The sequence below is a fragment of the Dermacentor andersoni genome, chromosome 3, assembly GCF_023375885.2.
Source record: "Dermacentor andersoni chromosome 3, qqDerAnde1_hic_scaffold, whole genome shotgun sequence".
NCBI lineage: Eukaryota > Metazoa > Arthropoda > Arachnida > Ixodida > Ixodidae > Dermacentor > Dermacentor andersoni.
Genome location: NC_092816.1, coordinates 137,401,343 through 137,545,521, shown reverse-complemented (window position 1 = coordinate 137,545,521; position 144,179 = coordinate 137,401,343). Strand labels below are relative to the sequence as shown.

Genomic DNA, 144,179 nt, shown 5'->3' with positions numbered 1-144,179 from the left:
CTGCCATGCACCAAATATTCTTACCCGGGTCCACCGAGTGCTGCTCAGCATCATCGAGACTCGATCATCTGACTGACCGTCTTTTGTCATGGAGAACTGGTTTGTAAACACTCCATGTTCAACGTTATGATTCCTCCTTGTTTTCGATCCTGCGCCACGTTTTCTGCACGTACGAGTTCGTGATTTCGATATTGTTCTGTGGTCTCCGTACCGTCATCTCGTTGGGCCGAAGTAAGTGACATAGAGAAAAGATGTGTCAGCTGCCAGCATTCGACTACATCGGCAAAACTTGCCTTGGCTGTAAAATACCGATACATAGGAACGAAAAGCAGATAACAAACAGCCGATAATGCATATACACATATTATCATATATAACTAGTACCCAAGGTCAGAAGGCATTTGCAATGCAAGGATCGCGATTACTGAAAACAAAATGAATATTATCTTCCGCCAGAGACTACATTTCTCTACTCACGTACGCTGGTACGTAATCGCGACAGCGTTCACCCTTTTTAAGCGTGAAATTCTTTGAGCTTCCGTTGTCAGTGACCTTTAAGTTACCTTGAGCCAAAAGCCAGAGCCGTTATCCGGGCACTCAAGCGAGAAGATTCGGCCAAGTTGGCAAGAAAATTTAGTCACCCGTAGGCACGCTTACAATTGTGACATGAACGTAAAGTACAATATAAGGTATAGCACATGTAATACATCTTACTTGATGTAAACAAAGCAGATCAGAAAATGAAATAATAAATGGTGTCTGCTTGACACTGGCTTTGCCACACACAACAACAACAACAAAACATGATTACAGCGCCCACGCAACTGCATTATTGTCAGCCTCGAATTGACGAAAGACACCCGGGGCACGTACAAATACAAAGTACGAACTCAGGCAAACAGAATTTGAACATTATTCTGGCTGTAGAAAGAATTTGCCTCGGGAGACGGTTAGGTACCGCGTAGACCAGCGGCGAGGAAACTCAGCTTCACCGAGCTTGAACAACTGTTCTTCAAGATGACCTGATAATACCAACCGTAGTTGACGCATTCTGGGGTATATTGCCCTATTTGACTGCCGAGATCGTTCTGCGATGTTGCGGAAGCACCACAATACGTAGCTAGCGCTGTAGCAGACGAGACTCGCAAACCGATCTCGGCGCTGTGGTGGCCGCACCATGGATATTCCAAACATCCTTCCAACTAGCTTCCAGAAGGTGCGTGCTACAATGCACTCCTTTACTACATGCGCGTTGGCCTCTGTTTGTGCGTAATGCATGCATTTATCATTCGCTATTATTATATGCCAGCGTTCAAGCCTGTCTCTTGTAGGTAGAATGCCCCGCTGATATTACCAATGAAAATCCTTCACTTTAGAGGGCAAATTAGATGGCAGCACGGCTGTTTATGTTCGTGTAGCAGCTGTCCATGTAGGTAAAGCTGTCTCACAACATTTCACAAAGCCTGGAAACTGGTGTCGCACGCAACTTTGTAATTCTTAGTTGTATAAGCTGACTTCGCAAGCGCGCAGCCGCCGCATACTGCGGTGCTGGTGTTACCGCTGCCGGAAGCAAGTTGCCTCTACTCTGCGGCATAAGCATTCGGCGGTAATGGTCCAGCCAATAAAGGAGCAGTGGCCTACCTGGGTATCACCATCAAGTAGATCACATGTAGTCTTAGTGCGCAGCAGCCTACCAAACGTAACTATGCACGGCAAGCTCCATCCTCCGCTGAATTTCGGCAGACGGAAGAACTGCTGCACTACGCCAAAACGCCTTAACAACGGGTCAATCGCACCCACAAACAATATGGATGACAAAGGACAGCCCTGCCGCACTCCCCTTGTCATATCAAACCTAGGTGTCAAAATGCTGTTAAGTAGTAGCTGTTCCCGAACACAACATCCGCAGGATATCTACAAACTCTTCAGGGAAGTTACAGCATCGCAAAGACTGAAATAAGTTCTTGTGTTCGAAGCGGTCGAACGCTTTGGCTTGGTCCAAGCTTACTAATACTCCTGAAGCCTCACGCGCTGTTGTGTATTGTTTGTTATCACGTGTTAAGTAAGAGACGAAAATATACTCCGATCAGGCACGGAACATGTTTGATGCACACTATTTTCGGCAATATCTTCATGTGATTTACAAGAAGGATTGTCGATATCTTACAGTCTGTGTTGAGCAACGTTATAGGCCTCCAGCATGAGTGTTCTGCAAGGTTGTAGTCTGGCTTTCGTAAGAGCATTACGCAGCCCCGATTAAACAATTTAGGTATACCATCCCGTGCAAGAATGCCGTTCAGGAGTGATACTAAGGCAGTGCTTACTTCCTCCCAACAAGACCGGTAAAATTCGACTGGTAAACCATCTGGACCGGGTGTTAATCCGTTGTTCATAGATCGTAGAACATCAAAAACTTCTTGAAGATTTGCTGGAGACTATAAATTCTTGCCTTCTGTATCTTCCACTTGAGGTAGGTTATCGGTAAAATACGAATTTTTTTCACCCATGAGTTGTGCATTTTAAATCTTTTCCGATGAAAATGCGTCTAAGAACCATTTCCAAAAAATTATTTCGCTATCTCGCCTCGTACCACTCTCTGTGCCATCTTCTGTCATAACCTTTTAAATTAAAGAGCTGCCATTTTGCCTCCTGCTGGACGTACTAGCCAGCCGCAGTACCTCAGGATAAGAAAGGCCTGTTTGTCATCCCCGCCGTTGCAGAGGTGCGAGAGTACCAGCTCATAAGTCTATGGTATTGTTCACGCTGATGGTCTAGGTATTGGCGCATTAACTGTGTTTTGGAGCCACCATCTCGTACTATTCTTATCCTTCTCAGGCACTCGCAAAGCTGCTCAGCCTCTTCTTTTTCGGTTTCTGCTAGCTGCTATGCATGCTGGCCTCCACCATTCCTTTAAAGTATCCACGCTTCCATATTGCATCCATAATCACATACTGTTGTAGCTACTGACGCTTTTATTTCGGTTAGGGTCACCTGGTCACGCAAAGAAGCAATGTCTAGTTTACACATATCAGTGCGTTCACCTGGCCTTCCTTTAAGGTTCAACACGACAGCGAAAGCTCAATGACTTGAAATGTGTCGGGCGTCCGCGACGAGATCGGGGATTCTGCATTGGACAATTTGCGTTGTTAATTCAGGGGGGCAACACATCCGATCTAGACAACATTGCGATTGCCTTTGCTGCCAAGTGGCGCCAAAACTTCCACCATGCATATGGACCCAAGCATCCGATAAATTGTATTCTTGCACTATACGAGATAATTGAGCTGCATGCGCAGTGGAAGCGTTTTTTTTTTTTTTTTTTGGCCCTCGTGAGTTGCGCATGGGGTCGAGCACACAGTTAAAATTGCCAATGATAAAGAATGGGTGGTTGTCTAATAAAAATGGGGAGAGTCTCGCTAAGAAGTCATTGCAGTCTGAACGTACGGTGGGTCCATAGACATTGAATGCCCGAACTTTCCTCTCGCCCCAGAAAAGATCAAAAGCTATTACACGACCTTCCAAATCAAATAGGCGGTGATTTCCATGTAGAGGCACCCTACAAAAAACCACCACTCCTACACCTCGACATTTCCCGGGCCTATATGAAAAAATAAGCTTTTACACAAAATTCATCACAAAAACCTTTAACTTGCTGCTTGTTTCTCAAGTTAAACTGCCGAAGGAAGAGGAGGTCGACTTTCTTCTCGCGGGCGAAATGAATTACTTCTCTCTGCTTATCTCTGCTACGAAATCCTTGTGCGTTAAGTGTCATTGTGTGCAAATACATGATGAGCTAGTTGCGTACAGAGAGATAGACTAAGGCAAATGGCATACCAAAAACTAGTTGCGAACTGAATCGGCGTCCTACATCAGTGTAACAGCCCGAACACGGCAAAGTAAGAAATGACATAGAAGCATCACAGAAGCGAACGCGAAATGGGCACTCCTCGTGTTCTTCACACAGGTTAGCCGGCAGCAGGATGATTCCTAAAATACCAAGGTTGCAGAGGCTCGCACAGGCACGGAACGCGATGTCTGCGCCAAACATCGTTCCCTCAACGCTGCTTGAGCTTCGTAGTGGGGAGCAGAAAAAAAGCAGCCCTTGCGGGCAGCAGAAGCACTGTAAGGCGCCATCGTTAGTACGTCTCCGAATCGGAGACAACGTCCATGGTAGTGGTGTCCCCTGGCATTGTCTTACATTTGTTAGAGGGTGTCGCCTTTCGTTCTGATGACGTAGAGCTTTCTGAAGACAGCATTCTCTCGGCTTCCTCAGATACTGTTTGCGAGCGCGTGCGTCCCTCCTTCACCGCTGCACTAATACCACTCACTAGCGCTGTCGTTGTCTTGACAACCGGCGTTATCCTCGACGGACCGGCCGAGACTTCGGGCACGGCCTCTGGCTTCGGGGATGCCACGATGGCGTCCATCTGCGTCCTCGCTAGCGTTCGGTGTTGCAGCACATGTAAGAAGCCGTGCCCGCTGTGTGCGTAGACTGGGCGTCTAACGTAGGCTCCTCGTCGTCTTCCGTGGGAGACGACGCCATTCTAGCAGGTAGCGTCTTGTTGCTCTCTTCGTCAGTAGAGGGAGAAGACGCAGCGTGACTGGCATCGGGGGACGCTGGCGTCGGCGCCTCTGTGGTACTTTCTTTTCCTGGTTGATCGGTGGCTTGCGTCTGTGCTGCCTCTTAAGATGTATTCTCTCCCAGAGGTGGTTGGGCGGGCGTCACTGTAGTCACTCAAGCAACATACGAACGTGGCCGCACACAGTCAACAATGGCGTGCTCGCCATTGCGACATCTGCCCGGCGCGTTGCACGTCGCAGTCGCATGGCCGAAAATGGCACCTCGGGCGCATCGAGCTGATGTACAGTAGACCCCAAAATCACCTTCTGCTCCGCACAGACCACAGGGGGAACGCCAGAATCTATCTTAACGCGAGTAGAGCAATCTTCATTTAACGGAGCAAATTGACACCGATTTAAATGTACATTTTTATCCATCCTAGCAGTTCGTAATTTTCAATTAAATAACCTAGCTTATGAAACAGCTTATTATGCGAGACATTACCGAATGCATTTCGGTAATCCATGAATACATCTGCCTGTTTTCCTTCGTTTACAGTTTTGGCGAAGGCATGTCTGAAACCATGTTGTTCATTTGTTAATACTTCCCTCCCCCCAAAAAGTTGATTATGTGTTTCTCTAACAAAATTTCCAAATGTTTGCTCACTGCAGAAATAGAGAAATAGGACGGTAACCTGATCACCTGATCTGTGGACAGGTTTATGGGCAGTTTTCTAGTCATCCGTTAGATCAACCTCACTCAAGGACATGATCTTGAATTGTATCGCGAAGTGACACAGACAGAGACTAGAGGCAGACCATACCATACCAACTGGCCCAACTCTCTATCATTTTGCACCACTCAAGGACGTCGAGAACAACATACAGAAATAGTTTAAGCATCATTGCGCGTACAACCTTTAAACAACGTATTTGGTACATAGTAAGGTCCAGGAGGCATTTCGAGATTTTTATCCGAGGGCTACTGCCCAATACCACTTTCTGATATTTCTACATCATGCAGGTATTGGGGGCAGAGAGATAGTGAAATCTGCTACGCAGATGTTCTACTTAGTAATAACAGTTTTAAATTATTAAATTCTGAAGGTGCGAAAGTGTCATCACGAACCTATTTTCACCCTGTTAAAATGCACCACCAGAAAAGGAACCAGGTTGAATTGCTTTCCAAAACTTTGCCGGTGACTCTCGTATGACAGGCAGTGTCGTACTATGGTACTTATCCTTAGCTTGCCAAATTTGCTGTTTTAGTTGTTCAATAGCACGGCTTAGATGCCCATCTACTTCCTGATAATTAGTTTTTTTTACTTCTTTAACATTTTAAGTTTCCGCTGCAATTGTAACTTTTCAGAAAAGTAAAGATTGGGATATTCATCTTTTTTATCTTGAGAACGAAATGTTCTACACAGTTATGAATTATATTTTTTAAGAACAGTCTAGAGAACATTTACACCGCTTGGGTTGTTTCTAAACTAATCATAGTGAAAGCCTGACTCGTCAATTATGGATGCATTATCGGCGCTAGAGAAGTTGAGAAAGGAAAGCTGCTCATTGTGGTGCTGTAAAGAAATACCTTTTATTGTTAGCACTACTGCTTGGTGGTGTGACATACCGGCCGTGATGTTGAAAAGCAAGTTATTTTTTATGTTGCCACTTAGAAAGAAAAGTTGCAGTATTGATTATTCACCGTCTCGTATTTTAGTTGGCTCATTGGCAACCTGAAGTGAATCAAAATTGACTCATATCAAGTACTTCTAATTCATTGATTTGAGACGAGTGAGTTGAGGACGTGGTCCAGTTTACATTGTGCAAGCTGAAACACCGCGTAAGATGAGTTTACCACCTCATATTATGTAACAGTGTAAATAATCTTTAAGCCCATCAAGAACAGTGACAGAAGAGTTCGGGGTCGATAAATGACTGATAAACATATGTAACCTTACTAACACGAGCCTTACAAAGTACGGCTTCTACTCCAGGTACATCTGGAATTGTAAAATGTAGGGGAGTGTTACTAAAGATAGCATTTCCCCTCATCCTCTGTCATGATCTCTGCGAAATGTTTTATAGTTTTCGGCACAAATTCGCTATCAAATATATTGCTACGGCATGAGCAGGGCGAGAAGAAGAGGAGAAAGACGCTAGCAGGCGCAGATTCGGGACGCCATCTTGACTTCACCATCAAACTCGTCCTTTAAATAAAGCTGGTTCATCATTAACGGAACAGTTTTGTGGTGGAGGTGCGGGGTACTTCGACCAAGACGACGGAGCTGCTGTAGCAAGTGCCACGCCGGAGCCGATGCCTCGTTCAACTGCCTCCGACACCACTTCAGATCCCCATGTCCCACAGCGGCGACCAACAGCCGTCTCTGGCTGCTCCAGTGCGAACAACCGGCGCCTGGATGCATCAGATGGAACCCCGCCCGTTCTCAGGAAAATTCAGCGAGGACATCAAGGAATGGCTCACACACTACAAGCCTGTGAGCAAGTACAACGGCTGGAACTCCACGGCTCAGCTCGACAATGTCGTTCTGTTCCTCACAGACACTGCGCTAGTGTGGTTCAAGAACCATGAAGATACCTTCACAACGTGGGACAGCTTCGTTACTGACTTCACAGAGTGCTTTGGCGATTCCACCACGAAAAGGAAGCGGGCGGAGCAAACATTGCTTCAGTGCGCTCAAGTCCCAGGTGAGACCTGTACTATGTACATAGAAGCGATCCTGAAGCTTTGCAAGACGGTCAGTCCTCGAATGTCCGAAGAGGGCAAAGTTGGACACCTTCTCAAAGGCATAGCCGAGGATGTTTACACAATTATTTAATCGGAAAGGAGAGTCTCGCCTCGGTCGCCAACCTCATCAAGCATTGCCGTACATTCGAGGCCTTGAAGCTGCGTAGTATCACGCCAAAGTTCAGCAGGTTAGCGAATGTCACAACGGTAGCAAGCGTTGACGATAACGACAGCTACAGTTTTCAACTTGACCGTGTGGAAACTATAAGGCAAATTGTCCGCGGAAGGGGCGGATGTCGAACAGCATGGTTGCGCTTCCAACCAACCTCAAGAACATGCATGTGCTGTGTCCGCATTGTCTGCCATGCCAGGCGTTGCAGACTGTCGAGATGATCGGTTTACTTAAGCAAGTTTCTGTAAATGTAATAGCAAGTTGAGGATTTACGCACACTAGCAGACCAAGTTCTGCTGAATTCCTAACAGTCCCACTGCAGTTAAGTCTTAAAATTTATGCACTTGAGAAATTTATCTTCCGTCTTCAGGCAACATTTTTAGTGATCCTGCAGCGCTTGTCATTGTCTTCATCCCAGCATACTTTTTACCATATACAGTCAGTTTTTCATGAATTAGCTTTATCTTCGAACCGCTGTATTTTTCATTAGATGAACTCTGCCGTAACTTCTTCCTATCTTCGCGTATATGGTTAGAGAAGTCCTCCGCAAGTGAAATCTCTGTACATTTAAGTTTACGATAGGCTTTCAATTGGGAATGTTTTAACAGGAAACTAATAATTATGGGTCATCCTACGTCGGACTGCTTTCTGCAGCGCCAATGAATTGAATTCGGGGGATTTTACGTCCAAAAACCGCGGTTTGATTACTAGGCTCTTCGTTGTGGGGGACTCCGGATTAATTTTGATGACCAGGGGATCTTTAACGTGCCCCAAATGCACGGGACACGGGCGTTTTTGGATTTCGCCGCCATCCAAATGCAGTGGCCGCGGCCGAAATTTGATCCTACGACCCCGTGCTTAGCAGCGCAACACCATAGCTGCTAATCCACCGCAGCCGGTGCCCAACCTATGGCATCTTTCAATGTCACTAATGGAAAGTCCTAGTTTATTCTCTAAGAGGTCATTTGCCGTCTTTCTCATTAGCCCATCTGAAGTTTCTGTTGAGGGTAGAGTTATTCCTTAAATAAATAAATAATTTCGTGGACTTCTGTTTTCTTGGTCATCATTCTTTCTCAGTAGGTCAGGCAGCAGGTCTCAGTAAGTTTCACCGTAGGCTCTTCTTAAGCTAAGTTACACTTAATTGTCTTAACCTTATTTACCTCGGCTTTTAATAAATTAAACATTGGCAGTCTGGATTCAATCAATTATAGCGATGGTCAACAACCTTCAATGCTTCAAGTCGAACCTTCAACCTTCAAGTCGAATTCGCAAAGTCGCCTTGTGCCTTCAATTGTTTGAACAATGCATTGGTGAGCGTATCAGTTATTTTTTGTTGCCCCTAACAAAATTTCGTGGTCATTTGCGCCAGGATTTGACTCAATATCACATCACGACAAAGGCTCATCTTAAAGGACCACATCTTTAGAAGAACATTTTAAAACGAACCATTGTTTCACTTAACACTGTTTCCACCAAACTACTGCATAAATCAGATCGCTACTCCAGAAAAAAAATGGAGATGTGACACGTAATTTTTGTGCAGCCATTGTTTGATTGTTGTCCTTATTCTTTTTGTTACTGTTATTATTGTCTTTGTTATTTTTTACGTTATCGTTGTTGTTGTTACTGTTGTTGTCATCGTTGTCATTGCTATAATGTCATGTGCAAATAGGCCACCAAAAGCATACTTCAGTGACTAATATATGTCAAAAATTTTTTGCAGGTTTGAGCCCTCTCTAGGGTAAGTTTCCCTCCGACTATTAGATAGGCGCTACAAAAGTAATTCTTAGATCCTTATGCATAGCCATGTGCAAGCTATAACCGCTGAAAGCACAGCAACCATATGCTTTCATTTCAGACTCGGCGAAACTTCTACATGTTCCCCAAGCAATCATTCATGTATTTTGAGTCAATTATGCCGTGGACCGGTAAGAATTGCATGGCCTTTCATTGCATCATGACTTTATTAGCATAAAATTAGATGATGTAGTAACACATATGATCACACGATGCACTGAAATGCTTTGGAAACATCGTCTCTCGTAATATTAGACATCGAAATAGAACAGTTCCTATGCACGTACATCCTATGCACGTACAGATCCTATGCATGTACATGATAAGTGAAACGCAACTGTACAAATTGGCTCGGTCCACCGAAAATGAAAATGCAAAGCGCTTCTCACGCTGCCCATAATTGATTAGCCCCTTTAATACCTTGCCCACATATAGCGCTTTCGAGTAATTGCTAAATGAACTTTTCATGAAGGCTTTAGTTCGGCTATTCGCATTTAAATACTCGTGCTGATTAACCGCAATGTTCTTCCCATTTTCACGATATTTGATCATGGTGCAACATAGAGCGAGCTAAATTCGGCACCGTTCGCAACACGCACCTATAACGCTCCTGACCACCTCCATAAGGGGCGTGCAAAGACCGTAATTAATCCACACAATTCGAATAGCACGTAAACAATAACCATATCCTTCACTTTATTTTAAGCAAGCATATAAAACTGCCTTGTTTAGTGGAAATTCGGGCTTGTTGATCCATGCGCAGACGAAACAATCCCACAAATAAAGACAAGACGGCACACAACGTGCTTTATCAGCCGTCGTGTCCTTCTTGTGGTGATTGCGTCTGCGCTGGACGACCCGAATGCCTTATTTAGTTTACCGAGGACGCTGGGAACACTTAGTGCGAAACGAATTCTTCTTTTACACTTATTTAGATAGGAGCACCCGAGCTAAAGCTTTCTCTACCCGAGCTCTACCTATTAAGGGGCCCACATACACAGCTTCACTGATCATCCTTCTTCACAGAGTGCAAAGGCCACTGACTTCTTTAAGTATCGTAGAACTAACTAAAATAGGTGGAATACGCAGGTTAACAAGCGCCCGCAAACTTATAACACGGCAGCCATTAAAAGCCACGTCTTTTTCAGCATTGAAGTAGTAAACGCTTGTTCATTTGTGATATAATACCTGCCGAAATTTTTCGTATTCGGTGCATGGGACCTTGAAACTTAATATTGCTAGCAAGCACATTGCTCTTGTTGTGTCCATGCCCGCTTAAGCTCAAGCGGGACCGTCAGCTAAGATTTCTCGGCGAATCAAAGTATAAACACGCTGAAATTATTTCTTATTATGTCTCCGCAACTATTTGCCTTTATAATATTGTGCCTATTTTTCTACAGTGCACTCAACTTCCGAATGGAAAGAACAACTGTTCTGAGCCGAACTGTCTGTGCATCGTCAAATCAAAGTTAGGCCAACCAGATGATAAAAACGGAGTTTGTCAACCGCCACCGACGGGAGGTATGGGTAAATGATACCGAGCAGAAATAAAACATTGAATGTGTCGCAACTGCTCCACGTCGACTGTGACTGCGACATTCTTATTACGGAACTATAACGGCAAACTAACGGTACTCACACGCATTCCCAACATATTGCTTCCAGGATTCACATCCCCCTATACGATTTGTTGAATTGTCGCACCCGACAGTTGCGTCTCGGTGCACCGGGTATGCAGATAGGCTTGTTGCAGAGGCACGAGCAATGTAAAGACCACTGAATGCTGTTGAAGCTCACATGTGCCTGTGTCTCTTCGAGAGTGAAGACATTCGGGTCATCTCACATAACTTTCAGTGTATATATATATATATATATATATATATATATATATATATATGTAATACTACACTCTTTTTCATCGTCTCCAAGGCCATCATCAGCGTCCTCGTCTTCCCACATTACAGACTGTGATATCACCCCAGTCGGAACAAGCACCTTATTGGTGCGGCTCATCGGTCCGGGAAAGGTACGGTTTGAGACGGCTGTCGTGGATGATGCCAGAGAGAGGGGAAGGCATGGTGGCATCCAGTGGAGACACTTCATATGTGACAGGGGTCACCAGGCGAAGAATGCGGTAAGGGCGGTAGTATCGCGAGAGGAGTTTCTCCGGAAGACCAACACACCGAGTTGGAGAAAAAACTAGCGCAAGAGCACCTGGTTCGTACTACAACTTGTGATGAAGCTGGTCGTAGGCACTCCTGGCGTGTCGGTGAAGCAGAAAGACGAATGTGGGCAATCTGGCGTGCTTGGGTAGCTGTGGCTATGACATCCTGAGTGTACTCTGTCGGCTAGTCGAGTGTGCTCGAAAGGAGAGTCTCGAAAGGCAAAGTCGACTCACGGTTGAAGAGGAGATGGAAGGGTGAGTAGCCAGCTCTGTCGTGGCGCGAGAAATTGTAAGCGAACGGGACAAATGGTAGAGCAGTGTCCCAGTCGCGATGATCGATGGAAACATACATTGTTAGCATGTCAGTTATTGTGCGGTTCAGGCGTTCGGTAAGGCCGTTAGTTTGAGGTAAGAACTATATCGAAGTATTCCCTATATGACTTTGGCAGGAAAGTATCGTCCGCGATCGGTGAGAAGTTTACGAGGTGCACCGTAGTGTAAGATAACGTCGTAAAGCAAGAAGTCAGCGACGTCTGTAGCTCAACTGGTTGATAGTGCTCTAGTAATGGCATAGCGGGTTGCATAGTCCGTAGCGACGGCAATCCAGCTTTTTCCGTCATTTGATAAAGAGAATGGTCCGAGAAGATCAACGCCAACGCGCAAGAAAGGGTCTGTCAGTATATCCAAGGCTACAACAGACCAACAGGATGCACAGCTGGTCTTTACTGGCGTTGACACGACACACACGCGGCAAGATAGCGCTGGACTGAGTGGTTTACACAGGGCTAGAGAAACTGTCGCCGAATTCGGTCATAGTTCCGAGTGACGCCAAGGTGTCCAGCGGTGGGAGCGTCGTGCAGTTGCTGGAGTACAATCTGTCGAAGATGAGACGGAATGACGGTTCGGAGCTCGGGCCTGTCGGGGTGCATGCTGCGAGGATACAGGAGGCCATTTTGTAGCACGAACATGTGAAGGGATGGGTCAGACGGATAAGAGAGCAGGCATTCGATAATGGGCAGTAACGATTCGTTTCGTCGTTGGTCAGCGCCAATGTCTTTCAAGGCGGGGAGCGAAAGAACGCTCATCGGTGCGACATCCACTAAACCTTCCTTTGCATCGACGGGATGACGAGACAGGCAGTCGGCGTCCTGATGTAGACGACCCGACTTGTAGACAACAATATATGTGCATTCCTGCAGCCGTAGGACCCAGCGACCGTGGCATCCGGTGGGATACATGAGGGAAGAAAGCGAACAAAGGGCGTGGTGATCGGCTGTGACTGTAAATGGTCGACCATATATGTAGGGTCGGAACTTGCCCACCGCCGAAATGAGGGCGAGATACTCGTGCTCGATAATCGAGTAATTGCGTTCGGCTTGATAGAGGAGGTGGCTGGTGTAGGCGACAACGCGATTGTGCCCACATAGGTGTTAAGCTAAAACTGCGTCGATGCCGTAGCCACTGGCGTCAGTGCGGAATTCTGCCGGAGTGGAGGCGTCAAAATGGGCGAAAACAGGAGGTGTGCTGCAGCGTGATGAGCTGCGAGAAAGCAGACCCTTGTTCAGAACCCCAGCAGAAAGGAACGTCTTTCTTGTGGTGGTCAGTCAGGGGACGGGCAACATGGGCGAAATTTTCCGCAAACCTGCGGAAGTAAGAACAGAAGCCAATAAAGCTTCGAATATCTTCGAACATCTTCGAACAGCTGCAAGCCAGCGGTGCGAAAAACAGAAAAAACAGATGAAAGTCTTTCAAGATGGGTCATAAAAGTTGAAGAGAATAAGATGACGACATCCAAGTAGCACAAACCGATGGACCATTTCAAGCCACCGCAAGAGTATGTCCATCATCTGCTCAAAGGTCGCCGGGGCATTGTACAAGCCAACTGGCATTACCTGGAACTGATATAGGTCATCTGGTGTGACGAACGCGGTCTTTTCACGGTCCATTTCATGCACGGCAATTTGTCAATATCGAAAGCGAAGGTCTATCGGGCGCAAGAGAAAAAGAACACGCACGTGTGTTCTTGATCTCTTACGTCCGTGTCTTTTTTGTTGCGCAATTATGCTTGAGTCAAGAAAAATAAGTGGCACCGGGGAGACAATCCAGAGCATCGTCAATGTGGGGAAGTGGATATACATCTTTCTTGGTGATCGTATTTAGATGACGATAGTTATCGCAGAATCACCAGCTGTTATCCTTCTTTTTGACAAGAACAACAGGGGAAGTCCACGGGCTGGAAGAGTGTTCTATAATCTCTCTGGCAAGCATTTTGTCAAGCTCGCTCTGGATAAATTGCCGCTCAGAGGGCGAAACCCGGTATTGGCGTCAGAGAAACGGGTGCTGCATCGCCGGTATATATACGATGCTTCGCGACCGTAGTTTGACCCAAATGCGATGGTTCAGGAAGATGGTGTGTGGGAAGGCGACATTGTGAGAACGCAGGACTGAATTCGCGAGAGTAAGAGCATAGTCTCCCTAGAGACGGGAGGCGAATAAAATCTGCAGGACAAAGCTGAGTTGGTGCTTGAGCAGGAATGTCAACGCCGAGGGTAGGTCAAGTTGTACAACACCAGTTGAACAGTCAATCAGAGCAGAATGGGCGGTCAGAAAGTTGAATCCGATGATCGCATCTTGAGGGCAACGTTCGAGCACACTAAACAAAAGGGACGTGTAGCGGCCGGTGACACTCACACGTGCAGTCCACAATCCAAGCACAGCCGGAGTTCTACCGTCGGTGACCTGGAGCAGTCGAGTCGGAGCAGGAGTAAGCACCTTCTTCAAGCGCGTTCGAAGCTCCGCACTTATGATGGAAATTTGTGCTCCAGTGTCGATGAGTGCTGTAACGGGCAAACCATCCACGTCCACGTCCAGAAGGTTCCGATCAGAAGGCAGGATCAGCAGAGAAATTTCAGGCTGGGGTGCTAGAGAAGCGTCTCCCCCGGGACCTGCCCCATTTAGTTTCCCGTCGGAGAGCGGCGACGGTAAGCTGGGGACGGGGAGCGACGCAGCTGGGGCGGATGGGAGCGGAGACTTTGTGGTGATGGCGAGCGGCTAGTCGCAGTGGCTCGAGCGTTGTCAAGGGCGTCTTCGACGTCGGTGGAGAGCTCAGGTGGGCGAGGATTGAGTGGGGAGCAGCGGTAGGCTGTAAAACTTGGTTGAGAGTGAGCTGGCCAGGAACTTCGACAGTAGCGAGAGAGGTGGCCCTCATGTTCACAGTAAAAGCAGATGGGTTTATGATCATGTGTGCGCCACTCGGCCGGGTTGCGATAGCTCAGGTATTGACCGTATTAGCTCGAGTGAACAAGGGCAGAGGCAGCAGACGAAGCAAAGTCAGGATGGTTGTCGGAGCAGATGGACGGAAGATCCACATGGGCAAGTTCGAGTGGCCAGGAATCGTCAAAGCACTGTGTCACTGACGTGGCAAGAGACGCGGCTTTGATTTCTCGCCGGACGACACGTACAACGTTCTCGGAGGAGGTGGGTTCACGCGGTGGACAAATATCTTCGCACGTCGCTGATGGTGCGGTATTGGGTAGACACGCAAACTGTTGAACTATACGGCGGCTCTCTGCGTCTTCAAAGCGGCGACATGCGTTAATGATCTCATGGACCGTTATTATGTTTTTGTAAACAAGCAGGTTAAACGCGTCGTCCGCGATGCTTCTTAAAACTTGGCTGACCTGGTCCGCCACTGCTATATTATCCACCTTGCGGCAAAGATCAAGGACGTTCTAGATGTGCGCCACGTAAAACCCAGTGGACGTCTGTGCACGGGTCCCAAGGTCCTTCTTAGCAGCACGTATGCTGCCGACGGACTTGCTGAACAAATGTCTAAGCTTCTGTTTGCACTGGTCCCAACTTGTAATCTCTTCTTCATGTGTCTCGAACCAGGCCCGTGCTGTTTTCTTTGGGCAGACTATTATATTAGCCAGCATAAACGTGTTATCCCACCTGTTCATTGCGCTGACGCGTTCGTAATTCTGCAACCAGTCATCGGCGTCAACGTTGTCCATCCCGGAAAACATACCAAGGTCGCGAGGCTGGGCCAGGATGACCGTCGGTGGCGACGACGGGGCCGTGGTTGAAGACTCTCCTTGGGATGACATAGTGGCCAAGTTACGTCCACTGTGGAACTCCGTCCTGCGCAAGTGATTATCCAACAATTCCACCAATAATGTTACGGGAAGGAAGAAGCGTACGCCTATCCACAGAGGGCTTCTAATGGTGGAGCCAACAAGCGTAGAGCAGCGATAATGCTAAACTCTTCTTTATCGTCTCCAAGGCCACTACCAGCGTCCTCTTCAAACATTACTGACTGCAACAATATTTTACAGCGATAGGTGCTACGGGCTCACTCCCCTGGGGGTCTTGATGTCCGCTGCAGGGGTTGCGCTGCAGAAATCACAAATTAGTTTGCGTAAATTTTATTGTCACGTTGCCTTGCGAGGATATGAACTAGGCTCACCCTCCCCCTCCCCTCCCAAATTCCCAGTCCGCGATTCTATTTCTAAGCCACTACGCCTTTTGATGCGAAAGCGTCAAATCGCCCATTGAGCGAAACAGCTGGCGGCGCCTGTAGCAGCGAACCGGCACCTGACTTCCCATTATATGCCACGAGGCGCGCTCGCCACCGCGAGGAGTTCATAACCTGAAGAACCGCTCAGCAGCGCTCAATTAGACATAAATGCTTTCGCACTCGCAACTCACAAGAAGCGTGTAGTTGTCCTGGAATTATTTTCTTTATTTCAGGGAAGCAAGAACGATACATTTACAATAGCGTAAAAACGCAGCATAAATCGATATTCCGGCAAATTGAAACACACACACACGTGTGTGCGTGTGCGTGTGCGTGCGTGCGTGTGTGTGTGTGTGCGTGTGTGTGTCTCGAACCAGGCCCGTGCTGTTTTCTTTGGGCAGAATGTTATATTATATTATATTATATTATATTATATATTATATTATATAATATTATATTATACATATATATATGTGTGTGTGTGTGTGTGTGTGTGTGGGTCAGTCATTCAACATCATTTTATTTTATGAAACCACTACAACAAAACATGATTGGACCCATAGCCAGCTCGGCTAGTGAAAGGTCCAAATACAAGATAGTCACTAAATAAATGGCAGACATTCGAACTACATGTACAAAAAGACGTGAGATACTACCAAAGCGATATTGCAAATATGTAAAGCGCATACATATTCTGAAAAACAACAAAAAATAGGTTTATAGATATACAAAATCAAACACAAAGATGTTTAGTCCCACAGTTCTGGACAGACAAGAAAAATGTTTTTCAAAAAGCCCGAAAAATTATGTTTGAGTTTGATGTCATCGGGAATGTCATTCCATATCTGAGCACCATTGTACTCTAATAGCCTTTGACCGTAAGTGTTATGACAAGGCGGTAGGTTAAATCTATCATCAGCGGCGGCTCTTGTTTGTCTCAGCGGCGATCTAAACAGTGTAAGAGGAAATGGATCATTAGTTCTTATTACTGTGTTTATTATTTGAGCTATCTTTAGTTTGTATGCAACTGATAACGGTAATATTTATTTATTTATTTATTTATTTATTTATTTACCCACAGCGCCACAGTGGCATTACAGTGGGGGGTTGTACAAAAGAAAAAAAAATATTACAATGGCAGTCACAATGACAATGCAAACACTTCATTGTCAGTAATATTAACAAGAAATGAAGATAAAGCATTCCATTCTCGAACAGTGTGAGGAAAAAACGACATCTTGAACATATCGGTTTTTGACCTGAATTCACGCACTTTATGGTTATGATCAACCCGCTCGGATCTGTAGTGTGGATGAAAAATGTACTTCTCCCTAGGAATAGCAATCTTATCGTAATATATGTTATGAAAAAAATTAAGCCTTAGCTTTCTTCTTCTTACTTCAAGGGGTTCCCATTCTAATTCCTGTTTTATGCCAGACACACTAATGTATCTACTATAATTCCCAGAAACGTAGCGGGCCGCTAAGTTCTGGATTCTTTCTAATTTTTGTCTGTCAGTCTTTGTCGGCGGGTCCCATACAGTACAAGCATATTCCAACGCGGATCTAATATACGTTTTAAATAGTAAATTCCTAGAGTCTTGCGGAAACATTCTCGTGTTACGGCGCAAAAAAACCAACATTTTGCAAGCTTTCCCAGCAACATAATCAACATGTCGATGCCAACACAGTTTTGAGGTGATGTACACACCTAAATACTTATATTCGAGAACAGTTTCCAATAAGTGGCCGTTTATGTTATAGACGTAATTAGGTACATTCTTTTTCCTCGTGAAACACATGTGCACTGTTTTTTGCAAATTTATATTCATCTGCCACTGTTCGCACCACCGGTGCAATGTATTTAGGTCTTCCTGCAAAGCAAGCGAATCCTGGGAATTTTTCACTTCTCTGTAGACCACGCAGTCATCAGCGAAGAGTCGCATGTGGGAAGTAATATTCTCTGATATGTCATTAATGAACACAAGAAAAAGCAACGGTCCCAAAACTGACCCCTGTGGGACGCCTGACGTGACGGAAGCTGCATTTGATTTGGCTCCGTTTATTGTGACATACTGACACCTTAAACTTAAGTATTCCCTAATCCATTCTACAACCTTCTCATTCACATTTAAACAGCGCAACTTGTGGACTAAGAGACCATGATCTACTACGTCAAAAGCCTTTTTAAAATCAATGAATATGCAGTCAATGATGCTACAACGATCCATAGCTTCGCATACCTCATGAACAAACTCGGTTAGTTGTGTAACACAGGATGTCCCTTGCCGGAAGCCGTGCTGATTTGGATTTAATAAGGGATTGAGATGATTCATTATGTTCGTATAGGATATAGGACGGTAATTAGAGACCAATTCCCGAGGCCCGGTCTTATGAATAGGGACCACGCAGGCAACCTTCCAATCTACAGGAAGAGAACTAGTGAGCAAAGATTTCTTGAATAGGAGAGCTAAAAAAGGAGATACAGATTCAGCACACAACTTTAAAAGGCCATTGGACAAACCATCAGGGCCTCCAGCTTTGGACACATCTAGTCGTTGAAGTAATGCAGTAATTCCCCGTTCATCTATTTCTATGGGTGCCATATTATTAAGCTGAACTGGCTGAGAAGGGATGTCACAAGTTGTGCTGGGCCGAAATATCGAACTGAAAAAATCATTGAAGGAGTTTGCTTTTTCAAGACTGCCATCTATCATGTGGCCATTGTGCGCTATGGTTGGAATGCCTACATTATCTTTGCCATTGCGTTTGACGTATCGCCAGAATTCCTTTGGGTTCTTTTGGAACCTTGACGAGAAGGAGTCAAGGAAGCCCTTTTTAGCTTTTGCAACAGCCATCTGTAGAGCATTGTTAGCCACCTCTAAGTTTGTTTTCGTCAAGGGGTTTCGATTCTTCTTATATCTTTTAAACGCTCTTTGGCGTTTGTTATGAATGCGTCGTAAATCAGCATTGAACCATGGCTTATTCTTCCAACGCCTTGGCGACTGCACCCATGAAGGAACAAACCTTTCCTGTAAATCTAACATTTTGTTTTTGAAACTAAGCCACAGATCATTAACACTGCAAGTTTCTGACAAGGCCTCGTAAAGCGGAAAGTAAGCTTCTAATGCTAAGTCTATTTCTGTAGTATTAGCTTTCGAGTAATTATATATCTTTCTTGCTGCATTCAATTTTGCTTTTTCATACGACACCTGCATTTGACAAAAAACTGATTCATGATCACTGATTCCTGGCAGGACTAAAGTGGACGAAACCCAAGCTGGCCGATTTGTCAGTACTAAATCTAATATATTGGTTAGTCGAGTTGCTCGGGTCACCATCTGGGTCAATGCGAAGTCATGCATGATGTTTACGAATTCTTTCTCTGCACCAGAAGCAGCTCCGCACGAGCTAGATTGTTGATTAAAACAGAGCTCTGGTAAGTTGAAGTCTCCTCCTATCACAAGGCACTCTGCTTGTATCATTTCTACAGTTTTGTACAATTCGCAGTTCTTGAAAGAGGGGTCGACTAGGGTCGGTTGTCTTTGCGAAGGTTATGGTACAAACAGCACGTTTCTGCAAGCGTAAAATTGATTCTAAATACGTTTTATAGGTACCGCCCCATGTCTCTAGGCAGTAACATAAGTGACTATGGACAAACGCGAAGTACAATATCCTAAAATCGGTGCACACAAACATTCCCTCGTCCTTAATAAAACATGACAGCCATAAGCTAATTTAGAGCAAACATTTTTAATTAATTGCTTCCAATGCATGTCCGATTCAAAGACTACCCCAAGTACTTGGTGCGGGAGACATTAAGCCAATACGTACCGTTTAAGGTTAAAAATAAGTTATCACAGCTAATATTCTTTTTCCTTGAGTGAAATAAAGTATACTTTGTTTTCTTGGTGTTAAGTGTGAGCCGATTGTTTACGAATCACTGCGAAATTTTACTAAGTTCCTCGTTAATTTTGCCCTCCAGATCCTCTAATGTATCTCCTGTAAAAAATCGCGCAGTGTCATCAGCGTATATAACAGCTTCAGAATAGTTCAGAAACAATGGAAAGTCATTGATGTATATACAAAAAAGGAGGGGCCCGAGTACAGGGCCCTGTGGCACGCCAAGTGTGATATTTTGAGGAGCGGAGATATAATCTCTGGTAACAAGGCATTGCTCTCGACCAGAAAGGTAACTCTTAATTAAATCATCAATTTTTCCCCTTAAACCATAAGTCTCTATTTTCTGTAGTAATATCGAATGGCCAACCGTGTCAAAAGCTTTTTATATGTCTAAGTAAACAACTACGGACAGTTTATTGCTATGTAATGCGGTGTTTATCACCTGTGTAAGGACCAGAACTGCCGAGGAAGTGGATCTTTGGGGTCGGAAACCGTGCTGATTTGGACAGAGGACATTGTACTTATTTAAAAAGCTCTGCATTCGCTTGCAGAGCACCTTTTCGAATACTGTATTAATTATACTTAATACCGATATTTGCGTATAGTTCGATAGAATGGACCGCTCACCACTTTTAAAGACAGACGTGACCTTAGCGGCTTTGAGCTCATGAGGATACACTCCACTTCTCAGGGAATTATTAAAAAGATGCAACAAATGGGTACCTAGAATATCGATATTGTTTATTATAAGTCTCACAGGTATTGCGTCTAGGCCTGCTGCTTTGCCTATTGAGACACTGCTGACTGCCGCTGTCACTTCCTCTATTGATAAGTCAGGCAATGCGAAAGTATTGTCAACACGCTCAGGCATTCTCAACGAGGCTACGTCAATATTAATCCGTTAAGCCAGCGAAGGTCCTATGGAGACAAAATGGGCATTAAATAATTCAGCCATGTCTTCGTTAGCTGATTCAGGCAAAACATCCACTCTTGAACGAAAGCCAATTGCAACATTAACTATGTCCCACATTTTTTTCGTATTACCCCGAGTATCCTGTACAAGTGACGAAAAATATTAATTTTTCCTCTTCCTCATGAGAGACACAGATAGGTTGCGGTAGCATTTGAACTGGCTTAGATAATAGTCGTTCGTTCTTAGTTGCTTCCATTTATGGTACCATTCGTCCTTTTCCTTCAGTATGTTTAAGATCTCAGTTGTCATCCAGGGACATGTTGGCTGGCTGTATTTTTTAGTGGCCACTGTAGAGCTCCGGGTTATAGCGGTTTTCAGAAGAGCTAGGAATCGTGTGTACTCAACATTAACATTCTTATCACAGACAGAAGTAAAAGTGGTTTATTTGAGCATTTTGCGTAGTAAAACGTAATTGATTTTAGTACGCATTTTACTGAGTGATGTTTGTTTTTGTTTACGTAGCTCTGTTTCAAATAAGACAAGAATCGGCACGTAGTCAGCAATCATATCATTGTACCAGCTTTCACACGTGTGTTAATGTTGCACAGGGCATGATCTATTAAAGTGCATGAGGTACTCGTTATATGGGTTGGTTCTGAGATGAGATTACGCAATGCGAACGATTCGAGGAGAAGGGTATAGTTATTCTGTGTGCCAGATGATAGATCAATATTAACATCTCCCACAATGATTACATTGCATTCCCCACCAAATATTTCTGCAAAGATAGTTTCAAACCTTTCAAGAAAGACCGTTATCGATGAGTTAGGTTGCCGGTATAATACTCCAACTGTAAGTCCACGGGAAAGCTTTATAAAAAGTGTTTCAATACAATTATCACAAAGAGATGCCACGGTCAACACTTGATAGCCAAGGTTATCTTTCACAAAGAGTCCAACCCCGACTCCTCTCGTATGTGATTCACGAGGTCGAGACAAGAATTTATAGCCCGGAAGACAGACTGATTCATCATCCTTAAGCCATGTTTCACTCAATGCAACGACATTAAAAGAGGATTCGTACCTCTTCGTACCGGCAAAGTCCGGCAGATTGAAACACACGCACACACACACGTGTTTGTGTATTTCAATCTGCCGTACTTTGCACATGAGTGAAAAAAAAAAGAAAGACGCACCAAGAAGACGCACCAAAACTATAAAGTTTTCGTGCGTATTCGCCCGAGTGAGCCCTATGTGCAAAATGCCTTAGGTGAGTCTTAACAAATTCCGTTTATTTTGTCGGCCTGTCGTACGCCTAGAAAGACATGTCAATTCCTAATTCATTGAACGTGTTCCCCGCACCACACATTGTATTCCTACGAAGGTGCAAGCTGGATAGGCTCAGCAGTTTGAAAAATGCAAAATGTTTGCTCCCCCTGTAAGCCTCAATAACATTAGTCCTGAACTGCTTCTCGGGCTTGGAAAAAAAAAAGACAGCCAGCCGCTAGCATGTGCTGCTGTGAACATCGCATCCAACTTTTTTGCAGTCGTGGGCGGCGCCTGGAGCTCGCAAGCGTAGCGCGAAGTCAGCTTTCTCTCAAGCGCTCTCTATTCAAGACAAGCCTGTGCTCCTCACTCTTTCCTGGACGCGGCTGCTATTGGCCAATAGCTGACATCAATCAAATATGTTGTTTGGATGAGTGTGCTTCTTCCTACTATTCGTGTAACGACGCAGCCATCAGTAAGCGAAACTCTGCTTTCTAATTTCAATACTAATTGCGCAATTCCCGAAGAAACTGACCATCGTCGGCTCACGCTCAGCCGCGGCCACCCGCGTAGGAATAAACTTTAGTCATCCCGTTTATCGGTATCTGAGCCATCGGGTGTCATTAATTTTCACTAGTTTTTAACACTCAAATAGCCTCGAACCACGCGAAACTTAAGGTAAGAGCACACACATGCATTCCAGCGCGCGCTAACTCCTGGCTGCTTCTGGTTAGGCGCCTTAGCAGACTTCGCTCCGCATTGAGCTATTGAGTAAAGTAGTAACATCGGCGAGTTGGAAAGGATACATACCTATGAATCAGCGCGAAACATTGGAAGTCACAGAGTTAAGCAAAGAGTAGAACATAGTATAGCATATTTTCGTGTATTTTCGTGGAATAACTTCAGTCACGAATTACGGTCGACCGTTGATAAATGTGTGAACTTTATTAAATCTTATCCCAAGGTGGCTGCAGACTTCATATAGAAAGCAAGTCGAGGTGGGAGAATGACTCTGTGCATATTATAGTGGCCTATCATAATTACATAGCAATTAAATATTTATTTATTATACAGTCAGTCATGCTACGTCCCTTCATTAAATATACTGAATCACCCGCTCGAATTACATGTATAGGTTAATTATTGGGCACAAGCATTACAACAGGCGATGAAATAATCTTTTGCGATTACTACCGAAACTCCCCACTTGAAACGTCCCGTCAAAGACGGCAGTGCCCTAATGAAAGCGGTCGTGGGAAACTATACATTTCACTCCGTAGTGAAACGGTGTACTTTAAGAAAGCATTGTGTTCAAATTACTCAAAGCTTAATGTTCATTCTCTATTTCTTGCAACGACTGCGCAGTAATACCAAAAATAAGTCGCGTTCACAAACGTTTACCCCGTGACTGAACGCGATATTACGAGATTCGTTGAGCTAAACAGTGCCTCTTGTTTCTATCTAGGGAAAATTAGGGGCGTGGTACGGATAAGGTGTAAGCAATGCTCCAAATGGGCGGGTTAAATGCGCATTTTCAAGTAGAATACGTATGCAAGTGGTCCATAACGTTATAGCCTGTTTTACGAGTAGTGTAAGACTTAGACGGCTGCGCTGGCATAAGTACAGCAACCGAGGTCAAATTTTTGCGAACATAACGGGAACAATGCGCCAAATATATGCGCGGCGGTAAATACGTGTTGATTGAATACAGCTTAAAAAAGGAAATTGTGATCAACTGTAAGAAAGTAGCACGCTACTGCTATCAGCTAGGTTTCCCAATGTACCAGTAGAACTCTGCGTTCCAGGTATTTCATACTTTTAAGGAATAGGCAACATTTTAAGTGCAATGTATCGCGTAGTTTTAACCGTTCTGGCTTATTTATAAGCGTTAGAAATAATCATTGAACCCTCATCGTTTTTCTTCTTACGTTTTCATACTTGATATCTTAGTTTCGCCTGGTGTCCTCACTGAACTAGAGGAGGCATCTTCGTTATGTTTGGTAACTGTAAGGCCAACTTAACTGTCAAGGCTCCCAAATGCCAATTAGGGCGCGCGGAGGTAGCTTATCTAGGTCAGGTAACAGGGCAAGGCCATCGTCGGCCTTCCGAGGTTAAACTGACTGCAATCTAATCGTTGCCTCCCATTACTGGCATCTCGCAGAAAAGTGTCTCGTATCGCCCTCTTCCATAAGTTGTAGCATCACCATACTCTACGAGATCACCTTATCCCCCATCCAATTTATGTCTCCCGTCGCATTGATCATCAGTACAAAGTTGGTATTTTGTCATGCAACACTAAAAGTTTTTCACAATCATTCCTGCCGCGAACCTCGCGTGACTGGAACCATCTTCCCGCCGAAGTTGTAGGCCTTATTAATTAGGAACAGTTCCGTGAAGTTTTAGCTAATATTGTATGTACAGGTGCCATTTAAACACTCATGTAACCAACTGTCTTTGTCTTCTTTTTGTATTTACCACTCCCCCTCTGTAATGCCCTTGGCCCTGAGGGGTATAATAAATGAAATGAAATGAAAAAATAGACAACCTCCCGCAACCACGCACCAAGCGGGACATCAGGTGATTCCTTGGCTTGGCAGGTTATTCCCGTTCCGTGCAGGTTATTGCCAAAGGTATATCCCGCGTTATTCCGAGATTGCAAGTTCTTTAACAGATGCTCTCAGAAAAACAGATCCACAAACGGTAAAGTGGGATGCCGCAAAAGAAAATGCTTTTAGTATGCTGAAGAAAAACACTAACGAGTCAGCCAGTGTTGAACGCGCCCGACTACTCTAAGCCAAATATTCTTCAGTGGGATGCCAGCGACCGGGGTATGGGGGTGGTACTTTGTCAAAAGAGAGGTGGCAAAAACGAACATCCTGTACTGTACGCCAGTAGAAAGCTTTCAGTTCCTGAGGAAGCGTACAGTGCTTCAGAAAAGGAATGCGCCTGCGTAGTATGGGCGGTGCAGAAGCTAGCATGCCATATCGCTTGTTCAAGGTTCACCATAGAGACTGACCCCTGTCCCCTCACATGACTACAGTGAGTGAGTGAGTGAATAAACTTTATTGTAGGTCCGGCGAGGACGCGAACTCGTCGCGCACCCGGCTAGTCCCACGTCGGGACCGGCAGGGCTAGCCCACCGGCCCGGTCGCGGGCACGCCGGACGGCCAGGATTTGCTTTTCTAGAGCGGGGCTACGCAAAAGCGAGTCCCACTCCTCCTTGATGAACTTGGGGTATGTCGACCCGCACTCCCAGAGCATGTGAGGTAGAGTGGAGGTCTGGCCGCAGGACGGGCAGGCGTCGTCGCGATACACGTCGGGGTAAGCCTCGTGGAGAGCGGACAGACACGGATATGTGCTGGTCTGTAGGAGCCTAAGTGAAACGGCTTGCGCCCTATTCAACTTGGGGTGAGGGGGTGGAAAGACCCTTCTGGACATGTAGAAATATTTAATAATCTCATTGTGAGTAGCGGGAGCGTCCCTGTGACCGTAGAGAGGAGGGGAGTCAGTGCTCCTTATAGAGGAAGCGCGGTCGGTGAGGTCACGCGCAGCCTCGTGGGCAGACTCATTGAGGTTCGGGGGAGCACCCTCGACCGATCCTACGTGAGCGGGAAACCAGTGAATTGAATGGTTTGTGAGAGCATGTGGACTCGAGCCGCTAAGAAGACGAACAGCTTCCTTGGCGATGCAACCCTTTTGAAAAGCCCTAACTGCCGTTTTGGAATCACTATAAATTTCGGACCCACGACCGTCTAGCAGGGCGAGGGCGATGGCGACTTGCTCGGCGACTCCGGGGTCTGAAGTGCGAATTGAGGCGCTATTGGAAATGTTGCCGCCCGAGTCGACCACAACGACGGCAAAGGTCTTCCCGTCACTGTACTCCGCAGCGTCGACGAAGCTTGCGCTAATGTCGTGTCGCTTGATCTGTTTGAGGATGGCGGCTGCTCTGGCCTTGCGTCTGCCCTCGTTGTGGACGGGATGGACGTTTCGGGGCACAGGGGCGACTTCGAACTTGTCTCGAATGCACCTAGGGATCGGGGTACTGACCATCGGGAATCCCGCAGGGTGGTAACCCAGCTCTTCGAGGATGCGTTTACCTGCTGCTGTGGTGCCCAGGCGAGTGAGTTGCGCGCGTTCTTGGGCTTCGGCAATCTCCTCGGCGGTGTTATGTACCCCCAGCTTCAAGAGATCCTCGGTATGGGTCCTGATGGGTAGCCCGAGAGCCCTCTTGACTATTTTGCGGATAAGAACATTGAGCTTGTCTCGCTCCGCTCTGAGCCAGTTGTGCATAGAAATCGTGTACGTGAGGTGGCAGAGTACGAAGGCATTGATCAGCCTGAGAAGATTGCTTTCCTTCATGCCTCGATGCCGGTTTGCGATTCTGCGAACGAGGCGGAAAACGTTGTCCGTCTTCGCGATAATCTTGCGGAGAGCAGTTCCGTTTCCGCCGTTGTATTCGACAAACATGCCCAGGACCCGAATAACGTCGACCCTGGGTATCACCCCCCCCGTCACAAGTGCGAAGTCTGATGCTGCTTTCAGAGACTGGCTTCCAATCTTTGGGTCTGCCTCCCTTCTCTTCTCTGTAAAGTAGCAGCTCCGACTTGGCGGGGGAGCATCGAAGTCCGGTGGGGCGGAGATACTCCTCGATCACGTCAATTGCCTCCTGCATGGCTTCTTCGACTCTGCCCTCGCAGCCGCGGGAGCACCATATGGTGATGTCATCGGCGTAAATGGTGTGCTTGACGTTCTCGACGCGCGCCAACCTCTCGGAAAGACCAATCATACAGATGTTAAACAATGTTGGGGAGATGACGGCGCCCTGAGGAGTGCCCCGCCCTCCGAGGGGCACATCTTCGGAGCGGAAGTCTCCAATGCGAAGCTTGGCCTTCCTGTCAGTCAGAAAAGAGCTGACGTAGTTGTGGAATCTGGAACCCAGACCCAGGTCTGAAATGGTCTTGACGATGAAGGTGTGGAGCACGTTGTCGAAAGCCTTCTCGAGGTCCAGACCCAGCAGAGCCTTGACGTCTCTGGAACGGCCATCCACAATCTGATGCTTGATTAGTTTCATGGCATCCTGCGTTGAGAGTCCGGCGCGGAAGCCGATCATGTTGTACGTGTAAACCTCGTTGTCTTCGAGGTACCCGTTAAGCCTGTTGAGGACGACGCGCTTCATGACCTTGCCGACGCAGGAGGTTAGAGAAATCGGCCTGAGGTTCTCGATGTTCGGGGCCTTGCCGGGCTTGGGAATGAGCACCGTGCAGGCCATCTTCCATTCTGCAGGAACAACGCCGCTATTCCAGGACTCGTTGATTTTGTCGGTCAGGAAGACGATCGACGTGTCCTCGAGGTTTCTCAACATTCTGTTGGTGACTCCGTCTGGACCCGGCGCAGACTTGCGGTTGAGCGCGAAGATGGCCTGTCTAACCTCGGCAATGGAGAAGTCTTCGTCGAGCTCGGGGCGTGGAGGGCCTCGGTAGTCTGGGAGTTGGGTCACTGGATCTCCGTCGCGACGGACGGGCAAGTAGCTCTGTACCAGTTTTGCGACGAGCTCATCGACCGTGTGAGACCTGGTGGCCTCGTGAAGGGCCCTGGCCAACGTATGCCTCTGATTTGACTTTGAGCCGCTTTCGTCGAGAAGGTGCTTCAGCATACCCCAGGATTTGCCGTTGCGCATCTGTCCGTCGATGGATTCGCAGAGCTCGTCCCACTGCTGCTGGCATAGCGCCTTGCAGTGGTCATCGATGACCTTGTTGAGCTCCGAGATCTTTTTTCGGAGTCTGCGATTGAGCCTTTGACCCTTCCATCGGCGGAGCAGGGCGTTCTTGGCCTCGATCAGGTGGGCAAGTCTGCTGTCCATCCGCTCGACGTCGAGATCGGTTTCCACTTTCTTGGTAGCGGCGGAAGCGTCGTTGGGGACGCCTTCACACCATTCTTCGAGGGTGGCGGGTGCCCTGGCTCTGCTGGGTTCTTCGCGAATCTTGCGAAAGTGGTCCCAATTGATGAACGTGAATTCCTTGATCCTACTCCGAGACACCTTGAAGTTGGTCTCGAGAATGTAGTGGTCGCTGCCGAACTCCATGGCGGTGTTCTCCCAGCCCACGTCCTCAACGTTCCTGACGAACGCTAGGTCAGGTGTCGAGTCCCGGGTGACGGAGTTGCCGATGCGAGTAGGAAAATTCTTGTCAGTGACCAGAGTGAGGTCCATCTCGTTGGCGTCTTGCCACAGGTTGCGCCCCTTGGTAGTGTCGTAGACGTAACCCCAGATGCCGTACGGTGCGTTGAAGTCACCGACGACGACCAAGGGTCGAGGGCCGGCCAAGTCGGTCGCTTTCTTGAGGATGGTCTTGAACTGCTGGCGCGAGTCCCTGGGGTTGCTGTAGATATTGAGGACGAACACGCTGTTTCTGCGCTGATTCTGGTGTGGTACGTCGAGCAGGATCTCAACCATGACATATTCAATTCTACCACACCCCAGCTTGAGGTCGTGGCTGAGATGAGTCAGCCTTTTATCAATCAAGGTGCAAATCCCTCGCCCCCCGGGCAGGCCCGACACGGCCCTGTAGCCCTGGAGCGAGGCGGCGGAGACTAATGTTTCCTGGAGAGCAATGACTTGAGGTTTGACAGCGAAGGACCTGAAGAACTGCTGCAGAGGGGCTTTTTTGTTAGAATATCCCCTGCAGTTCCATTGCCAAATGCGAAAACTTTCTTTGGACCTATCCATTATGGCGGACCGGATGGACTACCACCTAACGGGGCAGTTAGGGCTGTGCAAAGACTGGGACCTCCTGACGCCGCCCTGGTTGGATATTGAAGTCTAGCTTCCTTTAGTATGGCGGGAACGGTGAGCGGTTGTACGACGGAGGCGGGTGTAGCCATTCGCGCCTCAATGGCGTCTATGCGATCAGCGAGAGCTCCGAGGCCCCTGTTGGGGTCTCCGAGTGCAACCTGAATTTGACGAACGTTATCGGTCAGACAATTGACGCTAGCAGTGACCTGTTTGAGGCCATCTGCCAGCCCAATGAGAGATTGCTTAATCTCGCTGACTTCTGAGGACATCGCTCCCGATTCACCTGTTTGTTTTACTACTGCTCTACGTTTGGAGGACGTCGCAGTACCGTCTACTGGGGCTGGGATTGGAGTCTCTGTGGCCCTGCCTGGCGCAACGTTATCAGACGCATTCGTAACGAGTTTCCGAATCTCTGCCATTTCTTTAACTAGCCTCTTGATCATGCTCTTGAGGTCGTCGTTCTCTTTTCGTAAGCGAATGACTTCCGCGTCCCTAGCTCGCTCTGGGTGTGGGTCGTTACGAGGTGCCTGAGCAGCTTCTATATTGGCACCGGGCTTGGGACGTGCCAGATCGGCCCAAAGGAGGGTCGGCTGCTTCCCCAAACGCGTGGAGGCCGGCTGAGGTCCAGATGCTGGCTGGGTTCTGCAACCTGGGCGGTCCCTGGAGCCGGATCTGGATCGTGATCGGACTCGGGATCTTGACATCGACCTGGCCCTGGAGACGGAGCGGCTCCTGGTGCGACCCCTGGAGCGGCCACGAGACTTGGATCTCCCCCTGGACCGGGAGCGGCTGCGACCGTATTGGCGTTCAGGCGATGCTTGCCGGGCTTGATTCGCGCTCTCCATGGGCGGGAAATGTTCGGCGTTGAGGGCGCGGGAGCGTTCCCCCCGTCTGCGCCTGACGAGATATGGCGTCTGAAATCGTCGCTTGCACTCCTTGGCGGCGGTAAGGTGGTCGCCACCGCACAGCTTGCATTTGGGATCGCACCTATGCTGGGCGTCAGGGTTTGCTTCTTCGCATCCTCTGCAGATGGCGTCGTTGGGCGAAGGGCAGACGTCGGAGCGGTGTCCGAGCCTGCCGCAGCTGTAACACACGTCCATTTGCTTGCGAAATAAAGTGCACCTGACGATCGTGCCGCCGTAAGAGACAAAATTTGGCACTCGGTACCCCTCGAACAGGACCACCACGGTGCCGGTGTTCTTGATTCTTTTGGCGCCCAGCGCCGTGGGATTCCTCGGGTTTACGAGTTTTTTGTCGAGCACCGCGGGCCCGTCGGTAAGGGAGACGCCTCGGATGACGCCCTTGCACGTGTAGTGGGGGGCGGCCTCGTAGGCGCTCACCTCGAAACGTTGACCGGCGACGGAGATGCCTTCGATGCCGACGTAGCGTGCAGCGTTGTCCCGGTTTGGTGTGCTGATCACCATTATGTTTTGTTGAAAGTTGGGACACATCGTGTCCGTGTCTCGCGACGCCGGATCGAGCCCGGCAGCCTGCCATATGGCGTCTGCGACTGCGGTAGGTCCACACTTGCTGATACGCAGGCCTCCCCTGGGCCGCACGACGATCTTTGCCTCTTCTTTGGGCAGCGGAGGCATCCTGGCCCCTCGAATTATCTTGCTTTTAATGCCCGCGCGGTCGGCGGGACGCCGAGCGTTGGAACCGGCGTTATGCTGAACGTCGGCCGCACTGGCATTGGCCGCATTTCTCTTGCTCCCTAAAGAACGTCTGGCGGCAACGAGCTGCCACCCGGAGTCTTTAGTGAAGTCCTCGGGGGATAAAAGCTCCCCTTCCACCTCACACTCCATCACAAATTCCGTGGAAAAAGCCTCTGACGAGAAGTGGTGGGCGAGCGATGCCTCGCCTCGCGAACCCTAACACGGTTAGGCTCAGCACACAGTGATGGCGTAGTCGAAAGAAAAACGGGAATAAATGTCACAAAAGTCCACCCACCCACAAAAGTCGGGTATCGGCGTGTTCCTCGTGACTTCACAGATCCGGAAATGTGGAAAGTTCAGGGGTACACAATCGAAAAACATCCGAAAACGATGGCAAAAAGCGGGAGCCGAGCGAACCAAGTCAGGTGTGGCTCAAACCCACTGCTGAAAACCCCACATGACTACAGTCTATGTCTACGAAAAACGGTCGTATTTTGCGCTGGAGCTTGCCTCTTCAACAGCACACCTTCGATATTTGCTACAAGAAGGGTAAGCTTAACGGCGATGCCCACGGTCTGAGTCGCTGCCCCTAGAGTAACGAAAGCCTCATGCTCACTCGGGTATCCGTGTCATTCTTACGTTGGTTTCTTTTTAATACGTTTTTTTTTTATTATCGCGAAGTTGTAGTTGATTGTTAGCTGAGTTTAGTAACCACGTCTTAACGCTTTCAAGAAATTGCTTTTTTTAGTGTTCAGGAGGAAGGCCGCGCGACAGGGATGCAAAAGCAGTAGCATGCTTTCTCTTTTTTTTTTGTAATGCCTGGTGTATCTTAGGGGAGGGTGGCATTGTGCTCACCTCTTTGTGGTTGTGGGTCCAGCACTGTTCTGCGGTGATTGCTTGCCCAAACAGGCGACGGAAAGTTGCGACACCGGTTTGCAAGTCCAGTTGCACCGGGCCGGACCAGGGAGAAAAGGCACAAGCACGCCACAAGGACTGACCGACGACGCCCTGGAATCTACCAGCTACGAACCAAGGGTTCGTCACCCCTGAGGGAAATTCTGCTGCTGAAACGCCGATCCCACGCTCAGTGGCTTCTGGCCCCTACGCGTCGGTATCTTCCTGCTATGCCGGAGATACTGTTTCGGTTCACGTGTAGCACCCCGGGCCAAAAGGATGCTCGACCACCATGCGTTATCGAAACGAAGAGTGGATTCCCAATTTGTTGTGGTTGTCTCGAGTGGTTAACGGTCTGGCAGATGCACCGCAGTACTTACAGGTCACTTCGTGTGTGTAAATGCCTAAGCGATACGAAGAGGGCATTCCTAATTTGCTATCGTTGTCTCGAGCGGATGCCGGTCAAGCGGCCGCCCCGCAGTGTTCACAGGACTTTTTGTGTGTGCGCGTGAAAACCTTTTCCGCGAACCGGACAGGACACCCGTGCTGCCGCCAGCGGAGGGACGCTTGTGAAGACGTCAACTGGGAGAATGGATCAATCGCCCATCCACAACCAGACGCCCTTTCCGCGAACCAGCGACGCGCGAAGGAGAAGTGGTCAGCTGCCTACAACTCCCAGGACCCGCGGGCTGCCGCCAGCACAGGCACGCTCGTGAAGACGTCAATTGGGAGAATGGATCAATCGCCCATCCAAAACCAGACGGCCGTTCCGCGAACCAACGACGCGCGAAAAGGAAGGGATCCGCTGCCTACGATCCCCAGCACCCGCGGGTTGTCACCAGTGGGGGCAAGCTCGGGAAAACATCGTCCTAGGAAAGTGGGTGCCGTGGCAAAGCCCCGTGGGACTCAGTGCATGTCCCGTGACATTGACGTGAGCAAGATCCCGCCTACGATTTAAGTGGGCCTATTTAAGGGGCCCCGCAATGTACTTTTTGACTTCATTTTCTTCTTATCTTTCACCAACCATTGAATAAACCATGCAAGTTTCGCACTAGAAATCGTCTCGTCCCTGCCTGATCGCCATGGTCTACCGGACACCTGCAGCCTGCCGACAACGCCATGCTACCCAATAGTAACGCCGGTCAAGCTGCGAGAAACAGGCGTCGCTACAACTGGTCGGCAGCGGTGGGGTACACTACCCTGTAGAACGCAACACCCCGCTGAACGAGCGCGCGAAGCCGCAGCTAAGCGTGGAAAACCATCGGGAGAAGCCGAGCCGCGAAAGCAGCAACGCTATGATGCGAGACGACAACGTATACAGAAGAGGCCAAAGCTCGCAGGCAACGGCTTGCACACGTGTACTTCACACTGCGGCTCGTTATGTCTTGCAAGAAGTCTGACCCCTCCGATCGTATAACTTAGTGCATTACCAAGTGAGCAGCAGGCTTTCGCCTTCATGTGTTACAGGAGTGTAACATGCTGCGGAACTTTAGATCTTAACTAGAAAGGAGATGCCTGGGTTTTATGTCTAATACTCGCTTATCTCCCCCCCCCCCTTTCTCTCCACGCCTCTACCTTCCGACCTGTTAACTTTCCGCCTCTCATTCACAGTATCATCACTCAACGGGCAATCACTAGCATACTTTCAGTTCTCTTTGTCATTTTCCGTGTTTCGGTCCGTAGGTTACTACTCACAGAATACATTGGAATACATGCTTTTAGAGAACAATCGTAAGCTTCCGTTCCTGATCTGGAAGTGCCCCTCCATGAGCTCGTTTTCTTTGTTTAGACCGTGGTCGCTCATCATAGCAATGCGCTTTAACCTTGGCCTTGTAAGTAGAACACAAATATGTGAAACCTGCGCACAGCGGGAATTGCATTAAATAAGCTGTCTTTTGATATTGCAAATAACGTTCTTTGGTGTAGCAACCATTTGTCAGAAAGTGCGTACTGCCGTACTGATTTTCATGATAGTTGGATACAACTGCTACGAGTTGGCCACCTATGGATATTGTTGATCTGCCGAATTGTCTTGTTCCTCGTGCGTAACTAGCGCATACTGCAATTTCGAGTGTTGCTTGTCTTTTTCACTGCATTTATTTCCTTTCCGAAAAGACCCAGCTTGGGTACCTAAGGGCAGGACATGATTTGAGTGTGACGCAGCAGTAATCACGGCTTTTATTCCGCGTCACAAGATTAGGCGAACCGACCACGCCCACAGCACGGAGCACACTCGAGAGCCAGCCCCACAAGCGATGATGAAGAAGAACCCCATATAAACCCCATATGATGATGATGGTGTACAGATGACAAAGAATAGCTTACAAATTCCCACACTAATGTCCCCTCGCGCGAGAGCGGCCATCCTGGCCGCAATTCAAAGGGGCGGTGAACGTCTCGTGAAAGGCTTCATACGGGAAACGTGGACAATCTCAGCGGCGCGGCAGCGGCGGTCATTTGGAACAATAACTGGTTCCACGCGATAGTTCACTGGAGAAGTCTGCTCCAAGACTTTGTAGGGGCCGATGAACCGAAGCTGAAACTTGTCACACAAGCCAGGAGTACGAACTGGTGTCCGGAGTAGCACTTCCTCGCCAGGGCGGAAGCACACGACGCGATGAGAGGCGTCGTAATGCTGCTTGCGTTCCTGTTGCCGTGCTTCGGTGTTGATGCGGGCGAGCTGGCGACAACGCAGAATGCGGGACACATATTCTTCGCAGGAGGAAGGACATTGATGGACAGTTGGCGCGAAGAAAGAGACGTCAAGACAGGAAGAGGGCGAACGACCATAGACAAGGTAGAATGGCGAGTAACCGGTCGTGCGTTGAACGGCGGTATTATATGCAAAGGTCACGAATGGTAAAATTGCGTCCCAGTTTCTGTGATCCGGGTCAATGTACATGGCTAACATGTCTGACAGCGTGCGATGAAATCGCTCTGTGAGGCCGTTGCTTTGCGGATGGTAACTGGAGGTAGTCTTGTGGGCGGTTCCGGAGGCTCTGAGTACTTCGTCTAGTAGTTGCGAGAGGAATGCTTTTCCACGGTCGCTCAGGAGGACGCGAGGAGCACCGTGACGCAGTATTAAGGATTGAAGTATGAATGCAGCAACTTCAGAGGCTGAGGCAGAACTCACACAAGTTGTTTCGGCGTAGCGTGTCAAGTGATCAACGGCTGTCACAATCCATCGTTTACCGGTGAGAGTCACAGGAAGTGGGCCATATAGGTCAACTCCAACGACCTCAAATGGTTGCGACAGACAAGGAACCAGTTGCAGTTGTCCGCTTGGAGCTGATGTAGGGAGCTTTCGACGCTGACATAGAGCGCAGGAAGCGACATACCTCGCTACACTGGCGGACAATCCAGGCCAGTAGAAGCGCCCTTTGATGCGGTCATAGGTTTTCTGGAAACCAAGGTGACCAGCAGTCATGTCGTCGTGAGAAGCCCGCAGGACATAAGCACGTAGAGAGCGTGGCAGAACAGGAACCCAGCGTTGACCGTCAGGGTGATAGACATGACGGTATAGGACGCGGTTGTCAATCTTAAATTGCGTCAGCTGCCGACGAAGGCGGGCGTTAGGCGGGCGCGAAGCTCCTTGAAGGTGGTCGATGATGCGCCGACAGTAAGAGTCGGCGAGTTGATGAAATTGGAAGGATTTGTTGTCGTGTGGAGGCATCTCGTCTACAGTGGCCAACAAGAAAGCATCTGAGGAGGGATCGAGCGAAAGCTTGTCACGGATGGTAGTTGGAGCTCCATTGCATGGTGTCGTAGGAAGCGGACAGCGAGAAAGTGCGTCTGCATCTTGGTGTTTTTTTCCGCACTTGTAGGTAATGGTAAAGTCGTATTCTTGCAAACGAAGAATCCACAGACCAAGTCGTCCAGACAAGTTCTTCAGCGTCGAAAGCCAGCATAATGCATGATGGTCTGTAACGATCGTAAAGTGGTGGCCGTGAAGATAAGTTCGAAACTTCTGCACAGACCAAATGATAGCTAGACATTCCTGCTCCGTGATGGTGTAATTCTTTTCGGCGTTTGTCAGAACGCGACTTGCGTATGCGACGACCCTCTCACCTAAAGTGTCGTCTCGCTGTAGGAGAATGCCACCAATTCCGTGACCACTAGCATCCGTATGCAGGAGGGTAGGAGCAGCTTCATCAAAATGGCGTAGTACTGGTTCAGATGTGAGAGCGCGCTTCAGATGGGTGAACGCAAATTCACATTCGGGAGACCACACAAAGGGAACATTAGAACCCAGTAATTTGTGCAGATGTGACGCTATTGAGGCGAAGCCCCGTATGAATCGCCGAAAATAGGAAGCGAGGCCTAAGAAACTACGCAAATCTTTGGTCTTTTCGGGACGAGGGAAGTGCTGAACTGCGGAAACCTTGTCAGGATCAGGACGAATGCCATCTTTGCTCACAATGTGACCTAGAACTTTGATTGTCTTGCTCGCAAAATGGCATTTCTTAGTGTTTAGCTGAAGTCCAGCGTTGGCAAGGCACGTGAGAACTTCATCCAGACGTTGCAGGTGATGAGAGAAGCTTGACGAGAAAACAACAATATCGTCGAGATAGCACAGGCAAGTCTTCCACTTTAGGCCACGAAGAACGGTGTCAATCATGCGCTCGAACGTTGCGGGCGCATTGCAAAGGCCGAATGGCATAACATTAAACTCGTAGAGCCCATCGGGTGTTGAAAACGCTGTTCTCTCCTTATCGTCCTCATGCATAGGTATCTTCCAGTAGCCGGAACGCAGATCGATGCTGGAGAAGTACTCGGCACCCTGCAGGGAATCCAAGGCATCGTCTATTCGCGGCATAGGGTATACATCCTTGCGTGTGATCTTGTTAAGTGCTCGGTAGTCGACACAAAATCGAACAGAGCCGTCTTTTTTGCGAACCAAAACAACGGGGGAAGACCAAGGGCTAGCAGAGGGGCGTATTATGTTTCGTTGGAGCATGTCGGTAACGTTCTCGTCAATGACTTTCCTCTCGGCTAGCGATACGCGATATGGTCTACGGCGCACGATGGATGTACCATCTGTCTCTATCCGATGCGTCGTAATCGAAGTCTTTCCCAACGAAGATGAATGCGCGTCAAAGGAAGCTTCATGTTTTCGGAGCAAAGCAAGCAATTGTTGGGACTGCGAAGCTGTCAGGTCGGAACTGATGGCAGCTGCAAGAGCTGAAGGAGATGCGGCCCTTCCGGTACAAGGACCTTCAGAGGAAGCTGGTTTAAAGGAAATAACAGATATAGACTCTGATGCAGTAGCGCAAGCCAATGTAGTGCCTTTAGGGATGAGAATCTTTTCGGATGTCGGGTTTGTAGCGTAGAGAAGTGCAGCGCCATGATCAAACCTAACGAGCCCTGATGCAAAGGCTATCCCTCTTGCAAGACAGCGTGCAGATGGTAAGACGAGCACGTCGCCGCAGTCAATCACATCAGACGTGATAGTAACGATGCTTTGATGGCGAGGAGGTAACGCGGTATCTTCTGCAGCAACGAAGTGAAGGGGTGTGTCATCTGCATAAAGTGAATAGGTCGTGCCGGTCATGTGGAGAACGCGTTGTCCACAGCAGATGGAGGCGGAGGCCGTAGAAAGAAAATCCCATCCCAATATGAGCTGCTGGGCACACGAGCTTAGCACTGCAAATTGTACGTGATGTAGAAGTCCATCGATGGAAATACGAGCTGTGCACATAGCGATAGGTCGAATGGAGGCCCCTTGAGCAGCGAGTAGCGTAGGTCCATCATAGGGGGTCGTAACTTTCCTAAGTCGCGAACACAAATCACGATGAATGACGGAAACACTAGCACCAGTGTCTATTAAAGCTTCTACTTGTACACCTTCTACTACAACCAATATCACATTGTACGGACGCGATGGAGGAATTTCTGTCCTGTCGTTCGATGCAGCTTTTCCTCCAAAAGCTGCATAATTCAGTTTTCCGGAAGATGCTCGGCGAATTGAGAAGCAGGTCTCAGTGGGGACGTAGAGCGGCGAAGGGGTGACGGCGAGCGGCGTCTCGCAGGACGGTAAGCTGTCTCGGATGCTACAGTAGGCGATGGAGAGCGTCCGCGCGGTGGACCATAAGGACGGCGTTGGTCATGGAAGCTCCCTAGACGTTGGAAAGTAGCACCGGGCGAAAAGTCATCCCGTTCGTATACGTCATATCCGCGACGCTCGTCTTGCTGGCGCTTGCGGCAAAAACGCGCTATGTGGCCACGATAGCCGCAGTAGTAGCAGATGGGACGGGGAGGACGCCACTGCGGATAGCTGGTTTGGGTAGGTGCGCTGGTAGTCATGGAAGCGATGTGAGCCGGTGTTGGTTTTGGAGGCATCGGTGGGACGATGACTGGAGTAGCTGCGGCTACTTGTGCGTACGTCGATGGGGCCCTAGGTGTTAGAGGGTCCATGTACGCTGCACCAGCCATGGATGCCAATTCCTCCTTGATGACATCTCGCAGATTGGTATCGGAGGCATGAGAAGGCATAGGTCCTGCTGCTAAGCCAAGATACTGGAGCTCTTCTCGAATTATTGCGCGTATCATTGCTCGTAACGTAGGGTCGTCGGCGCTAGTGTTTGCAGTGGTGTCCGGCTGCAACCGTACTGATTCGAGTTCGTCAAGGCGCTGGCAAGTAGCGACGATATCAGCGACGGTAGCGGGGTTCTGGATGGCTAAAGCATTGAAAGCAATAGCTCCGATGCCTTTGAGGATGTGGCGAACCCTGTCTGATTCGGTCATGGCCGTGTTCACGCGTCGACAAAGAGCAAGCACATCCTCGATGTACGACGTATAAGATTCACCGGGTTGTTGCTTGCGAGTGTCGAGCGTCTTTTTTGCGAGGGCAGAACGAACAGCCGGTGTACCGAAGATTTGGCGGAGCTGCTGTTTGAAAGCGCCCCAGTTCGTGAAATCAACCTCATGGTTGAAAAACCAAGTCTTCGCTACGCCTGTCAGATAAAAGGCGACGTGACGTAGCTTGGACGCATCGTCCCAACGGTTAGCCGAACTCACTCGGTCATAGTCGTCCAGCCAATCCTCGACGTCTTCACCGCGAAGTCCAGCAAACAGATGGGGATCACGCTGGTGCCCACTGACAACCCAATACGGAGAGGCTGGGGTAGTCGAGGCCGAGATGGTGGAAGTAGAAGTGCCTGTTGGCTCGTCCTGCGACATGTTGGCGGACAGCTGGCACAATCGGCGACCCGATCGAAGCTCCAGGAGGTTGAGCGGGGAGTCAGAGGACGGGGGACCGAAGAGCACACTCCACCACTTGTGACGCAGCAGTAATCACGGCTTTTATTCCGCGTCACAAGATTAGGCGAACCGACCACGCCCACAGCACGGAGCACACTCGAGAGCCAGCCCCACAAGCGATGATGAAGAAGAACCCCATATAAACCCCATATGATGATGATCGTGTACAGATGACAAAGAATAGCTTATAAATTCCCACATGAGGTCCATTGCAAGGCGTGAGCCTATCGATATGCGCAGTCTCGGTGACGTAGTTATACGAAGACGACTGATCGCCACCTGATCTAACCCTGGGGTCGTGTTTTTCTTGAGGAGTATGCCGCTGCATGAACGTCTTGAAAGGTTATGGGGCGTCCACTTCTTGTTGGTCCTGACCTTCGTAAACGGGTTTGGTGGATTGTCCGGTCAGGACAGTTCCTGTGTATATCTGTTTAATTTTGTCTATTGTGTCAGCTTCCCGACCTTCAAACTCGTTTTCAAGCAGCTTGAGTGTGCGATTCGCGACTGTTTTTGTCCCTCCCGGGTCAATCATACTTCGAAGAATGCGCCATGTTTTCTTTGTAGTCAACGTGCCCCGAAGCGAGTCTTTGAACTGACGCCAATTGCGGTCGCTTAACTTTTGTGCGTATTCGTTAGCTTCCTGCGCTAGCTGAGCTATCCGTATCCTGAGTTTACGATTAAGCTTCTGCCTTTTTCATCTTTTTGTGAGGCCTCTCCGGGCTTCCCAGAGATGCAAGAGGTGACGATCCACAGCTGGAGCCTCCGTTGTCGTTTCAGTTGTTTTTGACCACGCCGTGAATAACTCTGATCCGCTCGGCCCATTCCCCTACGTGTTATGCTGGCGATTGTTTTCTGTTTTTCACGAAATTTGGTCCAGTCGGATAGCTGCGCCTTGCCAATTGCTCTTCGAATCCTGGCTGCATTAACCGATATGCTTAAAATATTGTGATCGTTCCTAGGTTTTCACCTAGGTTCGTCCATCACGTCTCACTTTCGTTGGTGAACGTGAGGTGGGAGGAAGTGTCCTTCGACATGCTGTTCCCGATTGCGTTGGGAGATACCGTTGAGTTAGCTGGAAAAGTCCGTAGCGCTCAACAGCGTCTGCTAACAAGATGCCCTTGGGATTGTCTCTGCTGTAGCCCCAGTTTGAGTGTTGTGCGTTGAAGTCGCCTAACAATATTGATTTGTCCCTACTTGGAGCGATTCGCACCGCGGTGCCCACCACGTTGTCCAAATCCGCCTGTTTTTTCTCTGGGAGACCTATAAACGTTGACAATAATTGTGTTAGGTTTGCCCCTTTTCTGCGGCCAAATCGCGATTATATGGTGCTGAATAGGTTCCCCAAAAAAATAATTTACGCTAATCGCGACATCCTTCTTCGCAAAGGTGGCTACTTGGGGGAGCATAAAGCTCGTATCCTTTGAGTTTTTTATTGTGTTTCCCTATTTGCTGAATACATATAACGTCGGGAGGGATTGGCGCCGATTCTATGTAGTGTGCGAAATTAGCCAATTTCGTGCGCAGCGTGCAGCAATTCCATTGCCAGATTTCATATGTCCGGTCTTTGTGTTGTTTGCCATATTAGCCATTGATAATACTGTCACTATCAGTGTGCTCTGTAGCTTTCGGTGTCCTTGTAGGAACTCCCGGACTTTGACTGACCTTCTTTCGGGGGAGGGCTGCGGCTTTTGTTTGCACATCCTCTACCATTCGCTTGAGTTTGTGTAGCTCTGCGAACATTAGTTGCATGTTTTGTGCTAACTGTTCCAGCGTTACCGACTGAGCGCTGGAGGCGGTACTTTGTTGCAGTGATGTCTGCGGTGGTTATTTGAAGGTGTGGTCCGCAATTTGTATGGGTTGCTGTGATGTGCTGTTGTTTGCCATGCGCTTAAGAGCTTCAAACTCGGCTCGTAGCTCGGCTAAACTGTTTCGAAGTATTTTGTTTTCTTCTACCATTTTCTTGTACTCTGGGTTCTACCCGTTCAAAAAAGTTTACGTCGGGCGCGCATAACAGCGACAGTTGTGACCTCTTCACTGCACTCCGATAACCGTGTCTAAAGATTGCTGCTATAGCGGAGAAGCTGAGTGAAAGGTACTGTAATGGAGTCGAAGTTGGGGATGAAACGATGGAAATATGAGAAAAAGGTCGAGGAAGCTACCAAGTTCTTTTAGAGCCATTGCCTTTAGAAAACTCGACAAAGACAAGAACTTTTGACGGAATCTGGCGGGAGACATAGCGCACAGTAAGTTTTCTCGTGCCGAAAAGCGCGACTTATCTACATTTGACTTGAGCCCAGTGGTAGGACAGAACTTTTTCGAGGCTTCAGAGAAAATACACTAACCCCCGTATGCAGAAATGCAACTTAAGTTGAAGCCCATGCTTGACTTGATCCGAGTGACGCCTATCGGCAACGCGCCGAAGGAAACGCAGTGAGCGTGTTTGGGCACGTTAACGCCAAGCGTCATCTAAATCAAGTCAAGCATGTGCTTCGACTTAAGTTGCATTTCTGCATACGGGGGTAAGTCGAAGCTGTCACGCTATCGTCCGATGAAGGCGATGGTGGGCGCATTACTGCTTCGTAAGGTGAGCGTCGGTACATTAAGAAAAGGCCTCAGCAAAATATCGGTAAGACGATAGAACAGAAGCGTAATGGGTATGAGCATGACCTAGAATCGGGTAGTAGGGTACGGAGTACGAGCACTCAGTGCAAAGTCCGCCACTATGACCGAGCCACTCATTTTCAAGTAAAGTGGAGGCACAACGGAATAAAAGCAAACATCGCGAAGGAACCATCATGAATTGGGAGTACGATGAAAGGAACTAAAAAGCAGTCGATAGACAGCGGTTTCAGGAGGAAAAAGAACAGCCGAGTCACGTGGGCCGTCACAGGAAAGCGACGACGAGTTAAGGCACAAGAAGCGAGTCGACAAATACAGTCACACAACAACGTCTACACTACTTTGGCATGGACAGAGTCAATGACAAAGTCCCAGCCAAATATAATATCGTGATAGCATTTGGGCTGCACCACAAACTCGTTTCACGAAACCTCATAAATAGTGCGTGTGCTGTGCACACCGATAGAGGACGGATTGACTGAGCATTTTAAGTGCTTACTTAAAAGTCTGGTTGTTTCCGAAAATAGATTTCTGCTAATACAGACGCTGCAGTTCTCGTAAACAAGAATGTAGTAGTACTGAAGAAGTAGCAATTCCAGTATGATCAAATGTCGCCCTTACGAGACTTGTTGAGTGTCTACATAACAAAGCGATAAAACAAAGGCATTCTTCGCCTTTGGGGATTTGCTGTAACTCGACTTAGCTGCGTGCGCGGCTTCAACTGGCTGTAACACTGACATTACGTTTCTTTTTTTTCAGAGTTCTAGCCGCTTGTGTACGTCTGCTGCACGCTTACGACGCCGCATACCAATATTATTAATGGCTTAGTGATCTCTCATAGTAATATTCATTATCCGTTACGGTGGCTTAGGGGTTTGCTGTTGCGCAGCTGAGCCCGAGGTCGCGTGATCAAATCCCGGCAGCGGCAACCGCATTTCCATAGGGGTGCAATACAGGAACGCTCGTGTTCCGTGCAGTGGGGGCACGTTAAAGATACCCCGGTGGTCAAAATTAATCCGGAGTATCCCACTACTGCGTGCTTCATGATCAAATGGTGGTATTGGCTCGTAAAATCCCAGTATCAACTCAGACTCTTTCGTTTAGTGTATCTTTGCCTTTCCATCGACTAACGCTCCACCTTTTTACCTTACAACAGCAATCAAGTTCATTCTCTCTTTCTCTCCCTTTCCCACATGCTGTGTGGCTAACCAAAACTATCTCAGCTGAGCTTACCTGTCTATATTTGCCGCCCTTTTCCCTTACTCTGACGGGACATGTGGACATCATTTGGTATTACCTGCGACATCAAGCAGCGCGTCTTGTGCGCCGTCGCCCGATTGCGAAGACCGTGCATTTGAAAATGTTTGTGTGCTTTTTCTATATGTATTTTGTGTTGATTTTATTTTTTAGGTTTTCGTCAGCTTTTATTTTCTGCCGCTGCGCCTATACCCACCGGAAATAGGATGCGATGAAAATGACGGCGGGCATCATTTTTCAATTTTCCCAAAAACCACCGTTCTCTCCTTTTTTGTGTACGTTTCCTGCCGAAGTTTCTAAGTAGCCGGCAAGCATATCATTCTGGCCCCAGCACGCACAGCCACGAGTGTGGCTTAGTTTGTGACTTTTGAAGCTTTTTATTGGACGAAGTGAGAGTAATCTAGCGACCGAATTATTATTTGGGCCCCACCAGTATAAAAACGTGGGTCATGGCGCAAGAAGAACAGAAACGTATAAGTACAAACTTTGATTTTGCACAAAGCGGCAGGCGTACTTGTCAACTTAAGGACCTTATTTCTTGCACTCAAGCCTTCTTTTTTATGACACAGTAACGACCAGAGCGACCGAAAGTTTCTTATTTTCATTCTTGCTGTTTATACTGCAATTCACTAATGAGCAACGTTAAAGAAATTAATCCTTGTCTTGCGAAAGCAGGTGCAGCGACCGAGTATGGTCCCCAGTTTTTGCAGAGACGAGCATGCGTGTCACCTTGTCCTTCACCCGCTTTGCAAAACTTCAGACGTGATCAGACGAAAGTGTGGAAAGGAAAGACTTTATTTACATGAAATAAATACACTCCGCCCCCCACAATGAGTGAATATGAATAACGCACATGCTCAGCGTCGAGGCTGAAAGAAAGGAAGACAACTACACACCACAATGATAGAAGGTAAACAACTCAAGAAATTGCTTATGGCTGTGCTTTGATTCGGTTTGCCGACAAAGCTGTAGATGGTGACAAAACAGATACGTTTTCACTTATTTAGCACTGGCAAGCAGTACCGCGAAATTAATTGCAGTCTGAAGAATAGAAAAAAGTAAGCTGGATTAAATTCATGCCGACTTTCTTCAATTCAAATGCGTTCCGCGCGAAGCAAGCCTGAAGCAAGAGACAATTCCATGTGAACATTGCTAAACTAAACACGAGTTGTAAAAAGTACTTCTGACCAATGTTTTACTTGCAAAGGGTCGTTCGAAGCATTGAGTCAAATTATGCAACCTACGTGGGCAACTGAGGCATGGCCACCTCTAGTACGTTGATGCGCAAAAGCTGCCAAAAAGAAAAGGTTGCTGAAATCAATTTTAGGTTCGCTTTACGCGTTCAGTGAACGGAGCTGACGTTGATATTGAACTCTGCGAATTGTTGCTTCTGATAAAATGGGCAGGCACTTCTTTCTATGGTTGTCATGCTAGGTACTTCAGAAGCATACGTTTGCCCTCGCAGCCCTGTATCTTAGCTTAGGACGAATAATCCCGTGGCATTGTATTAATTGCGCGTTGACGCGAAACAGTGGGCCGGGAGAAGGATCTGGACGTCAAAGGGTATTAAGCTACACCGGTAGTTTGTTTTACGCTCTTAACCTAACTGGGCTAGCTACACGACTCGTTAAAGCGGTCATAAGCGTCGTGTAAGCTGCAGAAAAAAAATTCATTTCTCGAAAGAAACTGTTATCAAAAAGCAGAACAGACACAACATAAATAATACTATAATTCTCGACGCTTAACAAGCAAGTAAAACCAAACGAATGTTAAATAACAGCGTTGTTGATAGACTCATATTCTACATACACGCAGAGGCACACGGAACAGCAGAAAAATTGTTCGGTGCTGAAGCAGGAACCGTTGAGCCTGCGAGGACGACTTCATACCCCCTTCACACAGCAGGGGTGACTGGAAGATCCGAACATGTCTCGCTGTAGGCAATTTCTTTTTCTGTATTTGCGCTACGGCTGCTCCCTTCGTAGCAGGTCACTTCTCTGCTATGACAAGGTAACCGCCGAACGGAAAATAAAGGCAAAAATAAAGACAGAGCGAAGGAAAGCATGCCGAAAAATTATAGTCCGCCGACCAGCCGCTATTTTCCACTTTTTGTTTGGGGTCCTTTTTTTCTTCATTCACGGCCTCACAGAGGGTGTCCGCAAGCGCCCGACACCGACCGAATGGCGCTCGAAGCGCCGCAGTTATGCGGCCCTTCAAGGACTCCGGAACCGGTGCCTTCCATTGTAGCGGGGCCAGGCCTGGACAAAGGCGTGGCCGACACGCCATGCTCGTGAATGCCTAACGGCTTTTCTTTCTTTTCTTTTTTATTCATTTATTTTCCCGGTCCCGAGCTCGCTTTAGTTTCTTGCGTTCGTTTCTAGAGCGGTCGCGCCGGCCGGCGTATTATACCTGGCTCAAGGGTGTTCCCACGTTCAGCCGAAACGATCAGAGCGCCGCCGTTCGTACAGTCGGAAAAGTCGCTCGTTGCGAGAGGCACCGTGGCACGTATAGTAACACCTCTGCATTTCAATGGGCTCGCGCTCTTACATCCGGCGATGATATTGCTGGCCCTGTTTTTTTTTTTCTTTGATTTAAGGCCGCGTGAAATTGGGCATCTATTACGAAGCGTGATGACGGTGGCTGCCAATTAAGACGCCCGGGGGGTAGGCGGCCGCCGAACCGAGAAAGCGTTACAGGGCGTCTCCCCCGCATGCCTCATACATAACTCTCTACATACAGCGGCCACACAGAGGAGTGTGGTGGACGCAACTTACTTACGCTTCCTAAACAAGCTGGGCAGGCGAGCGCGGCGCATGAAATGCAAAGCCATGCGTCCCCGGCGAATAATGGTTGATTGTATTCGCCTCGTATATAGCCTGGAGGGCAGACGTGCCATGCCGGCATAAATTACAGGCGCAATTTAAAAAACAAAGGCACCTTCGTAGCCTGAAGGAAGCGAAAATGACATGATACCTTCTCGCTTCTTGACGTACGTAGCACGTAGCACTTAATCGCAGCGTTCTTGAATAATTTGCGTCGTGTTTTCGTCTGCTTCTTCGTTACTTTTTGCAACGCTCTTGTTCTTAACAGCATCGCAACAGGAACTCCCTCCATGTTTAATGTAGCTGTGCCCTTTGCTAGCGAATTCCGCATTCGTTCATTAAAAGCCCTTTGCGAGGTCGCCACAATATTACCATATACACCGCCGCTGGCTGTCTAGCGCCTTCTTGATAGAAGATTCAAGCCGAGAAGCGTGGAAATTAATCAAATAATTGCACTCTCTCTTTCTCTGCGCTTCTGCGATGGATAACAATTCACGATACGATAAGGTTGCGCATGAATGCGAAGGCCGTGGTCGTAGAGAGCACGTGCAGGGCCGGTTCTGACATGCGCCGCCATATTGCAGCAGGTTAGAAGCCCGGTCGTTAGCTGCGTAACCGTGACGTAAGGCGCGTGATTTGCAGCTATTTATAGCATTGATTCTTACAGAGACATTTCAATAAGCAGCATTATGAGAGGCAGAGTGGCTGAAAGCAAAGCTATAGTCATCACAGGCACACTCATGAAATCATTACTTGCTCTTACCAACGCATAATGTTTTGCTACGTCTAACAATAAATTGGGAGGCGATTCATGCACAACATGTCTAGAATTCTTGGAAGTAAATATCCTATCTACATCGTTCTGCGCACATGTATTGTTTCTGGAAGTTTTCAAGGATGGCGTTCCGCAGCTTTTTGTTGGCCACGGGGCGCATGTGAACCATTGTGAGAAGTAAATTAAGCAATTAACGCTCGTGTAGATATCAAAGGTCATCTGATGGGATGCTTTGCCTCCATGATTAACGCATGCCGGGGCCGCGACTGCAATAGAGAAAACTTGCATTACTTAAACAGTACACTCATATCAGCTTCACTTCATTCCACAGGAACCACAATATCAGCATACAGTTTCTGGAATGCAAAAAGGTTCTGGGCGCTAGTTACCGTTCATTGTGGTCGTCGTCGTGGTTAAAATAATTACATCATCTCGAATTGCTTTTCCTTATGAACGAGCCACTTAGTCACAATATTCACATCAAGGCAAAGCCTGACATAAAGGCTAATGGTTGCGGTTCAATTAATCGACGTTATTTGGATTCAGCCAAAACGTTACATCAGACGGCCTTCGACATCGACATGTACATGGGGCGCGCAATGTCGGCGACATGACGTGGAGTCCGGGTTACGACGTTGATCCATGGTGACTGTGGTTCCGCTGGGCGATCTGAGAGAAGCGTTTTCTGTGGAATGTGTTTCTTTGTCACCTTTGCGCCTCCGTATCTTGAGATTTCGATCTTGTGCGCTTATTGGGAAGCCGTTTGTGTCCAGGACTACTCTGCTCTCGCTTTCTCGATGCTGTTGTGTCAGTGAAAATGGAGGGTGTCCTGGTCCTGTGTGTTCTGCTCTCCTAAAATTGTCGGTAACTGAAAAGAAAATAAGACCACATGTAAGACAGACCCAAGCTTGTACTCTTTCACTCTCTGACTTTATTCCACGTAAAGATTGTGCATAAAACACAGCAGAAAATATGTGAATACTTCATTGTGCACTGTTTGAGAACATTCCATGGTCATCACGTAAAATGTCTTATCGTCTTACAATTTTTTGGAACGGCGTGTCATTTGGCGTGTGATTTATTTGAGGTGTTTTGACGCAAAAAGTAACGCAGTCACTTGCTTAGCTCGCCGAACACCAGCTTTCATGCCAATGGTAAGTAGAAAGGTAGAGACAAAGTGGGGATGTTAAAGGAAGGTTTGGAATAAGAGTTAGGACAAGGAAGTATTCAGATGGTAAAGTACTTATTCTCAGCTATAAAAACTAGAAAAAAGGATATGTTAGCATCAGAAGGCCTCTGCGCTCAAGTAAGCTCGAAAACTCGGACTGTTTGGCAGTTTAGCTGAGCGCACAGACTCTGATATAGAGACTGTCAAGGACATGCAACATGATGAGCTTGTCATGGTAAGAAAAGGGTTAGTGCGCGCGGGAGTATGAATACACGTAATATGATCAACAAGAAATATGTATAATTATATTGACGCGCAGTAACAATGCTATGTACAAGACTGTGCGGTGCAGCTATCTATTCGCCTGAAGATGAAACTGCTACTTGTCGATAATTTTCTTCGAGAGCTGCAAAAACAAACCGATGACTACGGTACGTGATTAGTATCTTTCCAAGTAAAAAACGCGAGCTTCGCTTCGAATCAATCATGCAAATTAGGTCTCGAAACTTTTAAGTCGGTCAATTATCTTCTGCATGTCCTAGATTTAAATAAATATATTACTTTGTAAACCTACTCTCTTCAGTACTATCCAGGGAGCTTTCCAATAGCTATTAGACGCGAAACATTGAGGTAAAGAAGGGAAGTGCATTCCTGTAATGCCTAGAAAAACGTGTCAACTGCCTCCTTCATGACGTCAGAAGCGCTAGCTTTGGAATCGTAGACCCAACAATTTTCAGTCTTTTTCAACCAAATACTTTAATGCCTGGATGGTTTATGACTTGTTTAAAGCTTGTGAATGCCAAACTCTGCTTGAAAAAAAGGCAATGCTTTCGTTTTTCTTTCTTTTTTTCAAAGAATGCCCATATGCCAGGAATCCGTTCAAGGAGTAATAAAGGTGCATTTTTGGTGTCAGAAAGCGCGGAGCCCACACTGAGATGCGCGGAAACCTCGCATAGTTAGTATTGCGCCATTCTGTGGCACAATAACAAAGAAATTAACTCACTCATTGGCTAATTAGCTTTGTTCACTTTCATTACACTTCCAAGGTCAACACTTTTCGATAGTATCATGGGTTTAAGCGATTCTGACGTCAATGCCGTCTGCTCTCTGGTGGTATGCATCTGCACAGAAGCCCAACTTTGGCAAACAAAACTGGGAAGCGTTGCAGTCGATAGAAACGTTTCGAGCCTGAAGGTGACATGAACGTCCCTGCTGTGTGATGTACGAGCTGTGACTGGCCAGGGGCCGCGACGACGTTGGCGAGCCATATGAAACGGCAGGTGCTGTCTTTGACACGCGCAAGAATCGCGCTTCGCTTCACGCACGCCGAAGAACTCGACATAAACGTGAGCACAGGACGGAGTCCCTGTAGTGCAAACGGCGATGGAGTTGAATGCCGAGGATGATGAGAGCTATAGCACGGTATGGGTGCGGGAGCCTTTCGGGACGCCCGTCATAGGAGCTGTCGGCGACCACTTAGCCTGAGCCGATGTTGTACGACAGGAGTGTTGTGTCAAACAAAGGCAGCGCCTTTTCCTCAACTTGCCCTTGCGCCGGTGCCCCCTGACCGCTGGGCTGGTAGAACTGCTGTGGCTGGACCGCGGCACCGGTGGCTGGAGAGGCTGACGAGGAAGAAGTCTTCTTCTTCAGGTACGGTTCTTCGTACTTCTTGGGATCGTAGAGACCGTGGTCGTACAGTTCCGGTTTGTACGTACCGTCGTCGTTCTCGTCGTCGTCGTCCTTCTTCAGCGACTGGGCAGCAGTGCCGCCCAATCCCGTCTGTGCTCCCTGAGGAGCCCCTGCGTACCCCGTCGGTGCCTGCTGGGGGTAACCTCCGGCTCCCTGCAGTGGGTACGTGGGTAGCTGAGGTGCCGCCTGCCCAGTCCTCGGAATGAAAGCAGGAGCCTGCTGCGCGGGAGGCCTAAAGGAGTTGTAGAGCGGTACTTGACCACCGGCGCCTTGCGGAGGACCATAGCTGGTCGGAGCCTTCAGCTGTGCTGCCTGCTGTGGTAGGTAGACGGGTGGCCTCTGGAAGGCTGGAGCTGTGGTGGCGGGAGGTCCGTATTGAGAGAAGCCCGGTCTCGTGGTTCCAGTGCCAGGAGCACCCCCAGGTGGAGCAAACTGCTGCTGCGGTGGCTGCCGTGGAATGAATTGCTTGAGGAAGTCAGCGAAGTTCGGCTTGTTGGCAGCTTTCTGGGCTTCCTGGGCGAAAATGTTGGCTATGCTGACCTTGGGTTGTGCCTGTTGCTGTTGTAGGTACTGGGCAGGAACGTACTGTTTCGCTGGAGCCGCCGAAGTCGGAGCGGTGGCAAACGGCGTGCCGCCGGGCCTAGCTGCACCAGCAGGTGGGTAAGTGCCAGGTCTAATAAGAGGCAGAGGGTAGCCCTGCTGTTGGGCGAACGTTGGGTAGCTGGGTCGCTGAGAGGTGGCCGCCGGAAGCTGAAGACCCGCGAAGGGCCTGGAAGGCTGCTGGGGCGCTGGAGATTTAGCGTTAAACTGCGGTGCGTAGGGGCTTGCCCTTGTCTGGACAGTGGGAGGCGCATATGGTACGTAGCCGAAAGTAGGGGGCTGCCGTGGCGCGGACTGGGGGGCTCCTCCTTGGAATGGAGATGTAGTCGACGCGGGCTGGCTCGTAGCAGCTGCGGACCTTTGCTCGGTTAGGTGCTGCTTGAAGAAGTCTGGGAAGGCAAGGTTCTCGATGGGCAAGTTTGGTGTGAGACGCAACACGGGCACGTGGGAAGGGCCGGGCGAAGGCTGGAAAGGAGGAGCAGTCGGCTGGAACTGAGGGTAGGCCGGAGGCCTGTACTGGGCAGGTGGGCTTTGAGGGGCGTCGGAGTAGCTTGGAGGCTTGTACTTGGCAGCTGGACTGGCACTAGATGGCGCTGGGGCCGGAGCAGGAGCGGGAGCTGGAGCAGGAGCCGGGGCCGACGGAGCCGGTGCAGACGAAGAGGCCGCCACGGTCTGTTGTTGGAGGTGCTGCGGGATGGTGTCCTTTGGCGCCCCTTCCTGGTAGATGTCGCCTTCGGCCTTGAAGCCCTCCTTGCCAGCTGTGTACTTGATGATCCTCTGGCGACCGGAAGCGTCGATGAAGCCGTAGGAGCCCTTCACCGTACCGTCGGGAAGCCTGGTCTCCTCGCGGAAGCTGCCGGTCTTGTCGGAACCCTTTCCAGTGTCGTAGCCGAACTTGTAGTCGCCCTCAAGCTTGGCACCGATGCTGACGTAGTGCAGGGGAGCGGCATTGAACACAGCCAGCTTCGCTTCCTCGGCTTTAGCGGAGCTGCCGGACGACTGTGATGCAGATTGAGGCTGGGACTGCTGCAGAGCCTGCGCCTGTGGTGGCGCCTGTGGTGGCGGCTGTGGCTGCTGCTGTGGGGGCGGCTGGTACTGCTGCTGCTGTGGTGGTGGCCGGTATTGCTGCTGCTGTGGTGGCGGCTGGTATTGCTGCAGCTGTTGTGGTGGCCGGTATTGCTGTGGCTGCGCTGGCGGCCGGTACTGCGGCTGATACTGCGGCTGAGGTGCTGCTCTCGGAACGTAGCTCTGCGAAGGGCAAGAGGAAACAACTGATTAGTTCTTGAGCTAGGCTTTATGTACAGTAGGCAATTCAATTTGCCACATTATCACATTATTATAGTAAGCTAAGGCAACGTCATCCACCCATATTTCTACATAGGTAAATTCGTCCCGAATTTCATGAACATTTGGCTATGTTTGAAGTTCACAAAGCACCTCTAATACGACCATGTGGATGCAGCGGGCCAATTACGGAATGGGCGTGCTATGTCAGTTTTAATGGAATGAAAATAACCATTTTTTCTACGTGCAAACAATCTTGCGTGCGACTTACATGTCGGTGCGAAAGACATGTGTTAGTCTCATGTGATAAAACCTATAGAAAGAATCTTCACACGTTCTTGATATATGTAAACAAACACAAGTGTTTGAAGCGACATCGTTCCAGGCTGTGCGAATTTCTGCCTTTTACCTGTACCGGCCAGTGCGCTTCTATCTGTCAAAGGCGATTACATGTTTTCAGAAGATTTAAGTTCTTCAGGTATGGGCATGCTGGCGCTGTGCCACCACATTATTCCTTGTGACCCTGTTTTCCCCCATCTCGAAGAGGATAGCGAGAATGCCAAAAGGAACCTGCATGCCGCTCATGCTTGCACGCGCCACCATGCAATGTGACGGTTAAGCCAGATTGGGCATAATGCGCAGTATATTGTTGCGTCGGAATTGCAAGCTTTCAGCTTTTAACGACACTGTGCATCCTCTTGTTAGCCTCCTCAAACCTCATTTGCCATCGCAAGTTGGTTGTATGACTACAATTATTCTCGTTCAGCCTGCAATGTCTACCGCACACGACTTTATTTTGACGAATTGCTACTAAATAATTGTTCAGAACATTAGAAATAATTTGGCATGGAGACTGTGCTAATCCCGATGCTTCATGGGTGTCTCATGACTCGCGTACGTGAAAGTGCCTTGATTTGCTTGGGCGCTGTATATTCCGTAATAGAACGAGCAGTTCGTGAACCTATATCGTTGCACTGCTTCTACAAAAGTGCTGAAATACTGCGATGCAAGCACGCAGCCTTAACTAATCTTCAAAAGCTGAAAAATAAAACAAGCCACACCGAATGTTCTGGAGGAAACCCATGCCAAATCCAAGGAAACATTTATATAATGATACCCAGGAATCCCAAAGTAATTGAACGATTGCAGCATCATATTTTCATATAATTATGTTTTTATAATATTTAACGGAAAATGGCTCAGTGAAGAAAAGGCTAGCATAGAATTAAGGTAATCAGGATACTTTCGAGGGAATTTCTGTGTGCAAATGAACATGCATACAAAAATTATTTGGAACGCAAGAAGTGCGCAACTATTACTACGTCATTGTCACTTTCTGCAATCATAAACGGTTCACATTTGACTGCAGCTTTTCTAAGCGTGATGATATCGCAGTTGAACTGTTTCAACCTGAACAGCCTCCCCACCAGCGATCAGTAGTGGTTGTATGTAAACGCGTTACCTATCGTGAAAAGGGCAAGAAACTTGTTTCACTACGCTACCAATATGCGCAAGTTTACAGTACTACGCGTGCGCAACACTTACTGTCCATGAGACAAGCAAGGCCTTATCGGAAAGAGCCGCATTCACTCGCCGACATCTTCTTTTCATCAGGTCAATAAAAAGAAACAAACCTGGCGACTTCTTTCCGGTCTGTTCTAGCATAATGTTGCGTATACAATGATTGCGTGCTTTTTTTTTTTTGAGGCACAAATAACTTCGATCGTGTAGTACGATATGTACTCACAACACCAGCCGACGCGGAAGGTGGCGGCCCCTGCGGCTGGAATCCCTGCGAGACGAAAGGCTGCCGCGGTTGCGTGGGCGGGATCACCTGCTGAGGCACGTAGCCCTGGGGCAGCTGGTAGCCCCGGGGAATGGCGCCGGATCCGGCTCCACCCTGTGCTGGTGCGCCACCTCCGCCGAGTCCCGAGCCGTACGGCTGGAATCCCTTGTAGCCGCCGTTGAGGGGCGGTGGACCCTGGAGGTACTGCTGCTGCGCGGCGCAGAGCGTCGCCGACGCAGCCAGCAGCCACGTTGCCACAATCTGCGCACGGCCAAGTAAAGAGCAGCTCTTGGAGGAGACGTCTGGCACGGTATTGTTGGTCTACATAAGATGTGATAAGTTGGATTATCATCATTTGGCATCGCTGCTCACAGCTCCTTAACCCATTAAGCAACGCCCGAGAAAACCCTACCAGTTACATTCTTTTTTATTTTTTCGTGTCAGACGATCCTTTCACACTGTAAATACATTGTGAAAGTTTTGTGAGTGACGCTTTATTCTTTGAAACAATACGATAGCGTAGTTTATTAAGTGCGCTGGGCCTTTATGGGAGGAAAACCAGATGTAGGTCACGAAATATATATGCTGTATCTTGGAGCTTCCAAAAACAAAAAGGCTTGCAGCCACGGGTGAAACGAAATGTTGCGCAAGCTCGTTTAACCTTCTGGTAGCAAGAACAGCATTTCAGTGGGAAATATTGTTTATGGAGGTGCTTTTGCTTATCAAGTGTGTGGCATGACTTCATCAAGTAACAAGGAAGGGCTTTGCAGTTTCTTTCAGAGGCGTGCGCAACGCAAATCTATTATTGAGGCAGATCTAGACGCGATAATTGGCGATGAATACAGGCGTACAAAACTAAAGAATTCAGCATTTGGTCAGTGGTAATTGAAACATTCAAGAGACTGGTGACACCTCCTCCAAGGACAGTCGGTTCTTCTATTACAATACTGTTGTATGACTGCTAGGTGTCATTTTCGTTATAATTTTCTGTAATTTCAACAGGTCTGGTCAACGTCTTGCTCACCAATCTGGGTTGCCCCACTTTTATTGCATAGCTCATCTCGATTGGCATAGGAATATACATAATATTTGTTGTTTTCTGTTCCCTCCCACTCATTTTCCAATTTGTAATAAAGGATGCATGAATTATCTTTCTTTTTAAACATCTTTCATATTATATCTAAATGGTTTCTAATTATTTTAATCCACTTTATCACTGCTCGCTACTATTGACTGAGGAGACAAGTGCATCGTCATCTTTGTCGGCAGCAAGAAAGGAACCAGGAGGAATAATAGCAATGTGGATGTAATTATAAGTACATATCTTTCCTGCAACAGTGTCTGAAGTTCTTGTAGCCAGCAAAAAAATATTTTGACAAAATACAGGTAAAAAAACCATCGTGTTTGCTTCGAGATGAAGCACACCCCTCTAGCATACACATAGGCCTAGAATACTTTACGAAGAACACCTGCATTCATTGGCTTGCAACGGTATAAATATGTATTGTATATGAAATGTCATGCGTTCATCGTTTACACCCTTGTCCTCTAAATCGTGCCCAAAATTTTCAGCTTCAACAAGCGTATGCTATGCTTCACAGAAAATAATGAAGCTTCATATAGAGCAGCACCTGCTCTGTTGAGCCCTTTACCAAGTTTGGCGATGAATAAATCAAATACATTATGCAGGTGACAAAAAAGCTACAATGCGGTCACATTCGCAGGACCCTTCTCAGCAAAAATAGCGTACCAAGGAGCACTGTGTGTTTTGTCTAATTATTTACAAATGAAAATGGTACCATACTTTTCAAAGTACGCTCGGCGCTAATGGGTTAAACTTCGGTTCACCAGACTGAGTGGGGTATCGTGTCAGATTCAGCGAGGGGACTCTTCTAAGAACTGAACGGAGGGCCAGGAGGAGCAGCGAAAGTGTGTGGCGTCGATAAAGCAAAGTACAGGTCAGGGCTTGACACCGAGACGCTTATATGTCGTGGGGTTGCGTGTGGGCTAAGCTATCTCTTGTCTACAGTTTCAAAAGAGTTTTGTTTGAGCTCATATCGTACTTATCGAATTTGTACAGGATTAATCATGTATTATATTTGTGCTATAATATCCGCGAACATTTGTTTTTCCTTGTCCTTCGCCGTACTGTACACTCCCCCTGCGGTATAGCATACGTCAGAGGACTAGAGGCTTTGTCAGGCGTTCAGTCTTTACTCTTTGCCTCCCGAAAGATTAGTGTTGTATTCTCTCTGAAATTAAACAGCTTTGACAGGTTTGACAGCCGCACCATCACGATTTGTGTGTTTTACCTGTTCCAGCTGTCAGGGAGCCCGTAACGTGGCTGCACGTCCAAATCGGCACTTGCGAAATATCAATCAACCATCAGAATCCTGTGAACATCTTTTGAAGATTGAGATTGCAGCTAACGTCCTATTTACATGCTGTGCCTGAAATGGTGCTTCTTTTTTGAGTCACTGACAGCACATTGACTGGATATCTCTTTTTGTCTTAGGCATGTGTGTGCTTATTCCTTCAATGTATACGCACCGTTATGCAGCATCATCAAGCCATATTAAGTGCACTCTGATGTTTATTATTAATAAACAAAACGAAAGGATGAAAAATGGCTGCTCTCAATATGCCCGGTCAGCGTGCTCTACTGTGTCATGATAAACACAGCGTCAGCTAATAATACTAACATTTAGAATGCAAGGTCTACACGGCAGTACGCTGCCCACAAAATGCTCAAAACACAGCACCAAAGTAGCAGCAGGTCAATGAGCCAGCGAGATTCTGTACGTGCCGCACTGCGCATTACGCAAGATATCTCTGGCGGCATTTATAATCATTATTTGTGAGGCCCAGCATGGCCTGATTAGAACCTGTGTATTTTGCAGAAGTAAACAGCAGAATGCCTTATATTTTTCGCTGCCTTGTCTACGCCTACGTGAATTGTGAGAAGCAATAAGAAGCAGTTAATGCACCGTCAGAACAGATGCATAATTCATTAAAAGAATGCGTGAAGGCTGTCATCACACGATGAACCATGGTGATAACGGGCAATTCCTCACCCTTATCGTAACTGCGAATTTTTTGTTGTTGTTGTATCTTTTAACCTTTTCTTCCTTCTTTCCTTTTCTTTCTTTGATTGAATGCGTAAAATGTGTTATCCGCAAGTAGAAACAACCAATCAAAGTTCCTAACATTTTTATAACTATAGAAGGTCATTTAAGCGTCCAAGTGTATATCGATGTAAAGTGAACGCATCTACGCTGCGTATGTTTTTTGCGTGCATTCAGAGCCTACCGTCCTGTGTGCACCGCAAGTGTCACACAACTGCCTGGATCGATCGCGTACAATAATGGACGTCGTTGGCTAATCGGGGCGGGCATCGCACCTGTCTCACAAAGCCCATAAACCACCAGTGTCTCAACGGGTCTGCTCCCGCGGCGCAGCAACCAAGCCGGTAAATGTGAAGGACGATTACGAAAGGACGAATGAACGCCGGTGCCGAAGAACGGCGCTGCCGACGCACTTGTCGGGGTTTCCCGTCTCCGACGCGAGATGTCGCCAGCTGCCCTGCGGCGCGCGCTTATTGCGTTCTTTTGATGCCCAGATGATGAAGGTGTCGCCTCAGTTTGTGAAAACGGCGCATGACATTGCCGGAATAACGGACTAGTAATAAACATGGACCATACTGCGTGCGCTCACCAAAGATTGCGAGCAGTCCTTTTTCACTTTCCAATGTCCGACAACTATGCGTACACTCAAGTTGGCTGTGTCGTTGGCGCTAGGCCGCTTTTGCCGAATGTGTGAAGCACAAAAGTGCTCGTCTAACGATGATTGCGCCTACGTTAAGATTTCCAGCTGGCCAAATATTAATCCAGAGCTAACGAGTACCGCGAATACCGCTGTTGTTGGGGCGTCTATGTTGCGTCGGGACGTTAAATCAAATAAATAAATAAATAAATAAATAAATAAATAAATAAATAAGTAAACCGTGGTTTCATGTAAAGTACATTGGGTACAAATTTGTTACACATAGAAGCTTCTAAGCATTCGCCGCAGCAAAGATGCGCTTTCCATGACGCCAAAAGAACGGCATTAATTATTATCGTAATTTACGCTGGCTCCACGGGATTACATGGTCTCGCGGTACAGTGACTCAGTTTACTGATCAGCAACAGAGTTTGTAGGCTTGGTATTTTATTTTTGTGAATGGTGGCATTGCCCTCAGCGGCCCCAAATTCAGAAAGTATATTTGGTAGATTATGATTTTGATGCTCTGAAATATTATTTATCATTGTTGGCCGAAGTCACAGGTTTACGCTTCCTTACAACTCTTAAGCAACAAGTCTCATATTTCATTTTCTCGAATGTAAGCAAAATGTAACGGATAAAAGAAAATATCCCAAACAACGCAAACTCTGTAAGTGTGCTTCACTCAACAAACCAGTGTTAGGTGGCGTAGCCAGAGTTCCGAAGCCTGAGTGAACAAATTATTCGCTCCGCCAGAACGGAAATTTGTGTGATCTTGTAAGATATCATACCAGGCGAAACAGCGCCAAAAAGAAAGAGCGGCAAGCTTGTGCTCGCCGTACTGACAACTTGGCGCGTGCTGAACAGATTACGCGCTATTAGATAACCACAGATATGACTGAGTGGTGCCTTGTTGGAGTTTTACTGCGGAGTGTCAGGGGAAAAAATTGGAATAAAGGAATACGAACGAAGATAAAGCGGTAAAATTGTAGAATGTGACTATTATTATTATTATTATTATTATTATTATTATTATTATTATTGTTAGTGTAGTCGTTGCTGATGTTACTACTTCTTTTTCTATCATTGCTTTGAGCTTTTGTATTCGCTATGATTATATGAATCGGCTTCATCCAAACATATTCTGTGTGCACACGATTACCTTGCATTCATTCCACTCGTGTTCCGAACATCGGAAAACTCGTTTGTCACCATTTATTCTTTTTTTTTTTTTTGTGCTTGTTCTCTCTTGCCACCTATACGTCATTCTTATCTCCTCGATTCCACCCACAATAGGATGCGCCATGAGACAGCTCCTGCTGCAAACGTACATGGCCTGAAAAGGCGGCCCGGGAAACTTGATTCCACAAGGAATCCCGGTTGAAAACAGGTTGGTTTGCTGTCGCTTTTACCGTTATTCATCAGATCGCTCGTGGTTATTTTTTCCGCGTCGTTTCGATCGGCCAGAAGCAGAGAGTTCTCGGCGCGCGTCTAGAAAAAAGCCTGAAAGCTCGAGAGCGAGACTTCGCCCCTGCCTCCATGTGTAGCTTACTAGGAAGGTCGCCCCGACGGAAAGATGATTGCGATCGCGGCGTGCCAGACAAGGTCGGACGGGCGTGCCTCGGCCGTCGGTGATTGCGGGCTTTCTGGCGTGATACCAGATTGCCCTAACCTAAATTCGTTTACGACGTCTCGAGTACATGCAGGCACGTATGGATTTTCTTAAAAATATATCAGCTACTTGTTCTAGGTCGCCTTGCAGCAGTTCTCTCACTTAGCCAGGAACGGAGCTGTATTCGCTAGAGCAGCAGCTTGGGCTTGTTGGTTCTCGATCGCGGTATTAACAGCGCACAACGTAAACGGGGAGACGAGACCAGAAGACGACACCACGAGCGCTGACTTTAAACAACGTTTACTTGAAACTGTTGATTACTGTAGCCGCTTTATAGATTGCGCAGAAGCCGTGGCGTATTGTATAACTTTGAAATGTGGGAAAAAAGTATATAGGGCTAACTGGAAGACGCACGAACTAAAGACTACAAGAACATAAACTTAATGTTCGGCAGGCGAACAGGAATTTTGGCATCCACGTCAGGGATGTTTGTGCAGCAGAATTCAGACACTGTAAGATGCTGGAAAAACACAATGATCAGGTGGTTCGTGAGATTACTGAGGCAGCCAAGATTGCCAGACTTCATGAACAATGTGTTAACACGCCGTCCTTGTTGCTAACAAAATAAAGAACTTGAGCTTTTGCACGTGAGATCAATTTCTTGAGGGCGCAGAAGTGCGTGTGTCACATGGTGTGCAATTACGTTTCTGCGACACGTGTGATTCCTGTGGGGAAATGTATAAGAAGCCGTGTTTCTTTCAAATAAACGTTGTTCAAAGTCAGCGCTCGTGGTGTTGTCTTCTCGTCTCGTCTCGTCTACATTTTGCGCTGTTTACACCAGGAGCTATATTGCCACCTGACGCCAGTCTGCAGGCGTCATAGAAGTCATTTTGATAACAGTGAGTCGATCATAATCAAATCATGTTTTTGGCACGTAAGACCGCAGAATTCATTCGTAGTAGTGCATTTTTCTTGAGGGAGAAAGAAAGTAGCGTGTTTCATAAAGGAGTCACCACGTAACGAGTTTACATTGCTGTTGTGAAGGAACGCGAATATTTTAATAAACCTGGCTCTCAGTTGAAGATACTGTATCTCTTCACTTCAAGCCTTATGAGGTCACGCGTTCTTTTTCTTTTTCTTCAAAGGGATGACCTCGAGAAGACCATTCTTTGAGGCCCTACAATTCTTTCTGCTCAGCTGGCATTGATTATATTCTACAAAAACTTCCTCGGCGTCTTAAAAACAACGCACATACGTATTGTATTATGTTTCATCTAAAATAAAAGAAGAGGGAGAGTTAAACGCAACGGAAAGACAGGGAGGTTAACTAGAGAAAATGTCCATTTGGCTACCATGTACCGAGTAGAGGGGAAAATGTAGGGAAGACCTATTAAAAATGCGTAGTGTCATGGAAACGAGTAATGGAGAAGATTTTATCTCCATTATTCGGCAGTACGTATATGGGCCAGTGCCCAACTGTGAGATGTATCCACATTTTTGTGCAGCACTAGCGCAACGCAAAGGGCACGAAGATATTCTCCCAAATGTTGTGTCAACAATATTTTGATTTGGGCGAGTTGGTTCATCTTGACAGCTTTCAGAAAAAAGCGCCAAAGATGAACACGAAGACGAAGCCCTGTAATTTCTGTTCCTTCGTCTTTGTCTTTACCGCTTTTTAATGGAAGCTGTTATGTGTCACAAGCGTTGTTCGCGACACATCTTCGCGTCCTTTGCATATAGCAGGTTTATGCAACAACCATGCACTCCACTTCGTTAAGGTTGCACGCGTTAAGGGCAATGGTTCGATGCATTCGTTCGAATGCAACCTTAACCAAGGCTGCGTTCCAGTGGACATTTGTGAACACCTGCAAAAAGAATTTCACTTGAAAGCACTCAAGCAGCACTTTTATTTGCTAAACGCATGCGTAGTTTCCCGGCGCAAATGTCTACATGTGATCACGGTGGGCTTACCCACCAGTGCGACACGTTAAACGTTTTCTATCTTTTGCAGGGCCTACATGCAGACAACAACGAGCCATGTCGACCATCCTTCAGACAACCTTTACGCATGACACGCTTGACAGGGTCATTAATTCTGCACCCCTATTAACTGATTGCAATCAGGTCAATCCTACAGGCGCCACTCGACTTGTCCTAATCTGACCCTGCAGCCGTTATGCAATTAAACGCTAACTATGGAATCGCTGTTCCGTCAATGGGGGTACTTCCTCGCAGCAGAGACCTTTAGAAACAAAATCTCCTTGGTGCCGCCGTTGTGAGCAAGGCGGTGTTGCGAACACGCGTGATCGTCTAGTCCAAAGCAATAAAAGCGGGACAGCGCGTGCCCTATGCGCCTGCTTGGAACCATGGAAAGAACGCACATAGCGATGCTGTAATCCAAGCAGTATAAACATAAACTGCCGACTCGGGTCTGTGCTTACGGCTGTTCACAGGATCTCACAGACTCGTTGATCGTCGCAGTTTGTCAGAACACTTGCGGGTTAAGAAACGCCTGACAGCTATATCAGCTATCAACCCATGCACAAAATGGTCTGGGCTATGTTCGCCGTTGTACTTTCGTAGTGTGCACTGATTGAACTGAAAAGGTTCAGGCGCGACAGGCGCTCTTTCGTCTCGGTTTCCATACTACATATGCCGCAGCAATTTCTATATAAGACTATAAGTCACGTATATAGTACAGCGGTAGTTGAGCTTCCGTGCTATCAGGCCACCGTGATACCTGGGCATAAGTGAAGCGAAACTGAGCAACGTATGTATAGGAACGTATGTAGCAGTTGCCCTTGAACGTATCGAGGCGGACGAGAAATAAACGCGAGGAATTCCATCGCATGGCGCCGGCCGGCCCAATTCGCCGGCTTTCGCTTTTCTTGCTCTTGCCTCCTCCGAAAGGGCGCGCCTCGGCTCGAGTGCATGTCAGTCTTTCTAGGCTTATGGATTTTTCTTTTTTGTTTTTATTTGCTTTTTCTTTCCGTGTTTGCACTTAGACTGTTCTTCTTTCTTTCTTTTTTTTCTCGCACATTCCTCGCCTCTCTTATGAATCTGTCGCATGCAGCGGCAGAAAACCAGCAGTCAGGGCAGAGCTTCGCGCAAGCCCGTGTCTGGTATCGCGTTATACGCGTCAGCAGGTACGAGTGCGCGAGCTCTCCTCAGGTGCTTCAACATCGTGTGGTTAAAAGCAAGCGAATTCGTGGCGCCAATCACGTTGTGCGATTTGTGCGGCGGTTCAACTTATAAAACGCGGCTGGCGCTATTTTTCTCTTTTCCTTAACATATTCCTCATTCTAGCGTAGAAATGTGTGGTGACGGGAATGCCTATGAGTAGAACAATGTTGTGTACGGATGGGCTTGTCCGTCGACGTAGCATGCATTGAGGACATTTATATTCGTCTATATATAGGGGAAGGGGCGTGCCTTTGCGCTGAAGAATGCGCGATGGCTGTAGGAAAGATCGAATATAGTTCTGCAGATGTTTGCCTCTTAGTGACACCAGTGGGTTCTCGCAAAAAAAAACTATAATAAAAGAAACAGTCGAGTGCGATGTCGCACATGACTGAATAACCGCACTGACTCGAACATTTCCTCCAGCGTTCGCTTGTACTTGTTTTACGTATCTCCTAATGAACAACCTTTTTAGTCTGAGATCAGTCTCGATATTTGTAGATCCTCAAATGAGCATTCTGCTCTTCGCACTAAAACTCAGTTGTGATCAGGGCGATACGCCGAAACACTTACGCGTTTACAAAATAGAAAACGTCGGATAAGCTAAAAAAAGGTGTGGCCACACTACTTCTTTCTATTCTTGTTTCGTGCGAGAGTCACAACGCCACCTAGCCCGCGACACGCAGAGGAACCAACATACAGCTGTATTTCTACAGTCAACTTGAAATGGCAATTGTCGGTATGCGGACGGTGTCCAACAGCGTGTATTGTCACACACTACGCCATCCCCGCTTATTTCAAGAAGCACCTGTACAGGAAGAAATGAACGCAGTATTATTAGCGCACGTGTTCTTAAAATTATATTTGCTACCAAATATTCTACCGTATATCTTCACGATTATGCCAAGTGTTAGTTATTTTCGCGCTTCTTGATTTGCTCACACGAAGCCGTTGTCGGCACGCATGAATGATATAGGAAATGAATAAAATCGAAGGAAAACTCTCCTTAGAATACACGGTCCCAAAACAAATTGGGTTTGCAAAACATTTTCACACAGGACCAGCACTCCGGCGTGTTCTTGAAGTTGTTAAAGGGACAATAAGAGAAACACTGAATGTTTAAACGTATAAAATATTCTTTCAAAACTCCCTATTTACATCTTTTCAGGCTTACCAATTATCCTCTCTTGGTAAAAGTGACTTTTTTGTGTGTGTGTGTGTTGTAGAAGGAGGATTTACTAATGCAAGTCAAAATTATTACTGTTTTTTTTCTTTAGTGTACCTTTAACGATCTAGACACTGCTTGAAGGAGTCCTGCGTGGTGAGAGCACATAATACTTCCTGGTACGACAAAGAAAGAAAAGAAATGGATGCGCTGCTTGACACCGCAGCTCTATCTAACATGCCGCCTGACAACATCTGTCCGAGCACGTATAGTCATTGAGGCCGTTCGTCTGTCTGTCCTTCCGGTCACGGACGCCCATGCCATTATACTCTCGATCCAGGTTGCCGCAGTTGGCGTTGAAACAACATGCGAACGTGCGAACGTTCTTTTAAAACAGGAGGCCCATTTAACAACCCAGGCACGACACTGCTTTTCAATTAGCCGGTCGCTCTGTCGGCCTATTTAGGGAATGCCGGCGTAACCCTTCCGCGTCGCCGCATACGCACGCAACACACGGCTCGGCTAAAGAAACGTGGATCAGATCGGTTGCGTGACTGCTTGCGGTCGATCGGCTCGGGTGGGCGAGTCGCGGGGCGTGAAATACCGTCGCGGCGAGCCCGTGTTATATGTTTGCGCAGTCGCGCGCTTTCAGGCGTGGAAAATAGGCGAGACGACGAGGGAGATTTTGATTCGGCCAACGACCGGTCTAAACGCGCGTTCTTAGAGGCTCACAAAGTGGCGGGAATAAGGATACCGGTAGTAGCTGTGCGAAAAGTATATCATAGAAACAGTTGCGGAAGTAGGAGCGCGAGAGATTTAAAAAAAAATTGATAATAATAAAAGCGGAGGCTGGAGTTAGCGGCGTCGGGGTGGTGTGCTAGCTAATATCGTCAACAGTAAAGAACCATGCGACCGTATTTTGGAACGATTCTTCATGATTCTTTTTTCCGTACGGATTTGCTTTTTTTCCCCTCCGTTTATAACCGTGTCTTATCATCCATACCGCTGAGCGACAGAAGGCCAAGAATTTCTTGTCGGCCAAGGACGAAGGCAAAAATGCAATACCCCGCAAGGGACATGTTAAGGAGAGTACAGAGATATTTAAGAATGAGCGCAATAATGCAAAGAAATGTCACAGGATTGGGCCTCAAATTGGTCGGCACTTTTAGAAGACGGGATTATGCGACAGGAACGCCGCCGTCTGAAACGTAATTTCTCGCCCCCACATGCTCCTTGCTCTGAAGCACTCGCGAAGCGCCGACGTCTCTCTGGAAGCCCGCATGGTATCTATGTGGACGCTCCGCAGTCGCGACACATTGGCGCTGTCTGGTCTTCTTCACAGGCATAATAATTAACGCGTCAAAAAAAAAAAAACGCTTACGTCAGCATAATTTACTTCTTTTGCAGTGTCTGCGTGAGTGTAGAGAGGAAAATGATCGAATATGTAATCTTTGTAAGGAGTGCGCGGGAAACACGTTGGCTGCGACCGCCAGGCTGACTACAGCCTTTTAAGGGATATCACATAGTGTGCCATAAGTTACAACGCCCTGGGGACAGAAAAGGACTCTCGTACTCCCCATCCACAGGTCTGGAGTGCAAGTCACGCCACAATAACCGCGCCGTGCACACAGCCGAACGACGCAGATGGTGAAGGCGCAAAGTAGGCCCGTACAGTTCAGACAAAGGATGTATTATATCTCTAGAAAGAAGTATGCGCAGGATGCCTTAAGCTTCACTAAATCTACTCGCATCCTCATTTACCTTCTCCTCTCGAGCACCACGCGGTAGCTATGCAGACTGCGCTGCAGATGCTGCAATGCCCGCATTTCTCGCGAGCAAATCGCTCCCGCGTGCGGCACCGACGACTAACACAGTAGAACCGTGCTGGCTCGATCTTGTAATGCTCGACTAGCCTACTTTGGTGAGTCGCCACGTAGTCACTTCGCGTCTGTAGGTGTGTAAATGAGCTTGCTAATATAGTATACTGTAGGTGCAACTATGCCTCCTTCCCCTTACTTCCAAACATCGTTGAGCTCGATCACGTAACGGGAACTTCGGTTATTACTCGGTAGAAATATTTGTTGCGTTCATTCCGAGCTGCAAACGATGAAGGCTGTGTGCGGAATCGCAGTGCAAAGAGGCGCGAGTCGAGTACGGCTTTCTTTAGCGGCGGCGCGTTCAAAGGGAACCGGTCTCCACCGGCTGAACGCCTATAATGCCATCCCGTAATGTATAACCATGCACTGCATATCATTTAAGGAAACGCGAGTGCCGGCACGTGTGCCCGATGCTTCCTATTCAGCCCGCGCCTCCAGTGGAAGCAGGCTGCGTAACTGGGGCCAATTACCACGTAAAACGCTTTTATTTCGCAATAATCCTGTGGAGTGTATGGAAAAGTAGAGGAAGCAAGGAGTAGTCGTCGATTGGATGTCGTTGGCATCCGTTTACATTACGTTTTTTCTTTCTTTCTTTTACTTTTAATTTATTTATTAATTTTTCTTACTTCCGTTTTTCCATTTTATGGTATGTTCTTTGTCATGCTTGTTTCTTTCATCTTTATGGGGGCTTGAACCATATTAAACCACGACTTCAACTTTACGCCACAGGTCGCACTATATCTCATATAGAGTGTGCCAGCTAATGTTAACCTGGCTGCTGAAAGCAAAAACCCGCCGTGGTTGCTCAGTGGCTATGGTGTTAGGCTGCTGAGCACGAGGTCGCGGGATCGAATCCCGGCCATGGCGGTCGCATTTCGATGGGGGCGAAATGCGAAAACACCCGTGTACTTAGATTTAGGTGCACGTTAAAGAACCCCAGGTGGTCGAAATTTCCGGAGTCCTCCACTACGGCGTGCCTCATAATCAGAAAGTGGTTTTGGCACGTAAAACCCCATAATTTAATTTAACTTAATTGAAAGCAAAAAAAAAGAAATGAAAAAAATCACGGTGCCAGATGCGATTATGAAACCTAAAAAGTGTTCAGCCACCTTAAGTGTGACGACCGAATACCCAGGTCTTATAACCGTATCTTGCACCATGACATTTTCTTTTTTTTTTTTTTTTTTAGAAGCTTGACTTACGTTAGCTGGGGCACAGGATATAGGTCATTGTTCGTTTCTTTTTATTTCTGCGGCAAAAAAAAAAGGAAGAACAGCAGCAACGGCCTTCGCGTTGCAAGTAAAACACGCAGAAACGCATCGCGACGTGAAGCATGCAGGTCTGTGTCTCAATGGATGGATTGACGGATGGAAAAAATTTGTTATGGTCCATTAGGTCACGCTAGTTTCCTAGCCCGAAGCGGGCCGCTCCCACGAAAGGCCAAGCCCTACGGCCGCTTCGCGGGCCCGTTGACGCTACGATTTAGTGTTATGTCTAGAGTGCTGCAGCGGCACAAGTAGCACGCTAAATTTGCGGAAGCGAAGCTCGAAGCTTTGTGCCAGTGAAACCAAATCGCACTCAGCCGTGTAACGCCAACGCTCTGGCCCAGGCCGTAGAAGATGAACGACCACCACGGAAAAAAACTAGCTCACGTCCGGGCACGAACCAACGAAATTTATGCATCGCACGTGTGTGCGACTATTTATATATAGAACGCTTCTGGCAGACTTGTCATTTGCGAACGTGTTGTGGACGTTATAATTCACAATGCCCCCGGAGTGCCCCAGCAATAGTGACGCTGAACGCGTTTCGTGATACGAAAACTGAGGAAAGGAAACTGAGAAGCGACTTGCGTTTTCGAACAAACCGCTCGCGTCTCTGCGGTGATCAATCGGAGAGAACGCTACGAATAACTCTGGTATGGCTTCGCACGTTTCAACGGCCTATAGAGCGACCACACCTTCGGTGTTGACACGGGCGTGTCGCCCGCCACCGGCGGGACCACTACTACTACTGGGACGCGTATCTGCTCCGAAAGCTTCGGCCTCCCCCGTACTGTCTCTCAAGGAGCCACGGGTCTATGCGGGCGCTCGTGGCGCTCTCGGAGAAAGCGGCCGAACCACCCGAAGCGGGTTTCGGGGCCACCGCTGTCGCCTCGCCTCTCGCCCGGCCGTTCGTTAATTAAATGCCTGCTCCGTTTCCCTGACCAGCCAGAGTATGTGCGCCCGGATCGCTGCTGTCCGCCACCGGCGGTGTTTGCCCGAAAGCCGCGCGAAATTATTTCGCACAAGAGCGAACCGGTGTGGGCGCACCGGCTGCATCGGGTGTGCGACAAGGTGCGAAACGGAAGGAACCGGAGACGTGCCGGCCGTCGACGCAATCAAAAGGGAGAACGTAATTTGACAGGTAGCGAGTGTGCGTGCATTCGCGAGGGCATCTGGAAGGACGTCGGGATATTAATCTAGAAACTGGTATTAGAGGAGACGGTTTCTACGTTAGTGAAATTAATTATTGCGAAATATTACGGTCTCGTTCGTCCAAGCGCTAGTACGGCGGGCGATGCATGACGTCCGGAGATACCCGAAGCTTTTACTTCGTACCGCATGGCCAGCTAAAGATGTGAACTTGTCACGTAGTATACGTACAATCAGAAATGTGAAAGCAAACGCAAACGAATCTCGACATCATTAGAAATAGTTCCTTTTTAGCCGCGCATTTCACTGCTTCTGTGGAAGAGCTGTTGCGAGCAAATAAAGAAAAAGAAAAGAGAGGAAAAGTAATTGCCAATTTGAAGCATCCTAAGTTGGACCTCTTTTAGTCTGTTTCCAGAAAAAAAAAACGCAAAAAAAGGAAAGACACGGCAGACTTGTGCAACCTTGAAGAATGACGGCTAAAAATTTTCTGCACAAGTTCGTATTGGCAAATGCTCTCTTCAAGAAAAAAAATATGAGTATATTATGCCCACCGAATGCACATCTTGGAATCTATGTGGAACGAAACTTTTGTGAAGGGGCTTATTAAATGCTATATATTTGCACATCTCATCCCTGCGTCTTACGCGCAAAGATAGCTGGCGCGACCGCACGCGCTCTCGCATATGCGTGCTACGCCATGTGTCACACGTGGCGATCATCTCCAAGGGCTCGTTGGCATTGGCACCATCGATGCGTACGTACGATTGTGACGTAATCGTCCAGGCTATGAACAGACCTCTTTCGCTCAGCCATGCTTTCACTGGTGGTGTGTTCGCATGTAACTTGAAGAACGTTCTTGTGCTTGGCTTAACTGGGGCATTTTTTGGTTTTCTAAAGCCAAATTAGAACATATTTTCCTTTTCGTCCACGCTGTGTCAGTCACTATAGAGGCTCCGGCATGAGTTTATCGATAGAGTCTTGCTACAATGTTCTTCTATTTTTTTTTTTTTTATAAACGCTACTCCTAGTATCTCATAGAAAGTATGACAGTCAATATCTTGGCAGAGAGAATTACTTCGCGCATGTATCCTCTCAGAGCACCATGTTATCTTATCTGGATGACACAAGCTATTCCGGGAGTAACCTGCGTAGTCGCATGTTATTAACTGTCAGCAGAAACGCGTAATTTTGGTTTCGAATAAAAATAAAACGCGAAAGAACATCGTATCGCAAAAAAACAAATGAACGAGCCCAAGCCCACCGGGTGTGACGGAATGGCCCAACAAGTTCGTTCCGCAAGCTGGCTTCTAGCTCGGTGCCCAAATAAATACAGCGACGACCCTGTGCGTCTACCGAGTGCTGGAACGTGATGAGCACAATACGTTCATTACGTACCAAATTTTGGATGCTAGGAGTACACTGCAAATGTTTGCTCGCGAAAACATTGATAGGCCTCTTCCTTGCCACCCATACGCTTTTTTCCTTTATCGTAAAGATTGCTTCCGTGCGTTGTGCATGGGGATCTTGATATTGGTTTAGTGGCATGCCAAATTACTTCGACTCCGTTTTGTCTTCTCAAAACCAACAATAAAGAAAAAAAAGAAGTAATGAACAATTCTGGCGTAATCGTTAGAGTATCGGACGGCATGTGCTGGGGGATGGAGGCTCGATCCCACCATCGGATACGAAATCCGTTCTTTTTTTTTTATGCTATTCATTATTAAAGCAGCACCCAGCAGCCAGCGTCAGGAAAGTCCGGGAGGTTCGGGAAGACAGCTTCGCTTTAAAAGCACGCAACAGATATTATAAGCGTTGAACAAAAAAAAAAATACAAGCACGTACGCGGTTCTTGTCCCGGCTGGCGCGATTGAAAAATGACATGTTACGTATACAGTGTGCCAATGACGACATATGTACCTGGTGACGTATGTATGACATAAGACAACATACTAAATGGGGCAGCCAGAGACGTTATTCGCTGAACGACGCGTTAATTCTAATATTCGGTCACAGACGATCGTGAGGGCGTTAAGAGTTTCTTCCCTATACACGCTTGCCAGGTATCGTGTCCTCTTTCTACGGTGTAGCATGTCGTAGTCATTCCTTTTATGGCCGCCTGCGGCGTTCACTTTTCTCTCTCTCACTCTTTCTTTCCGTTTTTTTTAATCCTCTTCTTGTCCACCTCAAAGCACGTACTTGTGGGTCGCAATGACCCAATAACTTTCTTTATAACTGCTTTTTACGTGCCTTTTTATTTTCTTCTGTGTTCTCATGACCTGTTCATGCTTGTTTGTTCTTGGAGTGTTATGACCTTTTTTTAACTGTATGTTCTCCTTCATCCACGGGCTTGCTCAGCTAGTGATTTGCTATTTTGTTATAGACGTTTGAGAGTGTTTCAAATTTTGATTATTCTTTTTCTTGTTGTTGTTCCTCTTATCTATGTTTTTGGTATAGTCAATGCTTTCTGCAGCCAATTTTCTATATCTTGCGATTAATAAACACAAAATAAGCGGTAAATATTTTGTAAGGAAGATTTTGTGTGTGTTATGTGTCCGTCATCTGCCCTGTTGAGTGTGTTCTGTCGTGTGTCCTGTGTGTCATTTAACCTGAAATAGCATGTTAGGTGTGCCGCCAAAGAAGCGTCTCCTGTTTTAACTAAGGATTGTATCTCTCACTGTACGTCGTTCCGACGATGCCGGTGCAAAGTACGATTCGCTATACAACGTGAATAACAATACCGCTAACGTATTATCTTCTACGAAAAAGTATTTTCTGTCCCCAAGTTCCTCATTAAACATCGCACGAAGCCCATTGCAAACTCCTCTTGTATATGTGAAAAACAACGGTATGCGACTTGAAACAACGGCCCCTACACAAATACAGCCCTTCCGTCTCGAGCTTTCCATCACCTTTCATACTAGCACCGCCTACACGGCACCTCCGACTGGTTCTTATGTTCTTTCCCACACGGCTCGTTCGAACCTGTCACAACAGTTTGTCTGTCACCTAACGAAGAGGAAGAACCGTTTTTGATCGATTGCGTTCACTGCAAAATCCTGACTTCTCCTGCAAGTTAGGCTCATGGATTAAACAAAACAAACGCATGTCCTTCCGACGCATCCCTTAACGTTGCAACCTGAAAAGAACAGATGGTGAGGCTGCGAAGAATGAGGCCCGACAAATGCTCAGGTATACGTGGGAATATATGAAATATGACATGAAACGCGGAAGGCACCTGTCTAGCACACAGCCCAACGCCTTCTTCCGAAGCCTCGGAGAGGCACCATCGGACGCTCTCCGCATAATTTCGCGCAACGGCGTTTTCCATCATCGTCGCCTGTCACGCTTGAAAGCTCTAGGGTGACAACGACGCTCTAAGCTTTCTCGTTAATTTTCTTTTGTCTTTTCCACTATTGTTAGCTTCGCAGGCAGATATCGGTCCAGGAAAAAGGGCGAATAGCGTGATAAAGTCGTCATTGACCGCAGGTCAAAAAAGCAAATTGGGACTGACGCTTTGTATGACCCTGTCAAGACGCATGCGAATGTTTCATTTGTTTATTTACCCAATGGCTTGGATGCGCTGAACGCCAAAGCGTCTCGCCGGTGTCAACTTGTCTCACGGCTTCTCGATCTCCGTCGACCGCGTTCCTTTGTCTACTTGTGTCGTAGCCGCTTGCAGAGGACCGTATCTCCACCATCCGTCACCTGAGAGCCTATTTACGTCAGCCCATAGCCTCTACTTTGAAAGAAAAAGCGGAAGGTCCTCTTTTCCTGGCTTCCCACGAGCGACGCGGAGCAGACGACACATTTTGAATCACGTGTCTTCTCCGTTGAACGTGGCCCTACAGCGAGCTTTGCGACGGCTCGGAAAAGTGACACTTCCTATCAAGTTCCGAAGCCACCAGAAGTCGCTATGAGAGCGTCATCAGACACACTATACGTTTGAATAATAACATAGCCACATTCTTCTCCTAGGTTGGGCCACGCCTCCTTCTTTTTGGTTATGTTTTTGCTTAGGTTTGTTTTTGCCTGGACGGGTTTCTCAAACGATCTTTATTGTTGAGACGAGAATATTAGGATGTCAAAGAAGCCTCGTTAGAGTGCCCTTGTGGTGGAGAACTGAACGTCTGCTTTATATACGTGAAGTAACTGTACTGTCCACGAGTGACTGCAGTGATGCTTCTATTTATATAGCAGACAACTTGAGGAGAGCCATGCTTGCATTACATCCTCAAGCGCCCTAGCCTAGGGATGGAATCACGTCATGAAGATTTCGGACAGAAAAAAAACCTTGAAACCGAGTTCGTGTTTTCACCAGCTTGAGTTCATTAAAAAATATGTAGGTCCGTTTCTCACGCATTTACAACAGTGTTCACTTTACGTGCAATAGCTAGGTTCTTACACTTTTCCTCACTTCTTGCTTTATGTACCAATCTATAGTATCACAGCACCCACGTCACGTCATGATTTGATTTTCTTTGATAGTTTCACATTTTTCCACCTGCGTAATCTTCTACACTAACTTTTCCCGCTGTTATTCTTCAAACAGCCCTAACTCATTCAGTAGTTTAAGACATCGCTTTCTTTTACCACGTATATATCTTTCATTTCTGCCTCATTCTAAATTTGCTACCAAACATTCGTTCTTGCTAACAGGTCGGAATAGAATCGTTTACTAAGAGACATCTTTCGTTAAATCAGTTTTCGTGAGAAGTACAGAAATAAGCTCTGTAAACCGAAATGGCATATTTGGGTTTGACGCGCTGCTCTTCCCTAAAGTTTAAAATCACGAGTAAGCCTGGCTCTTTCCGTAGTATTTACTAAGATATTCTTCTAAGTGTCTAAGTGTCTTCTTGACAGAACGCTTGTTTCTGTGCTCTCTGCATTTTTGGTGAACTCTTTGCCTTTCGGGGTGCCTTACCTCCCCGTCTTGCGACCATGGACGCGGAGCATGCCACAGGCCCTCCTGGCCAGAAGTCATCACGGCTGTCAACCGCAAGGAAGCGAGTTGGCTCCCCCAGCGACACCGAGGACACCGAGCTGTACTCTATGTCGGAAGACGACTCATCCGACGACGGCTTCATACCCGTCCGGAGTAAGAGGGCGAAGAGAAAGATCGCCAACACAGCGCCGTCACCTCCTGCGAGCACTACGACTATGAAGTCAAGGCCTGCGCGCTGGCCACACGTCATCATCTTTATGCCGGAAGAACCGTCAAGCAACCTACGGTTGCTGAACAGGCAAGCCCTATCCATTTTTCTGGAACGTGCGGTGCCGGATCAAATTAAAGACATCAGAATAAACCCACGCAAGAATATACTCGCCATAGACGTGTACAACGCGAGTGCGCTTGGAACACTTCAAGAAATCACGGAGCTTGGCGGAATCAAAATGCGCCCCTTCATCCCGATCGACGACACATCGATAGCCGGTGTAATTTACGACATTGACATTGCCATTCCCAATGAAGATTTACCTAGCCTCATCAAGGCGGCAAACGAGGGCACGATCATTACGCAAGTGCGCCGTCTTGGGAATACGCGCTGCGTAAAAGTAATCTTCAAGGGAGATTGCATACCCTCCCACGTTAAAGTCGGACATTTTCGACATCCAGTTCGACCATTCATCCAGAAGCCGCTTCAATGCCATCAGTGCTTCAGGCTAGGACACGTAAAGGGCGTGTGTCCGAACTCGCTTCTGTGTCCCCGTTGCGCTGAACCTCATGCAGAAGTGACCTGCGGTGCCACAGTTCTGAAGTGCGCTAACTGTAGCGGCCCTCACGCAGCCTCGTCGAAAGACTGCCCCCGCATCAAGAGGGAGCGCGCGGTTCTGAAGCAAATGGCCAGAGACAATTCGGCCCACAGGGAGGCAGCCGAAGTAGTCCGGCGTCGGCGTCGACGTCGGCACCGTCGTAAGTCTTCAAAGAAGGCGCATGAGCGAAGCGATAGTACCCGCTCCACTACGGTACCACTTAGTCGCGACGCGATAGGGCCCACCACTTCCACGAGGGCATCAGATAAGACTCTTTCTTTAGAGGAATGGCCTACGCTACCGAGCCGCTCCCTTGCTAAGGAACCTCAGAAGGTCACGGCGCCACCGGAGCCTTCTCCGGCCATTGATGATTCACCTAAAACAGATCAAGTCATCTCGGTGCTACGTTCCCTCATGGAGGCCATCCGAACGATTTTAGTTGAGATGGGGACACCGTCTGCTCGAAGCGCACTTAAAGTGCTGGACGCCTTAAGCCCAGTGCTTGAATCCCTCAACTAGAAAGATGGCTACCCATACCCCATCCTTCCGAAAAGAAGTCAAGGCAGCGTCCGTCATGCAGTGGAACGCCAGAGGGCTAAAATCACGAATTTCAGATTTCCGTCAGTATGTGTACACCAATGTGTTTCCACTCATCGTCATTTGTGAGCCCAACTTGTCGAAACCAATCAGACTGTCAGGGTACGAATGTTTCATGTCATCAACAAATAGTGCATGCAGCAAAATCATCATTTTTGTTCGTCGGGAACTCACCTATGTTTTGCAACCGATTGCGCCCCACGACGACAATCAGTATATATGCGTCACAGTTAAAAAGAACAAACTCTTGTTTACTCTCATAGGCGTGTATATATCGCCTTCCAACAATTTCGACACTAAAAGATTAGCGGATATCTTGAGTGTATGCCCCGCTCCATGGGTCATCATAGGAGATTTCAATGCACACCATCCAGCATGGGGAAGTACAAAGACAAATGCAAGAGGACGAAGATTATCAAGCATCGCCTACAACTATGGCCTTACTCTCTTGAACGATGGTAGCCCCACCTTTCTTCGAGGCGTGACATACGGCAGCTGCCTCGACCTTGCTTTTGTCTCCAACTCTCTCGCCAGATATGTGAAGTGGTTTCCAGATATTGAGACCCATGGGAGTGATCACATTCCCACCTATCTGAACATCAAAGGCTTGATGTCTAGATCTGGCCCACGGAATACCATTCGGACGATTCAATGGGCCAACTTCAAATCTGATATGGAAGATGCCTGCAGCGAGGGCCTGCCCTCTGGGTTAGAACAAACAATTAAAAATACGATGCGGAACGCCACTCGCATACTGACGATCTCTCACACGCGAAACGACTTCGACATAGAATTAGAGCGACTTCGCGCACTTCGTCGTCGGGCGGAACGTCGATATCGGCGTACAAGATCAATCCATGACCTTAGGGCAGCCAGGAGGATACAAAAGAAGATTCAGCGTCGAATGAATAGATTAGCGTCGGAACGTTGGGCAACGTTTTGCCAAACACTCGACCCCCGCAAGCCGCTGTCTCACATTTGGAAAACGGTGCAAGGTCTGCGTTGCCTTCCGGAACAGCGTTTTCCATTCAAGGCACTCGCGCTTTTCCAAGGGCGGCAAGACATCGATGTCGCAGAAGACTTTTGTGTGCGAATGGCAGACCAAGCGACACGCCCAGATCCTCCAGCCCGAGATGATGTCCCCCATTCCCGAGATTGCCGCATGGACCTTCCTTTTACAATGGAGGAGCTCGAGGCGGCACTAGCTCTCTGCAGGCGCTCATCATCTCCAGGTCCAGATGGTATATCATACCGAGCCTTGTGCTATCTCGGAGAATCCGCACGGACAGCACTATTGAGTCTCTACAACACCTCATGGCAGGAGGGAAATGTTCCTGACGAATGGAAAGTGAGCCGCCTGGTGCCAATATTGAAGCAGGGCAAATCCCCACTAGAGCTCAGCTCTTACCGCCCGATAGCGTTGGCCAGCTGTGTAGGAAAGGTAATGGAACGGATGATCCTTGGCCGCCTGGAATGGTACCTTGAACACTACAAGATTTATCCGAGTTCCATGGCTGGTTTCCGACGTGACCGCTCTTCCATCGACAATGTAGTTGATCTCGTTTCATATGTCCAGCACGAAAGGTCCCGTAAACGTTTATCTGCAGCTTTATTCTTAGATGTGAAAGGGGCATACGATAACGTATTACATGAGGCTATTCTCGACGCTCTTGTGACGGTTGGCCTAGGTGGCCGAGTATTTTTATGGATTGCAAGTTACCTATCTGCAAGATCATTCTATGTATTAACTGACGATGGCCCAACTACGCGACGCTATACCAGCAAGGGCGTTCCTCAAGGCGGTGCTCTCAGCCCGACGCTATTCAACCTCGCTCTTATTGGGCTTGCTGAACACTTGCCAACTACCACCAAAATTTCAGTATACGCAGACGACATCTGTCTCTGGACTTCGGCAGTCACACGTCCTCAGATACGTGCACGGCTTCAGAGAGCGGCTACTTTGACAGCGAGCTACTTGTGTGAACAAGGTCTCAGCATATCGCCAGAAAAATGCGCCCTAGTGGCGTTTACTCGCAAACCAATGACGCCTTATGTCATCTCAATCAACGGGCGGACCATTTCCTATGTCAGAACCTACAGATTTCTAGGCGTAATTATCGACCGAGACCTCTGTTGGAGCCCGCACGTGGCTTACATGAAACGACGCCTAACAGCAACCTCCCAGTTGTTTAAATACCTGACAGGAAAGACGTGGGGGATGTCAGTAGACGCAATGCTGAGACTCTACAGAGCTCTCTTTCTCGGTTTTTTAAGATACAGTCTACCTGTACTGAACAACACCTGCAAGACAAATATTCGTGTTCTGCAAGCAGCGCAAGCTCAAGCACTCAGAGTTTGTCTTGGTTTGCCGAGATGCACGTCAACTGAGGCAACTATTGCGATTGCTCGGGACCATCCAATGCAGACTCACATCACGGTGGAAACCCTGAGAACGCATATCAGACATTTGGCACGGGCCCCCTATCACCACCTTGCAACACTACCTTCAGACAGGCACCAAGCATCATTCTCAAAAACTATTGTCAAGTACAACGACAAACTTCCCTCGGGCTTCACCGCTGCATCTAAACCATCGATGCCCCCTTGGTGCCTTGTCAGCCCCACAGTCCATCTCAACGTGCCAGGAATCGGGAAAAAGTCTGAGCTGTCGTCGCCTGTGCTGAAACAACTGTCTCTGCTTCTTCTGCACGAGAGGTACGCAGACAGTGCACATATTTATACTGACGGTTCCACAAACATCCAGTGTTCGTCCGGTGCTGCAGTCGTCCCAGAAAGAGGTATTACCATCAGCTTTAGGACTGACCACCCAACGACATCTACATCTGCGGAACTAGCTGCTCTTCGAGCTGCACTTTGTTTTGTCAATCGGGAACCACCTCGACAATGGTCAATTTTCAGCGACTCAAAGGCAGCCCTACAATCTGTACTATCAGCTCTGCGTCGCGGGCCATCTGAACAGCTCGTATTCGATATTAGATGCCTACTTCATACATCACATGAGAAAGGACATCACGTGACGTTTCAGTGGCTGCCAAGTCACTGCGGCGTCATCGGAAATGAAGACGCCGATAAAGCCGCTCGGACAGCTCTTGAAGACACACAGGAAGAGGCCATACCACTTTCACGTTCCGACGCAGCCAGCAGACTTCAAGTGCTTGCACAGGAGATCACGCTCTCTCTATGGTGCACACCAAGCAGCCAGACCAACCGCAGCGATCATCAACACGACCTGCCCTCCTTGATGCATCTCTGTATGCCAACCGGACTCCGCCGAAGTGAGGCCACCCTGCTTTATCGCTTATGGCTAGGGGTGGCCTTCACGAAATCTTACTCGTTTCGCATTGGAATGGCCGACAACGCTCTCTGCAATGCCTGTCTTTGCGAGGAGACGCTGGAACACATTCTGTGCGACTGTCCTGAATATAATGTTCAGAGACAATCCATGGCGTCCGTTCTAGCGCACCTTGACAGTAGACCACTGTCAGTTGCAACCATTTTCACATATCGCCGACTGAAGACATCGCAGCTGAAGGCGACGAAGGGACTACTTCGGTTTATGAAGGATACGGGCTTGGACAAGCGACTGTGACAGTGATGTCACGTACCACACAAGAGTGACAGACTGTAACCAATGATGTGTGTGCCGTGTTATGTGCCCTCTATCTCTTCTCCCCATCTTTCATCCCCCCCATCCCGCTCCCATGTGTAGGGTAGCAAACCGGTTAGGCAAAACTGGTTAACCTCCCTGCCTTCCTTCTCCACTTTTTCCTTCCTTCCTTCCTACTAAGATATGCTTCAGTTATATCATCTAGCGGACCTTCTTCGCTTGCAGTAACCACTTAATTGAGCCGTAGCGGTATTCCGTTTTTATCGATTGTTTGAATCACTTTCCATAATTCGATTCCGTTCTACATCCGCCACAATTAAGGCCGAGACCACGGGCACTAATATCTTTTAAAAAATAATGGAATGTTGCGAAGAAATGAAAAACGTCCGCCAAAATATTTTACGATGAAAAAGAACAACTTAAATCAGTAATGGAAGCACGAATTTCCTCCAAAGCCAGGAAAAAAAAGAAAAGCAAAAAAAAAAGTGCTATTGACCAATAAAAAAGTATGGTGTCGTCCGAGACCTTGAAGCTGCAATAAAAATAAAATACTAGCAGCGCTAGCGGAGCCTGTTGCTGGGCGAGTTAGTATATCCTAATGAGAGATTGAAGGGCATAAACGCGTGCACGTGCCATGTCTAGCCAAGGAAAATAGGAGATTCTTCGTTTGTCAGTCTCCTATTTTCTTCGCTATGCATTGCATGTGAATTTCGCTTACGCCTTTCAGGCTGTCATTAGGACCTCTAGTTTTCGTTTTCATACTGTATAATATACTTCTGGTAGCACGTGTGGCAGGTGATACAAATGGGTCAATGTAATTTTGAACGACGTCTACACAATTTTTCTTTTCTTTTTTGTGAATGATCAAAAAAGCCTTCGTGCTTCCTTTCAGCTTTTAGCACATGTAAGACGCACCGACTACGATCGACTGCGCATAGATACCGTTGTCAAGTTCCCAGGAGGTTTGACAAGACAATGAGAACTGTCTGGTATATACCATCAAAACATGTTCGGTCACCATTTTAGTATATTACGACGAATTCGAGTGTGGAGAAATGTGGGATTAGATCCGGGCCTTCGCTGGCGGAACCATTGCCATAAAAAGAAAAAAAAGGAAATAAAAACAATGCAATAAGTAGGGGCATTGTGTGTGCCGCGAAGAATGTTTCGTGCTGAAACCACTTTGTGCGCAAATAAGTGTGTTATTGCAGTGATAAGGGCCCACCGAAAGTTTACTTACCCCTTGCGAAACGGGATCGTCGCTTGTATTTAAACTGTGGCGTTATTACAGACTGCCATAACACGTGCCGGGATTTCTCGGGCACGGCAGTTACAGAAACGCTTTCCCGAGTGTCCGAAAACAGATGACGCGAGTTGGCGAAACGCCATTGAGTGTGTTTTGTTTTTTATCGTCTGGCTTGCTTCATGTGGTCAGTTTACGCAGTGGCTTGTCGTCCATTCGGTACTGGTGAGATAGGTTTGTCGAAATCGAAGAGGGACTACATTTATTGCTTCGCTCATGTTTGTATAACATCGCGCATCGCGTTCACTGCCTGCTGGAGCGACCAATACGTACATTCGTCTGTCACAAATATATGGAAACTGCGGACAACCGGTGCATTATACATCCCTTACAATTTCGGATTCCACAAAGGCCGACGTTTCCACGCACCGAGCCGTACAAACATTTGCGACAAAGAGATTCAAACCAACGCGATAAAGAAGCAAAGCACGGAAGCCGCACAATGAGGAAAGAACAGCCGATAAACGCGCACATTATAAGGTGGCCGGGATGCCCCGATAGAAGCGTCAATGCCACCAAAGCCCGAATGCACAAAAAAGTGCTTCAATATTTCTGCCTGGGCTCAGGATCAAAGGCCAAGAACAATGCATGGCCTCTCGAGGGGCGTATCTTCCAGAACTTTCTTTGCTGCGCACAACTGATAGCGCCGTCAGCACATATTGACGACTAGAGGCATTCGATCGTCGCGCAGCAGTAACTGTTGGCGACAATCCTGGGCGTTTCTCGTCAACAGAGCATTTGGCGTTCCCGTCGGCTGGATTAATGCAGTGAACTGCGCCCACATGGCTACTTCGGCTGGTATCTCGCACCTATCTTGCGGCTAGTATACGCCAAAGTGGTGCCCAGCGCACGTTACGAAATCAGAGCTTACCCACCTGCATAAGACAGGGTCTGTTGCAACATAGTCGTGCTAAAGGCGTGGTAGCTACAGATGACTTCGTGCCGTCCCCCCCTCCTCCCTTTCTTTTTCCCCAGAATAAAGGATGTAATTCTCACTGTAGTGCTTACAGCAGCCAATTCGCGGCCTCCCTACAACATTGTATTGAACGGTTGCTACGCAACCGCGGTAGTATACGGCCTCACATGGCGATGTTTACCATACCACTTTTATAACTGCATCGGTGTCTTCGAATTTTTTTACTATCATATGGTCCGATACGTTAACGTTTCGCTCCACAACGTAGCGTGTGCGCTGCTGATTCCTCAGTTGCATAAAGTGTTTTACGCGAGCGAAAATTTATTTATGGAATACGTTTTTGCTCTTGAAGCATTTGAACAAGTCTCCGTGATGGGACGACATAATTTCCTCGTCTTTTCTGTTCTTCCATTCTCGATCGCGCGGTTGTCGCGTTCACTTTTACATGCAGAAGGACCAATAATTGCACAACTACTTAATAACAATACCTTCGGTTGGTTAATCTCCTGGAATCCCGTCTCAAGAAGACGCGATATCTTAAATGCCACGTATGGGGCGCAAACAATCCGAACATTCTTGTGCATTTAAATATTTTACAAAATCAGATTGCATAGTCTGAAAACAGGAGGGCATTCACGGAGTATGTGATAATCGACATTATTCGCTGTTTTAACGATGCCTAGAAAAATCTAAACAGCGATAAGTAGTATCAGAAGTAGTTTCTCCTCCTTTCGTCAACCATTAAAAAAAAAAGAAGCAGCGAAAGCAGCCAGACACAAGTGCGTGTTTTACAGCTATTTCGCTCTTTTCTAGCTTCTCAGCACACTAAGATTGAGCAAACGAACAAACTCCACGCTTTCCTGAGCGCCAGGGGCCACTTGATCGTTGTCAATTGCGTACTGCATGAAAGCATTCCATGATTGGAGTGTGAGGCACTGCGTAACTCAGCGCAGCGCAAATTATTATTCGGTGGGGTAGATTACGCATTGAGGTGGTCTATCGTATAGCATTTCCTAGCGCAAACGTATACACCCATGTACGTTAGGCGCCGTTACGAACAACGCGTGCGTATTGCTCGGTTCAAAACAATGGCATGTCATGCGGGCACTCATTCTTACATATAAGGCTACGCTGCGTTTCTCCGGCTTGGCCGGAGGCAAGACTATTGTTTCGGCAGGCGGTGGTCAGTCCCATTCGATGCCGGATACGGCTGGGCGGCTCGCGCTATAGCTATACGCCCGGAAATCAAAGGACCGGGGAAAGCGCAGCGAAGGGGGATAGCCGAACGGGAAAAGAAAAACAGAAAAGAAAAAGCTGGCAGCTCCGAAACAGCAAGTATCAACGATATACGGAACGCAGCGGCCTAAATCGCGGGGGGACCTACGCGATCACTCGTGCACCAGGCACGGCGTCGAAGCACACGTCTCGCTTTATCGGACCGCGACGGACCAACAGCTCCGCAAGCGTGCAGAATGTCCATTCAAGCATAATCGAGTCTCTAAAGTCTAACTGTATTTCCGCTCTTGGTTTCGTCTGCGCTGATATTCGGCGGTTTATCGGAGGTGTACTTTTCGGAAAACGGGTGGCGTGACGGATCTTATTTTGCGGACCAAGAACGAGACTCTCCCACAGAGCTATGCCAAGTACCATCATTCACCTAATCACGTTTTAGTTGCCCAATCTACCTGTAACAGACTCCGCGCGTGGCCTGCGCAGTTGAGAGCATCTGTATTCGAAATTCGCTAGGATCACATAAACAGTTTCGTTTGCGAACAAATAGTTTAAAATTTTTATCTTTAATGTATTCAGATAGGCGCTTCCTAATCGAAGCTAATGTTTCCTTTTGAAGATGAAGCTTTAGCCAGATACATCAGAATATATATGATATAGATATATGAGAATAGAATAAGTATGGATACATGAGAAAAGATTAATCGTTTTTCTCGGGAACCACTGCAACGATTTTGATGAGGATTGTTAAGGTTAAAAGGAAAAGGTGTAATCTGGTATCCCGCAGAAAATGTATTTTCAATTCGTGATATGAATTTCAAAACAATTTTTTTGAAAATTCGAAATTCCCAAAAGCTTCTGCATCAAATTAACAACTTTGTGACGCAGCAATAAAGTAAGATATCCCAATTCTATAAACTGAACTTAATCATACATCCCAAGCGGACAAATTATATTGTAGTATGTCGTAAGCTGCGAGTACGGCTTTCGCGACGCCATCGTAAACATTTTACCAATTTATTGTAAGGCGCAAATTCTTATATTTTCCCGCTTTGGATGCTCTAACGGATCGAGTTTACACAATTGCGCTATCTGCTTTTGGTGTAGAGTTATGGATTTGTAAACTTCGCGTGGTTGTATTTTTTCTATCCGTACCAATATTTTAGTAATTCTTGTAAATGATTAAAGATTAAAGATTAAATGATTAAAGACTAAGATTTCATTTTTCGTAATGTCAATATAGTTAAACGTTTTCTTTCAAGTGCAACCCATTTCATTCAAATCGCCTAAGTGGTTGGCTCATAAAACGATTCCTACGTTTTACATGTATTTAAATAAGGAAATCTGAGTTGACCCTTATCTATACAGTCTTCTCTTAACTCCCTATCCGTTTGGCAAGCTGAATGCAGCTGCAGTTTGGTCGACTCAGCCGTTTGCTTTCCAGCACTGTAGGATCGGGCAGCCAGAAAGAAAAGCAGTAACAGTATATAGCACAGGTGAAATTTTTAATGTGTGGCGACCAAAGTCAAATCCCACCGTCGGCAAGTCCATCCTCAGTCCGCAATTTCTCCTGTTATTCGTCGTAACTGTACTGAAGAGGGACTCGGACCGCTTTCCTTTTTCACTTTTAACGGCATACCTTTGTTGAACGTTATGATGAGGAGTCGCGTGTACGCCTTGATTAAGGACACGCGTGCGTGCATGCGTGTCCATAATCCGCGCAAGCCGCACGGTTCAGTGGCGTGCAACATGTGGCTCGGGCACCCTAAGGCATCGTTCAGATCGGACAGGCTGCCAGCAAGAAACACCTAACCCACGTTCAAGTCCGGAACAATGACGCCGAATAGCACCACGTGCTCCAGATTTATTTCTTCCAGCTGCTCTCTTGGCGCGCTTATCGCTTTTCCGTCGCCCCGGAATTCGTGAAAAAAAAAAAAGAAACGCAAAGATCAGGGCACGGCTCTCCGCTCCTGCTCCTCCATTTTTCTGTGGGCGTCCACCGCTGCCGCCGCCAGCCATTGTGTTCGCGCTCGCCGTGTGCACGTAAAGAACAGATCGCAAAGAACGGCAAAACACCCCCAACGCCAAAAGGCGGTGGCTTTGTGCTTGGGGGCGCACACGACGAGCGTAGTGTACGCACGTGAGGCCGGTCACGTGGCTCTCACTTTCGCGCGCTCCGTCCGACTCCTTCGCCGTTTGTGTTCGCTTGGTAGAGAGCGAGAGCGTCGTCGACCTGCTCGCTTCCTGCAAGCACCAGTGGGTGCCGGAGATTGCTCTCTCGCGTTCTGTGGCGCTGTCTCGGGCGGGTCGCGGACGCTAATCGCGGTTTTCGCCCTGCTTGTGTATCAAGGGCGAGGACGAGGTGAGCTAGCAAGGTGTCTGTACACGCATAACGCTGCGAGGTACGTGTTGCAGCTGCTGTCGCATTGTTTCGAGAGGTGTAGGGCTGCTGACGGACGCCCGGATTGAGTCGTTCTCTTTACGGGGACCGGGAACTCGCGTGCGAGGGCTCATTGTTTCAAGTTGCGCGAGACAAAGGGACATAGTTCGATCAAGCCGCACTGGTACGTTCTCCTCCACTGGCACGTCGATACGGCGGGCTGTTTCGGTAGGCGAGGTGTCGATCTGTGTGCGGTGCGTTATGGAATCGTGAACGCTCCTTTTGTATACACGACAGGAGAGATGAAGCGCGTGGTAATGGTGAACCTCGAATTTTCATTCATTCATTTCTTCTTTCCTTCCTTCCTTTTCGCTGTCAACGCAGGCCGGACTGCACCTTCGATTATTCTGCGCCGGTTACGTTGCATAGTGATCTGAAAAGACCGATGGCTTTGAGCTGAGCTAGTTGGCTCATACTTTCCCGGCATTAAGCGGGGCCCATTTCGGCGATGAATCATCTTCCGCGTTGTGAAGATATAAGCTTCCGCTTTATTTCGGGAAAACTTACAATGACAGTTGCCATGAGTACAGCCCTGTTATGCACTAGTTATTTCCTATTTCTAGGTTCCGGCAATGCGTGCCTTTCTCAAGAGGTTGTAGAATCGGCAGCCGAGGAACAGGCTGTGCCGGACACACAGCTCACCGCGGCCGCACATGAATTTTTCTCTGACGAGCGCACGAAAACCCTGGAACACATCTTCGATACGTCTAGGTACCGGTCATGTACGGATGCATCCGTTCATTTATGCATTGGGTCGCGCATCGTGCGCGTCTTCGGGAAAGTATAAACGGTCTTGGGAAACAGCCTTCGGAAACGCTGGTCGCTTTCACATAGGTCGATGTGAAATTTCCCCATCTCGACAGCGCTGCTACACGACACCAACTCCGCACGAACCTCCCCTCGCCTTTCTGGACGTACCGTTGTCTACCACGACGTCCGGCCATACAATGGGGTCAGCACGAGTTTGTCGTCCTCGTCGTCATCATCATCATCATCATCATCGCATCGGCTCGTGAATACGACAATGCCTCGGCGAAAATGAAGGTCGCTCTTTTGTAATCGCTCCCTTCCCTTTCCGCCTCTGATTTGCCCCCTTGCGCATTTCATCATGTCGCTGTCCGTCTTTCGATCCACGGTATTATTTTATTTCGTTCAGAGCACGAGTCTGACCCTGCGGCAGACACCGACGAGCGTTCTCCTCGCTGTCGCCGCTTCTTTTACGTAACAGCCCTTCATCCGCACTCGCGCTGCGCCGAACGGGCGGCGGTCGCTCAGCTCTTTGAAAGCTGCAGTTCAAAAGGCCGGTCGCACTATCTGAGTGTTTCTCCGCCTCCTCCCTTTCGGCGCACCAGCTTTTATACTTGCGGAGAAAGGTCGACGCACAATATGACGTTCCCGTACACCACGATAGTGCAGACAACCCCCCCCCCCCCCCCCCCCGCCCTCCCTTTCAGGGCGGTCGTCAACGCTCGGCACTCCCGGTCATATCGTTTTACATCGCACTTTAAGAGGACAGAAGTTTTCGCTTCACTCGCGCTCCATTTGTTTACTTGTGCGTCTTCTTTTCCTGCCTTTCTGCCTTCTCTTTCTTTCTTTCTTTCTTTCTTCCTTTCTTTCTTTCTTTTTTTAAGCCTTCAGGAAAACGCTATGCCCCTGACGCCCTGTATCCGGCGCGTCCTGCAGTATCAGCGTGTACTCAGGTCTCGTTTCTCTCCCACCTCCGACTCAGCGCGCGGAGTTAGCCAAATGCGGCCGCGTCGAGGTCAAGCGCTAGCGTTCAGTGAGACAAATACGAGCAGTCCCGTATATGCACCCGCAGACCTACGGCGACTGAATGACGCTGCTGGGGCCTACGGGCGCGACAGCACGTCCATGTCATCACGTACGGCATCTGAAATCCGGCAGCGCAGGCCAAAGTCGCGGGGGCGACGTTACATGGCATTTCTCCCACCCGCGGGAGGTTAGGCGCTTTGCACGTTTGCTCTCTGAAAACAGGCCACCACTTGAAAGTCTATAGTGCATCCCATCGTTCTGTAGTCTCTCGTCCACGCATTTTTACGCTAGAAAAATGGTTAGTCCCAATCAACCTTGGTCCCGTATCTCCATGTATGTATGTGTGTATGTATAGTCGCTTGCTCCGCGCTAAACTTAACATCCTCTCCCCCTTTCCCCTCACCTCCCCCCCCCCCCCCGCAAGAAAAAGAAAGAACAACAATCACTTGCGTTTTCGAAGCTTATAGTCCCGAAGCTGGACATGCTATAGCATGTTGTAGTGGAGAGTTCTGAATTCCTTTAGTCCACCTGAGGGTTTTTTCACGCGCATCGAAGCCTGCGGATACGCGAGAATTTTGGCGTTCGGCACTGACGTAGCAGTGCGGCCATTCATTTCCCGGATTCGAACTCAGAACCTTGCGCCTAGCAACAGAAGCCATAGCTACTGACTCGCGGCCGCGGTTGCGTTCGACTTCATTTAAAGCCCGCTGCGATTAAGAGGCAAATTTAACTCGCACGCCCGGAAGGAGATTTCTCCAAAGCGAGCGCCGCTTCTCACAGATGCGTTCGAGCTCCTCGGACCGTCTTCTAAAAACAACACGTGGAGCGACATGTTTGCCGCAACGCAGCACCTGAAGCAGCAGCAGCTGCTGCTGCTACAACCATTGCCCTGGTCAACATCATCACGCACCCGGCTAGCGACGGCACGATGACCCATCGCCTGACATGATGCCAGGCACAACGCTGGGACGAGGAGCAGGCGTCGTGCCTCGATGGTGCACCAGGAGAACCCGCGACGGGAAACCGTTAACGTTTGCCAACGCCCAGTGAAATGATTAGACGGTTACTTCCGGTCGGATCCGACTAATGTGCGCACACAAGCTTGCTTCGCGCCAACGTAACCGGCGTGCCCCTGACGTTCATGCCAGCGGCTGAATGCAGAACGCTCGCCGCCTTGGCTCGGCTACAGAGCGGATTGAGCACGCGTAGCGTAACGGTGCCTCCATTTGGGCTTCGTCGTGTTCGCAGACGAACGTCACTGTTCGTCACTCGCATCCCTCGAGACCTTCTAAACCTACCGTGCGCGGGCCCCGCAAATGTGTCTTCGACACCGTGACAGCACGACGACGACGGTGCCAACGACGTGAAAGCGCTTCCTAGAGTGTGCTTGCAATAGATGTCGCAGTAATAAACACAATTTAGAGCACAATATCTAGCATTCTGACTCTTGTTTCCGTCATTTTTAGACGCTCTGTTAAAAACCGACTGTTAGTGTTGAGGCACAATGTCATTTTGTTATCTGTGATTTACATTGCTACCAAATGAGGGTACGATATTTATAAAAGCTTGGCGAATTAACCAGATATACAGCGATGGTTTTATTAGAATACATGAAGGCTACGCAGCAAAACTGGGTGTCACTCGCGCAATAATACGTAGGTCCTGGCACTATTATTGTTGGGCCACGGGTAGGGACGTAGTCCGCAATGATCAAGCACGTAATGAATGGTAATTCTCTCCTTTGTTCTTGCGAACGTTCCAGGTTATTCTTGTTCGGATACTGAGTGCTCTTTCTTCTTTTCTTTCTTTAGAGTGTTTGTGGTTTCTATGAAATTTTTGTTTTATCGTGGTAGCACTTATACGGACGCCCTATAGGCGCGTTTACGCAGTCGGCGTCACCGCCGCCTTGTAGCACCGGCATTCTTGTAGTGCGCTGGCCCGCACATTACAAGCACGCTAGCTCTCCTGCTGAGCTACTTTGTGTATGCACCGGTCTGAGCGGAACGAACCGCAAACACCCAGCTAACGTTATCTAATGTATCACTCGGCGCTGGCTATAACGACGGCGGTTTCCCGTCGAGGCTTGTCTCGTGCACCATCGAGGTGCGACGCCTGCAACTCCACCGGCGGCGCCCGCCATCCCGCCGGCGTTACGAGACGCCTGGTAGCTGCCAGGGCGCTGTTTCTTTGTGCGTCCAGCAGCAGTCGCGTTTATCGCTGCTTCAGGCCAAGATTACGCAGCAGCGCTAAGCTGGAACAGCTTGCGAGCAGTTCAAGTGCAACGATAAACCTTGCTACCGCTGTCACTGCATCGCCCCTTGGGCGAAAGTGCCAAGTTTAGTTTGAGTTGCAGTAAATTTATTCCTAAACGCCTTTTCTGTATCGTTCAGCGCAGAAGGTAAATTGTCGAGTGAAATTCAAATATTCGGCGTCAGTATTTTGAAAGGTGGAATGCTTCTCTGCACCGTAAAAAGTTGCAAAACTACTGTCGACTGAATAAGAAATCTTACGGTTAATACTAGAACTACCGAGTTGTAGCCGCCGCGGTAGCTTAGTGTGGATAGCGTTCTACTTATGAGCGTGAAGTCGCGGCCTTGCCTTCCGGTCGGGAAGGAGCATTCCGACGGAGGTGGAATGCAAGGGACTCTCGTGCACTAACTGAGTAGCTCTCCACTGCGGCTTCTTTCATAGTCCCTTGTGTTGCTTTGGAAAGTGAAACCCGATTCTGTTCAGTGGTTCAATAGTGAATTGAAACCACATTTTTGCTCTTTCGGGATTATTGAACTGTATGGACGTCTTTGACTGCGCGGCGCCATCCGCATGCTTGTGCGCTTTCCCTGCGTCTTTCTTCTTTCTCTCTCTCTCATCGTTCAGCTTCCAGGTTTTACCGCCCCAGCGTATGACAGGGCATGTCATCCAGATGACATCCATCCCATCTATGGCGTCTACGTCATCCAGATGCAATCTATCCGTGTCATATATGACATTGATGGTGCGCCCAGTTCTTACCTTACAGTTCCTATTGTTACGTTTCGCCTACAACGCGCGGTATAGCCGGCGCGGATGCAACGGACGCCGGAGCTTCGTTCAAAGCGGCGGACATTTTGGCCCGTTCGGAGCTCCCGCAGTCTCCCCGCCAAGCGCGTCCAGGCGTGTTTCAGTGCCACGTGTCTTCGTGTGTGCGTGTGTGTGTGTGTGCCCACGCTTGTCAAAGCGCGGCAGCCGGGGAGAGGAGCTCCCCAAGTGTGAAGCGAGGAGGTCTGACAGGCGCCAGCTTGGCGATGCGTCACTACACTCGTCTCAACGTGTCTCTCAGTCTGTCCGTACCCGCCGTCACGTGGTCTCGTCACGAGGCCTTCCTTCTTGCCCTCAACTGCGAAAGTATAAGAGCAGCTGCCCCCGGACGCCAAGAGAGAGGCTCCGATTTCATCCGTTGAGTTACGTGCTCTCCCGTCTCTCCACTTCGGTCGACGTGACCGCGCGCTCTTTTGCGATGTTAGAATAAACCAGTTGTTCTGTTACCAGTCGACTCATGCTTTGCCGGGACCTTCGGATGCTTCCAGTGCCCCAGGCCGCCAGGCCAACGCTACCCTTGGGGCTTGCGACCCATTTGCAATAACGGGCGTCAGCACTGAGGTTCCAACAACTCGTGCCAGCGGTGCGATTCCAACACTATCAAGACAAGAACTGTCTTTGCACGTCGTTGGGGAACGAAATTGTCCTCAGTTGGTAGTGTGTAACGATGCCATTACTGACCGGTATATACACCGTGATTGCAATGTGCACCATAATATAACCAATTAATGACTTACGAGCGAATGATACATTGTTAATTGTTTAATCGGTGATTATTGTACATTCAACTTGTGACTTGCGGGAGTCGGAGTGCATTGGCGAAAGGTAATGGACTGTTATCTCAACAGCATCAATATTGAGCATTTCGTATGTTCCCAAACATAATTAAGACACATGGAATGTGGGAATCCCGATGCGTCGGGACTGAGTGAATATTTAAGAAAATCAGGTATCACACTCTCCACTTATTTCCATTCCCTCGTAAAGGTATTTGATCTTTGTTGGAATATTCGAGTGCTCGCACATCCCTAAATCCACGTCACGGCGGCAGTGCGCAGCACAGAACTTGGCACACTTTACTTACTGCGTCGGTTGATTTGAGCATACAGGATTGGTTTCGTTGATTTGTTGATTTATCCGTTCTTTGTAGGTAGGAAATTATATGAACGAGCACGATATGTCGCCGGCTTCTCGATAACCACAAGTTGTTAAATCGAAAGTGAAGTGAAGCATTTCAAGTGAAACAGTTCTAGTGACGCAAATCAAAGGCACTGCCCTCTTGTAGGTCAGAAGGCCGGCCATCAAGTCGGTCGAGTGCTGTTCTGCGGGACCGGTAGTTAAGTTTTTGTTGTGTTCTTTTCTCCTTGAAATCGACCAAAGTCTCTTCAAGGTGATTATCGGCGTTGATGAAGCAGGAGGCAGGTTGGAGGTAACAAAACTTGAAGATATATTGCAACGGAAATATTTACACAGTCAAATACAGAGTTAGCAAAAGAACACTGATACAAAACACACAAGTAAACAGCGCCTTACTCTTCTACTTTTTCTTAAGTTAGAGCCTAGGACAACTGTCACTACATACGACCAACCGAGCCTCACTGTTCTACCACTAAGTGGTTACGGCCCAGACTAGCGTTGCATCGTACGGAGTCTTACTGTTCTATCAGGGTTAGTGATTACAGCCTAGCCTGAGGAACAAGCACCTCGTCTCGATTGTTATAGTCAGAAGAGACAAAGAAAAAGGGCGGTAGGGTCGTTAGCCCATCCCACGGAAGCAGTTGCCAATGAGAGTTGACAGTTTCTTAAGCCACAACCCAAAGGGATGGGCTTACTCTCAAAAGTAAATGTATTGGAAAACCACCCTGTTTTCCCTCTTCCCACAGCTTCGTTTCCCTCTCCACGTGGTCAGTGACGGCCTCGGCACACACGTCAGGCACGCACGATTTATTGAGGCCATCTCGCACCTCAGCGGCGTTTCTAGCCAGCAAGGGGGCTCGGGCGCTGGTGTCCCAACACCGCGTACCGCAGTCCCCCCTCAAGGTCTTTCCTCGAAGAAAAATAATGACCGCTGGCGGCATCCGGACTCGGTGTTCTTAAACGAAGTTCTCCGAACGCGGCCTCCGCATGCGCCCCGCGCCCCTCTCTATGGCGCGCACTGCAAGTTGTAAAACGACACCAAGCGGGCTCTCCTCAGCGCTCAAAACAAGATGCACGTGGCTGCCGCCCGAATGCGTAGGGGCGTGAACCCCCCCGCTCCGTACGCGCAGCGCGTGGTCAACATTGCTAGCAGCTGCGTCTCTAACCAGCAGGGCACTCAGGAGCCGGCGCCACAATGTCGCGTATACCACGTCCCACTCGAGGTTTGTCCGCGTGGCCCTATTATGACCATCGGCGGAACGTCAACAAAGCGCGCGTAAGAGCATGTTCTCCGAATCCGTTTTCCGCCTTCGCACCGCGCCCCCCCCGGCGCGCGCCTCGGCTCGTCACCCGACACCACGCGGGCCGTCCGACCCCTCACGAACAGAAACGGTTGCTGCCCGACGCGCTGGGGGGGTGGGCGCCTCCCCATTCACAAAACACAGGGGCAACTCGCGGCACTGCAAAAGTATATACAAAACAATCATGCAGCCCTGCACCCTCCGTTCTGCATGCTCGAGAGATGAGCGGCCTAACACCGGTGTCGAGGCATAACGTGTTAGGAAGTTTTCTACATTTCATTCCTAGTTTCAACATCAACAACAAGGCAAAGGTGCACGAAGTATGACGCTCAGAGCCGCATACCTGCATGTCTTTGCCGTCGCACCCAGCCCAGGCAGGCGAGCGAGTATCTTGACCTGGACGTTTCAATTTATTTATTTATTTATTTATTTATTTATTTATTTATTGTGTGACGACTTCGACACACCGTCAACAGACGTAAGAATAGCAGAAGGAATTGCGCGTGAACTGTAGGAATCATGTTGATTTTGAACACTGTCTCAGGAAATGCTTCACACACGTGAACAATGGACACGCGTTAGAGAGCGCAAAACACTGTCTGATGCACTTCGGCGTCGCGACACATCCGCACGCAATCGGTGTATATAGATGTGGCGCGCTGTTCGCGCGAGGACGCTGGACATTCAGCATGGCGCTCTGTTCGATTGCTCCAGAAGTCCTTAAGTGCTCAGCATACGTCACGCTCAGCGTGACGCTTAAGTGCTCAGCATACGCTCAGCGTTACTAGCGAGTAGTAACGCAGAGCAGATTTCATTTCCCGAAGGGCTTGTGCCGAAGGCGGCGCGTGAGAGCGCGCGCAGAGCACGCTGGGTGCATCACGTGCTGCCGGCTTGGGTCCAGTTTTGCCTCGCTGCGCTCGTCCCCGTGTTCGCCTGTCTCTGACTGCGCAGCGGAAAATGGCTTGCCTTTAGAGTTTAGCTGTATCGAACTATGATGACAGGTGCCGCTCGAGCGCAGCAAATGCCGGCATCGGTCTCGCTAGCTATACGGATCCGCCAACAACACCGTCCTCTTCCTCCTCCTAAAATCTGGGGCTATGAGCTTAGCAGCGATGGCTGAACGAGTTCGGCACCACGTTTCCCTGCTGTGATATTAGTGGGAAGTTCTATGGCACCGTCTAAAAAGCGACGGTGGACGTGACAATCAGACTTGGAGAACTGTTCTTTTTTTTTCTTGCATTAGGAGAAATGTCAGGCATCACTGAAATCTCCGTATAAGGGCATGGTATACAAACGCTAATGAATAAGATAACGCTCGGCGATAGTGAAAGGATCCTCGCAGTTTCCGCGTTTTCCGTTAAAGCGAACGCGTCAGTTGTCGTTTTTGCATTGTTCTATCAGAAAAATGAGATGGAGCAGCGAAGAGAGGGCGATAGCTTCGGCCAGATGTGTATTGTAGACCACGACAATCTAGGCAAGCTCTTCTTTTTTTTTTTTTTACTCTTACAGTGATCTGCATGCTTCCGAGCCACCGGAGAGAAGGAAAGAGCATGACGCAAACTTTACTGATACGCTCGAGCCACTAGATTACGCGCGCGCAGCAAGCACGTGTTGCATTGCCGAGCGCTAGCGACCGTGTTCACACGTGCATGCGCGCGCGACATCACCCGTCGGAAAGCAGACGCGCCCTTTAACATCGCGTTGACAGAACGAGGCCGACACACACACACACGTACACATACACGCATACTTAGCTGAGTGTGCGAGTACTCAGAACCACTGAAGCGTGTCCTGTGCTCCGATGAATGAACGGGCTCTGCTCCTTTTGTAAACAGCGACGAAAGAGAAAGGACAAGCGTTGTGCTCTATATGAGCGGTCCTTATGCGAGCAGGTGAACATTTGCCGATGTGTCTCGTCCGTCGATCCGTTGAGATTGAAAGACCGGTTGCTCTCAAGCTGTCGCCATTTGTTCAGTCGGCGACCTGCTTGACAAGGCATGAGGTGGCGCCCGCGCAAGCTGGATCGTGGCTAAAAATTAGACTTCATGTTAAGAGAAACATGAAATCACTCCGCCTAAATGTCCGTGAAGAAAAATCTCCTTACATTTATATCGAAAGAGAGGGTTGATCATGCGATGAAGAAGACAAAGAAAGAAGAAAGAAAGACAGAAAACAATGTCGAACTTCACCTTTTAAGTTTCGCTCTCAAACAGCAACCTTACGACAATGTGACGTCACATGTTCAGAATCTTTTCTTGTAGTTCGACCTCTTTTCCGCAGAAGCTAGCACTCTTGGTTCATTTAGGATAAAATCTAGTCCTTCGTCGATACGCCGTTCCACTAGCGCAGAGCTAACGCTGTTAAATAAAAAGGGGGGGGGGGGGGGGGTGTGCTCCTGAAGCCATTTCATGACGCGAGAACTTCACGGTGCGGGAACATCATGGCCCGTCTTTCGTTCTTGCTTCTTTTCTGGCTTCCCAACCCTGCGCTCACTGTAAATATTCGTCTCTTTGGAATTCCAGAAGTCCAGTGACCCAATCCAGCTAGATGCTCTCGTTTAACGTCGGTTGAACGCGTGGTTTCGTACATTTTTTGGTTGCTACGTCGACCCTCCTACGGGCCAATCTGTTTTCGCCCTGTCTCCCTCGCCGCGATAGTTCACTGAATGTATAGTGTTTCACTGTTGAGCAAGAGGTCTCGGGTTCGATTTCCTACCGCAGAGGCCGCGTTTCGACGGGATTGTAATGCAAATGCGACTGCTTTAGTTGCGCGTTAGAGAGCCCTAGGCTGCCAAGACTTACCAGGAGCGCTCCCGTACAGTGTCACACTGGGAAGTTTCAGGACGTTAAGCTCCGCAATTTCTTTTAATCTCTCTCTCTCTCTCTCTCTTGCTTTTTCTTTCTTCACGATATATCTTTATTTACGATGTGGATAACACAGTCTATACAGCATTCGAGTCTATTCAATCATGAACCAAAGGGAGCCAAACACAACGTGGCACCTCATAGCCAGAACAAGCTCTTTTCATGCCACGAAAATATAATAAATAAGCAGTAGACCGTGCTGCAGCTCCTCACGTTACCGTGCAGCGGCCGTTTAATAGCTCCTCTCCGGAGTTTTCAGGAAGTCGGCTCATCGCGAATGACGCTATGCCATGGGCGGTCGTGCACCCTGTAGAGGAGCGTCGTTTCAAGTAGGGTCTTTGCCTGGCAAGAACGCGCGGGATCGCGCCAAGGCTCCATTCGTACTCGGAAGAGTTTGAGCGAGAACTGGGAAATAAGGCCCATACGTGCGCGCACACGAGATTGAATTCCATGCCGGTGCTCCATTTACACGTCTCAGCGCGAGGAATAACTACCACCTTTTCTTTTCTTCTGCTGCTGCTTATTCTTAAGCGTGAGTCACGACTATACGAAAAGCAGCTGGTGGCTTCCGCCTGCAACTTGGGGCAACCGTTTCACGCCACGAAATTGCTGACGTGTGGGTGACTCGGGAAGTGGGAGACGCGCCTAAGCATTCCAGACATCATGCAACTTATCTCGGTAGCGTTTTTTTTTTTCTTTTCTTTTCGTTCCTTTTGGTCATTTCCATTAATATTGCAAAGGGTAGAGCTCGGGAGTTCTTTCGCGTCTTGTTAGGGCATTCTTTTCTACATGGTTACTTTTCGTTCTCTGTTCAGCTTCCTCAAGGGACACCCCTCGCAAGAAGTGGTTTCCGTGTTCTATACACTCGGCTTCCTCGATCTGGGCTTCGCTGGCCGTTTCATCTGTGTACACGTTCGTTACTGAACCAGAAGCGCCGGAAAGCGACGTCGTCGGAGGTCTGTAGGAAGGACTCCATCATTCAGTGTCGCCGTGGAAGCGACGGCGCTTTCCGTCATCTCTCAGATTTTCTTCTCATTCTTTTTTTTTTCTCCTTTTGCCTTTTCCAGTTTTCGCCTTGGTCTTAATTGGAGTTTCAGGTCATTAAAGATCCACACCGCAGCGAGCACCCGCCATAGCAAAGAAATACTTAAATGGAAGCAACTCCGGAGCAAAGAAAAACCGTACTGGCCGATCTATATTAACAAGATCGAGATTTCCGTGAAAGTGTCCATGAAGAAAGGCGACGCGCCGCGTTGCTTAGGGGGTAAGCGGGAACTGATTAAGTGAAACTCCGGTAGGCGGCGTTTCTGGTGCAAAACGTCTAGCCCGCTCGGAACGCTCTAATTTAGAGACTCGAGAAGAGAATTAAGGAACGCGATTTCATTTCTTCGAATAAGTGTCGACGGCATGTCGCACGGCCAAACTAAAGTTGCGACTTTCTAGACTGTCACTGTCCAGGACAGGCAGTCCCAGCCAATGACTAAGTGGTTGCACTTTCCGTGCGACGGTTTATATACTCGTACATGTTAATGAAAAAGCAACAAGTTCGAGGACACAATGAAAAGAAATTGCAGCCAGTTGATGACACCGGGGCAAAGGAATGCGAAGACAGAGAGCGTGGAGAAAGGATTCCGCACCTGACTATAGTAGTGCGTAGCCAGGAGCAAGTAGTCATGTGTAAGGGCAAGGAGCGTACCTGGTGACAGAGTACTATAGCTTTTGTGTCACAGTTCCTTTGTCACTTTGTATCGTGTATCCCTCAGCAGGCACCAAGTATAGGAACTAAAATCGCGACGCCATATACACTCTTGCATGCGCATGATACCCACCTGGTAATGCATTGTTATGCTGAAGTAATAAATTACGTTATTGCGGTAGCAAAATAGCCGCCCTTACCGTGAAACTAGCAGTAAAGCACATAAGCAGTAAAGCCACATAAACTAAAGGTGGACTGCGGGCGCCGCACTGAAATTTACGCGGCAGTTCACCGTAACATCATAGCTTTCGGCAACGTTCACTCGTATTGCATAAAGATTCAAATACTTGACTGTAAAGAAAGACTATAGTGCATTCTGTAGGAACCAAACACTCAACTTCGCAAGCTTCAAGGACTTTCAGGGCGTTTCCACCTCGGAAAGCAGCCAAAGTACGATTGAGATTCGTGATTCTATACATCTGCACAGCACGGCATACTTTCAAATACTTTGAAATTCCCGACCTCAGACCACCGTTCTGGCACTGAGTTTTCGACACGAAATTTGAGAAACGAAACTTTGGCCTTTATATTTTGCTCTATAAGGGTCAACTTATTTCCATAAGATGAATAGGATGTGCGTATCAACGCGAACTTTGCGAGTTTAACCGATTTCAGGTTGGTTCCTCCAAACTGCCTCATATGGCTTGATGTCCATCGACCGTGGATGCGCAGAAGCGTCCCGTTTCTAGCAAAAATCCCAGATCAGGCAATGCCCGACGAGGCGGAAGCTGGAGCCCCGCTGGACTGGTCAGGACGGCGCGCCCTTTCTAAACGTGCGGGACGCATAAATCGTCGGACCGCCGGCGTTCGCCCGCTGCTCCCTCGCTCCGTGTAACGACATGCGCACGGACAAGGAACCGGTGACACGCGTCGAGTGGCGACAGCCGCCTTGCTAAGTGTGCCCTCGACCACCGCGCCGTTAGCCTCGCTTCGTCTTCCTGCTTCCTGCAAGGCGTCGCGTGGGCGAAGCCGGAACGGCTATACTCGATCGAGATCGAGTATGTAGCCCACTTCGTAAGCATACCCACAGGTTTCTGCTCGCACTCGAAAGCAGAGCGCATGCCGTATACAGTATACACTGTGGCCCGAGAATGTGGTGCAGACCGCGAGCAATTATTTCACCGCGTGAATTGAGAAGTACACTATAGACCGTCGAGGTGGGGAGGAGGAGACGGCGGGCGCGCTCGCGTGGCGATCGGGCAAACAATAATTCCAGCGGCGTATATGCGCGCGGTCAGGCCGAGTTGAAGGTGCGGCACGTGAGCGACCGGCCCCAGCTGAGCGCCGCTTTTGAAGGATGCCCCGAGTGCGCTCGGCGAGGCGCTTTTCCCACGCACTTCGAGCATCATCGATCGATTTTCGCTCTTACTTTCCTGTCGACTAGCCGGCCAGTGAACGGAGCTCTTCCTCCAGACGTATTGCATAACGAAAGCGCGCGCGCTCCGCTGCCTCAGATTGAAGTGAACAACAACTCGGTGAACAATGAGGGAAAGGCATCGTACTTTCTTTCTTCTATTTTTTTTCTCGCTCTCTACAAACATTTTGGACAGCATGCGGACAGTTAGGACAAAAAGAACCGCGTTCTTCCTTTTATTTACCGCTTTTGTTGTTTCTGAGATTCCTTGTAGGCGGCGCGCCCCGCTAAGACAAAAACAGAAAGATTGAGCACGCGCCCTTCTGTGCTGCCTGCGTTCGTAATGGAGGGTAGGAGCCGGGCCACTAGGGGCTGCCGCCGTGCGGGGGCTGCGAAATGAGTGTGTGTGTCTGTGTGCGTTGGGAGTGGGAGGGGGGATGGGATTGGAGTGGAAACCCATTTCTCTCGTGCGCGGAACGCTGCGAAAGAGCGCACTTCTCCGAGAAACCAGAGCGGTCAACAGAAAACAATGCCCTGCCCAGATGTATGTAGCCTGCAGCAGGGACCAGCCGGCCGCACCCTGTGCAGCGCGCGCTCACGTCGCGCTTTAACGGACGCACTCCTGGTCTACGCGCCGGCGTGCCTCTGGAGTGGGCCACCTGCGGAGTCCGCCGTCGTGGTATAGAAGTGGAAGGAAATGGGGTTTCTTTTTTTCTTACTTTGTAACACCCGATTCGGACGATGGTGGGAGCGCGTGCTCGACTCGTGTGCGCGTAGGTGTTACCCTTTGCCGCCGCGTGGACTGCATGGTTCGAGGGCGCGGGGGTCAAACAGAGCGCAGAATATTCCAGCGGCCTCTAAAGGTTGCTGCGCCCCTTCGGCGGCTGCAGGTCATCGAGTTATATATCTCAGTCGCCTCGTTGCGCCCTTTGACCCGTCTCGATTGCCGGTACTCCCGTGTGTGCCGTTTGCTCGTTCTTCGAAGGGGTCCTCGCCTTTTCGCTGGCGAGTGAGACAACCTGGGACTGCCCACGCGCCTGCGAACGCGTAATCGCTCTTACGCGAGACGACGAAATGTGGGAGACGGGACGCGAGGCCGTGCTTCCTTTACTTACTTTCAATGTTAGCGATGCGTGGAATACTCCTGTCGCCGCGAGGAAAGCAATAGATCGGCAAATATATCCAGCGCTTGCTCTAGTGTTTCAGCGATAACCTACGATGACTTTAAATACTGGCGCGTGCCTGTGCCCGTGGCTCTTCTGGGGGGACATTACCGATGAACTAGCGCCACGTTGTCTTCTCGTTTTTCCAGCATTATAGGCTTTCACAAAGAAGCACGAAAAGTAGTAGGCCTCATGCTATTAGAAAAATAAAAGAAATATTCCACGTTGACACGCTTGAGCTTGCCTTGCAACATGTCCTGGAATGTTCAGTCGACCAAGATACTGACAAAACCGAAAAGAAAAAAGATTTAATTCTAGCTTCCAGCCACCAACCCAGCTTGCCAGAACAGAACGATTTTTTCTTCAGTTTAGAAGCTTTCTTTTCGTGAAACTCGCATGGGCTTCCTCGGCAGCTTCGTGCTACAGACGGGCGGATGACAATTATTCGTTTCATGAACATTTCCTCCGCGTTGCGGTCTTTCGCAGAACTGATTTGTCATAGCAGTGGCAGCTAGCTCCTGTACATGAACCCGGAAAGCAAGAACAATGAACACGCTGGGGGCTTCGTGCGTCACCGATGAATCGACAATTAAATCAGCAAGAACACGAACCAAAACGAAGGCGAGCCCGAATCGATTGCTTCACGCGAAGCCACCGCCGATCATGACACTCCCGGGCAGCGCACTGAGCGCGTGCACTGATGATTGCATTGTCACGGCGCATGACGGGGCGGGGGTGTGTAGGGGAAGGCAGAGGGGGGGGGGGAGTGAAGGAGTGAATAATGTTCGGACCACCCGCGCTGCAGCTGCCCCTGTTCGCTCAACAGCGGCGACAACGGCGTCACGCATCGACTTGGCCGATCGGGTGTCGGCTGCTCACTTCCGCAGTTGCGACACATTGCTACTGACCGACCTAAGCGACGAAAACCTGATCGCCCTCTACCTGGCGCTGCTGAGAGTGAGCAGAGTCCTCAATACCTCACAGCGATAGCAGCCACTTCAGCAGCCTAATTGAGTCATTCCCAAAACAAAGCGCCTCCATAGAGAATCTTAGTCCAATTACATGTGTCCTGGTCGAATGCAGCCCAGTCTCCCTCCGCAAACCTTCTAATCTTATCGCTTCATCTAAGCCCCTGCACCTTTCGATAGTGTTTTCCTGCAGTCTGCATCTACTCTGATAGTAGACCACCGGCTTTCCTGTTATACGCGTTATATGGCCAGCCCAACTCTAATGCTTCCTCTGGATCTCAATTGGAATGTCGTCCGTTCTCGTTTGATCCATAATTGCTACCTTTCCATATCCTCACGTTGCACCTTTAATTTTCCCATTCATCGGTTATTGCGCGGTACTTAGCTTCATTCCTAATTTCTTTGCTAGACAACGTTGTGGGCCCGCGTTGCTTATCGCTCACTGGATATCTGTAGTGATTATATCATTTCCCCCTGATGAATATCGGAAGGGCTTGCTCTGGCTATACTCTATTAATTCTCACAGTCTGTTTCTTTCTCTCTCTCCCGCGTTTCATCCTCACAGCACGTTGTTTGCCCCTTTATCTTCACGAGACGTAGCGCATTACTGCTTGTTCTCGTTAGGTGCGGAACAAGGCGTGATTGAGCGCCGACTATAAAATACAATGGGCAACCTTTTCTATCACGCATCGCACCCGCCGTGGTTGCCTAGTGGCTTTGGCGTTACGCTGCTAAGCACGAGGCCGCGGGATCAAATCCCGGCCGCGGCGGCCCGCATTTCGATAAGGGCAAAATCCAAAAACGCCCGTGTGCCTTGCGTTGGTTACACGTTTAAAAACCCCAGGACTCCTGCTTAAATTAATCCGGAGTCGCTTACTGCGGCGTGCCTCATAATCGAATGGCGGTTATGGCACGTAAAACGTCAGAATTTAATTTTCGTCGCCCCTATTCCTTGGTTTGATTGAAACGCTGCCTTCCAGCTCTTCGCTCCTGAAAGCCAACTAGCAAATTGCGCCAGCGTACGTGTCAACTTGTTAGCATCATAATTCGTAACCCCCCGCTCCCCCCAAACGGAATTCTTTTGTTTTTGTAAAGCTTGCTCTTAACACATGCCTTTTGAATCATATATACGCACTTTATTAGATACATACGTAAGTAAATTAGTATACATACGCACTTTAGAGCCTTTGTGTCTTTAACAGTGCAAACTGTCAACTTGTTCCTTCCTTTGCCTCTTTCGATCCCCTTTCCCCAGTGCAGGGTAGCCTACCGGGCTCAAACTGGTTAGCCTCCCTGCCTTTCCCTTATGACCTCTCTCTCTATATTTCTTTCTTAAACGTGGCGCACAATAAGCAGTAAAGATGAACTAGCAGAGCCTGACACGCTACAAAACAGATAACGGTGGCTCTGTCAGCGAATTGGTTGTTACTGATTTCGCCTTATTTTGGAAATGGTGTGTATAAATTAGCTCGAAGGAAGCACCTTTCTGGCATCCTTTCACGACGAGAAGACATTCAACGGCAAGTTACAGACCTGTGAATGAAACTTTCTCGCGAACCGAGCTCGCTTTTTCTTTTTTCGTAAATCTTGATGCGACATCCGTAAAATCATAACAGTAGCCAAAAATCGTAAACCTTACGAAACACTCGGGAGGGTTGACAAGTATGCGCAAGGAAAGTAACAACACTAAAATCATATTGCGAAAGTATCCAGTAAGTTCAGTTCCACGTGAAAGCTTTTTTTGTGAAGTACAGACACGTCTCACTCGTTAGAGCATTTCAGAATCGCGATTTTTTTTCATTCATTTTTCTTATTCTTTCTATTCTTGCACGGAAAGCACGACGACAATTTATTCATTTTCTTTTTTTGCGCCCTACGTTTTTCAATGAAAGATGGCAATGAATTCCAGCTGAAATGTGTTTTCTTTCAGTATACGTTTAGCTCATATCGCATTTGGCGTTTCCATTGCTTGTATCTTCAGTGGCCTCGCGTCGCAGGTTTATGCACGCTCCCAAACTTCAACCACTTCACGCTTCGTTTTGGATCGTATTCATTCGTATACGTGCGGCGCGGCCAAGTTCGAAACGCGCACGCAATTTCCTCCATCTCGGAGCGTTCGGTGACTTCGTTTCATCTGCAACAAGCAGAGAACGTTGAACAGAGAGCCCACCTCAAATGAACCCCGCGCGAAAATCGAGGCGCGTTATCAAACTCCTACAGGGGGTGGAAACGACTTCCTCCGAGTAGGACGCACCATTTGGTGGCAGGTCGATTCTTCGCGAACTGCGCCCATTCACGCGTGCGTGTAAAGCGGACATGCGCTCAGCTGTGCAGTCGGCATGCTCGTGTGCGTTGCTGCATCGCGCGGCCATTAACGCGCCCACCGTCACGTGCACGCTGCGCGCGTATCAACCCCGCTGCTATCGGTTACAAGACGCAGCAGCACGACGATGCACGCCTGTTTGGACGCGCCGGGATCCACGCCGGCACAACCCACTGGCTTACTTCGAGGCGTCACGCAGAGAAGCCGAATGACGAGAACGAGAGGGTCTCCGGCGGAACAAACGGACGAAGCCGAACGGAACGATTCAGCCGCCGCCGCGTAAACAAACGCAGAGGCCGGGAAGCGAAGGGCCCCGCCTTTTGTGCGTGCTTGGACATATACTTTGACTGGGTGGTGTTTAGTTAGGCAGGTTGGCCTGGTTCGCGATTGTTACGCTCTCTTCGCGCTTCATTTCCAGAACTTGCAAAACTTTTTCGTAGGCTCCGTGCGTTTAACATTTTTTTTTAAACGCGCGTACCTTTGCTTAAGGTCATAGAATGACCAATAAACGAAAGTGTCAGTCTTGCGGGTCTGGAAGAAATAATCGAACACACGTTGCGCGATATTCACACCCCTTTTGAAAACGACGTTTACCGCATCTCTCCACAGATCGCACTAAACTGGCTGGAATCCAAAAGATTTTCAGAGACGACAACACTTCGACCCTGACCGCATCCGTCGCTGGTGCGGAAAGTTGTTCCCGCGCTAAGTCGGTTCTTGAGGTGCGCTGGCCTCAGCGCAGCTCCTTCTCATAGCTTGCACAGAATACAAAACCAGGCACGCATCCCGAGGCATGAAATCGGGACAATGCGCGTTTTCGTCTCGGACGTTTATCCTCAAACGTAACGCGAGGCAGGGCTGCTGCCCACACGCGACCCATTTCTGGAGATCGAATAAAACAGCAAAGCTGACCATTATTGCTACGAAAGAAAAGAAATGAGCGGGACGATTAACGACGGAAACACGGACGTATAGAGACCAGGAAGCGACGCGCCGGTTATTGTCTTGCCGGCCGTTATTTATGCGTCGATGGGGCTGACCGGCTGCGCATATATGCGCCTGCAGAGAGGCCTCTAAACGAAATAAAAAAAAAAACACGTAGCGTAGATACTGTGCGTCATGAAAATGCCTGGCGTAAAATAAATAAGGTCAAAGCGAATGGGAGGCTGATTTTGCTTGCACCCCTCGCACGGTCCACTGAGCGGGAGGCGAAGGTGCTTTTTTCCGGAGCGGTGATTGTTTCCGCTCGAATTGACGACGGTTTTTCCCTCGTTCATCTGGACGCGTTGACTTTCGAGGTGTCTGTACTGGGGCGTGCCCGACAGGTTGAAACGCGTGGCGAGTGAACGAAATTTTTTTTTTTAAACAAAGCCTTACATTATTCCCACTGCCTACCCTAATTCACCACCTCTTGTCAAAATTAAGAGGTCCTTTTATTTTTTGCTCGCTTTTATTCAAGAGTCATCCGATTGACATTGCCCTAAATATGCCGCGATAAGCGTGCACTCCAAGTACATGTCTCTAAACTGGCCTCTTCTTCGATAACACTCGAAATTTCCGGCGCATTTGATAAGTCCGAGAAATGGGCCGTGAGGCCGGATGGAGGTGAGTCTTTAAGGAGAGCGTTCAGTATACAGTGAAGTTTTGAATGGCGGCTTGTCAAAACTAAACTTTTTTTCCTTCGAGACGCAAGCACTCGAACCGCCCCTTCCGGATAAGCGATCGTGCCGCGCATACCGGAAGCCCGGGTTTACTTGAATCTAACGCAGGGGGCAGCTGCAGCCCGAGCCGACCTTAATGCATTCTTCGTTGCGCGGAGTGACGGCCCACTATCTCATCGCGAAATTTCGTGAGTAGCGTATTTTTATGCACATTGATGACAACCTTTCAGTTGGTGAGATTGCGTCTCTGCATTGAAAGGGGTAGACTGAGAGACATTTAGTGTGAGGAAGGTTGATATTCTAGAAGTACGCCCAAAAATTCAATTTGTCTTTATCGTTGATCACCTCGTGTTATCGTGTACAGCGGCGAGATTAATTGAATGATAACGCATTTGCACGTACGCGGGCGAGAAGTTTAGGAGCAATTTACCTCTTTCCGCACGTGCCACTGTCGGAAGGAGAAGCAGATCCACCGACGAAGATTGCCCTTTGGTTCTTAGAGAGCAATTACTTTCAGGTTTCTTAAGCACAGCGGGCGGTACATGGAGGGGCGTGCTTGATTTCCATTTACAGTCACAGGCAAAATGAAGCAACTGGAAACAACTGTCTTCCACCATCTCCAGATAGTCCGTTGCTCCAAATAGCTTTACACCTATGTCAGCCACTGGTCGAAGTACCGAAACGGTGTAACGATCGCTTAAAAGTAGGAGCACTCGAATAAGCTAGGAAAGATGTCAGTTCTCCATTCTGCCGCCATATTTGGCCGGTCACACTCTCAGTGACCGCTTGTTGTCCTGCCGCATATATGTCCTGGTGCGCGCGTGCAGTGCTCTCTCTCCCTCTTTCCACTTGTATTTTCCCTTACCCCCAGTGTAGGCTAACAAACCGACCGGACGCTCGTCTGGTTGACCTCTCCACCTTCCCTCTCCCTAATTCTCTCTTTTATACCTGCCTCTCTTGCGCGGACCTTTGAAATTAATGAAATGCGTTCTTTGACGTGCACCTTAGTTAGCATCATCATTTGCTAACGGTGATTGTAATCCAATCGTCTGTACCAGAAACAGTGTCTGACGAACGACTAAACGACAAACGACTTGGGCGAACCTGGCAAGCACTCTCCAGTCGGCGCCCCAACGTCCGGTACCTACTTATGTTCCTTTCGTCACTGACATGCCACGCGTGCATATGTTTACGCTCACGATGTTGCTGAAAGTGCCGGCCCAACGAGGGCCTCAGCAGTAACACGAACACATACACAAAGACACACGCGAGCGGTCAGCACAGACGCCATAACTTTGTGTTCAATGTAGCGTCAAGCCCTGGTTGTGTGCTCGAGCTGTTCTGTGTTTCCGGCACAGCTTTGCCCCAAGTGCTGCTCAGAAGCGTACACCCTTGTCTTCCGGCTCTCGTAGACCGTCATCAAGGAGCGGAGCGAGGGCCCGAGAGCGCAGCTGGGATGAGTGTGTCCCAAAGGAATAATGCGAGGTTGTGAGGCTGAAATTGCGCGCTGGTCGTATATGCCTTCGCAGAGAGGATAAGCCCACGAGGCGGGGAAGGGCATTACGGAGTACGCCACGAAAAAAGACAACGCGGATGCGGTATGCAAGCTTCGGTTCTTAGCTTTCGATAGCGTAATGGCTGCTCTGCTCAGGAAAGATCGCAAGCCACTTATGTTGCTATGCATCTTGAAGGCGTCGTTTAGGTGTCGTAGACGTTGCCAAAGTGCACTCGCGAGCGGTTAGACCATACACAAACACACGCTTCCTCCGCGCATAGATGTTAAACATCCGGCAGCAGCGTTGACGAAATATTCATGGCATACTATTCATCGTATAAGTATTCATCTGGTACGTATGTGCCATACCGCCGTAATGCAATTGTTTGTAAAGGGTTTTCTCTTCCATTTCCCTTTAACACTTTCTGAGAAGGTGACCCATCACCCACCCCTCCTGAAATAATATCTGGCTACTCCGCTTGTTATGTAACGAAAAAATTGTACGTTTATGGCATGTTTCATCCATGTCGGTGGCTTTATGTGGAACACAGGCCGTGTCATTTACAAACATGAATGCACTGTCATTGGATATCTGTGAAAGATATCGATGCATTCAGCTCGCCACGTAGACGCTATCATCAATAGAAAACAAGTTTATGCAGACAAATGCGTATCACAGAATTCAACCGTGGATTTCTGCCTTGCGAAGAGGAGTAACCACTCTAGCGTCACAAAATCCCTTTCTTTCACATCTTCACGTCAGTAGAGATAAAGAAGAATCATCGCCCCTTTTAGTCCTTGAAGATGGTCGAACAGCGAAGCTAGGTTTGTTACACCGAGTGTTACACCATGCAAGTCAAACTTCGCAAGGAGTCTATATTGTAAATTGTTTGTTTCACCATTCTTTCACCTCATTTTTGCTTTTGCGTGCTCTGCGTGGTAAGCATGCTTTAGGAGCGCTTAGTTTTGAAGTTCCCCCAGGCTGCCGTTTAAACTCGGCATCTGTGGAGCGCAGCTCGGGGTCGGCTCTTACGACGACGAGTCCGTTCACGGGCCAACTCTCGCTGACGCTCGTGGTAGGCAGCTCCTTCCTCAGGGGTACGTACTACTTACTCGTGGTCTTCCCATAGTTGTAGCTGGGATGGAATGTGCGGAACCACTAATCCGAAGTTCCTTATATTGGGCCTAAGGCCCACCAATGGAGATGCGGGCACTGCAATCGTTTTGACGATTGGTTGGATTAATTTGACGATTGACGTCTTTGTGTTTCTTAATGAGGTTACACACACGTTCGGCTGTGATGGTGAGAACGACGTCAGTGACGGTACGCCTGCAGTCCACCGTTGTCGCTTCCGTTCGATATCTCGAGTTTGCTTGGTGGCGCGGTTAGCAGTATCCGCTCGGCATTAACCGCTTCCGATTCTTCAAAATTAGATTGCTTCAAAATTAAATCGGTCTGTCACGTAAGACAGTGAATGGCTCGTACCCTCTTAAGCAATGGAACATACCCCCGTAAAGGCGGCCTCCCCATTACGACGACGGAAGAGGGGTAAAATTGTAGCTGGAATGACGAGCGGCAACGGAGCCAGCTGTGGGAGAAGACGACGACGACGACGCTCGACTCATTGCTGATGATGATAGATTTAGATAACTCCGACAACGACGGCACAAGGTGCACATAAACAACTTCGCTATAAAAGAAGAGACCACAACCCCGCCATGCCAGTAGTGTAGTGCGTTGATAGGTCGTTTAGTCATTATTAGAAAACAAAGTCGAGCTGATTACCAGTGTTTCAATGTGTACGCGGTCAGTGCGTATCCCACAGAATCACTCGGCTAATACTCGCGGACCTTTTCTCTCATATTCTTCCTCTCTCTCTCTCTCTTCCTTTCTTGCAGGTGCAAGTCACCCTTACGCAATGGCCCGTGCGAAATTCGCTCCCTTTTTTCTTCCCCCGGAATTGCGAACGTGCGAAAGTTTACGCGGCGTGTGAAACCCCAACACCAACCGCTGCGGGCTGCACCATTGCGGTTTAGGTGTGTGTGTGTGTCTTAATCACGCCTAATGTCGGTGATGACGAAACAAGGTGCGCATGTACAAACGCAATGCGCCCCATTTAGACTGAGCGCGCATGGGTTTGTTCTGGAAGCACCACTGAACATTTCTCGGAGGCCTCGAACGCAGTTACGCGAGATTTGCGCGCGTGTCAGAGAGCCTTTGCACGTGCCGCAAGAGCTCCTACCCCCTCCCACCCCCCTCTCCTAAGTCTTGGCTCAGACGTTTCTTCATTCGCATAAGAAATTCGTTTGATAAAGCAGGGCAGGTGCATGCCCAGCATTGCATTCGGGTCACCCACGTGTCGTTCCAGGTCTGCTTGAGATAACTGCTGCACGTTTCCCGTTCTGCAATAGAATCGGAGAGAGGCGAGGTACAAAGAACGAGAGCACGTGGAGGGATACAAGGTGATAGAAAGCTTGCTTAAACCCGCGCGTGTGGAGGCGAAGCGGCCCTTCTCGAAACCAGTGGGCCGACGAAACTCGGGGGTCCTGTTTCCCACGCCATCGTATATATGCTCGGAACTTCGCGCTCGTGCCTTTTTCGTAGAGAGCAGTGATGGCCTACCGCTGCACCTGAGTACAAAGTGCTGCTCTAAATTCCGCGCATAAGCCTTGACGAGACGTAGATGAACAGCGAACCATGACGACGAAAATAGCGGCCCTTGAAAGCGAGTCTGTTGTCGAAGAGACGCCCACGATGCGGAAATCAGTTGAAACATGCAAGCAGCCCTGAGATAGCTCTCTTGAACCATTTCCTGCGTTTGTAGCGGTCTTAATACTTCGCCGATTGTGTTGTTTCGAAGGGCCCCCAGTGGCGTTCCTGATTACAAGTGCATGGACGCGCTCGCTCCCAAGATGAAACAGGATACCTTTTATCCCGTTTACCGTGGCCGTTCCTCGATAATGCTCAGGACTACGTTTTATATATTACGCATCGCTTGGCAGGACATCCCACATGTGAAATCAACAGAACTCGGGAAAAGGGAAATGTTCGGGCACCAATTTCGACTGACTTTTGCAAAATATTTACTACAGCCCTCTTGTCCAACGACCATGTTCCTGAGTTTTAGGCATGTGCTGTTGTCATCTCTTAGACGTATTATGTTCATTCGTCTTACTGTTGTCATTTTCGCCCACTTTCTCCCCAAGGGGCTTTTGTCCTCTATCAGGCGCGCAGAGTGGCCCGTTTCCATGTACGCAAAGGATATGTTCGAGAGTTAACCGTGCTTGGGTTTGCCCCATTTGGTGTAGTATTATATTAGTAAGCTTCGGCAATGATCTCGCGCTGTACATTTATTTATTTATTATTATTAGGTCCTTTTTTTTTTTTGCTTGCCGCATTTGCAGCGCTTTCGCGCATATCTAACAAGTCAGAGATAACGATAACCTGCAGGCGCCCACGTATATCAGCGCTCTCTCTTTCGCCGAGCACAAAGAGAAGGCGTCTGCCGGCGTGTCGTACGTCAAGGGGATATGAATGCATGCAGGGACTTTCCTTTTTTTTTTCTTTTATACGAGCAGAAAGGACGACATGCATAACTACTCGAGCTCACGATCACAGCGCCACCTTTACCGTCGTCGTATTTACGCCACATATGAATGTGTTCGACATCGTGTGAGATCAGTCCGTGAAATTGTGTAATCTCTTAAGGTACGGGTTCCCAGACAAGCTGGAGATTCGACAACAAAACTCGCTTCATGCACAGCCTCTTGAACGCTTAAATTCTGAGCTTTCCACGTTGTTGCGAGCTGCTCTGGCGAGTGTTCGGGGTTAGCGCGGCCGGTCGACGTCGTCGAGAGAGAGAAAGAGAGAGAGAGAGGGAGATTATACGCCGACCGGCCCGGTCGCTATCTGTCGCCGTCATCGTTTTTTGTCATATTTCCGCAACTCCTTTCAGGGTCCCGCTCGGAACCGGAGTGGCCTGCCGTCGTCGACGGCAAAGCGGAAGGTGGCCGCGCTGCAACGCGCTGAGCACGTGCTCTGTACGCGCGCGCTCTGTCTGAGGCACGCGCTGCTTCGACGCCGCGCCGTTCGCTGAGCCTTCACTGCCCGCTGCTTCCTTCTCGGTGGAAAGGAGGCAGCGCTCGCTCGCTGCGAAGTCTATAAGACGGCGAGGTCGAGCACCGCCCTTCAGCGATAGCGCAGTCGCCGACGGAACGATAGAATGTTCCGCGCGGTATTTGGAGCAGCGCCGGACAGCACCGGAGCCGCTCTGCCCCGTAGGCACGCGCACCCGCGACATATAGCCACTAGCCGGACTGACCGCGTTTTGCTGCGCTGGGAATCTTGCCTGTGTCCACACTGCGGACTGTGAGCTGCTTGACCGGCATGAACTGTAGCTGGGATCGTGCCGATGCAAAAATTTCCTCACCTTCGGTATGAAGCGATTGTTCCGAGAACTCTTCGCCGCGCTAACTTAGCCTAAAGGCCTCCGTAAATCATGCAGAGTAATTTGCCTTACTTTGCAGAGAGAGAGAAGAAATGACTGTCATATTGTCAGGACCAAAAGTAAGAAAAACTGACGGTGCTTCCGACTTTAAAAAAAATAAAATAAACACAATGACTTCGCTGTAGCATTTGAACAGCCTTAGTCTGGTAGTAAAACAAATTACTTTTACCATTGTCAGTATGTATTTTGAGGCGAAATAATTCTGCAATATTTGTCATCTAGCTGTGCTTGCACCAAAGTCAACTGGTGGGCTGTGAGACTTAGTCAGCATTTTTTCTAAGGCAGACTGGACATCTGTGGACCACAGTGACACTTTAGAGCTTGTTCAAGTTTCCCTCTTCCACGGCGGCCGCATTTCGATGGGGGCGAAATGCGAAAACACCCGTGTACTTAGATTTAGGTGCACGTTAAAGAACCCCTGGTGGTCGAAATTTCCGGAGTCCCCCACTACGGCGTGCCTCATAATCAGAAAGTGGTTTTGGCACGTAAAACCCCACAATCTAATCTAATCTAAGTTTCCCTCTTGTATCGGAACAAAGATGTAACGAAGTCGTGAGAAGCACGTTCACGCGGAACCGCAGACAGGGAAACTGGGAAGGTGTATACTAGGCCGTGTTCAATTTCAGTAGGCGTGGCTGCGCGGGCGTTGAATAGCTCTCTTGATTGTTCGTCGATTCCGTGCATACGCGAGAGCGCACTGATGCCGTACTAAATCATGTATGATTGCTCTCTTCTTCCGCAACTTAAATACAATCCACTCAGTAAGCAAACGATAAGGCGATAAGCTCTACAGTACAGTACGAGTGGCACTTCCCGCTTCGCTTCTCTCATCGCTGACGCGGTGGTTGCGCACGACTCAAGTCGTATATATAAGCACGCAGCTCAACTTTCGCTTGTGGGCTCTCCGTGCTTCGCCTTCCCTCGAACCAGACAAGCGTCGTATAGTAAGTGTCGCAATTATTCTGGTCATACGTATAAACTACACCGGACGTCCAGCCATCGTCTGCTCGCCGTGAGAGTGTGCGCGCACTTAGAGGAGCTAGGGCGCCTGCTAAACATACGTGGGCCACGGCCAACGGGCCTCGGGGAAACGACGATACGTTAACCCAGATTCTTCCTTCCCGCTCACGCAACCGCTGTAACCTCAAAGCTGCGCATCGATCAGGGACAGGCAATGTCAGAGCCGCCTCGGCCTGCGAGTGACTCGGCCAACCGATCGACCCGAGCGAAAGCGGTGCCAACCATTTACTATCTCGCCTTTTTAGCTTGCCCCTCATATCTTCCGGCCTCCCTTCCTGAAGCACAGCCCGCAGCACAGGCAGAGAGCCCTGTCCGGGCAGCTGACCGCGCCTCCGGAAAAGAAAAGGGTTATCTCGCCTCCGCTGCGGAGGGGGCCACCGCGATCGCTGTGCAGCGGCACTGTGCTCTCGTTTCCCGGGGCGTACCGGCTGGCCGGCCGACGGAGCTGGAGGCGTCTCGCCGACGCCTGCTTGCGTAATGCGTCCCGCTCGGGGCGCGTTGGTGCGGCCTGCTGCGCCGGCACGGTATCCGGTCAGCCGGGAGGTGACCCGTCGTCAGTGCGACCGCCGTCGCGAAGAAAGGAGGGAATCGAGCTTCGTCGATACGTCCTCTGGGTGTCCTCGCTTGCCGACTGCCTCTGTCGTCCGTCGTCTGTTTGATACCCAAGGCTGACCGTATGTAATCCGATAACTAAAGAAACTTTCCGCACGATTCTTTTGCAAATACGATAAATATGACGTGTCAATTTCGAATCACTCAATTAAAGACAACGAGGAACGTATGTGAAAACGTCGGACTGCACAACGAAACTTTCCAGGAATAGCTCCTGAAGTGACTGAGCTAAGAGAAGACGGCTCCATACGGCTATCGTGCAGCGTTGATATAGGCCTGCGTGATATCGTATGAGAGCGCGTCACGTCCTCATTAGCTGATATCGTAATATCTCATTAAATGACACGGATATTCAGGAACACTTCTTGAAGGCTACTGAACTGTACGAACGCTTGTGACAGCGTACATTCCTCTGCGACACACTCTGCGAATGACTGACTCTTTATTATTTTTCTTCTCTCTCCTTATTATCTATTCTTCACCTTTTTACCCTCCCCAAATGTAGGTTAGCAAACCAGGCACGTCCTCGGTAAACCTGCCTACCTTTGCCTCTTCGTTTCTCTCTCTCTCTCTGGAACTGCGTTGCTTTTCATCTCTTCATCTGCCATTCTTATTACCTGGAAGCAGAATCTTTCACTCGTCGGCCCACCTAACGTCATCCCCAGTGGCTATAAACGCTCTGGTGTGTTTGTTGAAGGCAAGGTCCTTTTTGGTGACTTCAGGTTGGTTTGGGGATCGCGGCGTCTGGGTATTCAGCCACGTTCGCCTCGTCAAAGTAGACGATTTGTGGCCTTCTAGTGCACGTAAGACGACAAAAAAAGTCTTCAAAATGAAGCTTGGAAAGAAAAACATGCATCCTGTTAGCGCAGAACTATTTACGGGCCGTTATTTATGCGTAATTAGCGCAAAAAGGCCTAAACGAAACACAGATGCATGCATTTGTTCAGAATGTGCGCTTCTAAAACAGGAAAGCGAAACGTGGCATTACTCAACGAATGTTACGGCCGATATCGGAGATAGTGCAATCACAGAAGAAAGAAAGAAAGAAAAGAAAGAAAGAAAGAAAGAAGGAGTAAAAAATATGCAAATGGTTTTATGTAAGAGAAAGATGGCACTGAAGCAGGGTAGGGTGCCGTAGGTTAAGTTCTATACATATATGCAAAGAATCCCAAAATCCGGCACTGACGTAGTTTAAAGAATAGAAGCACTTAAGAAAAGTAACAGGACTTTACTGACGCTTCGGCCGGAGTCATGGCCTCATCAAGAGTGCGATTGCAAGCGCATAGAGTTCAATTTATGCATATTTTTTCGTAAAAGAAAAGAACCGAGAGAGAGAAAACAAAGACGTTAATACAAACTTTACAAACGTACAAAGATTGACACTAAAAAAAAACCGTAGCCTATGACCACACGTCATGCATCAACACGTGCACTGGCTCATGTCAAGTTGACCGAAAACAACCGTGAATGCAAACTTGCGCGAACATGCAGTTGTGCCATAGCGGGAGTACAATGTTTCGCGTGCATACAGTGGCATTATATACAAAAAAAAAGAGAGACCAAAGGAAAGCAAACCAAGCAGGCAGTTTGTGAATAAATAACCCGCACGCGAACAGGAGCACATTCAATTGTGTCCCATTTGTGAGCCATTTCTCTCGCATTTACCTCTAAATGGCCACAGATTTTTTATTAGGTATCGGGACTGCATCAAAGGCCGTGCTTTTTGTCGCGTGTCTCATCACGTGTGCGTTGGTTCTTCCTGTTGCCATCTACATTTTCCTTTATCCGTATCCTCTCTATCCTCTCCACTTCCTCTGGAGCAGAGTAGCCCATCGGATGGTCATTCTGCTAAATTTCTGTGGCTTTGATCTCCTATTTCTCTCACTTTCTCTCTTTACAAGTGAATGACTGGAGACTTTCAAATGTAGGCAACCAGTAGTTTCGCATCGTCAGACGGTGTACGCAATTGGGCTGCCGTCTCCAACGACCACGCCCAATATATGTAACGTTACGCAACTGCTCCGAGCCGAGGCAGGATTGTTCAACGCCCCACATAAGCACGGCACGCTTGGTCATCCTAACCGCACGCGCTAATGTCCACGTTACCGGGACAACAGGCAATCGAGCGGCGTTCACCGTAACGGTAAACGTTCACCGGTATATAGTCCCGACGTTCTGTACGGCCGCAGATCAGGCTCTCTTATGGCACTCGGACTCAGCTAGCAGCAATCGAGGTGAGTAAGCTGCTCCACATGGTTCTGACTGACTAGAATTCCCTCAACCACTCCTCCTCCAAGCAAGTTCTTACTCTCTCTCTCTTTCTCTCTCTCTCTCTCTCGCTCATTCGCTGCGCATATGGGATGATTGGTGTACGCAGGAAGTCAGCAGATGAACGCTGAAACTGGCGTCTCATACAAAGAGCTTGTTCCACTTCGCTGTGTCTTACAGCTTCATTGTCGTAGCGAAAGAAACGGGTGACTCTATAGACTGCGACCCATCATCGGACATGGATAGGTATTCGAAGCTCCAGGATATGGACAACGTACCAAGGCATTCAGAACCGATTGGTTAGATCGCTTTTAAAATAATGATTGTGCCTGATATTTGTAGAGGAACAGGTGAATGCGTAAGCTTGCCAAGGTGAGACGTATGGTGATTCCCCAACTTATGCAAAGGGGGGCGACTAGACTGACCGCTGAGGAATTCGTTTTCTTTTTTTTTCCCCGTCGGAATGTCTAATGCAAACCTCACTGCGCTCACCACAACACCACTTATAAGTGTGGTAACTGGTTCAGACCGCTGAGGAATTCGTTTTCTCTTTTTCCCCCGTCGGAATGTCTAATGCAAACCTCACTGCGCTCACCATAACACCACTTACTAGTGCGGTAACTGGTTCAGACGCTCATAGCAAATACTAGACGGGACAAGGAACGCAAACTACCGCCTCGCCTTCGGCACACGACCAGTCCGTTCTGCCCGCCCGATTATTTATTACGGTTCTTGGCTTTTCTGCCGCGCACAGGCGTCCTTCGGCCGCGAGAACCAGGCGACCGTGACGAGCTGCCGTCTGCGAAAGAGGCTGGCGTTTCAAAGTGGCGATCCGAAACTGTAATTGAGCTGTGGACGGCGCGAGCGGCGCAAAGCCCGCGACCACATTGCCGGGCGAAAGAAGAGCGGCACTCTGCAAACTGCAAGGACTTGTTTTGTTATTGTTTGGTTTTTTGCTCTTCCGTTACTGTAACTTCGCCTTTGTGTAGAGCCTAGGATGTCCTTCAGGTTTCGAGTCCAAACCATCGCAACACACGTAACAGCGAGCGTTAAAAAAAAAAAAAAAAACACGAAAGAAACTGTTGAGTGACTAGGGTCAAAACTAAAAAGAACCTCACGGCGAGAAAGACAGAATGAAGGTGAAAGCAAGCACCAAACCGGAAAAGTGAAAGCGGGAAAGCAAAGGAAAGCAGGTCGAGCGCCGAGGAAGACGATTGGCTTGGCATACGTCCGGCGTGCTGGAGAAATGAAAGAAGGGGCTCTTGTGTAGCGGTGCTGAACAGCAGTGAAAATGACGGCTAGCACACGCCGAGTAAGCGCGGGAAGTTGTCTCCATCAACCAGCGATGCGAAGCAGGTGCGAACGAGTGTGTTTTGTCGGCGGTGTTATTGCGTGGCCGCTCTCAGTGTCGTTGTTGCACTTTCCTTTCATGGCTTTCAGCCTTGGTCATCGTTACGCGACGGAGAGAGAGAGAGAGAAAACAAGGGTAGGAAAGGCAGGGAGGTCAACCAGAACAGCATCCGGTTTGCTACCCTACACTGGGGGTGGGGGAAAGGGGAATAGAAAGAGGAAGAAAGGGAGAGAGGAAGCACTGAGTACGTGTGGGGGCGACACCATACGCAAGGACACTATAAACGGTCTGTTAAGCCCGTGCACTTCAAGTACCGCACTAGTGCACGAATCGCTTTTCGAGCCAGTGACGGGTGTGGCCACGGTCCGAGTATCTTTGACTCGGTGAAACATCTCGAGTCCAGTCTGCGTAAAGTTGCCCGCAGAGAGAGGCGTTGGACATCGTAGCGAGGGCAGGTACACAATAGGTGCTCGATGGTCTCCTCGCACCCACAGGAGTCGCACATCGGGCTCTCGGCCATTCCCATACGGTAGGAGTATGCGTTCGTGAACGCCACTCCCAGCCACAAGCGACACAACAAGGTTGCTTCGCCGCGGGGAAGGCTAGATGGCAGTTGTAGCCGTAGCGTGGGGTCCAGTTTACGTAATCTGCAATTTAGGCCACTTGAAATCCAGAGATCTTGGGATTTCTTACGCGCAAGTTGGCGAAGTTCTCTGGCAGCGTCCGACCTCGCCAAAGGTGTTGGACGCGTCTTGGTATCTTCGTGGGCACACCGGGCAGCCTTGTCAGCTAGGTTGTTGCCGACGATGCCACAGTGAGCAGGAATCCACTGAAATATAATGTGGTGTCCACTTTCCAGAGCATGGTGGTGCAGTTCCCTGATTTCAGATGTCATTTGCTCGTAGGTTCTGTGACGTAATGCGGACTTGATGCTGTGAAGGGCTGCCTTTGAGTCACAAAATACGACCCATTTCTCTGTAGGCTCTTCGGTGATGTACATCATAGCGGCATGGAGAGCTGCAAGTTCTGCCGATGTAGATGTAGTCGTGTGCGACAATTTGAATTTAACTGTAACGTTCTTGGCTGGAACGACGAATGCGGCAGTTGAGCTGGTAGGTGAGGTGGAACCATCGGTATATATATGTATGCGGTCATGATACGTCTGGTGCAGTAATGTGAGCGTAAGTTGCTTCAGAGCCGGCGATGGATGATTGGATTTTTTTGTGATTCCAGGAATAGCAAAATTCACTTGAGGCTGTCGCAGGCACCACAGGGGAGAGGAAGGCTTCGCCGCCGGTGTAAATGATGCCGGTATGTACTCATGATGAGCGCTAATAACTCGTGAAAAGGTCGCTTGAGGTCTCTCGGCTGGTAGGGAGGCCAAATGATGGTCGGGGATCCTTGACAGATGGCGAATGTGCGCTCTGAGAGAGTCGACAGCTACATGTGTCTGGATTGTATGGTCTCCTGCGATGGCGATTGTCGCTGCTGTTGAGGTGCACCTAGGCAGCCCTAAACACGTGCGTAGGGCTTGACCTTGTATGCTCTCCAAGGCGCGAAAGTTCGTCTTGCATGCATTTGACAATACTGGTAGGCTGTAACGAAGGAGTCCGAGAAACAAAGCCCTGTACAGCTGCAACATAGAATGGACTGGTGTACCCCAGTTTTTCCCGCATAGAAATCGGAAGACCTGAGCAATGGCGACTAGCTTCTTCTTCAGATAGACGCAGTGAGGGCTCCACGAGAGGTTGCGGTCAATGATGACGCCCAGAAAGCGATGCGTCTTAACATAGAGTACAGCTTGACCATTGATCGTAACAGGATACGATGACATTTGTTTCCGCGTAAAACCAAGTAATGCGCACTTTTCAGTAGACACACTGAGGCCTTGCTCTCGGAGATAAGAAGCCGTCATGGTTGCCGCCCGCTGAAGCCTGGCTCTTAGCTGAGGGCGAGTCACCGCAGAGGCCCAGATGCAAATGTCGTCGGCGTATATTGAGACATGTACTGTCTGCGGTAGGTAATCCGCTAGTCCTACCAGGACGAGGTTGAACAAAATAGGGCTCAACACTCCACCCTGCGGCACACCACGGCAGATGGAATGGTCTGAAGTTGGGCCGTCTTCGGTCTGTAAGAAAAAACGCCTCTCAGTCAAATAGTCCCGAATCCATTGATACATCCGGCCACCAACTCCAACAGCCTCAAGTGAGTTTAGTATTGCCTCGTGGGCGACGTTGTCGTATGCTCCTTTTATATCCAGAAAAAGTGCCGCAGATAGGCGCTTGAGGCTTTTTTGATTTTGGACCCATGTTACGATGTCGATGACGTTGTCGATGGACGTGCGACCTCGACGAAAACCTGTCATGGCGTCCGGATAGATGTTGAATCGTTCTAGGTACCATTCCAATCGAGCAAGAATCATTCTTTCCATCACTTTGCCGACGCAGCTCGAAAGCGCTATCGGACGATATGATGAGATCTCAAGCGGAGACTTTCCAGGTTTCAGAATGGGGATCAAGCGGCTCGATTTCCATTGTTTAGGAACGGCGCCGTTCTGCCAAGATTCATTGTAGTAGTTGAGCAGCTCATCACGTGCGTCATGTCCAAGGTGGCATAGGGCAGCATACGTGATGCCATCAGGTCCTGGTGACGAAGAACGCCGGCAGGTCGCCAACGCAGCATCGAGCTCTTCGAGTGAAAATAGCACGTTCATTTCTGGTACACGTGCCTCAGGGATGTCATTCAATGCTACGTCAGTAATGATGGCCACGGACCCAGCAACCCGTGCACAGAACTCTTCAGCCACTTGAAGTTCCGAGCGGAGTTGGTAGAGGGCCAGAGCAGCGAAGGGCTTCCTTTGATGCGGAGATGAGCGAAGACCCCTAACCGTTCTCCATATGTGCGAGAGCGATTTGCGGGGATCAAGCGACTGACAGAATGCTTTCCATCTCTTATCTTCCAATTTATCCATGCGACGCTGGACTTTCTTTTGTATGCGTCGTGAAGCCCTCAGATCCAAGACGGACTTCGTGCGCCGATACCTCCTCTCCGCTTGTCGGCGTGCTGCACGCAGCCTCTCCAGTTCCATGTCCAAGTCTGTTCGCCTTGTTGACCTTGGAAGCGAGCAGATGGATGTTTTCAATGCGACGGAAATGTTACGCGACGGAAATTGCCACATTCTCCGCCATCCTTTATGGCCCTCCTTTCGTGCGGTGATCTGCAGACTTGTGCGGGAGAAAGTGCGAGTCGATGTATGTATAAAGGAAGGGACACATCGATTCACCGTCAAGATGGGCTTTCGGAATGGTACTTGTGGAAACGTCCAGAGGAGTTTGGAAAGAGGTGTCTAAGTATTTGGAACAAACGTTAAGTTAGAGCGTAAGTAACCACTACAGTTGGCGACGCTTGCGGACTCAGAAATGAACGTAGGTGCTAGCGCAGGTCGTCTTTCAAACGCGGTGTGGATGCTGCGTACGCATGTCGTTTACAACTGAGGAGTCGGACGTTTCTAGAACGAGAAGAGGTGGAGTGGGTGGGAGGGTTGTATTATGCAGAAATTGGGAATGTGGAGACGTTTGGCGCTTCCGATTTTTCATGCGGCGTCATCATTCACCGTTGTGGATTCTTCATTATTCGCGTTATTTGTTGAAATCAGCTTGACCAAGCCCTTAACAGTGAATGTCAACGTTGTACTCGAGAACGTATGCCAGGACGAAGCGTGCTCTTTCATATGTCTAATCATTGCAAAATTGTATGCGCCACTTCCATCAGCAAGAAAACTTGCACATTAGTTTGAAATTAGCATTTAAGAGGCCTTTTCTTATCCTTCCCAAAATATAAGCCGTATAGGTGGCTTCATAACCAACCCGAGCTTTCTGCTCTCAGTTTATAAGCCCTTCCGTGCGCAAATGAAACCGCCGTTCACCGCAGTTTAGAACCGCACAGTATTGAAGGAAAACGTTAAATATTGGGCGAGATCACAAGGTAGCCCTAAACACGTGTTTGCCCTTCTAGTGAGCATGCGCATGCGCCTGAATCATGCATGACAGGTCACAATATGTGCTTGCAAACCACTTTAGGCTTGCACCCATTACTTTAAAAAAATTTTTTTTTCGAGGCCGTGTGTCTATCCTATCTCTTTATTACGCTTCGCCAGTACAGGGCAGCCAAGGGGAATCGCATGCTTTGCCCAACCTCCCTGTCTTTCCCTCAGGCTACACGCAATAATTATATCTCCCTCTCTAGAGGCAGCGCTATTTATTGCTGCCGCCATGTGTAACGAACGTGTATTCCAAATCCTTTCGTACATTAAATGTTATATTATGAAAAACTTGCTCACCGAAGATACTGCTATCCCAGAATCTTAGCTAAACACGAACAAGCACTAAATGGGAGAACAATATGGATAACAAATAAGTGAAATATTTAAAACATTTCCCAATTGCTTATAGTACACAGAAACTCAAATTGTATACTAAGAGTTTTACATGAAGCTGCAAAAGTTGCCAGTTCGGCCATTTTAGCAGTCGGCGGCGGTAATTTATCATGACTATACAGCATCGTGTCAAGGGTGTCAACGCAGAATCCAGCGGATCAAGAACTTACTTTGTTTGTCCTTCGCCATCCGGTGAACTCGAACGCGCAAAAGTAGGAACACATTCACTCACCGTTAGCATCTCTACGGCTAAGTTGCCTTACAGGTGTGGCCTCCAGCATAAAACAAAAGTAAAGCATTCTTTTCTAAGTTTCCCGTGGTTGTCACCATGAGATCATCTGCATTAGGCGCTCGCATCGAGGCACCTTAACACGCATGCTTTCTACAGACATGCAGGAGCACTAACGTTTCTCTTTATTTGTCTCGCGTACCATCAAACTGAAAATCAGTTGGTTGTGTTCGAACAGAAGCAACGGACATCTTTCGCGCTCGTCGTAAGACCGCACGCCATGACGGGAATAGGCGGTGTGGCGAAACGGTCGCAGCAAACCGGAAGTCTCACGACAACGGCTCCGCTCAAACGAGTTCCCGTGAGAAGCGACATGCGACTCGGCATCGGCCTCAGATATTTCCTGCTGCCATTACGCTCGTCTTGCTTATTAAGAACGCCATGTCGCCAGCAGCGCGAACTAATTCTCCTGTCACGCTAAGCAGACCACTCGCAGCATCAAACCAAATTAAAGAAGACGGGCGAAGAGCAGGAGGAGGAAGGGAAGAAGCGTAAGAAGAAGCGCAAATGGCCGAAAAGGAAGTGCAAGAAACCGGGCACATAAACGCAGCAATAACTTTCCAACGCGAATGCCCCCTCATTATTCCTTATCGCTTCATGGCGAGCGCGCGGAGTGCCGGAAGAGCTACGCGATGGGCGACCGCAGCGTAATCGACACTGTAAACACGGTGATGGTGAGCCGGCTGAACACTTTGTTACGCTCTCGATTTCACCTCCCCCCTCCCCCGCCCACCCAGGCGGCAGCCGATCACGCGGTGTTCGGAAGTGGCCGCAGCTCGCCTTTATATGCGGGCTATACAGCTGCTCGGATGTGCGTGCATTGTCTTAGCGGTCGGCAGTGCAACCCGCTGCCAGCCCTGCAATCGGCCTGTCAGGCAGCGCCCGGCCTCCCCGTCGATATAGCGGCTACAGCCCCGGCTGACGAGCAGCGACGGCAGCTGTCGCGTGCGCGGGCCGTACCTCGGTAATCGGACTGTCGAAGTGGAGTGGCACGCCACGCGCTTTTCATCTCCTATCAGGGTCGCCTAATTGCACGTCGCGTGAGCGGCGACGTAACGGAACGTCGCGTGATGGCGCGCTTCGAAGTGGAGAGAGAGAGAGAGAATCCGTTCGAACCTGTGCGACCGCCCCATAGGCGAGAACGTCTTCTGGTCTTCACTAAGCGGCTGTCAAGGCTCGGTTCGCTTTTCCTCGCAACACCCACGTTGTTCGCCGCTGTTTACGCCGTTTCTTTGTCTCTGGAAATGCGTACTTGACGTTGCTTACATCCTCTTACTCTTGACCCTAAAGCCTACTCAATAGGCGCGGAGCCAGGCTTGCGATTACATCAACTGGTTTCGTTTCACGGCCTACTCATTGTCCGTCTTTCGGGTTGCGTACAGTCTTCATCGCATGGTATGTTGTTGTTTATTAAATATAGACAAATGAGCATGTACGCTCCGTTAGAGCTCATTATACCAAGGCACAGTAAAGGAACTGACGCTACTCTTTTCCCCGCGTAAAAAGCACACACATACAGCAGCGACACCAACGTACTTCGCGCATACGTATACATACGTACACCTCATAGAGCAGTCACTGTCATAGCCTCTGTTGTAGCTGATATATGCGTTAGGGGATTCAGAAATCACCACCGACACAAGGGATAGTTAACTGCACCGCATAACTCTATAAACATTCTCTATAAGGAGAAGAATGATTGCACATAACGTTGTATTGAATAACGGATTGCTCAGTAAAGCCATATACGGTGACTGACTCGATGGTCGCTACATCCGTTTGCTGGCAAAAACGACCCCAATGTCTGGCGTTAACATCTCCTTGCATCATGTCAAGATGCTGCGTGCAAATGGTGCTACCAAGTCTCCTATTTCACTGGTACACGCGTTGTCCGTCGCAACACTGCAAAACCTTGGCAAGATATTTCGCAGGCTTCTTCTGCTTCTTTGCTAGCTACGTCGAAAAGACTTCTTTCTGCTCAGTTGTTTTCTGCTACGAAGCAGGTAAACACCAACGTATGTGGTCCAAGGCGCACTCGCCGAAGCTGCAACTATTATAGTTGCTCAATGTTGGAATGGCGGTAGCCATAGGGCCCAATACTGACCGCCGCGCCGCATAATGACGCGCTATAGAAGCTGCCCACGCATAACGAGCGCGGGTGATTGCCATTTGAAGCTTTCCACCACCCTCGCCATTCCAGTCCCTCTCCCACCACGTTACTCCCGCCAACTTCGTTCCATTAGCTGTGCAAATAGACCGGTACATCTTTCGAAGCGGCTCCGCAGAGGACGCGCCAACAAGTGAACTGCGAACCAACTAATAACATACAACCCGGAGTCCATATATACGCGCGCCAAGGAAATGTGTGGAAATGACGGCTCCCAAGACGCCGTGGAAACTCCGAAAGCAGTTTCGCATTGAGAGCGCTGCAGAAACCGTAACCCAGCCTTTTCAGAGAAGGGGCGAGGGCCGGGGAGGGGGGGGGGGGGGGCGAAAAGGAATCCTAAGCATGCAGCTGCGCACCTAAACGCATACATCAAGCGCGTACTATACTCCGACGGTTTGCGCGGAAAATGTTCAACCATTTTAGCTGCGAACGAGTTATACGGTTCTTCTTCGGAGAAGTTTCGTTGAAAAGACGTGGACTGTGTAGGAGGAACTCGGCTCGTAGTAATTACCCGGTTTTAGTTACCCGAAGCTTGACGCTGAAGGAGTTAAACGCGACATTAAAATCTTCCCAGCTCGTTTTTTTTTTTTTTAATCCGCAACTCGAGTTAGTCATGCATAGCGCCATTTATAGTTCAGGCGCACTCCTTGCGAATGCATGAAGTGGGACTTTAGCGGCCAACTTCAGTCTCCCATACGGTGCACAGGCGGCTGGTGTACTAACGCGGCCAAGTTAGCGCAAAGTGAGGCACCTGCATGTTGAACGATGTCGAGCGGAACAATCTTCTTAACAGACCGTCTAACGGACCGTTAGCTTTCTAGATTAAATCGCCGACCAAAACGTCAACACAACAAATGAATGCACGAGACATCAGAACGGCTCAACAAGACGTCCAGCTAGGCAGAAAACAAAACAACGTTGGAAAGACTGGGACGCTAACTAAAGCAGGCTCCGGTAACCTCCTCTTCGCTGGATGGAGGGAATAATGGAGTTGAAACGAAATAGTGAGAAATGGGAAAGAGGCGGTAAGGATACGCAGGCAAGCCTCTGCGGAAGCGCCCAGAAATCGTCACAGCCCATCACGTACTTACCCTTGGTGCTGTCTAGCAGTGCATAACCGACTGCGAAGGTTTTCGCAGAATGGAATGCCATGAAGCTAACGTTTGCTAGCGACTTCGCAAGCAGTTTGAAATTGGTTGCCGCCGTTACATATAGTGACCGCACTCAGAAGAAAAGAAAAGCGCCTTGCGTATACCTGGTTCCTTTAGTGTCCTACTCACTGAGCGTTTCAGTTATATAGAGCGAATGTCTTAACTACAACAAAACTTCGTTTCGATGAGGCACCTGGCCATGATGCAGTAACTTTCGCGGTCTAGTGCGTACGAAAAACAAACTAGCACAACACAAACCTTCCGCCAGCATGGGGGTAAGGTTTGGTTTCGCCAGCACCGGTGGAAAAACCGTAATTGATTGTATACCTCGCTGCATAGCATAATAGCTTCCAAGATCGGACAGCGAGCACTCGAGCGTTCCGAGGTCGTGCATAACGTATTTTCATATGGCGATCACTAGAGGGAAATCCGTCGCTGCAGAAGTGGGGTGCTAGATTGCTTCAGCACGGGAATGGTAGATGAGAGTACGGAGATTTGCAATGACGTCGTCCTTCTGGCGTCAAAGGCGACTTTGTTTATTCTTATATTAATCAAATTGCACATTCTTTAATATCTCGAACACGTCGTAGAAGAATGATCAGCCACTTGAAACCTCTAATTCCTATAATTTGACGGTTTTTGGAAGGCTACGAATGAAGATTACGTCATAGGATGCTACAAAGGAAAGCAAATACGAGGGTGAATCAGAGAGTCTTTGCCCCTACTTTTTAAAGCGAAATTGCGGCTGTAAATGCAAAGTGAACATATTCATTTCCAGCGGTGGACCTTTCTTGACCCGGCCTGGCATTATCTATCGGTAGCTCCGCGGCAAGGCGCTGCTGTAAGTTGTTGAATGGCGGTTGTGCGTCGCATGTCCACGGCGTACGAGCAACGACGTGTAATAGGAGGAGGAGGAAATAAAGAGGAAAGGCGGGGATGTTAACCACACATGCGTCTGGTTGGCTGCCCTACTATGTGGAACGGGAACGAGAGAATAGAAAGATAAGATAGAGAGAGGAGGGAGGGAGGGAGGGGAAGGAAAGCCTCGGTGAACGAAGTGTGATAAGTTTTCTGTGGAGCAAGGGACGAACGGAACCCACAGGGAACTGCAGCCCACGTATGGGGAAAGCTGTCTCGCTTTTGAGAAGTGTAAGGTGATGTTGTTGTGAGTTTGCAAAGGCCGTGAAGTCTGACCGTGGTTGTACAGTCAGTTTTAGTGCTGAAACGGGACAAATTACTGAACCGGTGTGGGGACCATGCGGAAAAATAGTGTAAGGTACGTAGAATAGTACGTACATATGTAATTACTTGAGTCTACCTTCTACCTTATCTTGGGTAATAAAAAATAGGGGCAATGACTTTCTGATTCGCCCTCTTACGTATGCATGTATGGCATTTCTTAGGGAACAACAAGATGTTTCAACACTCGAACATGTCGTGTTGACATATTCACAGTATATTACCTCACAAGTTGTATTAGTCGTGAACGCAAAACAAACGATCGTAATTGGCGCGGTGCGGCTAACACACAACGCAGCCGAACCGCAAAGACGAATAAAAAACACCGCAATACCATCTTTCGATGAATTCATGCCGAATCGTAAAAGAAGTTCACGTAAAACCGGTGATAACCGTAGCGGCCGAATGCGTTTAGCGGCAGATTTTCCATCGATAATCTCAGCGTGAAGCTGTATGACGCATAAGGACAAATACATTTTTCTTCGCATGTCGCCATTGCGAGCGTGCAGCCGATGCTGACTTAGTTCGCTCGTGCTCTCTGCCGCAAAGGTCGTCGTTCTCGGTGCCCGGTTGAGAGACCCTGTTGAACTGTTTGATACATTTGCCGGCGCTTGCCTTCACTGGGCTATTATTTGGCTGTCCTTTATGATGGACGACTATCGCCGTCCATCATAGGTGGCAAGAAATATTTAGAAAATATATAGCGGCGAGAAATATTTAGCTCGCTGGTCTCTCCAGAATGACAAATTGCAGAGTGAACGGAACCATGACACGAAGTGATGTGAAGCATTTCTAGTAATGAAGCGCTTAACTGTATCACACGCGATGGGCTTTATTTTTTTCGCGACACAGACTATGGCGAATTGTTCGACGAACCTGGGCTCTATATAGGCATTGGTTCCTCTATTGCTTGCATATTTCAGTTATTAATCAGCCAATAATAGCTCCGCAAACAGAAATACTGTTTCAGGTATCCTTCGGCTGACGGTAATGAGATGTACTTGGATATCATCACCGAGTGTGGGATTAAAGCAACTTTCCCGCTCAAGAGATCTAAATAAAGGCAAGCCAGCCGTTGCTCGCAGCAACCCTCTGGTTCAATAGGCTGCGGAGGTAGACCTGCTCTGCGGCGTTGTGTTATTGACGCAGGTTTTCGCGACCGTTGAGCTAGACAAGTGATGTGATGCACGCTCGCGACATGCGCGAGTAGGCAAACAAAAATACATTTTCTATCCTCTTCACTGACTCCAGCTCCCACAAAGTACATGTGCTCAGTCACCCGTTCCAATCAGTCCCAATTCTTCTTTTTTCTTTTTTTTTCTCTCTCTCTCCTGCCGCCTACAACTCAGTGGTTCCAAGCTTCCTACTATGGCTTCCCGCACTGCTGCATCACGCATTTCATTCGTCCTTCTCGTTCGTTATGTCCATAATAAGTGCTCAAGCGTTTACCTGCAGGTATTCCGAGCGATGTACTATAGAAAAGGAAAGGAGGGCGAGGAAAAAGTGGCGGTAGCTCCCAACATTGGATGCTCTCTAAACGGGCTTCCAGAAACTCGCGGAAGTTCAGAAATGGTCCGCCTCTGGACCAATCGCGAGGCCGCTTGGCGCCACTTATTGCTGAGAACACGCGCGCACGCGCGCATCTACTTTGCTATAGGCGAAATGACACTTAAGCCCAAGCGACAGTGATGGCAATAACCAGAGTTAGATAGAAAGACGAGAGAGGGAAAAAAATAAACATTACGAGGCAGAGACAAAAGGACGCGGAGGCCATAAACGGGCCACCGATGCTAATGGTGCCTCGACCTACAACCATTAAGCGCCCGATAACGAGCCCAAGGCGTGCGGCGCGATTCCGCGTTACGCCCGGAGGAGGGGAGTAGGCATTCCAGAGCTCTCTTTTTTCTCTTCCGGCAGCGCATAACTCCCTCCTTTCCCTTTTTCCTCCACATTCTCCAGTATCGCTCATTTTCTTCCTGCGTATCAATCCAGAAACGGGGCGCATGGGTTCTCAGTAGAACAGCTCCTCGCCTTCCTTATCACTCGCTTTCTTTGTTTTACTTTTTTTTCGTGTGTGTGTGTGAGACACAACGTATAGTGTCTGGTAAGAGCCTCATAGGCACAACAAAGAATCCGCATCGATAACTTCGTGTTTCGTCGGTTAAGCGCACTGGTTAACCGCGCAAGCGGGTTCGTACGCTCGCCCGTTTGTTCTTCTTTTCGTAAATGTTGAAAGCTTGTCTGTCCTTCACTTCGGGGCGATTAATGTCGCAGCCGTGGAATGCGATTTTAAGGGAAAAACGAGCAAAACGCGTCATTGTTCCGATCGTAGGGCACTGCGTGCTGCATAGCGTTGTCGAAGCACACGGGCTAGGGTTAAATACGCACTCGACTCACTATGGAACTTCGCATGTGGTGCTTCCACGGTGAGCCTTACTTAGCCCGATCGATCTTCTATCGCGTTACACAGTTTTCCAAATGGGCCCGCGGCAGCCGTAATCTAAATATTTTCTTCTCTTTCCTGTGTCAAGTGAGCAAGACAATCTGCTTCGGTAACAGGATCCCTTGGAACAAGGATGAGGAGAATAGGAAGAAGGACATCGGTAACCTCCTCCGGTGTTTCAAAGTAGTGCGCAGACGTATCAGATCTTGTCATACGTCATATCGCGCAGGTCTTTTGCAATCGAACCCTTGTATGATGTCGGCTGCCTTCGCGAGATTTGGATTTATGACTATTTTAACCATTGCCACCACGCTGATTGCCGATGAGTCGGCCAGTCACTGATTTTATTCTTATTTTATGGCTTTCGTGATTTGAGTTTGCCTTCGTTGAATTGGAAATTCCGTAGGCTACGTAGTTGTCCGGGTATTCTAGACTGGCATTTGCCATATGCGGGAGCGGGGTCAAGAAAAGAGGGGCGAGGAGGGGTAATTAAGAACAGAAGAAAGCATGATCAAATTAGTAGGTGAGTAATCAGCGTTAGAAATCGCTTCAATGAAAATGTAATTTTACTACGATTTCCGTTTAAATCCTAGGCGAGAACGCCAGAAGAGGCCATCGCGTTCCCCCTTTGCACGCTTTAATCGCCGGGGTAGGTTATTATCTGGAACACCCCTCGACGTAGCTCGACGACTTCCGGCGTGCCGCGCTATACACCGTGATCGCGCGATCGTATAGACACCACCTCCCTTGGCTTGGCTTGATCTCACCAGCACACATCTGTTAGTCATTACCCCGCTCCTGCTGGTCACGCCCGCCGCTCACGGCTGAAGTTCGGCGCCGATTTCGGGTTGGGGCGAAGTGCTTGGCAGCAATTAGTCCCGCACGTCCGGGGTGAAAAGCTTAGCCCAAGGCTTTGCCAGGGGTTCCCGCCGTCCGGCACCTGATCGACTGTGGCGACCTTGCCGTTTCCGCATGCGGTGTTAACAGACGCACCGAGTCCCTTTGTTCCGGGAAAGGAACGCGCCGCGATTTCACGGAGACGCCCGCGCAATCGTGACTGCGTCTTGTGCGAACTCGACCGGTTGGTGATGCTCGCCGGTTTTTGTTTCCACGCCAGCACCCAAATGGCGCTCAAATTACGGTCAACGTGCTGGCGTGTCGAATCGAAGTCGACTTTTTTTTTTTTTTGCACTTATATTCAAGGCTACCGTCTTTTTCTGTTGTGGTTTCCAAAGATATGTTGGTCTTAGACGCCGAAAAATAAAATTGGCAACTTAATGCTCAAAAGAGGGGAGCAGGACAAGGACGGTCTGATGGGCTTTTGGAAGCAAAATCGTTTATTCCTTTTCTATTTTTTCAAGTCTTCTCAAGTTCATGTCAACAACTTCTAAAGAACTTCAACGTAATCACTCGCGTGCAGGTTAATCAAACAGCAATATTCAAAGAAGCGACGACTCTACGAGGTTTATTCTCGACGCAATACCAATTTCTCTGCCTCTGTGGCAGAGGCAAGCAAGACCTTGTCCCCACTACCCTACTTTTCCTTTCTTGCGTGTGCTACTTTTACGAGGCACGGAAGCAGCAACTCTAACGGAACTGCACCTTTGCCGGGCATCATATACCCACAGACCAAGTAACAATATCTCCAGCTGTGTTCATCGAATGAATTCTGCTAAAACTGAAAGGTATAGAAACACAACGCATGTTCAAGGACACTAACTACCTTTTCTTTAATTAACATTGAAATCAGCACCACCGTTTGCAATACGCCATGGCAGTTTTCTCATCGATAGTAAACTGTAGCTGTCTCGTGGCACATGCAAGACGGATTCTCCGCCGCAGAAAATATAACGTGTTTTGATCGTTAACACTCCCAGCTTGCAGCTGTTTTCCTCTGCGCACAGTTGCGTGTTGAAAATGTCGTCATCAACACCCTTAAATTCCGGAATGGTTAAATGTTAGAGAACCACTACCTCGAGGCCTTGAGGTGTACAGCTAATTATTCCATAATGACTGGTTGTACGCGCTCGCAAGGCTAGCGCTTGCATGGTGCGGATTCCTTCTCCAGGATGCAGCGAGTGCTTCTATCTTCGGTATGAATGAAATCTTAGATCTGTTTCGTTGATGTTCTAGCTTATTTCAATCCCGCGTTTCACACCTGCAGACTCGTCCATTTCTCGATGCGGTGGAACGCCCGCTCAGTCCTTTTTAGTTCGTGCACCGTGGAGATGTAACACAACCATAGGCTTAGCCCTTGTGGCTCGACCTCATGGTGCTTTCGCGTCGGGCGCACCCAGCTTCTGTGCCCTAGTAATTTTCATTTCCAGAACACGCGCAACGCTCACCATTTCGCACGTTCTCGCAGCGCATGTCATTTAGGTGAGCCACATGCGTCTCGAAACGTGGGAATTCCTCCGGTACGGACAAAGAGCGTCATAATCACCATTACACGCAATGCTGTGAGCGTGTGCGATTCCGAGCGTTGCAAGCTCGCGGGTATGCGAGCGTCTGTGCGTGCGTGTGTGGGCGTGCATGTTCGAGCGCATTCCTGTACATGTGTGTGCATGCAGGCTTGTGCGTGGATGTCTTTTTGCATGCGCGTGTACACGTGTTTACCTACGTACATCCGCACATGTCTGTACGTGCGCGAGCACGTGGCACCTTGGCGGCTTAACACCGAACGCGTCAGTGCGCGCTACCACTTATAAATTCGGTGCCTTTGAATAAATACTACGTGCCGGCGGCTATTTTAAGGTCGCTGCAAACGTCTTGAACGCCTGGTTCGTACTCCACGAACCCGAAGGCACCGCTTCGCAGCAACTTGATTCAGCAGCCGGTCCCGTTGGGCCAACAGGTGGCCGTCATTTATTACGCTCGTCGTATCCCATTTCCACGACACCGTTTTCGTTCCGCGCCGATGTTAAGAAACCGCCTTAAATTTCTCTGGGTTTCTCTTTTTTGCGTTTGCTATTATCCGGCTCATACCCCGCTCCGGAACGACTGTTCACTCGCTGTTCGGTGCATTGTGTCCGAGCGTGCCGACGTGTGCGGATATCCCGAACGAACTGCTCCTTGCAACAGCGACCAAGTGAACTGTGGAAAGTCAGTACAGTTGCCGATAGCACGCAGGCGTCATTGGCTTTTATTGACAGCCGTTGTGGAGAGCTAAACTATTTTTTTCTCCGAATGGGCCATCTCGAAGCAGCGTGTAGAATAAAGTCTTCACGACTGGTGGAGAAATAAACCTAGAAAATATAGGCAGGTACTCAAAAGCAATAAGCATTACGAAACTGAAGTAAACAGAAGGCACCGCGGATACGCAATTATTTTTGTGAGCGGGTCACTGAGGAGAAAAAGGAGGAATAAATGGTGAAAGCATCTAAACTTCCCCCCTTTTTGTGCCAACCGTCCAATTCCTGGCCGATCCCCGACGGTGGGTATGTGCTACATGTGCATAAGAACAACAGCAACAATGTATACAGGGCTGCTGCTTCAAGGGAGGCGCCACAAACAGCGTGCGGAAAAAAGCAAGTGACTAAAACATGGTCTTGGCTTGTAGCGCGAAGTGAACACAGACACAGAAAGGAGCAGACTAAAATAATTTAAGGAATAAAAAATAAAAAATAAAGCGATAAAGGTCGGCTTGAAATGGATGGCGAGACGCTTATTCGAGCAACCTGTCGTAACTTAGATCAGCCTTCTTCCTTTTCCTAAGCTTTCTTTTTCACGCGAGTGGATTGTCGTCTATCAAGCATTGTATTTCTCGCATTACATATTCTTTTTTCTTTCCATTTCCATAAATCTCTTCTTGAAAAGGCCGCAGTTGCACGGCCAGAACCTGTAAACTCAGTTTTCATATCAAGAAATGAAGTTATAACAGCAGCAGCAGAAGCAATACCACCAGCAACAAAAAAAGATCTAGACTTCTAGGGCATAGAATTGATGGCCGCATTTTCGTCCTACGTGATCGCAATGTTTTTCTAATAATGGTCCCACCAAAGTGGTAGCAACCGAACGTGTGTGACCAGGCCAACGCCGCGCATACGGCGAAAGAGTGAAATTACATACCAACGGTGTTTGCATTATGCTTTTTTCTGTACAAAGTACTTTTTTGTTGCTTAAGTGCGCATTATCACTGACATAATTGACACTTTTGAAAGCACATGTGTTCATCTCGGAGTGTGGTGCCGCGAACTATACTTCATTATGATATTGGTACATACGGGCAGGTGCCACCGAAGAAAAGAAAAAGGATACAATGAAAGTTTAGAAAAATTACACAAATTAAGGTGCTCCAATTCAGTCTCCCAACTTCAACGGCCTCGCATAATTAAATAGAACGGCGTTGTTATACTCCAATACGCATCAATTAAATATGGGTAAAAGACTAAAAAGTGCCAAGACCCGCAAGAACAGGTTTCAAGTGGCTCCAGCTGAAAAGCGCTGCCTACGCAACATTCAAGTCTTTTCCAATATAAAGAGATAGAGACAAAAGGGAAGGAAAGACAGAGAGGTTAGCCGGCTGGCTAAGCTGTGCTGGGGAGAAGGGTATGGGAATAAAAGTTGAAAGAAGAAAAATTCAAGTGAGTCCGATGCAGTTTTCATCAAATTCTATAGGCTCATCAGCCACATTACGCAGTGCAAGGCCACATGCTTACGCAACACGTTGCGCCCGCAACGCAGGCTCTTGCCGTATCTACCAGAGGCCATGCGACCGGAACAAGGGGACAGCGAAGGACACGTCGCAACCGCTGCTGTATGCGTAACAGTACAACCAGTGCGGCACCTTTGTTCGTAGGGCGCACTCCGGGTAACCTACTTTTCTGTAAAATGACACTTTAACTGCGACGCCGGCCAGCGACACGGGCCGATCGGCCGAACGCATTTCTTTCTCCCGCGCGCGCGCGCCCGTCTTCGCAGGGCGTGGTTCCCAAGGCCGCCCGCAGGCACGGCGCAGTGGGGACACGCGCGATAATTAGGCGCGTCTCCCACCGGCGTCGATGAGATCGCCAACCTTTCCCTCTCTGACATTTCTCGCATGGTCTCCTCTCCCCTTGTCTAGCCATATCGTCGTTGTCTCTCTCTCTCTGTCCGAGAGAGCGTCGAACGTAATTTGCGTCGTCCAATCGACGTCTGTGACGGACGAGCATCCCTTCAGCTGACAGCAGGAGGAATAGGAAGGAGGTTGCGCAACCCGCCGCACCACGGCATCGCGAGTCGTGTGCTACTGCACTATAACGGAAGCAGGCTGTAGCGGCAGCATGCGGGTGTTGCGAACTCAACTCGGTCGGCTACTCCTGACGAGCGGCGACCAGCAACGACGGGCCACTGGGTAGCAGCGGGAGCTTGAGAGGAGGAGGAATCCGTCCATTGTTTCGCGGACAGCCGAGAAGGAGGTAGATCGAGGGGGAGGGGCGGGGGAGTCGAGAAAGTTGCGCACAGTCGGTATGCGTACACTCCGCTTGGGTACGACGGCGCACACTCAACTACTTTTCGCGCTCCAAGCGGACTTGTTATAACAGCCGATTCTTTCTTTAAAGCCTCGGTGTTTTGATGGAATTTGCGCTCTCCCGGTCTTTTTATTACTCGCGTTCAGTCGGCTTGCTCGCTCGCTAGGCAGGCGGTTACTTCGCCCGATAGCCTGGTTCTCTTATTTCGTCACAGTCCGCAGCCTTTCTCTATATTGCGCAGCATTAAAGTGAGAAAAAAAAAAGAAGTGAAAAAAAAAAATACGGGGTATGCAAACTCTCGGACCGCTGATACATCGAGGTCACGCGAATTATCGCTTTGCCGGGCGCTCGCTGGGCGCAACCGCGCAGGCCGCCAGCTGCTGCGGAACGCGGAACACTTTCCCACATTGCGCGCGCTCGTGTGATCCGGAGTGGTACGCGTACAGGAGCAACGTCATCGAAGAGCGCGTGCAGCGGGGACACTTACGTACGCAGAAGTTGATCGCTCGTCGCGTTATATCGCCATTATTATTAGTGAAACTGCATTACGTACCGGTCTGCTTAAAGAGCCTCTGCGATAACCGTCTTCTGCTCGTGCTCCCGAGAGCATTTGGGTCAATAGAGGTTGCTCCTTTCCGTGCCATATTGTTGGCGGTTCGGTGGTTGTTGCGTGCGCTGTCCGGCAATTCGAAGATTCCGCGTGAGCGCCGCTCGGACATAAGGTCCGTTAATGTTCTTCCGTCTTCTCTCATTGTTTCTATGAAAAAACGAATACAGCAGTTGAGCGCGTAATGTAAGGGCGGTCCCCTGAGTACGTGTAGTGCTTTGAAGTATATACTTAGCTCGAGAAATCGAGATGGTGCCCTAATTGCCATCAAAGGAAAAACGTGTTTGTTTTTGTTTGATGCTGTTCGCCACTGTGCGCTTGCTGATGCGTGACTCAATTTGGCATAGAACCTTTCTCCAAGTGCGCCTTGCTCGTTTACGGCTAACTGCGGTCGATCAAGCGGTATAACAAGCTTAGGTTAGCGACAGTGATCGACCCCGGAAGGCCATTGCTACTCGCATACATTTAGACGCAGCGTTGATCGCACCGGAGACTGCACGTTAAGTAACTGCCCGATATGCGGGCCTTATATAATAACGACCAGTAATTGCCATGGCGAAGTGCTTTAAGATATGCTTTCAGATCACTTGCCCAGAATGGTTCATTCGTCCGTCATGTTCATGCTTTTCTTTTCCTTTTTGTTGCTGTTTTTCCTGCATTTTCTTTTTTCCTTCATCCGAATCATCTGGAGAAGCATGCCTATCACACGGCCAGGTCAGCATCTCTAGCTGTCATTTTAGTTTCCCTTCCCTCTCTATGTCTCTCACTTAGTTGATGTGGGACTGGACCAATCTCTGCGGCCCTTCTCGTTGCTTGACATACTCGAGTCATTTTCGTAGCGCGCTTGGTACAAAGACGCGATCAAATATTGTGGGAGCTATAAGATTTAATATCATCGTAATGAGTACGGAATGTTCCTTCAGGCTTTCGTAGCGACACTCCGTGACTTATTTCACGAACCGCTGCACACTTGCGACCCACATACATGCTTATGATGCATCTAAGTACAGAGAGCAGCGAGTGTTGTGAAACTGAGACCCAATTCCGGTTGAACGACGTAGCTATATTATAAGCCGTTTTTATGTGCAGACATGGAAGTAACGTGATATTTTTTTCTTTTTTGTTTCTGCGACGAAAACGTGCCCTTCTGACCACACTATACAAGATCAAAGGAGAGAAAGTTGGGCGAGTTGGTATGGCTGCACTGTGAATTATAAAAGCGCGAACAGACGGACAAAAGAAACACACAAAGAAGTCGACGATACAAGCACTGTGTCACAATAAATGTAACGTTCAAGTCGGCGCGCCTGTGTTCATCGCCTATGTGTTCCGTCTGTTAACGCTGTTACACTTCATAACGAAATATGCAAGAATATAACTGTGATTTATCGAAAGAGCAGTTGGCTATTACAATCGCAACTTCATATCTATCTCGGTGGTAGTAGGTATTCCGAGTACAGTATGCTGTATTTAGCGCTAGCATTTCTCTCATCAGCTTAATAGCATTCACAGGTGAGCCAGAGGTAAAGACAAGTCCTGCGCACGAATGCAACGTTCTTTACCTGGAAGTGCACATGCCCCGAAGGCGTTATAGACAGGTTGCCGCTAAAATTCAGGTGGTTCCACAACAAACGCATTCAACGTATCTGTCGATCCATTCCTACGACGTGCGACTGAGAGTTATAAGGTATGGAACCGTTTGGAGAAACAAATGTTAGTGTTCGCGCCTGTCCTACACACTGAAGTTCGACGGCTTTCACAGGTACGTTTTCCAGATCAGCTGCTCATTATACCGTAAAAACGCAGACGCTTTCACGAATGATTTCTTGTACTTTGGTCATGTACGGTATAATATCCAGCAAGTTTCTGTCAGCACACGTCTAGGAGATTGCGCGCCGAGCGTGGCCGCTCTGAACCGTTCAGAGCCGTTTTGAACCGGCTGCACCGTTCGGCTTTCTAAGCGAACGGGGAAGAGCACCTCTCAGGGCGGCGCATCCGGTTCATCCTTGGCGATCGCGCTCATCGGCCCTCCGCATCCTCTGCGGACTGAAACGTCACGGCGAGACTCGGATCGAGACTCGTCGTGTTCCGCGGAGTACAATCCAGCCGTGGGGGCACAGGAAACACGGTGGGCCGATGCCTCTGCCGCCGGCGATCCGACTCACTCGGGCGACACGCGCTGAAGATTGAAGAACGGGGGCCGACGACCCGAGCAAAAATCAGCGCTGGCCACACTCACCCAAGAACACATGGCAGCGGTGAGTCGTCTCTCTCTCCTCCTCCCGTCGGTCGAGTGCGTAAAGGTCCACCAGCACCGGCACAAGGAGCGTGCACAGTCGAACAGATTACCCAGCGAGAGTCACTACAGTTTTGCGGCCGGTCGGGGGCCGCCAAAATGCATTTATACCGCAATCGCCCTCCCCTTTACTCTGGGCGGCCAGACCACGGTAGCGGCCGTCACGTGACGAGCGGGATTTCTTTTCGCGTTGCCTGGCCTGCCGCTGTGGGCCCTCGCCACTTTCGCTTGCCCACTGCCGCCCAAGTCGCCCGCGCTCCCTCGTCTTTTTTAACACTGCGCTTTTCTCCCCTGCCCGCCTCCCCCTCGAGCCCCTCTCGGCCCGTGGCGTCTGCGGGTGCGCGGTCGCCGTTCGCCGCCGACGCAAAGGCACCGGACTTCCTCCTCGTCCTCGGCGCTTTCGCCCACCCCTCCTTCCCCTCCGCGGAAGACCGTTTCCTTTCAACCGGAAGGCGAGAGCCTGACAACGCGGTGGTCACGGGCCACGCTTGACCGTTACGGGCGACCGGCTGGTCCACCGTGCGTGCGCAGTTCTTTCGGCCACGGCGTGTGCGGATTATGATGTGCGCGACGCCCCGGCTGTGCGCGCCAGATGTCGTCGAGATCGCTTTCGATGACAGTAATGCGTTGCGGGTGTAACGCGCGTGAAGCGATGTGGTGCGGGTCTAGCTGACGCAATGCGGGTTGTTTTCTGGTAACTTGCACTGCCCAGTCTCTCGTTGCGCGATTGTGCTCCTGTGTACCAGACTAGCCTGATGTTTGCGTGATGCGTAATGTTGTGACATCAAGTTTCCTTTTCGTAATGCAGCCCGAAATTCAATGTCACAAACCATCCCCTTAAGACAGGAAGCAGATTTTGAGACAGTAGAAGAATTTTAAATTCCGGGAATAATTGCAAAAACGGGATTGCGTGGACCACATAGTCGGGGAACAATATATGTGTGTTAGCTGCGCGCGAAGCCGTGGCTGCGTCTCGTGGGAAGCGGCCCGCACACTCCAAATCGGTAACGACGGCGACTCGACATCGCCCTCGCAAACCCAAAATTCCACGGTCTCGCTCCTCTGGACCCCGGTACACACCAATGTCCCGCTTGCGGTTAACGAGGTGGCCCAAGCCACGGCTCGAGGCCTCACACGCCGAGCCGCTGCAGATTATGTGGGCGCCTTTTCAGACAGACGGAGCCTCCGCCCCCGAGAGCGGTGCATCGGATCTGCCGGATCGGGACGCCACCACAGAAATGCAGCAACAAGAAATTACAGTGGGCGTGGGGCGATCACCTGACCACGTTACAGACTCGAAAGACGCACATTCCCGCCACCACACGATAAATTAAACAGGAACGAGGCCGTAACCTTACGCTTACTCCAAACACACACGTAGCCCGGCCGTCTTACACCACTGTTACCCAGGATTATACGGAACTGATGCGTGTAAAGCGTGTGGACAGACACATGCTCTGGGAATGTGCCGGCAACAACGGTACCGAAAGCGTCGCATTCGCGACGCGTCCATAACCACTGCCGTTACCAGCATACTGGAATCCTCGAGCTCGCTTCTTGCCGACTCTGCCCCAGCTGCGGGGGCCACCGGGAACCGTCTCCGTCGGCGTCGCAGCCGCTGGAGGCGGCTCTCAAAACTTCGGAGTTGGAAGACCTGCTCTGGGCCGCCCGAGTCCAAAGAAATCGAGCCGCCACGTGAGACCACCACAACAAAAACTGCCGGACCATTATTTTTAATAAAGCTTATTTTCTTTTTAGTGTGTGCGGGACAGTGAGTTACGACACACTGTGCAATTCAGCTTGAGCCTCGTAGAGGTCTTGTAACGTCATTAAAGTCAGAAAAACAAAACAGAAACATTGACGCAACGTTTCCTGCTTTTTGCGTCAGTTTACGGTTCAACGTATTCTTCCGGACTCGGTCGGTGAACAATGAAATGTGCACTGTTGGTCTCTTGCATTACTGACATAACACTGAGCGCTAAACTATTGCAGCATCACTAAATAATCGCGGGAAGGGAAAGGAATGTGCATCGTGAGTCAGCATTTTATGTATGCTAGGAGTATGGAGCCTGGAGCCAATGGTTGGGAAGAGGGGAAGGGCGGCACATCATTCAGTCCTAGCGGCTCTTTATGGCAGTGACCAAATTTCAGGCGTACTCTCGAAATGACGCAATCACTCCAATGTATCGACAAAGGGTAAGTCTGTTTGAAAAAGTTTATTGATACTCTTGAGAAAATACGGGAGCAAGCTTCTTGCGGAAGATAAGCAGCCGCGAACATATGGCGCAACACAGGCACTTGTTGGGTCTGAGAATCGAATTTAGCATGACGTGCTTGTTGCCACGCTAACAAAATCCGCGGCGTCAGTACGAGAAACAAAATGTATAATAAAAAGAATCTCGGTCACTGTTCTCGAGAAGTACCCACTGTTTTCCGGAAGAGTATGTACAAGTCGTCGGTAACTTCATCACCTTCCTTGCTGCATGCGTGTAAATAATATTCAGAGCCCCGGAGAAAATATTAGTCCATTCAAGGAGGGCTGTGTACCTGCATCCTCAGCTCACGATCTTTAAAGCTCACGCAGGAGAGAGGTGGGCATTCGTTGCGTTGAGTGCGGGAACACGGGGACTTTTCCAAGCCTTGTAGCTTGCTCAGCATTTTGGGTTCAAATGAATGAAATTGTTGGGTTTTACGTGCGAAAAACACCGTAGTGGAGGACTTCGGATTGATTTTGAGCATCAGGGGATCTTTAACGTGCCCCCATTGGACGGGACACTGGAGTGTTTTTTTTTTTTTTTGGTAAGGTGCAGCAATGTCCTGGTCGCTTTCTGTGCGGATGACGGCTGATTTTATGGTCCCAATATCTTTCCTTCCGCGAACGTTCTGTGGTTCATTTGGCTTAAAGCGGTGCACAAAGTTCATATTTTATCAAAAGAAGGGCAGAGAATAAAGATGCACTCTATGGCCCCATCGCCATCACAAAAATTGCACGCCACGCCGATACGAAAACAGTTGGCGTTCGTAAAAGTGACGCCCAGCCCCAAGCAGCACAGTGAAGTTGAACTCACGTAGGGGTGGACCACGCTGCAGTCGAAGGCGCAGTATCAAGAGAGCATGGATAGGTGGGCTAGTTGGTAATGCATTATTATAAAACCTCAGAGCGCTATAAACAAACAGGACGTAGAAAAATAAACACACTGGGGAGGGAGGGGCAGTCGCGAGTTGGCACGTTCCACTAAATTCCAGTCAAAGTCAGAACAATCTAACAAGCTCCAAAGTGATTGCCGAATGATCGCATAGACAAGCGACAAACAGTTCATAATTAAACCACGTTTTAGTGCATTTTATTGTGTCGTTCAGCGATTACCTGATATCACGGGACATTGCTACTGATTTGCAGGTGCTGCAATAATCGACGAAGGCGACGACGGCGATGGCCACGATGAAAGCACTGCACAACTATAATCATTGCAGAGATGCAAGCAGTGCATTATGCACGGCCGAGTCATTACGATAATACCAAGGGGAAGGGCAGAATCAGCCTTCTGTGCTCTTGTGGAAAGAGAATGGAGGCTTGTAGAAACTGCCGCTTCCTCATTAACGCAATGGCCAACTTACCTCAGTTTATAGTATGGGTGCTACCTACGTTTCCAGACTTGCTTCCTTTGACACTACAGTGCAATATTGCTCTGGAGTTCATGCGAGAGACGGTGTAGCACACGAAATATTCCGAACAATTTCCTACTCGACGTGACAGGAAATAAGACACAGGGCACCATTGAAGTTCAAATATGTTTCAGGTGGGTTGCGGTAGGAAATTCGAGGAACATGCACGCACATGAAGAAATGATATGAGCTTGACCTCGCTTAACAAGGAGTGGCTTGTCAAAGCGAAGTGAGGACGTTGCGTGTGTCATCTGCTACCGCTGATGCTGCCTCCGCCCAGTCAAAGGAGCTTCGCGTCATTTATAATCCGACATGCCGTTAATTCCCTGCTCGTGTCTTTTCTCTTGTTTTATTTTCGCATTCGCATTATCAAGCGGCGAAGAAAGCTGTAGAAAGTTGCCAAAAAGTGTAACCGAAAGAAAGAGAGATGAAGGATGATAAATTTGTGCAATACCCATCAGCGATGATTTGTCGATATAAGCGAATATAGCCGAACGCTTTTAGAAAGCTATTCGCTTTATTAAAAGAAAGATGCTCAAGACTGCGAATGCTTGATGCAATGAGGACGTTAAGGTAGCGTTTGTTGTTTCATTGCGTAATTCCGTAAACAACCGATAAAGTTAACCAGCGCATTTGTAGCAGTAATCAATATACGTAGTTAGCCCGTGCGTCTCACAAATCTCTATGCTCGCCCTCGTAAAGACCTTTGCACAGGCAACGAAAGCTGTAAATGTCCAAACTCCGGCCACCAACCTTATTAAAACGGTCTACCGTGGTGCGCAGGCACCCTGGAACAAACAAGCCTCATATATCCGTGCATATCTGCGAACGGTTATACCGCTTTAATAAATTCTGGATGTTGCTTCGAAAGCAACCTGACGGCTCATTTGCGCAAGGTTATTTTTCGGTTTTTAGTCTAGAAGGCGATTTCCATAGCTCTTTCTCACGTATTACTCAAAGCGGCAATCGTGCCCACAACTCGACCCTTTTGAAGAGCTTTCCCGCAATTCACAAGAGATCGATGTACGGCATCCAGCTGGTTTTGTAAACTGATGATTGTGTTACGCGAGGCCACAATGCCTTGTGCACATATGTGTTCGGAACTCGATAAACGTGAATGAGTCGAGACTCGGTAAATTGAGTGTCGTAACCTTTCCAGGTATTTTGTCTGTATGTTCAAGTGCGTCTGGTGATATATGGGAAATTTGTTTGCTCTATTGTGTAACTCCGCTCTATATTTTCCGAACCTGCGTCGTTACTTATTATTTGAGAGTATTATCATTATTATTATAATAATTACAATAATACGAGCGCGAGAGAAAGAGAGAGGCAAAGGAAAGACAGGGAGGTTAGCCAGAGATTATCTCCGGTTGGCTACCCTGTACTGGGGGGACGGGCAAGGGGATGCGATAGGTGAGAGAGAGAAGGACTTAAAAAAAGAAAAAAAGTACACACACACTCACGTGAGACGGAGTAGCCGTCATCATTGTGTCGGTGACTAAACTTCTTTCTTTTATTTTCCTTTTTAATGTTATCATTAAAAATAAATATACGGCTGTTGCGACGCTCGTGAGCTGTTCTGGCCTTCGGGAATTGTGTATGCAAATAAATGTTTTTAAAAGATGCCTTCGCTGCGCATTATTCATCCCTTGTTTTTTTTTTTATTCAACATTCATCCTAAGTCATGCCATATTTCACGCACACTTTCACCCTGCCAAAAGTATAGCCCAATCACTTTCCAGAAGGGCGCATTCCGGCTTGAATTTGCATCGCACCTTCTTGCGAAAAATCAGCAATCAAACAGCAGTTAAGAAAACAAGTACAAAGCTTGCGCCTCACTAGCACCATGGTCGTTCTCGGTCGGCGAAACTTCCCGGCGCAAGCAATATATATATATATATATATATATATATATATATATATATATATATATATATATATATATATATATATATATATATATATGTGTGTGTGTGTGTGTGTGTGTGTGTGTGTGTGTGTCAGGCAGCGCTAGATATTAAGCAGAGTAGCCGAAACGTAACGCCGCCTGTTCAACCTCATTAAGTCGTTCTCCGAGGGCCCAGGCTGTCGGAAGTAGCGTATTTGCGGCTGTATAAGATCCCCACTCGCGTCCCGACTACTCGTATCATGCATCAAACACTTGAAACATGCAAACGCCATGTAGCTGGACAGAAACAAAGGTAATGTTGTTTGGCGTCACTTGGAGATACTCAGATTATTTGTTTCATTCAGCATAATTAGATAATTAGTCTTGATTTATCACCTTCTCAAATGTTTTAATTAGATGAATAGTGTCGATAAGAAAATTGTAGAGAGAGAGAGAGAGAGGAAAAGGAAGGGAGGTTAACCAAAAGTGCGTTTCCGGTTTAAGAAAATTGTAAGGCAACATTAAAAACTCAGGATAGAGCTTTCTGTTGCTCAATACGTGCTACATAAAAGTGTTTATGCTAGCGTGAAAGAAGCCCGCGAATACAAGCATAACTGCCGCGCGACTGGCCGTTCGGGGAACTTTGAGTGTGTTCGCGGGTTTCTTTCACGATCGGAAGAACACTTTTATGCAGCACGTATTGAGCAACAGAAACCTGCATCGGAAGTTTACCGTGTTGCTCTGCAATTTTCTCATAAACACTTTTCATCTAACTATAATATTCGAGAAGTATATTAATTATGTAATAAATTAATGAATTCATTCATTCATTAATACTAATTACGTAATTCGGTGAAATGAACAAAAAATCTGAGCATCTATACGCGACGGCAAACGGCATTACCTTGGTTTTGTCCAGCTACGTGGCATTTGCATATATTTAAAGTTTGGATAAAGTTACGTGCGACATCCTGTATAGTTACGCCTCGAAGTTTGTCGGCGAATTCCTCAAAATAATGAAATGCATTGTTGTATAATCCTCACGCCTAACTTTAAGACGTTAATGCTAAGCGCCTTGATTGGAAAAAGAAAATAACAACGAAGGAAAAAGAAAGCCGCAAACGAAGTTGCAATATCTAGAGTTGGTCTCTTGTATCCCACATTGTAGTTGATCAGTTGTCTTCTTTAAGCCCATGCGTGGGCGCATGCCTATTTGGAGTATGTTTAAACATGACTTTCGTGTAAAGAAAAAAAAAAGAAACCTCGTCAGAAGAAAAACATCTACGTCCTATAAGGTGCGCATGCTATTGTGCATCACTATGCGACGCGAACCTGTAAAAAATAATTAAAGTTAGCTACTATTACACAGCTACACATTTCTCCATCATTCATTCATTCATTCATTCATTCATTCATTCATTCATTCATTCATTCATTCATTCATTCATTGAATGTATGCCGCACCAGTGCCAATAAATATCGCTCCCGACTCAGTTTTCTTTCTACCCCCTCCTGTTCAGGTTAGCGGGGGTTCTGAAACTGCCTTTCGAAGCCCTGCCAACAGGTAACCCAACTCGATCGACTAGTCCAGATTCGTTGTGCGCTCGTATCGGTGCCGCCCTCACTTGCCTCACGCGTCATGTAATATGCGGTGTATAAATACACCCGGATGCACCCAACAGCGATGCTCGTCGCGAGGCAGACGGCAGAAGGCAGAGCAGAACCCCTGCCACTGTCCACGTTCGCATTCTCGCAGCCATAGTGCAAATGTATATAGGAAAGGAAAAAAAGTTAGGCCGGCGTTTTAGAGCGGCTGCATTCCAGCCGGATGACTGTCAGATCCGTTACCGATGCCAGTTTGTTGATCTACGCGCACCTTGCGCTACGTGCCCTATTGCACAACGGGCTGTTTGCATCTATATTTGTTCGCGGATTGTGTCCGAGTCGTTGTGCACGCAAATTCTGAAGTTCCACGAGAACGCACCGTGACCGCTTGACGCTGCACTTTCTCGAGCTAAAGCCCTGAACAGTGGAGGCAAACCAGAGCCGTGGTCGAAGCTCTTTGGAGATTGCCTACGTGGAGCCGTTAAGCAAATAAGAGCACGTAGCAATGGCTCTGTGCCAGCCCGCTGTAAAACTGCGATAGCCGATTTACAACCCAAACCCACGTCAATATGGAAGAAGAGTGATTTTATGGACAGCGAAAGAGTACATTTGTGCCCTCGCTTTCTCCAATGCGGAGTTCTAAGACAGCGCGTGGAAATGGCGTGAATATACAGTAACGTACAGCGGTCCCACAGCGCGCATTCGGAGAAGGCGGCGCGCTTCGGTGTCGCATGCTACAAGATCTTTTCATTACGCGAACAGACCCTTTTCGCGCTCTATTTTACTCTGTAATGGCGAACTGTTGGCTCACGTGAGCAGCTCTGTGAATTCGGTTTCTGCTTTGTAGTCATTGGAACTAACGTAGTTTGGAGCGCTGGTTCTGACCGCCTCATTTGTATACCTTGGAGCTCGGACGGTGCTCACCTAATAACGGATAACAGAGCAACGCTATCGCGGCTGCTCTTCGAATGTATCCGAGTCCCGACGCTTTTTCGTTCTTATATATGTCAGTAGTGGACACATGGACTGCCACTCAAGGCCTTAAGGGCTCCGCTGAAATTTTTAAGGGCTTGTGAATTGTGCGACCGCCTTTGAATGTTGTAGCGCGTAGCATCGCGTTACTGTACGATTTCTTTTTCAGTTTTTCTCTCTCTTCTTTCTCTTTTTATTCCCTTTACCCGTTTACCCAGTGCAGGGTAGCCAGACGGTACTTGCACTGGCCAACCTCCCTGCCTTTTCTTCCCTTTTGCCTCTCTATCTCTCTGGACTGGCACGTGATCATGTGCAACATACTTGCTTCATGCTTACTTCACGGTGGTCGTTATTCGAAACTGTCATGTTGCGCGCAGGTACACGATAGCCTCCATCTTATAGCCTACAGCACTAGTGTCTTAAGGGAGCACCGATATGTATTTTCCAAGTTTTGTAGACACATTACTGCACGGCTCTCCCACGTAAACGCGTAACGCTGAGCAAGCATAAAGGCTCGGAAACGCTTATAAGACATTGTAATTTGCCACTGATGTTGGTTTAGAAGTGCCGGACCTGGCGTCATCGACATTATCGCAGCGTCATGACGCAGAGCAAACTTTGCTGACGTCCTGTAGCAATACGGCTAGGTACTATGACGTTCGCATAGCCGAAGGTTCGACGAAACCTCGTCTGGTCAGGTAGCATATCGAAAAAAAAAAAAAAGGCACCGAAGAACGTGTCCTTTATTCCAAACCAACGAACAAGAAGGCGTACCGGAAACGCGCCGACATTCGATACGCGCCTTGAACCAACGAAGCTTTGACGCGCATCTTCTCCAGGCGTCATCTGCTTGCTGCACTCATGCCTTCGAACAAACTCCGCAAGAAGCTTGTCAATGGAAAGGACCGCTAAGGAGATGAAAAATTTTCCCAGGGGTTGTTTACAGAATTCCCTGCGCAGATTGCGGTTACAGCTACGTCGGTAAAACTAGAAAGATCTGTAGACGATGGAAAGAGCGCAGACGCGACGTCGATGCGGACGATCACCCGTCCAACGAACTGGCGGAGCACGTACGCAAGTACGATCATGTAGTCGACTGCGAAAACGCATCCGTGACCTCCGAAGAAACAAACGCCACCGAACCTTTACTGATATAATCGACACCGGATACCGTCAACCGAAAGGATGGTGCCTTGCCTCAAGCTTATACCCCATGAGTCACGTGCTGCGTACTTAAACAGACGACGTGCTTATCGTGAACAAGAAACTTCGTATGGATTACGAAGCGTCAGTTAACTTTTCATTTGGACAGTGACCAGAAGCCTTTGTGCTTTTTCTACGATCATACTGCACAACAAAAAAAGTCAAGAGTGTTGCTCGCGTTTATTCTGGTTTTGCTCGTATATGGCAGCCGCAGCGATGGGAAAAACGGAGCGAACCAGAGTATTATGACGTCATGACGAACCCACATTCTGGGTACTGAAACCGAAACTGGTTAGTGGGAACAAATATTGCTGTAAATTACTCAGTACGCCCTGACCCCTGCCACTGTTTTTTTTAAGGTTTGTAGGCCTTGAACCTTCATTAAACATATGACAAGTCGGGAACGGGATGGCGCTACTCCATTATCGCTTACTGCAGTGGCTGTGTGGGTCTCAGCTCTGGTTGCAAGCGATGCGAGCGCTAGCTTTCGTAACACTGGATGCGCATGCAAAGATTGTAGGCGAACCGCCCGAGTTGATACAAGCAGCTTAACCTGTCGACAGAAGGCGTACATCAGGCAGTTCAGAGGCCTCATTTCGGAGACTATTGTCATTATTAATCACCTAAACATGCGCGTAAACGTACCCTACACCGATCTCTGGCGGTGCTTTAACTCGCCGCAGTAGGTCGCCGTTGCTCAAGTTGCACATCGGGCGCGTCAACGTCGCCCGTCACCTTCACCGACATTGCGAAGGACTAACGTCCGATTCAATGGCAACACACTCAGTTTGTCGCGCAGATCCCCTAGCATGTCAAGGAGCCACCGTCCCACTTCAATAATACGTCTCCGAGAGCAACAAAACCCCTCTCATTCCAAAGAGGAAACGCCGCTCGTCGCGCGCGTCAACTCCCATGCTACGGAATCATGGCCATCCCACTACAGCGCACGCGTCCCCGCGAACTACAGAACTCGTCGCCCGCGCCGCCGTCTTCTGCTAGGCTACCGAGTGAACGCGTTGGTCTACTTGGCTCAACGAGGGACCTTGAGTATAGTCGTCAATCGAGCGCACTTCGTTATTCGCGTTACGGCGGCGACGTCGGATGCCGCCCAACCGTCGCCGCTGTCGTGCGGCCTCGTGCCTCCGCCGGATGGGGACAGTTCCTTCCCGAGAGCCGCATATTGACGAGCCCCGTCCACCTACCTTTCTTATTTTTTCTTCTTTACCCTGATCGAACGCACGCGGTCGCGCCTGTCACGGCGGGAGTGCGACCGGTTTAGACAACGTTGTCGTACCCAACGCTTGGCCGCGCTGGCGCCCGCCTTGTGGACAGGAGAGAAAGCTCCCACTGTGCCGACTCCGTCGCTATTTTAGGTCGAAGGCGGCACGGACTTTAGAAGCTGCCGCGGCCGCCACCATCGGCAGCCGGCGCGCGAAAATATGCTAACGACGACTCTGTTCGGCATTCAAAGCGTGCCGTGCGTCGCGCAAAGCCATACAGGGGGACGAACAAAGCGCGAATGAAATAAAGAAAGGGGAAGTTGGGCGAAGAGGGATGAGAGAGGATGAAACGCTGCACAGACAACAGAACGGCCTCCACAAGCCGTCGCTGCTGTGACTGGTTTTGT

General features: G+C 48.6%; 1 protein-coding gene across 1 annotated transcript; it reads right to left on the bottom strand.

The window, feature by feature from the left end:
• Window positions 1-43,290: 43,290 nt before the first annotated feature.
• On the bottom strand, window positions 43,291-133,289 carry LOC126525175 (uncharacterized). The gene is made up of 3 exons (XM_050173227.3): window positions 133,162-133,289; window positions 52,599-52,898; window positions 43,291-50,815 (listed from the first exon to the last, which is right to left on the bottom strand). The coding sequence occupies exons 1-3, from the start codon at window positions 133,171-133,173 to the stop codon at window positions 48,755-48,757; spliced, it is 2,373 nt and encodes a 790-aa protein (XP_050029184.2). The 5' UTR covers window positions 133,174-133,289; the 3' UTR covers window positions 43,291-48,754.
• Window positions 133,290-144,179: the final 10,890 nt, after the last annotated feature.

Excerpts from the sequence above, each read along its gene's own strand:
- LOC126525175 (XM_050173227.3), bottom strand. Across the intron at positions 50,816-52,598 it reads CTTCCGCGTCGGCTGGTGTT|AGCTACGTTCCGAGAGCAGC; the intron begins GTGAGTACATAT and ends TGCCCTTCGCAG.